This window comes from Amblyraja radiata, chromosome 16 (genome assembly GCF_010909765.2).
Source record: "Amblyraja radiata isolate CabotCenter1 chromosome 16, sAmbRad1.1.pri, whole genome shotgun sequence".
NCBI lineage: Eukaryota > Metazoa > Chordata > Chondrichthyes > Rajiformes > Rajidae > Amblyraja > Amblyraja radiata.
Window position 1 is genome coordinate 27,858,811 of NC_045971.1, and position 144,179 is coordinate 28,002,989.

At 44.8% G+C, this 144,179-nt stretch overlaps 1 protein-coding gene across 1 annotated transcript; it reads left to right on the plus strand.

Annotated features, from left to right (window-relative positions):
• Window positions 1–45,941: 45,941 nt before the first annotated feature.
• LOC116982078 (BMP and activin membrane-bound inhibitor homolog) lies at window positions 45,942–97,848 on the plus strand. Its single transcript, XM_033035372.1, has 3 exons — window positions 45,942–46,402; window positions 76,115–76,399; window positions 97,011–97,848. Exons 1-3 carry the CDS (start codon window positions 46,327–46,329, stop codon window positions 97,427–97,429), a joined length of 780 nt encoding a protein of 259 aa, XP_032891263.1. The 5' UTR covers window positions 45,942–46,326; the 3' UTR covers window positions 97,430–97,848.
• Window positions 97,849–144,179: the final 46,331 nt, after the last annotated feature.

Below are 144,179 nucleotides of genomic sequence, written 5' to 3' on the forward strand. Positions count from 1 at the left end.
AAGCAAAGTTCACCCCACATCCACACCCAACCCAAACTGTGACCCTCCACTTTTCTCATGTGCATCACTTCCCCAAACACTTTTTGTGACTCCTCAGATGCTGCCTGACCCGCTGAGTTACTCCATCCACCCCTTTGTGTGCTTTGTTTTCTAAACTGGGGGAAAAGATTTAAAGGAACCTGAGGGGTTTACACAAAGGGTGGTGATTACACAAACAGTTTTACACAAAGGGTGGTGTTGCCCACCACCTATTTGTATAGGAACCTAAACACCGTCCCTATTGTACTGGTCCTTTGCAATTACTTTCCATTTAACCGGGCAGTAGGGACACAGGAACCCCAAAGGGTGTTGAAGACAACTGATGCGGCACAACGCATCCACTTCTAATGGGCCAGGACAGTTTGATCCAGGCTACATATGCTCACATAGACACAAAGTGCTGGAATAACTCAGGCACCATCTCTGGGGTCAAGGAAAGAGCGTTCATGTCGCTGCCCTGTTTCCACCAATCCACCACTACGCACAAGAAGTGTGTTTGGCTCTGGCTGAACAATTTCTAATCTTGTGACGTCAATTAACCTTCAAACCTGCACCTCTTTGGGACGTGGGGGGGAAACCAGAGCACCCGGAGGAAGCCAACGCGGTCACAGAGAGAACGTACAAACTCCACACAGACTGCAACAGAGGTCAGGATCGAACCAATGTGCAGTTGAGTCTAAACAGTGTCTAAGGGGCTCTCTGGAAGCGAGGGATCTGTGTTCAAGAGTGGGTACATAAAGTAAAGTGGAATTGGGGCTATTCCTTTAATGTTGCATACTTTCCTTAACCTTTTTGCAGCAGCATTATAAAACAATACTTGATACTGAGCCTCCTAATTGAACAGGAGGTAACAAACCCATTTACTTGACACTGAGCCTCCAAATTGAACATGAGATAACCAACACCCATTTCACCCCCCCCTCTCTCTCTCTCCCCAGTTACGCTTCTCAACTTGCCTTTCACGTGATTGTCACCTTTTCATCTTTCGCCTTTGTCCGTCCATCTGTCGATCAAAAACCCTCCGCACCTGTATCTACCTATTAACTTATAGAGAGACACAAAGTGCTGGAGTAACTCAGCGGATCAGGCAGCATCTCTGAAGAAAATGGATGGCTGACATTTTGGTTTGGGATCCTTCTTCGGACCTGACCTGAAGTGTCACTCATCCTTATTTTCCAGAGATACTGTCTGACCTGCTGAGTTACTCCAGCATTTTGTGTCTACCGTTGGTGTAAAATAGCATCTGCAGTTACTTGTTTCTTGTTCAGGACCCTTCTTCAGACGGGAGAAAGATGAACAAGTCTAACTAGTCTGAAAATGGGTCACAGCCTGATACATCACCCATCCACATTCTGCAGGGATGCTGCCTGATCTGTTGAGTTGCTCCAGCACTTTGTGTTTATCTTTGGTATAAACCAGCATCTGCAGTTCTTTATTTCCACCTACCGCTTGCCAGAACATGCCCCCCCCCCCCCCCCCCCCCCACACACACACACACACACACACACAAATCATTTCCAGCTTTCTCCTTCCTATTTCAATCAAGCTGAAGAACAGTCTAGACATGAAACGTCATCTATCCATGTCCTCCATAGATGCTGCCTGATCCGATGTTACTTCAGGACTTTGTGTGTTTACTGAATGTCACAAAAGTTGACCCAATGGCTTCTCTAGAGATTTTCTTTTAAAGAGAAGATATGTTAAAATAAGGTGCATTAGAAATTGATCAAATGCCGAGAATTGAATAATTTGACAATCGCTCTGCTGCATGTCTGAAGCTTCTTGAAAACATTTTCTAAGAGCAAAATATTTATTTCACCTCCGGCAGTTAATTTGTAATGTGGAATGTTAAAAAGTGGAACTGAATATAAGAATATGAAGCATCATATAAAATGTAACTCTGAATTAATTATCTTTCAATCTGCTTTCCTGTTCTATTTCCTACTTTATTGAAATAAACACAGTATTTCTGGAAGAAACACAATTTCTGACAGAACCTTTATCTGTTTTGCCAAAACCATGATGTGACAGAACAACTTGTGTGGTGTCAACGCGTCATTGATTTCTTCCATAAGTTTACATCGAATGTCCCAGTCCCCAGCAACAGACGTTCACAGTTGTCATTCTCTTTGGAACTACCACATTGACCACACAAGTACACGGCTGCATTAGACTCATTAAAAGGTTGTATCAATTGAGAAGTTGAACTTCATCATTCCCCATTATCTATTCTCCATCAGTTCTGGAGAGTGTGTATATGGAGAGAATGTTTCCACGAGTGGGAGAGTCTAGGACAAGATGTCATAGCCTCAGAATTAAAGGATGTGCTGTTAGGAAGAAGATGAGGAGGAATTTCTTTAGTCAGAGGGTGGTGTGTCTGTGGAATTCTTTGCCACAGAAGGCTGTGGAGGCCAGGTCAATGGATATTTTTAAGGCCGAGATAGATAGATTCTTGATTAGTACGGGTGTCAGGCGTTATGGGGAGAAGGCAAGAGAATGGGATTAAGTGGAAATTGAATGGCAGAGTAGACTTGATGGGCCAAATGGACTAATTCTGCTCCTATCACTTATGAACTTACGAACTTATTGATCTGGCACCTTTTGGGATCCCAGAATATCCCAAATTTCAGCAGTGCTATATAACAAAATCGACCCGTCGATCGTCCACGGAAGTCCCGATGAGGTTGAGATCAGCCGCCTGGCCTGGCATAGGCACCACATTTTCAGGGGGACTTCCATGGGGGGATTTCAAGTGCGCCCTGGTAATATTGTCCAAATTAAACGTGTCTGACCATCAGTTTCCGGAAATTAAGTGGTAGACCTGTAACTGAAAATCACTAATCGGTTGGGCTGATTCCACATATTTCTATTTCTCATATTTCCTCACAGCAGATGAGAAGGTATGGGGGAAAAAAAAAATGTAGATGTGGAAAACTAAAATAAAAACAGAAAATGACAGGTTTTGTCCGAGATCTTCTGTTTCCTCCCACACTCCAAAGACGTACAGGTATACAGGTTAATTGGCTTGGTGTAGGTATAAAATTGTCCCTAGTGCGTGTAGGATAGTGTTAATGTGTGCTGATCACGGTCTCGGTGGGCCGAAGGGCCTGTTTCCGCGCTGTATCTCTAAACCAAACTAAATTGCAGATGCTGGTTTCCAATGAAAAGACACAAAGTTCGGGAGTAACTCAGCAGGTCAGGCAGCATCTCTGAAGAAGGGTCCCGACCCAAAGCCTAGCCATGTTCTCCAGAGATGCTGTCTGACCTGTTGAGTTACTCCAGCACTTTGTGTCTTTTCTTTCTCAGTCAGATTCAGCTTCTCTTCCGAATGAGAATTCAGTTTCTCTTCCTCATGTGTCCTTATTTATCGTGTATATCTACAAATGGAAACCATTTGGCCTATCATGTTTATCCTACTTCTCAAAGCAATTTCACAAGTCCCCTTCGATGGGGGGAGCACAGTGGCGCAGTGGTAGAGCTGCTGCCTCACAGCGTGAGTGACCCAGGTTCGCTTCTGACCTTGGGTGCTGTCTGTGTGGAGTTTGTATGTTCTCCCAGTGAGTGCATGGGTTTCCTCCGGGTGGTCTGGATTCCTCCCACATGCCAAGGTTTGTAGGTTAATTGGCCTCTGTAAATTACTCCATGTGTGTAGCCTCATAGCATTTCCTCTTGCACCGGGTAAGATCTTCCAAAGGGGGAGCTTGGAATCAAGTGCCTGCTTTGGGTGTCCAGAGTTTGCCCAGGAATGATATGGCCTGCCTGTTGGAACTGGCAGAGTGTGATTGAAGCCGTCATTGTGGGAATGTGAAGGGCACTAGTTTACTTACCCTGCCAATTACATTTGGGGCATACTACAGAGGCAGCATTAGCAATACTCCACTGGTTTAATGTATGGAAGGAACTGCGGACTCTGGTTTTAACTGAAGATAGGCAAACAAAAGCTGGAGCAACTTAACGGGTCAGACAGCATCTCTGGAGAAAATGAATAGATGACGCTACAGGTCGGGACATCTGAAGATGGGTCTTGACCCGAAACGTCACCAATTCCTTTTCTCCAGAGATGCTGCTTGGCACTTTTTGTGCCTATCCCCAATGGTTTGAGGTGGCTGCTGTAGGTCTCAGGAGCATACAGGAGGAACAGGTTCACTGCCACTTCATTGACCTTAGACTTGATGCTACATTTGACGTCTTGATCCAGAGATACCTATTTAGGCAAATTCCTTGTATGTGAATACTTGGCCAATAAACTTACTTACTTAGTTGGCCAAAGACTGCGCTGGTGTTTTGATGGTCCTGAACTTTGATTTTGTCCTTTGCTGAGACATGCATTCGAAGGTTTAGAAAGTGGTCGACATTTTCCAGATTTTTTTCACAGAGTGCCGTGTTGAGTGGGGGCTGTAGGGGAGTTCTGTTTTGCAGATATCTAATTAAAGGACATTTCACTAACAAACTGTGATCAAGTCCACAATGACCTGGAACATGTTCTCAAAAAGCAGACATATGTAAAGATCTCCACACTGAAGCTTGATGGCAGATGTTTCAGTGACAGAGGGCAGCTGCCGCCTTGCAGAGCCAGAGACTCGGGTTTGTTCCTGACTGCGGGTGCCATCAATAGGGAGTTTGTACATTCTCCCCGTGACCGCATGGGTTTTCTCTGGGAGCTCCGATTTCCTCCCACATTACCAGGGTCGTTCAGTGTCGAGGACTATTTGGAAGAAATGGGACGGTTTGGTAGACCCCACTGTGATGGAGGGTATGGTTTGTAGATGGAAAAGCCCAGTTACCCTGAGAGCGCCCAACAGTGGTCACTTTCCTCTGGCAACTTGACCAAAATACCCTGTGCAATAATTCAAAATCAGTCAATGAAAGTAATCATGCAGGTACAGCAGGCAGTGAAGAAAGCGAATGGCACGTGGGCCTTCATTACAAGAGGAGTTGAGTATAGGAGCAAAGAGTTCCTTCTGCAGTTGTATAGGGCCATAGTGAGACCACACCTGGAGTATTGTGTACAGGTTTGGTCCCCTAATTTGAGGAAGGACATTCTTGCTATTGAGGGCGTGCAGCGTAGGTTTACAAGGTTAATTCCCAGGATGGCGGGACTGTCATGTGCCGAGAGAATGGAGCGGCTGGGCTTGTATACTCTGGAGTTTAGAAGGATGAGAGGGCATCTCATTGAGACATATAAGATTGTTAAGGGCTTGGACACACTAGAGGCAGGAAACATGTTCCCGATGTTGGGGGAGGCCAGAACAAGGGGCCACAGTTTAAGAATAAGGAGTAAGCCATTTAGAACGGAGACGAGAAAACACTTTTTCTCACAGAGAGTGGTGAGTCTGTGGAATTCTCTGCCTCAGAGGGCGGTGGAGGCAGGTTCTCTGGATGCTTTCAAGAGAGAGCTAGATGGGGCTCTTAAAAATAGCGGAGTCAGGAGATACGAGGAGAAGGCAGGAACGGGGTACTTATTGGGGATGATCAGCTATGATCACATTGAATGGCGGTGCTGGCTTGAAGGGCCGAATGGCCTACTTCTGCATCTATTGTCTATTGTCTGAAATGAGCAATTCATAGAGAATGGTGCAAGGAGATGTGTGTGATGCAAACCACTGGGAGATTGTCACAAATGTGTTTCATTTTGTGGTATTTATTGTACAGCACTGAAATAAATAGCATTACATAACCTAAATGTTTTTTTTAAATCATAAGAAAGTAGGAAATCTTGATGCATGGGAGATCTTACTGTATGGGTGACTTATCATGTATCTATACGCTGTGAACGGCTTGATTGTAACCGTGTATTGTCTTACCACTGGCTGCTTAGCACGCAACAAAAGCTTTTCACTGTACACGGGTAATAAACTAAACTGACTGGCGTATGTGATTCATAAGACACAGAAAGTTTACACAGCTGTGCAGCAAGCATTTAGTATGGAAAATGGTTCTTAGGAGCTTTATTGCAAGAGGATGAAGTATAGAAGTAAAGATTTTGACGAGAGTACACCTCGAGATCTGTATGCTGGAAGAATGTAGTTGGGTTAATTGGTTTTGAAGGGTGACCAACCTAAATTGGTATGTAATAATAATAATGGATGGGATTTATATAGCACCTTTCTAATACTCAAGGCGCTTAAATGTAGATAGGAACTACAGATGCTGGTGTATACTGAAGATAGACACAAAGTGCTGGAGTAACTCAGTGGGCAGGCAGCATCTCTGGAGAAAAAGGATGGGCGACGTTTTGGGTCGGGACTCTTCTTCAGTCTAACTAAGCTAAATTAATGATGGTTTAATCTACAAGAAGAGATAATAGGAATCAATTTCAAATGCATGATTAGAAACTAGATTTCAATAAAAGATTCAATACTAATATCAGCTGATTCACATCCTTGGAACATTGTTTTACATCAACGAGTTTAAGGGGATTCAAATAAAGTCAAATTTCAGGGTACAGATCAATAATAGGCATTATTTTACATTTAAATTTACTTGGGTTTCAAGTGCTGTAGATTTTCTTCTTGCGTATGGTGTGCACAGCCTAGAGTGCTGTAGATAATTGTAACTCAAAGGATATGGTTTGCTGATGTTATACTTTCCAGCATTGGGAACACTCAGTCCAATCTAGGCAGTCGATATGGCGGGGTCAAGAAAAGAGCGTTCATGTCGTGGCCCTTTTTTCAGCAATCTTTCCACCACAAGAAACACAATAAGCGCAAGACAGACACCATTGTATGCAGATGCAGAGAAGTGTGTACAGCTCTGGCTGAACAACTTCTAATCTTGTGTGTGGACTCGATAAGAAGAAGAAATTGATATGGCCTGAAGTTTTAATCTGTGGTTTAAATCCTATGGATTTGCTCCGTCAAGTATTTAATGCATATTGTGTAGCGGCACCTAGTGGTGGTTTGGGGAAGTTCGAACCCTCGTCGTTGGTTGGCTTCATCACGTGACCGCAGGGGTTCGATCGCGGGTTTTTTAATTGGTCATCAGCGCTCCTCCCAGCAACAGGAGCCATTCTCGTGTTAGCTAGTCAGGCACGCTTGTTACAGAGTTTAATTACCATTTTTATATGTCAATAAAGATTATTTAACTCAACCTGCCTGGTCTCGCTAAAACTGGACACTAGAAACAAAGTGAAGCCTAATCTTATGAAGTATAAAACTGAGTTTTTGGACGCAAACTCTGTAAAAGGTGGTGTGCCACAGGATTTGTTGTTGGATTTACTGTTGTTTGTTATTCATATTCATGTTTAGATGAGAATGTTAGTGGCATAGCTAATAAATTAGAGAATTACACTAAAATTAGCAGCATAGTAGACAATGGATGGCTACGGTGGTGCAGCAGTAGAGTTGCTGCCTTACAGTGCTTGCAGCGAGTTGAACAACTTATTGGTCAGGCTATATTTGGAGAACTGTATACAGTTCTGATCGCCCTGATGTAGGAAGGATGTAATTACACTAGAGAAAGTGCAAACAAGACCTACGCAGATGTTACCAGGACTGGAGGGTTTGAGTTATAAGGAGAGGCTGGATGGGCTAGACCATTTTTGTCTATAGCATAGCAGCTGAAGGGTGACTAAACAGAGGCATATAAAATCACCAGGGGCATATATATGGTGTATACACATAGACGTTTTTCCAGGGTTGGGGAGTCAAAAATTAGAATAGATATTGTGAGAGGAGAAAGATTTAAAGGGCCTACTTTAAAGGATCTGAGGGGGAAGTTTTACAGAGGATGGTACATGTATGGAATGAGGACAAAGAGGAAATGGTAGAGGCAGGTACAATGATGCCATTTAAAAAACACTCGGACAGGTATATGGATAGGAATGTTTGGAGGCATATAGGCTAGACGCAGGCATGTGCAGCTTGATGGCAACTTGCTCGGCATACACAAGCTGGGCCGAGAGGCCTGTTTCTGTACTACATAGCTTTAGTTAAGTTTAGTTTAGAGATACAGCGTGGAAACAGGCCTTTCGACCCACCGAGTCCGCACCGACCAGCGATCCCCGCACATTAGCACCATCCTGCCCGCTCTAGAGACGTGGCCCTAAAACTGCCCATCTGTATGTTTTGGGAGTGTGGGAGGAAACAAAAGATCTCAGACAAAACCCACGCGGTCATGGGGAGAACATACAAAGACCATACAGACAGCACCCATAGTCGGGATCGAACCCGGGTCTCTGGTGCTGCAAAGGCTGCGAGGCAGCAAATCTACCGCTACGCCACCATGGCCACCCACTATGCCTTCTGGACTCTATGTCTCTTCTTGTGAACTGTGAGTTAAATGAAAATTACCCTCTTAATGTCTACAATAGTGTTTCAATATGATTAGTTACAGCATGAAAACAGGCCGCTCGGTCCAGCGCCAACAATGACCGTCGATCACCCGTTCACACTAGTTCTATGTTATTGCACTTTTGCATCCACTCCCTACGCACTAGGGGCAAATTTGGGATGTGGGAGAGAACTGGAGCCCCCGGAGGAAACCACGCTGTCACAGGGAGCACATGAAAACTCCGCACAGGCAGCACCTGCTCAGGATCGAATACCCATCTCTGGTGCTGCAAGGCACTGTGCTCTACCAGTTGTGGTACTGTGCTGCAAAATAAAATAAAAACGACACGTACTGGATATGACAGGTTTAGAGGGATATGGGCCAAACGCAGGCAGGTGGGACTCGTGGAGATGGGACATGTTGGTCCATGTGGGCAAGTTGGGCCAAAGGTCCTGTTTCCACGCTGTATGATTCTATGACTCTATGGCGGCATGGTGGTGCAGCGGTAGAGTTGTGCCTTACAGTGCCAGAGATCCTGACCAGAGGTGCTGTCTGTAAGGAGTTTGTATGTTCTCCCTGTGACCGCTTTGGGTTTTCCCCAGGGTGCTTCGGTTTCCTCCGACAGGATTTTAGGTTAATTGGCTTCGGTAAAGATCGTAAATTGCCCCTAGTGTGTAGGATAGTGTCAGTGTATGGGGATTGCTGGTCAGCGGAAACTCGGTGGGCTGAAGGCCCCGTTCCTGTGCTGTATTTATAAACTAAACTAAACTACTGGACATCTGAAACTGAAACCGAAAATGCTGGAAATACTCTGCGAGTCAGTCTGCATCTGTGGAGAGAGAAAAAAAACGAGTTAAGATTTTAGATCAATGACCTTTGCTGATGTCTACAAATGCGATGTGTGGAGAAATGTGGATAGGACTCCCAGCACTGCAGGTGGCGTGTGCAACCTAGCAAGCAATGCAAATGTTCTTTTCAGGCATAATTCCACAAAGCTGTCCCGCAATATAATTGTACCATTAGTTATGACATTCTTTTGCATTAGTGATGATGTTCTTTTAACACACCATCAGTGGTGTTATCATGCTCCATTCATTACATGGGTTCACCTCCCAATACATCCTGGAGACTGCAGCATGGTGCAGGCTGTTATGTGATAATTGAGTTCAGTTAGTTATCATTTGTATTTTTACTGCAGCTAATTATCACCTTCCCAGGCTATGGAATCATCGCTAATTGCTGCCGAATAATTGCCAATAACAGCTCTACAGGAAAGGGTGGCAGAAATCATCTCATAAATAATGATTAGGAGTTCAACTTCAATGGTGGCTTCAACACCATTATCAGTTGATTCACATTTGTGATCCTAGCAGCAAACTGTTTCGTATCAAAGTTATATTTGAATGTAATGCTTTTTAATTCTTAATTACTCTTGAATTTCATTCCATTCCACAGCAGTGTTTTACTGTACATGGCTGGTTGTAACTAAATTAACAACTAAATGTAGTGTTTTAACACATGCTGGTTATCAATTCTGTTCAAAACAGTAAAACTGAATATCTTCACAAAATGTAAGGTTTCCCAACATTTTTTCATTTTCATCGCATTGTTATAAGAGTTAGCACGTCCAGTTGCAGCTTTTAAAACTCTAGTCAGGCTATGTACAGAGTATTGTAAGCTGATCTGGTCGCTACATCAAAAAGAAGGATGGCGAGGCTTTGGAGAGGTACAGAAGGGGATGTTGCACGAATTGAGAGTTTAGCTATAAGGAGAAATTGGATAAACCTGGAGTGCAGGAAGGAACTGTAGATGCTCGTTTACACCGAAGATAGACCTGATGTTTCAGGTCCAGATCCTTCTTCAGACTCCAATGTCAGTCTGAACTTCTTCACTCAGACCTTAAACACCACGGTGTCTATCTTTGGTGTAAACTACCTACTTCTTTTCTCCAGCGATGCTGCCTGACCCACTGAGTTACTCCAGCATTTTGTGTTTTTTGCTGCAAGATTCCAGCATCTGGAATTCCTTGTGCCTATTCATAATCGGTTCTCATTTATAATAACATCATGCCAAAAGAAGCTAACGCTTTACTTATAAAAGTAACTCAATACCTGCATTAGAATTATACACACTGTAACTAGTGAATATTAAGTCTTATTAGTCAAGAGTTTGATAGGAGAGACATTGATGCATTTTGCACTTTATTCTGACATGTCACTGTAACTGCAAATCCTATGACAGAATCTAACTGACTTTATCTGTTGCAATCTCTGACATTGCCGCTGATGGTTTAATTGGCATGGGCAATGTCAACCATTTACAGGTTTAATTAGTACAGTCTGTACAATGTACATATTGTATCATAGAAACAAGGAACTGCAGCGGCTGAAGACACAGTGCTGCATAACCCAGCTGGCCAAGCAGCCTCTCAAGAGAACATGGATGGGTGACATTTCAAGTTGGGACACTTCTTCAGACCCTTCAATCCTACCCAAAAATCGCCTATCCATGTTCTGCTGAGATGCTGCCTGACCCGCTGAGCTGTGGGCTGAAGAGACTGGTTTCCAGAGGGCTAGTATGGACATGTGGGCCAAATGGATTCTTGGGCTGGTGGTTCAGTCACTCAAGCCTGTTGTGCTGGCAGCTCACTCACTCAGGGCTGGTGGGCTGGCAGTTGACTCATGGCTATTCCATGAAATTCCATTTAATGCAGGGTGCAAGGCCACCAAATTCAAGTGCAGTTTCTTACCACTTCAAGCAGGGTGCAAGGCCACCAAATTCAAGTGCAGTTTCATACCATTTTAAGCAGGGTGCAAGGCCACTAAAGACAACGAGTTGTGACCTCCCTCCTCCATCTTGCAGAGTGAGCCACGCCCACACTTCTGTGTTTTATAGTCCCTCCCCCTCCCACTAAAAAGGGTGTGGCCTTCATGGCATAATTGACAGGAGAGAATCTCAACATTTATTAAACACTAATAACTCTTTTATTTTTTATCGATGGGAAAAATCCTCGGCACCTGATGAGCGGAGGGGGACTGAGTAAGATGGCCAAAAATCACAGCCGTACATGGTAACGTTTTTTTTTCTAAAATCAATATATAGCACAAACAGGAAGTGGTCAAGATTAGACTTTTAATTATATAGAAGGCAAGGCAACTTTAATTAGGCAAGGCAACTTTAATTAGGCAAGGCAACTTTAATTAGGCAACACAGCTTTACCATTTCCAAACCAAAGGCAGCACAGCTTTAGCATTTCCAAACCAAAGGCAACACAGCTTTAGCATTTCCAAACCAAAGGCAACACAGCTTTAGCATTTCAAAACTATATTTTCACTCCACATTAAGGGCACTGACAGGTCAGTAAAACCACTCACAGTTTAGTAGACATGTGTTCAGTGTTATTCACAGCTCAGACTGAGAGACATGCCCCCCTTGCTCTCCCATCCTGCAGAGACTGACTGAGGCACTCAACACTTCCGGGTTTTATAGTTCCTCCGGAAGGGGCGTGGCCATCAGGAAAGAGAATATCAACATTTTTTAAACACTAATAACTCTTTTATTTTTCATCGATGGGAAAAATCCTCTTGTCCTGCGCAGCGGAGGGGGACTCTGAGTAAGATTGTCAAAAATCACAGCCATAAGTGGCGGCGTTTTTTCTAAAATCAATATACAGAACAACAGGAAGTGGTCAAGTTCAGATTTTACTAGTACTAGTTCAAGTACTAGACCAAGGGATGGAGGGGGAGGGGGGGGGGGGAAGAGAGAGAGAGATAGAGAGAGAGAGAGAGAGAGAGAGAGAGAGAGAGAGAGAGAGAGGAGAGAGAGAGAGAGAGAGAGATAGATAGAGCTAGATATCGAGATCAGAGATAGCGAGATGAGAGATACAGAGAGACGCTATATCGCTCGCTATCGCCGCTGTCGCGCTCTCGTCTCTCCGCGCTCTCTGCTCTTCTCTTCTTGTCTCTGCTCTCCTCTCTCTCTCCGCTCTCTCAACTCTCTCGCGTGCTGTCTCTCTCTCCCTCCCTCGAGAGAGAGAGAGAGAGAGACGTACATTAGAAAACGCTCTCTCTCTCTCTCTCTCTCTCTCTCTCTCTCTCTCTCTCTCTCTCTCCTCCTCTCTCTTTCTCCCCCCATCTCTCCCCCTTTCTCTCCCCTCTCTCTCTCTCTCTCTCTCCCCCTTTTTAGACAATTTAGAATTTTATTTATTTATAAATCGATGCATAGATAACAGAAGCTAATTACAATAATGGAACAAAAGTATTATGTTTATATATTTATATCTGCAGAGGGTGACACGGTGGCAGAGCGGTAGATTTGCTGCCTTACAGCACCAGGTTCAATCCTGACCAAGGGTGCTGTCTGTATGGAGTTTATTTGTTCTCCCAGTGCCTGCATGGGTTTTCTCCAGGTGCTCTGGTTTCCTCCAACACTCCAAATACTTAGAGGTTTGTAGGTTAATTGGCTTTGGTAAAGTTGTAAAATTACCCTAACCCTAACACTGCCAATCAATAGGAAGATATTGCTAATGCTGGTTTACACCAAAGATAGACACAAATGCTGGAGTAACAGTGGGTCAGGCAGCATCACTGGATGGGAATGGGTGACGTTTCAAGTCGAGACCTTTCTAATTGGACAGGCTGCATTTGCAACCTTTGTCCGAAAGGAACATGGTGGCACCTAACTTTGCAGCTGTGTTTAGTTTAGCTTAGAGATACAGCGCAGAAATAGGTCCTTTGGCCCACTGACCAGCGACCAGCGATCCCTGCACACTTAAAATATCCTCTACACTCTAGGGACAATTTACAATTTTACCAAAGACAATTAACCTGCAAAGATGTACGTTTTTGAAATGTGGGAGGAAACCGGAGCACTCGGAGAAAACCCACGTGGTCACAGGTAGAACATACAGCACTCATAGTCAGGATCGAACCTGGGTTTCTGGCATGGCTATCATTATATTTCTTTGCTTTCTAACAATCCCCCATCAACTCCATGCGCACGTCATGCTGCCTCAGGAAAGCAGTCAACATAACCAAGGACTGTTCACATCCTACCATTCTCTCTTTTTTCCCCCTCTCCCATTGGGTAGAAGATACAAAAGTTTGAAAGCACGTTCCACCCGATTCAAGAACAGCTCCTTCTCAACTCTTATCGCATTCTTGAATGGATCTCTCATGTGGCTCATAGATCTCCAAGGTTGTATCCCCGATCTCCCAACCTACCACACTTGCACTTTTTTTAAACCTGCATTTTCTCTGTAGCTGTTTCACTCTATTTGACACTCTGTTTATTTTTTCTTTCACACTGCCTGTGGTCCTCATGTAAGGTGTGATTTGCCAGGATAATATGTACAATTCTGCGTTATACTGTGACAAATAAACCAATAACATTATCATTATTTTATTCAATATTTTGTCAAGTATTGAAAAAAATGTAAAAGAAAATGAATGATCGTTATCTTGGAATTTAATTGGTACCTCGAGCAATTACACTCACCTTCTCATGACCTTTACTTCTGTGCATATAGCAACACCAGTGCTTGTTTGTAATACAACTTCGTTGAATTCAGCCACATTCTATATATATAGACTGTAGCGTGATACCCTATGGTGGCAGTTCTCTTTTTCACCCAACAAACAGCTAACAATGACCTGTATCCTTCATCATTGTTACTTTTTTTGCATTTCTTTCATTCATTGTTCTTTATCTCTCTACATCATCATCTATATCTCTTGTTTCCCTTCTCCCTGTCCCACTTTCACGACCTAATTCACGACCTCTACCGAGTTTGCCCTAGGCTCACACTCACAGCATGGTCGTCGCGAGGTTGTAGGTAGGTCGTAGCAGGCCATGATGCTAGTTGTAGTTACTCGAGGTGCTTTTCTAGCCTGATGAAAAATGTCCACGAGTAAAAAAGGTTGTGAATTAGTTCGTGAAAGTGGGACAGGCCCTTGACTAGGCTGAAGAAGGATCAGGATGCGAAATGTCAACCATCCCTTCTCTCCAGAAATGCTGCCTGTCCCGCCGAGATAATGATGGCAGTTGAAGTGTTAATATTTTATTTATTTCCACTGACAATTTGGCAACTGTTTATTTTTGTCCCATTTTAAATGGAATAATGACACTGATGACCGGAGAACCAAGGAGGAGAGATCTGCTAGCGAAGACGGATGTGAGCAGTGGGCCGGTAGGAGAGGGGCTGGGGGTATTGCCGGTCTGGCACTGGTCTGGCAGTTCAGTCACTCAGGGCTGGTGGGCTGGCAGTTCACTCACTCAAGGCTGGTGGGCTGGCAGTTGACTGACTCACGGCTGGTGTGCTGGCAGTTGATTGACTTGCGGCTGGTGGGCTGGCAGTTGATTGACTCACGGCTGGTGGGCTGGCAGTTCACTCATGGCTATTCCTTGAAATACCATTTCAAGCAGAGTGCAGGCCACCAAATTCAAATGCAATTTCATACCATTTCAAGCAGAGTGCAGGCCACCAAATTCAAATGCAATTTCATACCATTTGGGCTTTATACTACTGGCCCCCCCGGAAGGGGAATTACCTTCATCATGATGATTGACAGGCGAGAGGACCAATCAGCTGATCTCAAGATTTTTTAAGCATTCATAACTTTTTTATTTTTCATCGATTGGAAAAATCCTTAAAGATGAACACATGATTCTGATTTCTGCCCCTAGTTGGATAACACACATCTCCAGTCATTGTGTTTTATGGCTGGTTTTCAATCTCTTCAGTCTGAAGGTCTCAGCCTGAAACATCATCTATTCTTTCTCTCCAGAGATGCTGATTCTCCTGCTGATTATGTTATTCCAGCTTTTAGTGTCTATCTTCGGTTTAAACCACCATCTGCAGTTCCTTCATACACTCAGCTCCCTGCTGTACTCACTCTATACTCATGACTGCGGAGCCGGTCATAGTGCGAACTCCTTTATCAAGTTCGCTGACGACACCACTGTTGTGGGACGTATCACTGATGGGGATGAGTCAGAGTATAGAAGAGAGATCGAGCGACTGTTCATATGGTGCCAGCACAATAACCTGGCCCTCAACACCAGCAAAACCAAGGAACTGATTGTGGACTTTGGAAGGAGTAGGATGGTGCCCACAGTCCCGTTTATATCAACGGGTTGATGGTTGAAAGGGTCAAGAGCTTCAAATCCCTGGGTGTGCATATCTCTGAAGATCTTTCCTGGTCCAAGAACACTGACGCAATTATTAAGAAAGCACATCAGCGCCTCTACTTCCTGAGAAGATTACAGAGAGTCGGTTTGTCAAGGAGGACTCTCTCTAACTTCTACAGGTGCACAGTAGAGAGGTGAAGGTGGGAGGTGTGAGCGGTGCCTCAGGGGGGGAGGGTCAGTGCTGGGACCACCGCTGTGTCTCACCTATCACACCATCTGCACGGGAATGTGAATGCGGGCGAGGCAGCATCTATGGAGCGGTAGACAAAAATGCTGGAGAAATGCTTGTGTGTGAAGAAGGGTCAAACTCAGACATAGATGCTGCCTCACCCGCTGAGTTTCTCCAGCATTTTTGTCTACATTGACATTTTAAACAGGGTACGATGGGCTTAAGCCATTCGAATTGCTCGTTCTTTACGGGAAACCCGCCGACAGAAAACTATTCTCATTGGTGAGTGTGGAGGAGTGTGACTTTATTTATATATGTTTATATTTTTTAAAATATTTTTTTGAGCGTGAGAACTTCTGTCATCAGCGTGAGAGCCTGAGAATTTCGTCAAATGCGTGTCTCAATGCGTGAGAGTTGGCAGCCCTGATGTGAAATTCACACGGTGCAAAGCCAATGTCATACAGACACACGCTGAGATGAAAAGGAATGTTGGCGCTGCAATTAAGACGGTGAAAGCACAGTGTACGGGAAGTAACTCCTTTAAAAGAGGGGGGGAGAGGGGGTAGTGAGGGGAGAAGGGGGAGACGGGGTGGGGTGAAGGAGTCGAGACAACTTTTAAGTAGCCAGAGATACACGGCTGTGAAGCTCGGCGGACATTTAACATTACCGGTCGGTTATCCTTGGTTCTGAAAACTACTGCTTACATTTTGTTTTCCAATGAGCCAGTGAAATTCACCGGTCGGCACCGGCTACAACCTACGAGGACCTTCGACCTCCTGGCGACCCACTCACGGCATGAGAATTCTTGCTACTCTTCATGGCGGTTTAATTCTAATCGCTGCTAATTTTTCAACATGTTAAAAAATTTGCGGCCATAATGAGGTTGCGACTAGTTCCCAGAATGCGGGAACTCCTCACGACCATGAAGGCGACTCCCCGGCAACCACCCGCGAACATGTGGTGACCATGTGGGGACCGCATGGTCTCCTGCAGTCGCCTAAAAAGTCGCCCAAGTGGGACAGGCCCATAAGGCAGCAACTCTACCGCTGTGCCACCGTGCCACCTAAACATGTACGAGCAATGTGGGCCAGTGTTGAGACTGTGTGACTGCATTGCCAGCTCTTTGACCAATATTCACGGTAGTGTTATGGTATTCCAAGGAGAGGACAATGGTTCGCAAGATGACTGGAATTGCTGCAATGGGCCTTTGTAGCCAACTACACCTGGAATTGTAAAATGGCACCAACATGGCACCTCCAGCATATGGACCCAATGGGGTATTCTGTATGATCTGTATTAACTGGGGGATGGTGCTTATGTATGGTGATTATCTTGCTGATCAGTATGCAAAAAAAGTCTAGATAAATGTGATAATAAAGATATCATTGAACCAATGATTCCCATCAATATTTTGAAATCATGAAATTATTCTAGCCATGCCAGTAGGAGGCACGGGTTATTGATTGGGGACGATCAGCCATGATCACAATGAATGGCAGTACTGGCTCGAAGGGCCGAATGGCCTCCTCCTGCACCTATTTTCTACGTTTCTATGTTTCTATGAGTCACCACCTTCAGGAAGAAAGGGAAAGAAATCAGTGAGAATAGGATGTAACTACACTTTTACTCTGTAGCTAAAAGACACTGAGACACATTCTCATCGCTGAAGGTGTGCCCTGCACAGAAGGGTCCATGTTACAGTTTGTTTTACAGCTGCTTTGTTTACAGTAGCACAGTCAGAGCTGGGAAAGAAAACTATAATAATACCTAACATCAAATAACCCTATCATTTACTAAAAAAAAGCTAACATGGAATATAATCAGCACATCAAAATGAGCATTTTTTTTTTGAGAAGATAACTGTTTTCAGTTTACCTTCATAAAGCAGCCCGGTGTGAATATGCAATTGTTAATGGTCTTCAAAAATGAGTTGAAAAAACATTTGAAGAGAATGCACATAATTTTTCATTTAAACTGCAAGGGTTATTCTCCTGGTGCCAGCAACTGTGAATTACAAGCCAGGGGGAAAGAAGGAACTGCAGATGTTGGTTTACAATAGACACTAGACGATAGACAATAGGTGTTGCAGGAGTAGGCCATTCACCCCTTTGAGCCAGCACCATCACTCAATATGATCATGGCTGATTAGCCACATTCAGTACCCTGTTCCTGCCTTCTCCCCATTCCCCTGACTCCGCTATCATTAAGAGCTCTATCAAACTTTCTCTTGAAAGCATCCAGAGAATTGGCCTCCACTGCCTTCCACAAATTCCACAAATTCACAACTCTCTGGGTGAAAAAGCTTTTCCTCATCTCCGTTCTAAATGGCCCACCCCTAATTCTTAAACTGTGGACCCTGGATCTGGATTCCCCCAACATCGCAAACATGTTTCCTGCCTCTAGCGTATCCAATCCCTTAATAATCTTATATGTTTCAATAAGATTCCCTCTCATCCTTCTAAATTCCAGAGTATACAAGCACAGCCGCTCCATTCTATCAACATATGACAGTCCCGCCATCCCGGGAATTAACCCTGTGAACCTACGCTGCACTCCCTCAATAGCAAGAATGTCTTTCCTCAAATTTGGAGACCAAAACTGCACACACTACTCCAGGTGTAGACTTACTAGGGCCCTATACAACTGCAGAAGGACATGTTTGCTCCTATACTCAAATCCTCTTGTTATGAAGGCCAACATGCCATTAGATTTCTTCCCCGCCTGCTGTACCTGCATGCTTACTTTCAGTGACTGATGAACAAGGACCCCCAGATCCCGTTGTACTTCCCCTTGTCCCAACTTGACACCATTCAGATAATAATCTGCCTTCCTGTTTTTGCCACCAAAGTGGATAACCTCACATTTATCCTTATTAAACTGCATCTGCCATGCATCTGCCCACTCACCCAACCTGTCCAAGTCACCCTGCATCCTCATAGCATCCTCCTCACATTTCACACTGCCACCCAGCTTTGCAAATTTGCTAATATTACTTTGTACCTATTCTAAAGTTGCTGCCTTACAGCACCAGAGACCCAGGTTCGATCCTAACTACATGTACTATCTTTACAGAGTTTGCACATTTTCCTTGTGACCACAAGGGTTTCCTCCGGGTGCTATGGTTTCATCCCACTATCCAAAGAAGTTCGTACAGGTTTGTAGGTTAATTGGCTTGGGTAAAAATTGTAAATTGTCCCTAATGTATAAGATAGTGTTAGTGTTTGGGGTCGGCACGGACTCGATAGGCTGAAGGGCCTGTTTCCGCGCTGTATCTCCAAAACCAAACTAAACTAAACTCAGATGGTCAGACAGCATTTTATAGAGATAAGGAACATTTGTGTCAGGACCCTTCTTCAGATGGTATCCTTGTCAAGATAGTCCCTTGATAACATGTGGAACTCTTCCCTGGATAACATGAGGATATTCCAAGATAATTTCTTAGCCAACATGCTGAAACTTTATCATAGAAACATAGAAACATAGAAAATAGGTGCAGGAGTAGGCCATTCGGCCCTTCGAGCCCGCACCGCCATTCAATATGATCTTGGCTGATCATCCAACTCAGTATCCCATCCCTGCCTTCTCTCCATACCCCCTGATCCCTTTAGCCACAAGGGCCACATCTAACTCCCTCTTAAATATAGCCAATGAACTGGCCTCAACTACCTTCTGTGGCAGAGAATTCCATAGATCCACTGTGTAAAAAATGATTTTCTCATCTCGGTCCTAAAAGACTTCACTCTTATCCTTAAACTGTGACCCCTAGTTCTGGACTTCCCCAACATCGGGAATAATCTTCCTGCATCTAGCCTGTCCAACCCCTTAAGAATTTTGTAAGTTTCTATAAGATCCCCCCTCAATCTTCTGAATTCCAGCGTGTACAAGCCGAGTCTATCCAGTCTTTCTTCATATGAAAGTCCTGCCATCCCAGGAATCAGTCTGGTGAACCTTCTCTGTATTCCCTCTATGGCAAGAATGTCTTTCCTCAGATTAGGAGACCAAAACTGTACGCAATACTCCAGGTGTGGTCTTATCAAGAGAGTTCCTCCTTTAACTTATCATATTCTCATCTCTGAATGAGAATTGTTATCTCAGCATCGATAAAGTAGAAAATACAGACATCATTACCTTGCTGTGTCAGTTCATGTTCAAGTGAGTTTATTGTCATGTGTCCCTGTATAGGACAATGAAATTCTTGCTTTGCTTAAGCACACAGAAAATAGTAGACATTTACTACAAAACAGATAAATGTGTCCATATACCATGATATAAATATATACACACATGAATAAATAAACTGGTAGTGCAAATAACAGAAAGTGGTTGCTAATAATCAGAGTTTTGTCCGAGCCAGATTTAATAGCCTGATGGCTGAGGGGAAGTAGCTATTCCTGAACCTGGTTGTTGCAGTCTTCAGGCTCCTGTACCTTCTATCTGAAGGTAGCAGGGAGATGAGTGTGTGGCCAGGATGGTGTGGGTCTTTGATGATACTGCCAGCCTTTTTGAGGCAGCGACTGCGATAAATCCCCTCGATGGAAGGAAGGTCAGAGCCGATGATGGACTGGGCAGTGTTTACTACTTTTTGTAGTCTTTTCCTCTTCAGGGCGCTCAAATTGCCGAACCAAGCCACGATGCAACCGGTTAGCATGCTCTCGACTGTGCACCTGTAGAAGTTAGAGAGAGTCTTCCTTGACAATCCGACTCTCCGTAATCTTCTCAGACTACCAAATTGATAATATTTAAATCTAATTGCTATTGTTTTTGATTGGGAGCAGGCGGGATGCTAAAATGATATCGGAGTTATAAAACCATGTCAGAAGTTTTGAAGGTTTAATGCTGATTTAACTCGTACAACATTTCCCTGTCATGTTACTGCTGAAGAATTGGTGCCACGAGGCTTGTGATTCTATCAAAGTGTGGACGTGAAAATTGATTGCTCACTTTGGCCCTCACACAGATTTCTATTACATTTGCTATGAACCTATGTCCTCTTAATCTAATACATCTCCTCCACCACTCTGTTTGCGGCATGCAGCGTATTATTACCTGTCAAGGGGATAACAGCGGGGACGTTTAGTATGTCACAATGAATCTGCGCTCCAGACCAAGCGCTCCCATTAACTGTCATGGAATTAAATTACATTTTCCTGAGAGTGACATTGAGCCTTTCATACACTGAACATCGCTAAGTGTTGTAGGGGGGAAACCGATCTGATCCGTGACCTTTAACCATAAGCAATGTTTGGTTGTTATCGTGGAAGGCCGTAGAGACAGTAATGAAGGAGAAGGTTAAGGAATTATCGCAAGCATTGTCCCATCATGGGCTGAGTAACTCTGCGCCTTCATCCAACACGAAAAACAGAAAACACAACCTACCATTACAGGAAGTCAAATGAAGCGAAGGATTAACTGGACACTTCTTGAAATGAATGTGGAGCAAACCGATCAAAAGATTATTTAAAACTGCTCGTCATTAACCTTAAAATCCTTCAAAATGATCTGAGGTCATGAGAGGAGCTTCTCAAACACAATTTACTAGTTTTAGTAACACAATCTACGCTTCATGCTGCCTCGGCAAGGCTACCAGCATAATCAAGGACCAGTCTCACCCCAGTCACTCCCTCTCCCATTAGGCAAGTGATACGGACACGTGTCTGAAAATGCACACCTCTGTGGTGCCTCTGAATGATGACTGTTTAGTTTAGTTTAGAGATACAGCACGGAAACAAGCCCTTCGGCCCACCAGGTCCGTGCCGACCAGCGATCCCTGCACATTAACATCATCCTACACACGAGGGACAATTCACACTTATATCAAGCCAATTTTTTCTACAAACCTGTACGTCTTTGGAGCGTGGGAGGAAGCCGAAGATCTCGGAGAAAGCCCACGCAGATTACGGGGAGAACGTACAAACTCCGTACAGACAGCACCCTTAGTCGGGATCGAACCCGGGTCTCCGGCGCTGCATTCTCTGTCAGGCAGCAACTCTACCACTGTGCCACCGTGCCGTTCTTCAAGAAATCCTGGAACAAGATGATTGCTGAGATGCCGTTCCTATAAAATGTTGACAGTGTACAATCTGACAGAGTAGGCATCTACACAGGCATCACTTCTTCCTGATCTGTATGCAAAAAGTATTTTACTGTACCTTTATAAACGTGATACTAAAGAAACCATTGAACCATTGATTCCCATCAGTAGTTTGGAAGCAGGAATTTATTCCAACCATGCTAGTAGGAGTCACCACCTTCTGGGGGGAAAAGGAGAGGGCACAGCCTCACAACGAAAGGACAAATCTTTTATAGTCAGAGGGTGGTGACTTTGTAGATTTCTTTGCTACAGGCGACCGTGGAGGCCAATTCTTTAGGTATTTTTAAGATGGACATTGATAGGTAGTTGATTAGTAAGAGTGTCAAAGGTTACAAGGAGCAGGCAGGAGAATGAGATTGGGAGGGAAAGATAGATTAGTCATGATTGAATGGCGGAGTAGACCCAATGGGCCGAACGGCCTAGTTTTGCTCCTGTGACATGAATTTATATGGGTCTCATTTGGCGCATATACCTTCAAATCTTTCCTGTCCATGTACCTGTTCAAATGTTCCTTAACACGTTGCCATTTTACCTAACTCATCCATTTCCTCCGGCAGCTTGTTCCAATTATCCTTTACCCCTCTGTGGGAAAAATGTACCCCTCAAATCTCCCTTAAATCTTTTCGCTCTCACATTAAACGTTTGCTCCCTAGTTTTGGACTCCCCTACCCTGGGAAGAGGATTGACCCTTTCCACCCTATCAATGCCTCTCATAATATTCTAAACCCATGTAAGTATATCCCTCAGACTATTATGCTCCATGGATAAAAGATCCAGCCGATCCAGTCGCAAGACGTCCATTCCAGGAAGCTTAAATCTTTTCCATAGCTTCTCTAGTTCAAACACATCCTTCCTATTGTGTGATGTCCAGGACAGCACACTAGACTCCAAATGCAATCCACCCAGCATTTTGTACAGTAATGTGTTCTCAAACTCTCAAACTTAAGAATAAGGAGTAAGCCATTTAGAACGGGGACCAGGAAACACTTTTTCTCACAGAGTTGTGAGTCTGTGGAATTCTCTGCGGTGGAGGCCGGTTCTCTGGATACTTTCAACAGAGAGCTAGATAGAGCTCTTAAAGATAGCGGAGTCAGGGGATATGGGGAGAAGGCAGGAATGGGGTACTGATCGGGGATGATCAGCCATGATCACATTGAATGGTGGTGCGGGCTCGAAGTCCAGAACAAGGGGTCACAGTTTAAGGTGAGACCACACCTGGAGTATTGCGTACAGTTTTGGTCTCCTAATCTGAGGAAAGACATTCTTGCCGTAGAGGGAGTACAGAGAAGGTTCACCAGACTGATTCCTGGGATGGCAGGACTTTCATATGAAGAAAGACTGGATAGACTCTGCTTGCACTCGCTAGAATTTAGAAGATTGAGGGGGGATTTATAGAAACTTACAAAATTCTTAAGTGGTTGGACAGGCTAGATGCAGGAAGATTGTTCCCGATGTTGGGGAAGTCCAGAACAAGGGGTCACAGTTTAAGTATAAGGGGGAAGTCTTTTAGGACCGAGATGAGAAAAACATTTTTCACACAGAGAGTGGTGAATCTGTGGAATTCTCTGCCACAGAAAGTAGTTGAGGCCAGCTCATTGGCTATATTTAAGAGGGAGTTATATGTGGCCCTTGTGGCTAAAGAGATCAGGGGGTATGGAGAGAAGGCAAGTACAGGATACTGAGTTGAATGATCAGCCAAGATCACATTGAATGGCGGTGCAGGCTCGAAGGGCCGAATGGCCTCCTCCTGCACCTATTTTCTATGTTTCTATGTTTTTAAAGGGCCGAATGGCCTACCCCTGCACCTATTGTCTATTGTCTATTGTCAAACTCCTTGAACAAACAGTTATCATAGAATATAGTTCAAAATCAAAGCCTCTCTAAAAAGCATCTTGCAGTGTTGGTGCCTAATGCTCGGTCTTCAAAGAGATGATTTAACATGGAAAGTTATATCCATAATTGTCTACCATGCAACTATTTCTGTTCCCTGAGGCAACTCAGTCTTTGAGGCAGAGCACTGGAGGCAGCCCAAGTTAGGTATATTGGTTCTTTTGATAGCCCCACCTAGCAGTACAGAGTTCCGTCCTTCCCAGCACTCACTAACCTTTTATTCACTAGCTGCAATCCATGCAAGGTTAAGCATGGCTCGCCCACAATTTCCCTGCAGCTCTCCAATTGCCCCTGTCCGCCTGTCCATTAGATGGGGCACGCGTATTCCAGTTTGGGTTAAGGGCAAGGCAGATCTTGTAAGGAAGCTTGGACGACGAGAGAAATTGAGGTTCTGGTCAAGAAAAAGGAGGCCTGAGACAGATATGGGGACACTGTGGCAAAGCTGCTGCCTTACAATGCCAGAGACCCCGGTTCGATCCTGACTACGGGTACTGTCTGTATGGAGTTTGTATGTTCTCCCGCGACCTGCGTAGGTTTTCTCCGAGATCTTCAGTTTCCTCCCACACTCCAAAGACATACAGGCTTCTAGATTCATTGGCTTGGTATAAATGTAAATTGTCCCTGGTGTGTGTAGGATAGTGTTAATATTCGGAGATCGCTGGTCGGTGCGAACTCGGGGCCGAAAGGCCTGTTTCCGCGTTGCATCTCTAAACTAAATAAATAAGATATTGGCAGCGGGTGGCAAGTGTATCCCTGGAGGAGTTTCAAGAAACGAGGAACAAACTTAAGAAAGCATTTGTTGTGTTCAGTGTTGGTCACCCTGTTGTAGGAAGGATGACTTGTGTCATAAACTGGGATGAGTGCAGATAAAATCTATGATAATGTTGCCAGAACTTGAGGGCCTGAGTTACAGCGAAAGGTTGGGCAGGCTAGGACTTTATTCCTTGGAGTACAGGGGGGATCTTATAGAAAATTTGTTGGCAGACAGTAAACAAAGAGTAGGGATTAACGGGTGCCTTTCAGAATGGCAGGTAGTGGGGTACCGCAAGGCTCTGTGCTGGGACTGCAGCTATTTACAATATACATTAGTGATTTAGATGAAGGGATTAAAAGTAACATTAGCAAATTTGCAGATGACACAAAGCTGGGTGGCAGTGTGAACTGTGAGGAGGATGCATGAGGATGCAGGGTGATTTGGACAGGTTGGGTGAGTGGGCAGATACAGTTTAATGTGGATAAATGTGAGGATATCTGCTTTGGTGGCAAGAACAGGAAGGCAGATTATTATCGGAATGGTGTCAAGTTAAGAAAAGGGGAAGTACAAAGAGATCTGGGTGTTCTACATCAGTCACTGAAAGTAAGCATGCAGGTACAGCAGGCAGCGAAGAAAGCTAATGGCATGTTGGCCTTCATAACAAGAGGAGTTCAATATAGGAACAAAGAGATCCTTCTGCGGTTGTACAGGGCCCTGGTGAGACCACACCTGGAGTATTGTGTGCAGTTTTGGTCTCCAAATTTGAGGAAGATCATTCTTGCTATTGAGGGAGTGCAGTGTAGGTTCACAACGTTAATTCCCGGGATGGCGGGACTGTCATAGGATGAAAGAATGGAGCGAATGAGCTTGTATACACTGGAATTTAGAAGGATGAGAGGAGTTCTTATTCAAACATATAAGATTATTAAGGGATTGGACAAGCTTGAGGCAAGAAACATGTTTCCGATGTTGGGGGAGTGCAGAACTGGGGTCACAGTTTAAGAATAAGGGGTAGGCCATTTAGAACAGAGATGAGGAAAAACTTTTTCACCCAGAGAGTTGTGAATCTGTGGAATTCTCTGCCTCAGAAGGCAGTGGAGGCCAATTCTCTGGATGCTTTCAAGAGAGAGTTAGATAGAGCTCTTAAAGATAGGGGGAGAAGGCAGGAATGGGGTCCTGATTGTGGATAATCAGCCATGATCGCAGTGAATGGTGGTGCTGGCTCAAAGGGCTGAATGGCCTACTCCTTGCACCTATTGTCTATTGTCCATTATCTACTGGAGACTGATGGGTGATCTAATAGAGATGTATTCGATCATGAGGGGAATAGATAAGGTGAATGCACAGAATCTTTTACCCAGTGTAGTGGAATCAAAGACCAGGGGTCATTCACACTAGTTCTATGTTGATCCCACTTTCTCTCCACTCCCTACACACTAGGCACAATATATAGAGGCCAACTCACCTACAAACTTGCACGTCTTAGGGATGCTGGAGGAAACCGGAGCACTCAGATGAAGCCCACGCAGTCACAGGGAGAACGTGCAAACTCCACACAGACAGCACCCGTGGTCAGGATCAAACCCGGTTCTCAGGCGCAATGAGGCAGCAGCTCTACCCGCTGCACCACGGAGCGACCCCTTTAAAAGGGAGTAATTGTTGCAGGCTTTGTCACAAGGATCAGGAGGCAAAGTCATTAGATTATATTGGAGACTGAATTAATTTATTTTAAAACACTGGAATCTCCTGAGGTCAACTTCCTTCTTTCTTCTACACTGTGTGTGGTAACAACCCTTGATTGCCTACAAATAGACTGACCATTAATACTAATTATACTGATCCCTGTACACTGGGAATCTTATAATGTGTTGGTGTAATCACTATGAGGCAGCTCGCGGCAGATTGATGCTGTTATCCGTTGCTCTCTCTCAGCTCCACTCTGTGCTAGTTGGAGGCCCTACTCTGTTGTTCTGTTGAGTTTAGTGTAGTTTAGTTTAGAGATAAAGCATGGAAACAGGCCTTACAGCCCACCGAGTCTGTGCCGACCTGCAGTCCCCGCACCCTAACTACACACGATAAATTTACATTTATACCAAGTTATAGCAAATCTCGGACCAGCAGACCCTCAGCATAGGAGGGTTAGATAGAGCAAGGCAGCGTGCTCTCCCCTCTCCTCTACACCAGCGACTGCACATCCACTGACTCCTCTGTCAAGCTTCTCAAGTTTGCAGACGACACAACCCTGATTGGACTGACCCAGGATGGGGAGGAATCTGCCTACAGGCAGGAAGTGACACAGCTGGCGTTCTGTTGCCATCGCAACAACCTGGAGCTCAATGCTCTTAAGACAGTGGAATTGACTGTAGACTTTAGGAGAGCTCCCCCTCCCCTCACCCCACTCACCATCAACAACACCACAGTCACATCTGTGGATTATTTTAAGTTCCTGGGAACCGTAATCTCCAAGGACTTTAAATGGGGGGGGCTACCATCGACTTCACAGTCAAAAAGGCACAACAGAGGATGTACTTCCTGCGGTAACTGAGGAAGCACAATCTACCACAGGCAATGATGGTCTAATTCTATACGCCCATCGTAGAATCTGTCCTCACCTTCTCCATCATGGTCTGGTTTGGCTCAGCCACCACGCATGACATTTGGAGGCTGCAGCGAATTGTCCGATCAGCCGAGAAGTTTATTGGCTGCAACCTTCCCTCCATTGATGAACTGTACACTGCAAGGGCCAGGAAGCAAGTGGGTAAGATCATCTCTGACCCCTCTCACCCTGGCCACAAACTCTTTGAATCACTTCCCTCTGGAAGGCAAATCCGGACTGTCAAAGCTGCCACAGCCAGACATAAAAACAGCAGTAGCTCTACTCAATGACCAAAAATCTGTAGCCTCTTTTTGCTCTGGTATTTTATTTAATTCACATGTTTAATTGATATTATTTTATTATTAATGTTTAATGTTTTATATGTCATTCCTAACTGTCACTGTATGTCATGTTGTCACTTGCGGGCGGAGCACCAAGGCAAATTCCTTGTATGTGAATACTTGGCCAATAAACGTATTCATTCATTCAATTAACCTACAAACCTGTACGTCTTTGGAGTGTTGGAGGAAACCGAAGATCTTGGAGAAAATCCACACAGGGTCACGGGGAGAATGTATAAAATCCATACAGGCAGCACCCATAGTCAGGATCGAACCCGGGTCTCCGGCGCGGTAAGGCAGCAACTCTACCGCTGCGCCACCGTGCCGCCCAGACATGGTGCATCAATTACATTTGTAAATCTGCTCCGTCACGCCTGAATTGAAGGCACAGCCAAATTGTGAATTAATATCATGGAGATTTCATAGATCTGTATTGAAATATCTTCAAAAATAGACTAAGTCTGCACAGAAACTGCAGATACTAGAATCTCGAGCAAAACACTAAGTGCTCGAACTGAACGAGCCAGGCAGCATCTAGACCAGATCGCAGAACAGTACAGCATGCGAACAGGCCCTTCGGTCCACAATGTCACTGCCGAATATGATGCCATGTGGAAGGAATGATCAGAACTTGGGCGGCAGGGTGGCGCAGCGGTGAAGTTGCTGCCTTACTGTGCCAGAGAACCAGGTTCAATCCCGACTACGGGTGCTGTCTGTACGGAGTTTGTAGGTTCCCCCTGTGACCATGTGGGTTTCCTCCAGCTGCTCCGTTTCCTTCCACACACCAGAGACGTGCAGGTTTGTAGGTTAATTGGTTTCTATAAAAATCCTAAATTGTCCCTAGTGCGCAGGATAGAGGTGGTGTACATTGGTTAGTTGGACTCGGTGGGCCAAAGGGCCTGTTTCCATGCTGTGTCTTTAAACTAAACTGAACTAAACTTGCTTTGGGTCACGACCCTTGTTGAGACAGATTGGAGGCTAGTTATTCAGCATGAATTTGTGACCAAAGGTGAGACATTGCTGGTCACTGTAGCTCATCAGGGAGTGTGCTTAGAGCATAGAACATAGAACATTACAGCACCCAAACAGGCCCTTCGGCCCCCACAATGTCAGTGCCAAACATGATGCTGAAACAAACACTTACATGTCTGTACATAATCCACTAATCCAGCCTGGATTTGCACGTTTCAACTACAGCGAGAGGTTGGATTGTTTTCTCTGGAATGTCGGAGGTTGAGGGGAGACTTGAATGAAGTGCATGCGAGGCATAGGTGGGGTAGACAGTCAGAACCAATTTCCTAGAGTGGAAATGTCCAACACTAGAGGGCGTAGCCATAAAGTGAGAGGGGGAAAGTTTAATGGAGATACGTTGGGCATTTTTTTACACAGAGATTGGCGGGGGCCTGGAACGCATTGCCCCCGCCAGTGGTGGTGGAGGCAGATACAATAGTGTCCTTTAAGAGGCTGTTAGATAGGCACATGGAAGTGCAGAGAATAGAGGGATATGGATCATAGGCAGGCAGATGAGATCAGTTTAACTTGGCACCATGTCGGGCACCAACATTGTGGGCCAAAGGACCTGTTCCTGTGCTGCACTGTTCTAAGTTCTATGTTCATATCCCACTATTCCCTGCATATCCATGTGCCTAACCAAAAGAACTGTGGAATTCTCTACCTCAGAGGGCAGTGGAGGCCGGTTCTCTGGATACTTTCAAGAGCGGGCTTGACTGGGCTCTTAAAGATAGCGGAGTCAGGGGATATGGGTAGAAGGCAGGAACGGGGTACTGATTGGGGATGATCAGCCATGATCACATTGAATGGCGGTGTTGGCTCGAAGGGCCGAAGGGCCTACTCCTGCACCTATTGTCTATTGTCTCTAAAATGCTGCTATCGTATCAGCCTCCACCATCACCCCCAGGAACTCTGTGTAATAAACTTACCCCGTGCATCATATTTAAACAGTGCCCCTCTCACCTTTAACATATGCCCTCTAATCTTTGACATTTCCACACTGGCAAAAAGGTTCTGGCTGTCTACTCTAACGATGCCCCTCATAATTTTACTGCAGTACTTCTTTTCCACAGAAATACCAAAGAAGATGGATCAAAGGGCAATCTATTTGTTCCATTGATTCAGTCAGAGGAGCCTCCTGACCCAGAAAATCTCAGAATGCCTTGGAGATGGTTTTATTGTTCATGGGTCAAAATGCTGGAACTCCCTGTCTAACAGAATTATAAGACTATCTGCAGGCTGTGTCTTCCCCTTTGCTCTATCTATTGTACTTGAGTTTGACTTGATTGCATTATGTATGGACTCATCTGATCTGTTTGGATAGCATGCACTACAAAGTTTTCACTGTATTTCAGTACGTGTGGTAACAATAAACCTAAACCTAATAAACCTAAAACTTTACCTGAGAGACAAGGATACATTACCTCCTCTGCAAAAGTAATTAGGATAGCAATAAATATTAGTCAAGTGACACCCACATCCTAAAAATTAATAAAAAAACTTGATTGGGTTTTATATAGTACAGGAGAGAACATGTTACACGGGGCACAATTATAATAATAATATCCTTTCAAATAAAGTACTGCTCTGATATGTTTCAGCAGAGGCGGAGAAGGTTTTGATAAGTAGGATATTATAGCTAAAGCAGAATAATTAAAGAAGATTGAGAAGCACTAAATAATCCCCATATAGAATGCAATAACGTTCCAGATGAAGGTGGAGGTGGATGTGATCAAGTTGTGCTTTGGTGCCACTTGCTGGTGAAAGGGTGTATTACCATCGCCAGTGGAAACAGATAGCTCCGGGCTGCCATCTAGAGGAGATCACGTGCAGGGGTTCAACTTTTAGTTTAGATCCAAGAAAGACACAAAAAGCTGGAGTAACTCAGCGGGACAGGCAACATCTCTGCAGATAAGGAATGGGTGACGTTTCGGGTCGAGACTCTTCTCAACTTTTCAATCTGCTCAACATTTAGTTTCGTTTTGTGTTGAGATACAACGTGGAAACAGGCCCTCCGACCCATCGAGTCCACGCCAACCAACGATCACCCGTATACTAGTTCTAAGTTATTCCACTTTTGCATCCCAGGGGCAACTTACAGAAGCCAATTACCCCACAAACCTGCATGTCTTTGGAGTGTGGGAGGAAACCGGACGTACAAACTCCGTGTAGACAGCGCCCGTGGTCAGGATTGAACCAGTGTCAATGGCGCTGGAAGGCAGCAACTCTACCACTGCGTCACCATGCCGATATCAATCCTTTTGTCTCACACCTTCTGTCATTTCATCTCTGGCCTTTATCCAACTATCTGCCTATCAAATAGCTCTCCTCAACGGTGTTGGAGCAGTACATGCCTGAAGAAAGGTCTTGACCATTCCTTCTATCCAGAGATGTTGCCTGACCCGCTAAGTTATTCCAGCATTTTGTGTCTATCTTCGGTTTAAACCAGCATCTGCAGTTCCTTCCTACACACTTGTCCTGCCCCTCCTCTCTTCCAGCTTTCTCTCCCCTCAACTACAACAGTCTGAATCAGGGTCCCGACTGAAACATTGCCTATCCATGTTCTCCTGAGATGCTGCCTGACTCGTTGGGTTACTCCAGCACAGTGTGTCTTCTTTTGTAAACCAGCATCTGCGGTTCCGTGTTTCTACAAGTGCAGGGGTTCCATCAATGGGAACAAAATTATGAGAAATGAACGAGTCTGTGCAGTTAATTCAACAAAAGTTATTACTTCTGCATTTTCAATTGGCCTTTTCCACCACTAGGAAAGTTATTCCAAGTTAGGCTGGCGCAGCGGTCGAGTTGCAGCCTTACAGCGCCAGAGACCCAGGTTCGGTCCTGGCCACGAGTGCTGTCTATATGGAGTTTGTATGTTCTCCCTGTGACCACGTGGGTTTTCTCCGGGTGCTCCGGTTTCCTCCCACACTCCAAAGACGTACAGGTTGATTGGCCTTGGTAAAATTGTAAAATTGTCCCTAGTGTGTAGGTTAGTGCTAGTGTATATGTGATCGCTGGTCAGTGTGGACTCGGTGGGCCGAAGGGCCTGTTTCGGCACTGTATCTCTAAACTAAAACCAAAGTTAAATAGTCCTGCTCCTATGCTCCAAGTGTTTCGATCAATCTGTGCAACAGCCTGTTCGACATCTTAAAGGTCTATCCAGTACTGGCATGGTACCAGGGTCTTTAGGATGTTATTGGTGACAGATGGTATCCAGAACCATTACTGCATTAACACTTGTAAAATAAACCTTCTATACTTCCACCACAGTTTATTAGCAAGCCATTACCAGCAGGCTGAATGAGGCATTTCGCACATTCTTCTACTTATAGCTCAAACAATAATCAGGGACAGACTTAGGGCAGCATAGTTGTGTAGCTGGTGGAGCTGCTGCCTCACAGCGTCAGACCCACGTTCAATCCCGACCCTGGGTGCTGTCTGTGTGGAGTTAGCTCGTTCTCCCTGTGACCTCGTGGGTTTCCTACGGGTGCTCTGATTCCCGTATGCACAGAGATCACCCAAAAGTAGGGGAATCAAAAACAAGAAGACATGTTGAAGAGAGACTAACATTTGATATTGTACAATAATGGTATTGATATGAAAATATGTTTTTGCTATTTGATGTTTCTGCTTTTTAATATTGCATGTTAAAGGTGGAGAGAAATGTTTGGTATATAACATCATGAGTTAAAGATGGTTCAGTGACAGGCTTTATTTGTAATGAATGTTTAATGATTTTGACTGGGATGTTCAGTTGCTATATTACACATGCTTCCTGTAGGTGTCACTCTTATTTCCCATAAAGCATGTTCCTGTCATACTGGTGTTTTCACTACTTTGATCGACTCGGTCACAGCTACTGATTTATCTAGTAATCATGGAATTATGGAACCATAGTCATATAGCACGGAAATAAGCCCTAATCAACCCTACTTGGCCATGCCAGCCAAGGTGCCCCATCTCAGCTGGTCCCATTGGCCTGTGTTTGGTCCATATCCCACTAAATCTTTCCTGTCTATGTACATGTCTAAGTGTCTTTTAAATGTCATTGTAGTACCCATCTCAATTGCCCCCCTGGCAGCTCTTTCTAGATATCCACGACATTTTAAGTGAAAAAGTTGCCTTTCAGGTTCATATTAAATATTGGACACAAATTGCTGGAGTAACTCAGCGGGTCAGGATTCTTCTTCAGTCCAAAGAAGGGTCTCAACCCGAAATGTCATCTATCCATGTTCGCCAGAGGTGCTGACTAACTTGCTGAGTTACTGCAGCACTTTGAATCCTTTTGTGTAAAGAAGCAGCTTTACAGTTTCTTGTTTCTACCTATTAAATCTATTAAATCTTGCCCCACGCACCTTCACCCACATCCACTAGTTCTTGATTTCCCTACCTTGGGTACAAGACTGTGTAATCATCCTGTCTATTCCTCTCATGTTTATACACTTCTATAAGATCTCCCCTCAGCCTCCTGCGCTCCAGTGAATAAAGTCCTGAGCCTGCTCAACCTCGCCCTATAGCTCAGGCGCTCAAGTCCTGGCAACATCCTCTATTAAGCCACCTGAAATTAGTGGCCATGACATTGTGTATTACAGGATGAATCTCCTCTGTTTTTAAAATCAGTTGTTTCTTAGTGAGACAGTGGGTTAAATGTTGAGAATTCTCCTGACTACATGTTACCAATTGCCATTTTGCTCAGTTTGTTTCCAATTAAATAGTAATAAAACTATTGGTTTGCATTCCTGTTTCAAGTTGGCTCAGTGCACCTAAAAGACACAGTGAAATCTTAACTGGTGAACCATTCATTTCTAATAGACTTAATTGACAGGAATGGTTTTGAAGGATATGGGCCAAACACAGGCAAATGGGATCAGCTTAGATGGGACATCTTAGTCAGCATGAATGAGTTGGGCTGAAGGGCCCGTGTCCGCACAGTATGACTCTGAATCTATGACTTAACCTTTAATTTCCCAAGTTACTGTTGAAACCTTTATGCCCAGTGGGTCATAGAAACATAGAAAATAGGTGCAGGAGGAGGCCATTCGGCCCTTCGAGCCAGCACCGCCATTCATTGTGATCATGGCTGATCGTCCCCAATCAATAATCCGTGCCTGCCATCTCCCTATATCCCTTGATTCCACTAGCCCCTAGAGCTCTATCCAACCCTCTCTTAAATCCATCCAGTGATTTGGCCTCCACTGCCCTCTGTGGCAGTGAATTCCCACAAATTCACAACTCTCTGGGTGAAAAAGTTTTTTCTCACCTCAGTCTTAAATAGCCTCCCCTTTATTCTAAGACTGTGGCCCCTGGTTCCGGACTCGCCCAACATTGGGAAAATGTTTCCTGCATCTAGCTTGTCCAGTCCTTTTATAATTTTCTATAAGATATCCCCTCATCCTTCTAAACTCCATTGAACACAAGCCTAGTCTTTTCAATCTTTCATCATATGACTGTCCCGCCATCCCAGGGATCAATCTTGTGAACCTACGCTGCACTGCCTCAATCACAAGGATGTCCTTCCTCAAATTAGGAGACCAAAATTGTACGCAATACTTCAGATGTGGTCTTACCAGAGCCCTCTACAACTGCAGAAGAACCTCTCTACTCCTATACTGAAATCCTCTTGTTATGAAGGCCAATATTCCATTAGCTTTCTTCACTGCCTGCTGTACCTGCATGCCAGCTTTCAGTGACCGGTGTACAAGAACACCCAGGTCTCGCTGTACCTCCCCCTTACCTAACCTAACCCCATTGAGATAATAATCTGCCCCCTTGTTTTTGCCACCAATATTATATTGCATCTGCCACGCATCTGCCCACTCACTCAACCTGTCCAGGTCACCCTGCAACCTCCTAACATCCTCTTCACAGTTCACACTGCCACCCAGCTTTGGGTCCTTTGGTATGGAGTCCCTTGGTGATACAGAACACAGATTCTAATCTGACTTCTAAGTATTCAAAAGAGAGACACAAAATGCTGGAGTAACTCAGCGGGCCAAGCAGCATCGCTGGAGAAAACGAAGAGGAGGCATTTTTGCATCCAGAATCTTCATTGGACCCTGATTTTGAGTGATTTAGATTCCTTTCCTGCAGAGATGCTGCCTGACCCGCTGAGTTACTCCAGCATTTTGTGTCTATCTTCGGCGTAAACCGGCCTCTTCAGGCTCGCTCAATCCAAAATGAGATCTTTTAAAATGTTCAGCAACAGGTATAAACCTCACACCATGAGAAGGAGATGGTGGAAGGGAGTGGGACTGGCGTCATCTCTCCACAAGTTCGCGCTGATCTTAAAGTATTCCCATTCATACCATGATTAGAATACCTTCACATTAGACAGCACTTGTGAGCACAGTTCATATAATCTGCTGTAGCAAGGAACACAATATGCATGTAACATTAAATTTAACAGGATATATACTGTTTGAGTACATTTGCTGTGACTTCCAGCTTTCCCATTCAGTGACTCTTATGCCCCTGTCCCACTTAGGAAACCTGAACGGAAACCTCTGGAGACTTTGCGCCCCACCCAAGGTTTCCGTGCGGTTCCCGGAGGTTCCCGGAGGTTTTTGTCAGTCTCCCTACCTGCTTCCACTACCTGCAACTTCCGGCAACCACCTGCAGCCTCCAGGAACTGCACGGAAACCTTGGGTGGGGCGCAAAGTCTCCAGAGGTTTCCGTTCATGTTTCCTAAGTGGGACAGGGGCATGAGACTTTAGATTCTAGGCTTACAGCGTGGAAACAGGCCCTTCGTCCCACCAAGTCCGCAATCACACCATACCCTAACACTATCCTACGCACTAAGGAACATTTACAGAAGCCAATTAACCTACAAACCTGCATCTCTTTGGAGTGTGGGAGGAAACCAGAGCACCCGGGGAAAACCCACGCAGTCACTGGGAGAACGTACAAACTCCGTACAGACAGCACCCGTAGTCAGGATCGAACCTGGGTCTCTGGCGCTGTAAGGCAGCAACTCTACTGTGCCACCCTGCATTCCACTGAAGATTCACAGCAAAGTGCTTACACATGACAAATAGTCCCAAATTCCACCAAGCTTTAAACGCTAGGGAGAACATCTGACCACGATGCTTCTCCAAGGACGCATATAGCTACGGCTGAATTTGGTGCTCATACTCAGTTAACATGACCAGAAAATATCCGTTACCTCTGAGCAGCAATAATATTTATGTGTAAGAAAGAACTGCAGATGCTGGTTTAAATCGAAGGTAGACACAAAAATGCTGGAGTAACTCAGCGGGTGAGGCAGCATCTCTGGAGAGAAGGAATGGTGATGTTTCGGGTCGAGACCCTTCATCAGCCTGAATAATATTTTTGTTATGTCTGAAGGAAAGAGGGAGCTGAAGCAGAAAATCATGATTAGTTAGCCCAGATGATCATTTTGATAAGCAAGTAAAACTCTCATTATGTTTGCTCAGACATACCCACGGATATATTGGTGCCTCATATATTCAATGTTAAAATAGACAGTATGATCCTTGACAATTGGAAGAGACAGTGCCGCATTAGATCCAGACTGCATGACTGGAATTATAATTGTACAGTTGTGATAATAAAGGAACTAATTAGGATCGAGTCATGATTACATGTTGTGTGGCCGATATTACAGCCTGATTAACGGGCAATTGTTCAGAGGAAGCACTGCAAAGTTTGGCCCTTTAGCCTTTAGGTGGTGCATGGAGAGCAGGAAGGGTAACCCAGCCATCTGCTACAGCAGACAATGTCTGAGCAGCAGCTGGAAATGTCAGCTTGGAGAAGACAGCTTAAGTCTCGATATTATTAATAGGAAGCGAGAGAGAGAAAAGACGCGGCTAAATCGAGCAAAGTATTAATTTTGGTAAATGAACAGGACGGTAACTCTGTATGTTCAAGAAAGAACTGAATAATATCAGCGTCAATAATATGCTGACTTCTCTCGGATGGGATCCGCTTGAGCTCCGCAGAATCAGGCTAAGACCTATTGCAATTTACAAGGAGATTCACAAAATCACGGCATCAAATCTCCCGTTATCCCAGAGCACCAACTGCCATGAAACATATCGGTCCCTACATCATCAGCTCGCTAAATTGCAATAAACCTTGCTACCAATATTCCCTTTACCCAAGGACGATAAGGGAATGGAATATGTTACCACCCAACACACGTGCTGCTCCCGATGTTAGGTCATATAAAAAGGGGATTGAGCAACTAGATCTCCTCAACTTGGTCAAAAAGGCCCACTTCAAAATTTAATCGCTACTCTACTCACTCCGACCTGCACGAGATAACCACTGATGAGGCGTTTCCGCGGTAATCAACCAGAACCAGAACGGCAGATGCTGGAAAAATCAAAGGAAGACAAAAATGTTGGAGAAACTCAGCGGGTGAGACTGCCTCACTCACTGGCTTTTCTCCAGCATTTTTGTCTACTTACAGTAACTCTGTTCGTCATTTTCACCTAAACCACAACTATCAATGGCCTGTCTCTTTTATCGTCGTTACTTTTTTGCATATCTTTCATTCATTTGTTCTATATCTCTCTATATCAATGTCTATATCTATCATTACCCTTTCCCCTGTCTCTCAGTCTGAAGAATGGTCTCGAGCCGAAACTTCATCTATTCCTTTTCTCCAGAGATACTGTCTGACCCGCTGAGTTACTCCAACTTTTTGTGTCTATCTTTGGATTTACCAAGGATTTAGTAACCCTTGCCATGTCGTCTGTCCCTCCCCCTTAGTCGTCCTGCCAGTTCCACCATCTGCATCCATATATCCATCACACAGTGAATGGTAGGGCTCTGGGAGTGTTGTAGAGCAGAGGGATCAAAGAATGCAGGTACATCGTTCCTTGAAGATGGCGTCACAGGTATATAGGGTGGTCCAAAAGGCTTTTGGCACATTGGCCTTCATCAGTCAGAATATTGAGTTGAAAGTTGGGAGGTCATATTGCAGTTATATAAGACGTTGGTGAGGCCGTATTTAGAGTATTCTGTTCAGTTCTGGGCATCATGATGTAGGAAAGATGTTGTCAAGTTGGAAAGGAAACAGACGAGATCTACGAGAATGTTGCCAGGACTCGAGGGTCTGAGCTATTGGGTGAGCAGGCTGGACTCTATTCCTTGGAGCGCTGAAGGATGTGGGGATGATCTTATAGAGGTGTAAAAAAATCATGAGAGGAATAGATCATGTGGATGCACAGAGTCTCTTGCCCAGAGTAGGGGAATTGAGAACTTGTGGCATCGTTCATTCTGATGGAATAATGGAATTTTATACAAGTTCTTTCAGATGTGGAAGATCATTGCGTCTGACGGGAGATTTAAACTCTGATCGTGGCAATATTGAGGGCCACTGGAGGTACTGAACCTGTGAAGGCGACTGATTTATGGCATAAATGATAAATTCTCACGTTAAAAAATAGTCTTATTAACAGTAACAAGCCGTAAAGAGAAAGATATTTTAAAATTCTTTTCATTTTTAAGAAATATTGGCTGAGATCTAGGTATCGCTGCCGTTAATGGTATACAATGACAATCCAGCAAGTTGTGGAGAGGAAGGCCTCTATAAGGCGGCACGGTGGCGCAGCGGTAGAGTTGCTGCCTCACAGCACCAGAGACCCGGGTTCGATCCTAACCACGGGTGCTGTCTGTACATGGGCTGTACGTTCTCCCTGTGACCGTGTGGGTTTTCTCCAGGTGCTCCGGTTTCCTCCCACGTTCCAAAGACATGCGGGTTTGTAGGGTTAATTGGCTTTTGTAAATTGTAAATTGTCCCTAGTGTGTGTAGGATAGAACTCGTGTACGGGTGATCATTGGCCAGCGCTGACACAGTGGAATGAAAGGCCTGTTTCCACACTGTATTTCAAACCTAAACTAAACTGAACTAAACTCATTAGTACATGAAAGTACCAAATCTGCATGTTGTTCAAAAATTAAACTCGCCATGGAATATTACAGCTATAAATTAACAATATAAGCAGCCGTCTAATGAAGTTTATGTCCTTGCAATGCAACCCTCCTATGTGGATCGGGAGCAAGTTAAAACATAGAAACATAGAAAATAGGTGCAGGAGTAGGCCATTCGGCCCTTCGAGCCTGCACCGCCATTCAATATGGTCATGGCTGATCAACCAACTCAGTATCCTGTACCTGTCTTCTTTCCATACCCCCTGATCCCTTTAGCCACAAGGGCCACATCTAACTCCCTCTTAAATATAGCCAATGAACTGGCCTCAACTACCTTCTGTGGCAGAAAATTCCACAGATTCACCACTCTCTGTGTGAAAAATGTTTTTCTCATCTCGGTCCTAAAAGATTCCCCCCTTATCCTTAAACTGTGACCCCTTGTTCTGTGACCCCTTGTTGTAAGTTTCTATATGATCTCCCCTCAATCTTCTAAATTCTAGCGAGTACAAGCCGAGTCTATCCAGTCTTTCTTCATATTTTAATGTTGCTTGTTTTTACCTGCACTTTTTAAACTATTCGTACTGTTTTTATCAGGAACTGGATTGTTTTTGTTTTTGTTTTTTTGGGGGGTTTTTTTGTTTTTTTAATCGTTTTTATTTATGCGTGAAATGTTTAAGTTTTTATGTGCGATGCTCCGATATTCCCTGGGAAACGTCTTCTCATTTTGCACTGTACAATTGTTGCTTTGCATGATGACAATAAAAGGATGATACTGATAATGATAATATGAAAGTCCTGACATCCCAGGAATCAGTCTGGTGAACCTTCTCTGTACTCCCTCTATGGCAGTAGAGTATTGATCCTGCAATTGTGTTAAGGATAGAACAATCAATCACTAATATACTGTGCGGCTCAGTGGCCTGGCCGTGCAGTGAGTCCCACTCTCAGTAGGTCACAAAGCAATGCTTCAATGCTTCAATGCAGGGTCCTGCAGGGTCGGAGATGGTCAGTGCGGAGAATGTGGGAGCTGTAGACCCTTCCATAGATGGCACAGGAGCTGGCTGACGGACGTTTCCCTTTTTGTAAATGGCGCCAAAATATCCCGACCGTGCATGTGTGAGGTATGAAAAAATAACTTCACTGTGCACTGCGTATGTGACAATAACGAACCATTGATCCATTGCAAGGTGGTGCACTCCTTTGGCCACTTACACAGAGAGTCCATGAGCTCCTGACACATGGCATTGATATTCTCAATGTATTACTGAATGCTCATTTCCCATTTTGAATGGTCCTGGATCAGAGGTTTGCAGGAATGAGTCTGGAGAATGCATTTCTTCAAGAAAGTCAAGGGCGCATTCTCGAATCATTTGCCTGATGTCCTCCTCCCTCTTCGGAGCTTGCAATAGCTCAGCTGTTTGAGGAGACTTGTTTTTGGGCATGCGAATAACATGGCCTTCGCAATGTAGACAACTGAATGCGATCAAAGAAGACCACGCATTAAAGCTGGAGGTTCTCACCCACATTCTCATGGAGTTGGCCATGTAGTGAAGATCAAGTCTACTGCCCCTCTAATAAAGAACACACACTGTGAGTTGGGGAACAGCTCTTTGGTCACAAAATGGAGGCTCCTCTGTAGATGCAACACATGTAATTATCTATTTTCTTGAAAATATTCATGATTACAGTATCTCAGAACGTGAATGCTTGGCAAAGGCAGAGGCTGCAGGGCTGCCTGGGAAAAACGGGTGTCAGGGGCTATGGGGAGAAGGCAGGAGAATGGGGTTAGGAGCAAGAGATAGATCAGCCATGATTGAATGGCGGAGTAGACTTGATGGGCCGAATGGCCTAATTCCGTTCCTATCGCATAACGGAATGATCTCACGAAAGTGGTAGCATCAAGAAAGCAACTAATATCTTCAAAGACCTACACCATATTGGTCACACCGAAACAGAAAGAAGTTACAGGAGCTTGAGAACCGTTACCTCCTGATTCAAGAACTGCTTCTACCATCAACCATCAGGTTCTTGAACCACCTTACCCAGCCCTAACCCCAACCCTGCATCAGCATCAAGTGGCAATGGCCATTGCATCAAGGATGCAGTATATACATTGGCTTGCACTATCATGGTCTGGCTTAGCTAGACTAACTGATCATTTTAGTTTAGTTTAGTTTAGAGATACACCGTGGAAACAGGCTCTTCGGCCCGAGTCCACCCCGACCAGCGATCCCTGCACATAAACACCATTCTACACACACTGGCAACAATTTACTCTTATACCAATCCAATTAACCTACACACTTTACGTCTTTGGAGTGTGGGAGGAAACGGAAGATCTCGGAGAAAATCCACGCTGGTCACGGGGAGAACGTACAAACTCCTTACAGACAGCACCCGTAGTCGGGATCGAACCTGGGTCTCCGGCGCTGCAAACGCTGTAAGACAGCAACTCTAGCGCTGTGCCACCGTTGGACACAAATAACATATTGTACATTTATTACATTTATCGTACATTTATCAGCTCTGTTATTGCATTTACTGTAAAGCTGCAGTGAGTGAGAATATAATTGTTCTGTTCCCGGTGCATATGATAATTAAACACCCTTGACTCTAGAGGGAAATCAACTTTAATTAAAATGTACGAGTCAAGGCAAATAATATTTTGTTTACTTTGGAATGAAGAAAGCAGTCTGGATCAATTCATAGGTTGTTCAACCTATTAATTATTTACTCGTGACATAGTCTATTGCACATACAATAGCTGAACGGAGTCAATAGGATGGTTGTTTGGCCCGTCGTTTTAGTGTGTCACCTCTTTGGAAGTACGATTTAGTTCATCCAATTCCCTCTTCTTCCTACCACCGACAATGTTTTACAACTCATTTTGCTCTTGAAAATTACTATCAGTGCATTCCAGATCATAACCATAGTGGAATAAAGGAATAATGGGGGCAGCACAGTGGTGCAGCAGTGGAGTTGCTGCCTTGCAGCGCCAGTGACCTGGGTTTGATCCTGACTACGGGTGCTGTCCGTACGGAGTTTGTATGTTCTCCCTGTGGTCACGTAGGTTTTCTCCAGGTGCTCCGGTTTCCTCCCACACTCCAAAGACGTGCAGGTTTGTAGGTTAATTGACTTTGATAAGTTAGTTGTAAATTGTCCCTAGTGTGCAGAACAGTGTTAGTGTACAGGGTGGTCGCTGGTCGGCATGGGCTTAGTGGGCTGAAGGGCCAGTTTAGGTGCTGTATCTTTAAAGTCTAAAGCCTGAAAAGTAAAGAAACCTCCTTATCTTAAAGTTCACTGTTTGTCTTCTAGTTTCTCCAGTCCCATTAAAAACCATGTGTCTGGTACTGACATGCTTGTGTGCTTTTGACGTATTTTCATTTTATGAGCCCACAAACCTACATTCCTTTTTCAGTGTGTTTTTTAAGTCCAGCAGTAGCTCGTTTAGATTTGCCTTTCATTCCATTAGTTGATGAGAACAGCTTCTAACTCCTTGGACCTTAAATCCAAACCATCTATGTCCAGTCCAGTTGTAGAGTCCAATTGTATCATCCAATTGTAGAGTAATTGCCTTTGCAGAAGCCAGTGCATCTAGGCTACCCATCAGAACTGAATAGCTTGACACGTTACCCGGAGTTGTTAAAAGAAGAGATGTGAATCCATCAGAACAACTTAGATTGGGAACACTTTAATCTCAATGCAATGTCTACAAGGTACAGTTTAGTCTAGTTTACTTTTGGGATACAGCATGAAAAATTACCATGTCCACACCAAGCAGCGATCAACCTATTTCACACTTGTTCGATGTTATCCCACCTTCCCATCCACTCCCTAGACATTAGGGGCAATTTTACAGAGGTCATTGACCTACAAACTCGTATGTCTTTCAGATGTGAAAGGAAACATAGAAAAATAGAAAATAGGTGCAGGAGCAGGCATTCGGCCCTTTGAGCCAGCACCGCCATTCAATATGATCATGGCTGATCATCCAGAGTCCGCACTTTAGTTGTGTAGGTACCTATTTCACTTTAGCTGTGTGGGTCCCTATTCTCTGAGTGTGAAAACTCTCCGAGATTCACTCCTGCGAAGCATAAGTATGCTTTTGGTCAACACCCTCTGGTCCTGGAAATACCAATGAATGGAAACTATTCATTCTATCAATCCCATCTGTTTCCCTTCATATTTTGCTATTTTAAATCAAGGTTACCTGAGTAATCTTTTAAGTACCGCGAGTACAACATCATTTCTGTAATCTCTATCCACAATTTACCTGAGGCAGGATAAAGATCATTGACACAGCTTCTCTTCCTGCTTATAACATCCGGGTGTGGGCTAACCAGGGCTTTGTAAAGTTGTGCCATTGTCTCTAGTGGCTTGAAGTCTAATTCTCAAATGTAAGAAATGGTATCTGATCCTATAAATGAGGGGCAAAAGTACATGAGGTTCTGGATATTCTCTGGAACAAAAATAATCTATTTTCTATTGATGAATAAATGGGAACAAACAGTTATGGACAGGAAAGGTTTAGAGAGAAATAGACCAAACATGGGCAATTGGAACCAGAGAAGATAGGGCATCTTGGTTGGCATGGGTAAGTTGGACCAATGGGCCTATTCTGTGCTGCATGACTCAATGACCATAAGATGGACAAGGGTGAGGACAACAGGAAAGTTTCTGCTGCCAAAGCTAATTTAATATCTATTTATTGAGTTCAAACGCATTGACTGTATATAATTCGACTTCACAAGGAATGATGTAATAATTCAGCCAAATTAAAACCATTTCTTTAATAATTGATGATCGAGTGTTTCAACATAATAATATTAAAAATCATTCCAAGATTAATTTGCAGACGTACATGAAAAGGAGTTTTGTTCCTGAACTGAAACGAGAGTAATTTAAAATTGCAACAAATATCTATCACATATGTGGGGGTAAACAGTCCTTTTTTAAATCTATTCATATTTTAAGATCTGGGCAATGTTAACAAAACAGCCTCTATCTCATCTCCACAGTGCATGGGGCAGACTCGTCAAATTGAACATCCTGTGAAGGTAAAGTCTGTTGACCCACGATATAATAATTTCCACCCAGTAGTTGCAAAGTCGGTGTACTGAAGTGATTGCATTCATGACCCAATGGTTCAATATTGTCACGTATGCACAGCCCAGTGACATTTCCTTTTGCACAACCCACAAATGCACAGTCGCCATATTCTGCCAACGAAGAAGTCCAAAGTCCATAGTCCAGTCCTTATGCTGGAGGTACTGGAGTGCCCCAATACAGAATTTTAAAGCTGACGGAAGGAACTGCAGATGCTGGCTTACAAAAACAATACACAAAGTGCTGGAGTAGCTCAACAGGTCAGGCAGCATCTCTGGAGAACATGGATAGATTATGTTTTGGGTCAAGCCCTGACCCAAACGTCACCTATCCATGTCTTCCAGAGATGCTACTTGACCCGTTGAATTACTCCAGCACTCTGTGTTTCTCTTTTAAGAAATATTGTTGCACAAACAGATTAGAACCAATGGTTTTCCTTGTTCAGTTTTCTCGAGCTTGATGAGACCTATCAAGCCAATTTCACTGGCATCAGGCTAATTCCAATTTCCATTTGTTGTTCATTTATTTAGTCGTAGGCACCTTTACATTTGAGTGGGAATCCTATTTTCAACTTGATATCCATGTTATTGTTGGGATTTATCATCCATAAGGGCTGACTTCACAGGACTTTGTTTTTGAATCTCCTGAGTTTTGCACTGAATGACTATTCTATGAATACGCTTACATACTTGGATGAAATATTATTTTTGATTGATCGCAAACCAAATACATGGTTCACATAATAGCAGGGATACATTGGGAATTGCTGGAAGCACTCTGACACCATGTTAACTCTTCTTCTTTCCACTGATATGCTTGACCCACTGTGTGTTTGCAGCATTTTCTGTTTTAATTTCAGATTCCCAGCATCGGCGATATTTAAATTTTTTTGTTTTGTTTGGAATGCACTATCCAAGGTCACTCCATTAAACCCATCTCTTTGTCGTCTTGCTTACAAAACAACTGCCCTACTTGAAACGAAACAAAAAAACTGCTGGAATTAACAAGCAGCATAAGTATTGGGGGTTGGAGGGGGGGTGGGGTGTGGGGGTAGGGGGGAATGCATCAGTTCAACAACCTTTAGGAGGTAAAGATTAACAAAATCTGAAAAAGCACAGCAGCACAGTGGCGCTGTGGTAGAGTTGCTGCCTCTCAGCGCCAGTGGGTTACTTGAAGTTAGAGAAATCCTGATTATACCGCTGGGTTGTAAGCTGCCCAAGCGGTTGCTAGCCATTTTAACTCCTCTTCCCATTCCCACACTGACCTCTCTGTCCTGGGCCTCCTCCACCGTCAGAGTGAGGCCACACCTGAATTGGAGGAACAGCATGTCATATTTTGCTTGGGCAGCTTACACCACGGCGGCATGAATTTGGATTTCTCTAACTTGAAGTAAACCTTGCTTTCCTTCTCTCTCTGCCCTTCCCCATCCTAGTTCTCTGATTACCTCTTCGGATCGTTTACCTTGTCACGGTGAAGAGGCTTGCGTGCCCCAATGATTCTGAGAGCGATGCCATCGGAAGCACCAGCTTCTGGTAGGGCCACCCATGGCGGTGAGGTCGAGGATGAGGGTCCAGACTAAGAACGATCCAACCGACAAGACATCAACGGCGGTCCAGGCTGACGAAGTTATACTGAACTCAATGGCTGTGAAGGCGGATGAAGGCTGCAACAGATCTACCAGCACCAATCGGCTTGGTTCCTTTGCCATTGGAATTCGTTGATTGATTTGTGAAGGACCGTGTGCTTCTTGGGGTGCAACATCAAGTACACGTTAAACAAACACACGCACAGGCATCTTCGTCGTCTTCTCTGATTAGTTTCCTTGTCATAATTAAATATTACTGATTGTATGCCTCGTTGTCACCTTCCCCCCAGCTAACAATGTCCCATTCTACATTTCCTTGAACATCGTCCCCTTTGATCTGTGTTTTCACACCTTAGCCTTCCATATCTCTGTGTCTCCCTCCCCCTAACCCTCAGTCTGAAGAAGGGTCTGGACCAGAAATGTCACCTATTTCTTCTCTCCAGAGATACTTCCTGTCTTGCTGAGTTACTCCAGCATGTTGTATATATTTATATACATATATAATATAACAATAATATATATATATATTTCTCTAACTTCAAGGAACCCCTGCATTCCCTCTTTCTCCACCCCTCCCCCACCCAAGTCGCACTAGCTTCTCATTTTCACCCTACAAAGGGCCTGTTTCCTTTATCATCCTTACTTTTTTGCATATATGTCATTCTTGTTCAATATCTCTTAACATCATCGTTTCCCTTATCCCTAACTAGTCTGAAGAAGGGTCTCGACCCGAAACATCACCCATTCCTTCTCTCCAGAGATGCTACCTGTCCCGCTGGGTTACTCCAGCATATTGTGTCTTTCTATATACATATATAGTGAACTTTCTGTTGTTTATTGTGGTGTTCACAGAGTACCGTGTGGGCATATCTGTTGTGCTGCTGCAAGTAAGTATTTCATAGTTGTGTTCGGGGACACATATGACACTTCTTGACTCTAGGTTGAAGCCCATCGGCCGCGTTGAGCTGTGGCGGCAGAGGGCGGCAGCGAGCCTCATTCAGTGCAGGAGCAGGAAGTTTGTGGGCCAGTGCACTCGCTGATGGTGCATAGTCAGTCACAAGGACCGGGAAGATGGGCTATTTGTAGGTGAACCTCTCCTCGCATCATCATTGTCATCGCCCCGTGGATCTACGTCCGTCGCAATTTGCCTGTGACTGCTCTGTCGCGGCAATTAGCCAGACTTGGGTCGGGTGGAACAAAGAGATAATAGAGAGGAGGAGAGCGAGAGAGCGTGTGTGTGTCGAGTGCTTTGGAGGAGGGGGGGAGGAGGTGGGGGGAGTTGAAGATAAAAGTGGAGCCAGTGTTTACATGGGTTTCTTGCTGGGGACGGCGGCGTCGCTCCGGCAGGACACAAGTGCGGTGAGCTGGGAGGACAGTGCCAAACTTTGCCAATGGATCGACATCCAACGCCGATGGCTGTGTGGCTGCAGTTAGAGCTGTGTGTCTTCACCATCCTGTTTACCAAAGGCAAGTAGCACTTCTGTCAAACAACTCCCAGCATAAAACGGGGTGGCTTTGCAGAGAACAAACTTGGAGACAAATAATGACTTGCTGATCATGTAAACTTTTCAAAGTTTAAAAAAAAAGTTTATTTAGTTTACGAATAGTTCTCGCTTGTTTTGAATTTTGAATGATGTGTTTTTTTGTTGTTGTTTATTCTCATTGTTATTTGCCTTTTTAATCGCAGCTCCGGTCACCGTGGCCGTGGCAAGATTATTTGAGTAAATGCTTATTTCGCTTTTGTAAAGCACAGTCTCACTGTACGTGAAGCTTCTGAGCTGCGCTTTCCAGAGCCTGCGATTGCGTGGAGCTCGGGCTCCAGTGGGAACCGAGCACGGTATGAGCGCTGACAGCGCTTCACAGCGGAAACTCGCTAATGAATGTTGAGTGAGTTTCCTGGAGTGTGCAGTCAAAGACAGACGATTAGATTATTGACCAAGAGGAGTCTACGTTGACACTAATTGCATGAGAATATTTGTCAAAAGGTTCTTGGGCCAAATTGGAACAAAAGGTGCTTTTCAAAATCACGGTGATATATTTTATCCTTTTTTACACTAAAAATAACGTTCCAACTTTTGCCTTTTTGATGGGCATTTTTTCCCCATCAAAGATGAAAACTGCAATCCTCCCCTTGCAAATTTTATAATTCAGTTTATTAAGTTCCACCGATTCTAAAGGAAATTTGAAAAGTCCTGATTTGTTACAGATGAAAGTGTCTGTAATTTAGCCTCCTTCCAATGACCCAGTCAAGCCAGGCAGGCTGACAATGATCTGATGAAAGGGGTTGTTTAGGGGTCACTCATTGTTATAACATTATTTCAAGTTTACAAATTGCGTGGACAAAATTGGGTCGAAAGACATTAAACGTTAACATTTCCTATTTCGGCAACTTCTACTCCGAGTCCTCCTCATAAACGTCAGTAACAACCCAGCAATTACATGCTGCGATATTCCTGCACTAATGCTTAACACATTTATATAAAATTATTTTCTCCATATTAACGGGAATAAGGGCATGTTTATTTTTAAATAGCCCTGTTAAAATAGCAAAATAACTTCAGAGGAACTTACCCAGCCTTTGAGATCTAATAACACATAATACAACCATAATGTTACTGACTAAACAGCAAGTCATTATTCTCTGTAAAGCCCTGTGCTTCTGGCAAGTTCCTTCTTATCTTTGTAAGCGCCTTCCTGCCCTACAGCTTAAATGTTCAGACCCATTCTTCCAAAGATTCCCTTCTTTGAATTATGATCAGGCCCTCAACCAGATGAACGAAATGTTGGCTATTCCTGCAAACTTTATGCCTTCCATGTTATCCACCCATGTCACCAGCCCCACAACGTGTCAAAGCTTGCATTTTATACCCAGCATTTGATCACCCTTTCTTCCTTTGTCTTGGCATTTGAACACACACCTGTGGGGTGACAAGCTGTGTAGGGAGGAAATGCAGATGCTGGTTTACACCCAAAACAGAAGCAAAATGCTGGAGTAACTCAACAGGACAGTCAGCATCTCTGGAGAGAAATAATGGGTGACGTTTCAGATCGAGACCCTTCTTCAGACCAAGGATGATTTCCCTGTGTCAATTCGGGCAGTAGTTTCAGCATCATTTTCTGAAAGCATTTGCAACCTACATGGAATAATCTGGTTGAGAATGTATTAGAGGCACATCCACTAGTTGAAGTTCAGAGAAACCCATAAGGATACCAGGTTCTCTTCCCACAAGGGCATGTGGAAAGCAGAGAAATGTTTGCTGCACAATTTCGTCTCCTGATAACAACTTTTTACTGCAGATTTATTTAATCATTTTCATTTCAATTGCTCAGCTGCCAAGATAGGATTCTTGCTCACATCTTTGAATCAATTGTCTAGGCTTCTCGATGTCCATTAAGTAAACTAACTATGTTATTGTGCACACTTACTCCATCTTGCTGCAGATGTCTGAAGCATCTCCATGCCTCCCACCTATCTTTAAATAGGGGTGTCTAGTTTGAGGTTTATTTATTGTCACGAGTACTGAGGTACAGTGAAAAGCTTTGTTTTGCATGTTATTCAAACAGATCAGATATATCATAGGTAAATGCAGTGAAGTCCAACTCAAGTACAATGCATAGAGCAAAAGGGAAGATCCAGAGTGCAGAATATAGTTCTCAGCAATGTAGCACAACACATTATGCTGGAGTAACCTAGCGGGTCAGGCAGCATTTCTGGATAATGACACATCTTCACAGTTGCTGTCTGACCTGCTGAGTTACTCCAGGATTTTGTGTCTATCTTTGGGTTAAACTAGCATCTGCAGTTCCTTCCTACACATTGCAGCGCTTCAGTTCTGGAGACAAAGTCCAATGTCCACAATGAGGTAGAGGTGAATTGGACGGTATCCTGGCTTATGGAAGGACTGCTCGGAAGCCTGATAACAGAGGGGAAGAAGGAGTTCCTGAGTCTGGCAGTGTGAGGATTCAAGGACAGATCGAGAAGAAGTGACCAGGGTGGGACAAGTCTTTGATTATGTGGGCTGCTTTTCCAAGACAACGTAAAATGGAGATAGCATCATTGGTGGGGAGTCTAGTCTTGTAATGGACTGGGCTACATCTACAACTCTCTGCAATTGTTTGTGGTCTTGAGCAGAGCTTTTGCTAAACCAAGTTGTGATGCAACCTGTCAGTATGCTTTCCGTTTAATTCATAGCAACAATATTTAAAAAGGTATGCTTCATTTCAGCACACATGCAGTAGGTTATTGACCAGAAATGTTGTCCCCCTAAAATGTTCAATATTGGTGAAAATTATTTTAAATTTTTGATTAAAAAAAACCCATGGATATCCAGGAAAAAAAAAGCCAATCTTCAAGCTCACTGTCTGGCTCCCACAATCACTGTGGCTGGCACGGCTGGTAGAACTGCTACCTCACAGCACCAGAGACCTGGGTGCGATCCTGACCTTGGATGCTGTCAGTGTGGAGTTTGCACGTTCTCCCTGTGACTGTCTGGGTTTCCTCCGGGTGCTCTGGTTTCCTTCCAAGTTCCAAAGACACGCAGGTTTGTAGATTAATTGGCCTCTGTAAATTCCCCCTAATGTGTGGAGAGTGGATGGGAAAGTGGGATAACATAGAACTAGTGTGACAGGTGATGAATGGTGGGCTGAAGGGCTCGTTTCCATGCCTTATTTCTAAACTAAACTAAACTAATTGAGTGACAATTGGTCATTTCCAAGAGGTAGCTCGATACCTCGTGTTAAGCCCTCGACTCCCAACCAGAGAGTTGCTGATCCTGACTCCCAGAACTGTTGAGATTTCTCTACACTTGTGTGGTCTGGCAACTGTGAAAATAATAGTCTTGTTGCACAATGGCCTGCATTGTCTAGTTCTTGCAGCACACTCGCAGTCTGTGGCTGCATCGGGAATGGCAACGTTTTAAAGTAATCCTCGTGGTATCGTAGCAGTGAGAACGGCTCTCGTAGTGTGCAGCGAGCGACGTGGGCATGAATGCTAACCTGCGGCTCATTTAACTGTTGCAACATTCAGTGCAGCAGGATGGTGGGACCAGGGTGGGGATTACCCAACAAGAATCAGTACCTAGCCAGCAAATTGGATTCTCATCAGCAACCACTTATCTTAACAGATTTTTTCTCCACCCATTTATTACTGTACAATATTCCTCTGCCTTCCATCATCATCTCTCTTCCTGTTCCCCAAAGGTTTACCCAAATGATGGCACAGAGGCACAGCTAGTAGAGCTGCTGCCTCTCATTTCCAGTGGCCTGGTTTTGATCCTGATCTCTGATGACGTTGCCTGTGTAGTCATAGAGTCATAGAATGTGGAAACAGGCCCTTCGGCCCAACGTGCTCACACCGGCCAACGTCCCAGCTACACCAATCTCACCTGCCCGTGTATGGCCCAAATCCCTTTAAACCTGTCCTATCCATGTACCTATCTAACTGTTAATTCTTAAACGTTGGGATAGTCCCTGCGTCAACCAACTCCTCTGGCAGCTTGTTCCATACACCCACCACCCTTGGTGTTTAGTATCTACACTTTCTCCCCGTGACTATGGGTTTCCTCGGGGTATTCCGTTCTCTTCTCCACATTCTCAGAGATGTGTGAGTTGGTGGGACAATCACTCCTTGAGGGGTAGAATCTGGAGAGTTGGTGGGGAATGAAATTGGTATTAATCCAGGTTTGGTGTAAATGTTTGCTTTTTATGGTTAGTGTGGATTCAGTGGGCCGAAGAGTCTCAACCTAGTAACAGCAGGACTCAATTACTTTAATTCACTGGCTATAATATTCCACACATGTGACCTCTTTATTATTAACTCTGACACTGGTAGATAATTATATTATGGTAAAATTATAAGAGGCATGGATAGGATAGAGAGTAAAAATCTACCTATCATGGTAGAAGTAGCAGATATAAGAACGGGTAGTGGTGACTCAATGGTGCAGCGGTAGAGTTGCTGCCTTTCAGCGCCAGAGACCCAGGTTCGATCCTGACTACGGGTGCTGTCTGCATGGAGTTTCTACGTTCTCCCTGTGACCCGGTGCATTTCCTCTGGGTGCTCCGGTTTCCTCCCACACTCCAAAGACGTACAGGTTTGTAGGATAATTGGTTTAGGTGAAGATTGCAAATTGTCCCTAATGTGTGATGGTTGGTCGGCGCGGACTCGGTGGGCCAAAGGGCCTGTTTCCACACTGTATCTCTGAAGTCTAATGCCTAAAAGTCTAAAGTTTGAGGAGAGAGGAAGGAATTGTGAACGGGATGTTAGGGGTAACATTTTTACGCAGAGTGGTTGATATCTGGAATGCACTGCAAGAGGATGTGGTGGAATTAGATGCAATTACTATGTTTATGAGGCATTTGGACAAGCAAGGCATAGAAGGATATACGTCTTACACTTGTTCCAAATCGCAGCTTTTAATCAGTTTTTCAAAGGAGTCGAAGCAATATTTGCCACTGGAATCTCACTGGTCTTAAGGTTGATTAATATTGTTCTCCTGCCTCGGAGTTCAGTCGCTACTTCTGGGATAATGAGTCGCACAGTCGTGTTGTGGTGGAGCCCCACTACCCAGGATGGCACTGTGGTGCAGCGGTAGAGTTGCTGCCTAACAGCACCAGAGACCCGGGTTCGATCCTGGGCACGGGTGCTGTCTGTACAAGTTTGTACGTTCTGCCTTTGACCGCGGGTGTTTTCTCCGGGAGATGTGCGGGTTGGTAGGTTGAGTGACTTCTGTAAAACGTCCCTAGTGTGTTGGATTGAGCTAGTGAATGGGGTGATCGCCGATTGGTGTGGACTCAGTGCATCGAAGGGCCTGTTTCCACCCTGTATCTCTAAACTAAATTAAATAAATCTGCTCATGAGCATTTTAAAAGCTGGCATGTATTTCCTTTTGAGACTGAGGTCTCAGCTTCAACTGTGTTGAGTCCTGGAAGGAATTTGGTGGGTGGAGTGAGGTGAGGAGTGAGGTGAGGACATTGTGTCCACATTCTGTAGGTAGGGAGGAAGATCACAGAGTCCCATCACACAAACCAATGTAAGGGTCGTATACTTATCCATTTGAGGAATAGAGTGTAGGAAGGTTATTGTACACTAGATCTTCTATGTCTAACCATGTCCTCCAGAGATGCTGCCTAGCCCACTGCGTTACTCCAGCGCTTTGTGTTTTTTGTAAAACCAGCGTCTGCAGTTCCTTGTTTCTACAATGCATTAGATGTTGCCTGGCACATAATGGCCTAGGAAGTAGGTAGACAAAAATGCTGGAGAAACTCAGCAGGTGCAGCAGCATCTATGGAGCGAAGCCTATCACGTTGCCTATTTCCTTCGCTCCATAGATGCTGCTGCACCCGCTGAGTTTCTCCAGCATTTTTGTCTACCTTCGATTTTCCAGCATCTGCAGTTCCTTCTTAAACATGGTCTCGGAACTAATGGGCCATTAGGGACTCCACCCTTCCTTGGTCACCTGTTGACAGCCCTGCTTTGATCTGGCCTTTTCTTACCTCCAGTCCCCTCCCCTCTGCTTTGAAGGCTCCTGATTTCAAACGTCACCCAAACTTTGTCTCCGGAGATGTTGCCTGACCCGCTGAGTTGCTCCAGCACTTTGTGTCTATCTTCGGTGCGGGAACTAATGCAGGACCAGACTATTATGTCGCGGTACATCAGTGTGAATGGGTAGCAGTGAGGGATGGTAATAGTTTAGCTGGCACTGTGCACATAACCCAAAGGACAACATTAGAATAAAATATAAAACAGATGTACACGAGCAGTATGCCAGAAAGTGCAATTAACAAGGAAATCTTGGGATTAAAATATTTCCATGTTTAAAGCTTATGTGGGGGAGTTCAGTGGAAAAGAACTATAATTTGCCCTCATCTTATTAACTTGCTGATGGAAAAATATGTCAAGTTTGTACACCCGAGGTGGAATTTCCCTTTTAGTAAACAGGAGGATGTTTTTCTTCATTATTATTATTAAGCCACTTATCATCTTGCGGCTGGGTATGCTTTTGGATAGACTGATGATTTGTGAGTAAGTGGTTTGACTGGCGAGCCACAGGTTCTAGGACAATAAAGACATTGATCAAGTATTCTCTGCGTGCTGTTGTGGATCTGACTCTGTTCAGGCCAGGGACAGTGCCAACGCCAGTGAGGATTCTCTCAGCCAATGTGATGAAATGTGCTTCTACATGTTCTGCAAAGTTACAAAAATACGCACTGCCAGTGTAAAGGCTGTCAGGTAGCGGACAAACTGCTCGATTTTACACCATTGAACATAGAACAGAGCAATGTGAAGGAAGGATGCTGGTTTAAACTGAAGAGAGGCACAAAAAACTGGAGTAACTCAGCGGGACAGGCAGCATCTCTGGAGGGAAGGAATGGGTGACGTTTAGGGCCGAGACCCTTCTTTAGACAACGTGTTCTATGTACTGATGCCATGTACTGATGTACCATAGTACATAGCATTAGGTACATAGTACGTGAGGTCCACCACCCCCCCCAATTCCTTCCATGCCACAACACAATTGAAGCTGAGACATCGATGTGTGGTCAGTCTCAAAAGGAAATTCATGCCAGCTTTTAAAATGCTCATGAGCAGAATTTAGTTAGTTTAGAGATACAGCGCGGAAACAGGCCCTTCGGCCCACACCGACCAACAATCCCCGCACATTAACACTATTCTACACACACTAGGGACAATTGCATTTATACCAAGCCAATTAACCCACAAACCTGTACGTCTTTGGAGTGTGGGAGTTAGTGTAGATCTCGGAGAAAACCCATGTGGTCATGGGGAGAACGTACATACTCCGTACAGACAGCGGCCGTAGTCGGGATCGAACCTGGGTGTCCGGTGCTGCAAGCACGGTAAGGCAGCAACTCTATGCTCTACCATTGCGCCAGTGTGCCGCCCTCTTTAGTTTAGTTTGGAGATACCGTGTGAACATAAGTACAGCAACAGGTCCTTCGGCTCACAATGTCCATGCCGAACAAGTTGCCAAGTGAAACTAATCTCCATTGCCTGCACTCAAACTATATCCCGCTCATCCATGTGCCCATCTAAATGCCTCTTCAATGCCACCGTCATGTCTGCCTTCGCCACCTCCCCTATTTTGTACTTGGCCTGAGTTTCCTGGTCCTGTGTTAAGTGGAGCATGAGAAACATGCCAACCGCTGTGTACATAGCAAGATCCCAGAAGAAGCTTTGACCCAGGAGATGACATACTCTCAAAGAGAGCTGCACTCGCTGCCTTCTGTGTTGGGCTCTGGAGCCAGGCCTTTGCACTTGTGTCTCTTCAGTCGGAGCAGAATCCACACACTTTCTCTGTGCAATGTACAGGGCAACACTTGGCATCTGGAGTGTTACATCTGTGTATCAATTGCACGGTTCTAGAAGGCGGCACGATGGCACAGTTCTTCGAGCCATTGCCTCACAGAGTTCGATCCTGACTCGCATCTCAAAGACACGCAGGTTTGAGGGTTAATTGACCTCTGTAAATTGCCCCTGGTGTGCATGAGAAAGTGGGACAACGTAGAATTAGTGTAGGAAGGAACTGCAGATGCTGGTTTACACCGAGAATACTGTCGACACAAAATGCTGGAGTAACTCAGCGGGTCAAGCAGCAATTACTGGAGAAAAGGAACAGGTGACGTATTGGGTCGAGATCCTTCTTCAGACGGTAGAATGAATGTAGACGGGTGATCGATGGTCGCTGTGGAGTCGGTGGGCCAAAGGGCCCGTTGCCATGCTGTATCACTAAACTAAACTGTAGCTCTCGTGCTTGCTGGAGTCCCCCCCAAGCAGTATTTTGATCCCAATGTTTGATCCTAACCCAAATCAGATTGGTGATGTGGGAACGTTCATGTAACTGCACTGGGATCTCTGCTGCATAGGAGATTGACTCAGGAATATCTGGAGTCCATTTGGTTTTCTCCTGGCAACACTTCCTCTGCTTTATTGCCAAGTTACGAGATTAAGCAGGAAGTTTGGAAAGCTTCATTCTTTGAAAGCCAGGAGAATCTGTTAAGATATCTAACCCAGACCCCTATTAGGATCTGGCGTGAGCTTACCCAAACACTCTTCACTCACACTGCTGGACACAAAATGCTGGAGTAACTCAATGGGACAGGCAGCACCTCTGGAGAGGGAAGAGTTTCAACCTGAAACGTCACCCATTCCTTCTCTTCAGAGATGCTGTCTGCCCGCTGAGTAAAGGGCCTGTCCCACTGTACGAGGTAATTCAAGAGTTCTTCCGAGTTTTCCCCTGATTCGGAGAATGTCCGTAGCAGGTCCGTAGGCATTCGTAGATGTCTCGTAGCGGCTCGCACGAGTAATACGTAACTATTTTTTTCATCACGAGTATTTTTATACTCGTGGACATTTTTCACAGTGTTGAAAAAACATCACAAGTTAACGGATTTCCCGAGTACCTACCATTACTCGTATGAGCCGCTACGGGACATTCACAAATCCGCTACGGGCATTCTCCGAGTTCGAATCAGGGGAAAACTTGGGAAAACTCTTGATTTACCTCGCACAGTGGGATGGCTATTGTGTCCATCTGCGGATTGTGTCCAGCATCCACTGTTCCTTCCTACTCACTCGTAATGCTTATGGCTGTCGGCAAGAAAACCTTTACCTATTGAGGATGGAATTAAACTCCAGTCCCAGAGGTGATCTTATTACATGGCCCCACCCATCTCCCCTTTAAAAACCCACTTGGAATGGAAAACATCTTTCAAAAGACTTTACCGAATAACGCAGGAATGTTCAGTTCTCAGCCTCAAGACCTCTGTACTACAATTTAGATGATGGAATATGTAGGGTACAGGATTCAAAATTCTATTTTTGAAATGATAATTGTTGTGAGATAACCATATAATAACCATATAACAATTACAGCACGGAAACAGGCCATCTCGACCCCTCTAGTCCGTGCCGAACACATAATCTCCGCTAGTCCCATATACCTGCGCTCAGACCATAACCCTCCATTCCTTTCCCATCCATATAACTATCCAATTTATTTTTAAATGATAAAAACGAACCTGCCTCCACCACCTTCACTGGAAGCTCATTCCACACAGCTACCACTCTCTGAGTAAAGAAGTTCCCCCTCATGTTACCCCTAAACTTCAGTCCCTTAATTCTCAAGTCATGTCCCCTTGTTTGAATCTTTCCTACTCTCAGTGGGAAAAGCTTTTCCACGTCAACTCTGTCTATCCCTCTCATCATTTTAAAAACCTCTATCAAGTCCCCCCTTAACCTTCTGCGCTCCAAAGAATAAAGCCCTAACTTGTTCAACCTTTCTCTGTAACTTAGTTGCTGAAACCCAGGCAACATTCTAGTAAATCTCCTCTGTACTCTCTCTATTTTGTTGACATCCTTCCTATAATTAGGCGACCAAAATTGTACACCATACTCCAGAATTGGCCTCACCAATGCCTTGTACAATTTTAACATTACATCCCAACTTCTATACTCAATGCTCTGATTTATAAAGGCCAGCACACCAAAAGCTTTCTTTACCACCCTATCTACATGAACGAGATGAAACGGTAGTGGCATGTAAGAGACTTTTTGATAGGCACATCGACACGCAAGGAATGGAGGGATATGGATTATGTGCAGGCAGATATGAGTGGGTCTTGGCATGATATTTGGCACAGACGTTGTGGGCCAAAGGCTTGTGTACAAAGGAACTGCAGATGCTGGTTTAAACCGAAGATAGACACAAAATGCTGGAGTAACTCAGCGGGACAGGCAGCATCTCTGGAGAGAAGGCATGGGTGATGTTTTGAGGCTTGTTCTTGTGCTGTACTATTCTGTGTTCGATGTGATAAAATTCCCATCTATGGGAACTGCAAGGTGCCACACACAGAACAGAACATGGCATGGATTAAATGTCTCTGTTGCCTCAGTTGGATGCTGACCACTTAATAAGCAAAAGATTGAAAATTCACCACTGTCTGTTTTGCTTTGTGATACTGTTAACTGCTTGCTTGTGGAGATGGGTCAGAATGACTGGTGCTGATGACAGATACAAAGTGCTGGAGTAACTCAGCGGGTCAGGCAGCATCTCTGGAGAAAAGGATCGAGTGACGTTTCGGGTCGGAAGCCAATTAACCTATAAGCCTGTACGTCTTTGGAGTGTGGGAGGAAACCGGACCTCCCGAAGAAAACCCACGAGGTCACGGGGAGAACGTACAAACTCCATACAGACAGCACCCGTAGTCAGGACCAAACCCAGGTCTCTGGCGCTCTAAGGCAGATATTCTACCGCTGCACCACCTTGCGGCACCATTTGATGGTTTCCATTCATCATCTCATAGCCATTTCCTGTGCGTTTGGTCTTGTGATGGTTCAAGCCAACAACACCGTGGCTAAAATGCCAAAATCTGCACAGCAACTGTGCGTGTGAGACAGCTTGACATCGTTCCAGCTCTCTCACCATTTTAAGTTAATGTCACGTCCTGGAATTCCTAATGAGAGAAATAAAAACCTTCCACAATCTACCCTAATAATTCCTAGAACTATTTTGAACACCACAGTTAGTGTAGTTAGTTTATTTTTGTGAGGTGTGTCGAGATACAGTTAAAAGCTTTTAGTTGCGTGCTATCCAGTCAGTGAAAAGACTATGCATGATTACAATCAAGTCATCCGCAGTGTACCAGTACAGGATAAAGTAAATGATGTTCAGTGCAAGATAAAATCCAGTAAAGCCCGATTAAAGATAGTCCAAGGGTCTTCAATGAGGTAGATAGTAGATCAGGACCGCTCTCTATCTGGTGAAAGGATGGTTTAGTTGCATGATAACAGTTGTGAAGAAACTGTCTTTGACTAACACTAAAGTTTGTTATGGAGGGGACTTTAAAGTTAAAGTATAAAAAGCTTTCTCCTCATATTTTAACGCATTAAGCTCTGATGTTATTCCTATGGATCTGCACAGCATTGCCTCTACTGCTGATGCAGCCTTTGAAAACATCGGGAAGAATGATTGTATAAACCATGTAAGGGCCTGTCCCACGAGCATGTGACCTGCATGCGGCAAGCACGACCAAATCGGAAGCGGGGGCCGCGCGGAGGTCGAGTGAGTGACGTGAAGTTCGAGCGAAGTCCGACGGGCGTGCGCAGCATCAAGACGCTGTGTACGGCGTCAAGACGCTGCGTATGCCCGTCGAGGCGGTGCGTACGGCGTCGAGGCGGCCGCGGGCCGGCAGGCCGTTGCCGCGAGGAATTTTTGAACACGGTCAGTTTTTTGGAGCCCCACGCAATGTCGGGACCAGCTCCGCCCAACTGCACACGGCTCCAGCGATCGAAGTGGGACCGGCCCCGCGAGGCCGTATGGCTCAAGCGACCATGTTAGGTCGCGCTTGTCGCATGGAGTCGCATGCTCGTGGGACAGGCCCTGTACTGCAGATGCTAGTTTATGCCAAAGGACTCAAAGTGCTGGAGTAACTCAGCGGGTCGGGCAATATCTTTGGACAATATGGAAAGGTGACATTTCAGGCCGGGAACCTTCTTCAGACTGGGTCAGAGTCTGAAGAAGGGTCCTGACGGGAAACATGACCTCTCCATGTTGCTTGACCCTATGAGTTACTCCAGCACTTTGTGTCCTTCCAGGAAGAATCATTGCCCTAGTTGGGATCTCGGGCTAGACCAGGCATCAGGCCTGAAGTGCTCCAGGATACTCCCTTGGGGAGTTTCGAGGTATTGTGTTACTAACGCGGCCATCGGGAGCAAGAGTGGACGGGGAAGGACAAGGTTGCAGCCTGTCTGACAGCACAGCTGAAGCCAGCGTGAGATACCTCAGGAATTTCAGAAGATTCCTGCAGCTGTCACTTTTTGTTTCTATGAGAAGCTTCCGACAAGAAGCAGGAAATAACATTCCCAGGGCTTCTTTCCAATATCAAAGCGGTTTTCCTTTGAGAAACTGTTACTCTGCAGGAACACGAGATTACAGGAAGTGGGACCGTTTTTTACAGTGATTCCTCTCCCCATCTTGCGGTGCCCTTGATTACATTCCCTAATGAAGAGAGGCTGTGTGAGCACTGCGCTGATGATTAGAATGGAGCCGTGCTGTTTGATATTGGTAACAGATGCATTAATGCACTGGTACAAAATTCCACTATTTTCACAAAGGCATTTAACATCAGTTAACACATCTATTAAGCAGCAGACAGCAGAATTTCGTAACAACTGGTTAACCCCTTGATGACTGAGACCACGACACAAACCCAAACGCAAGATGCATGTTTGGGTTTTTCTTGAAGAAGTGACCATGAAGGTAGGTCAGAGCTAACTAGCGTTCAGAAGGAGAAACAGTAACTATGAGATGTCAAATTTAATGAATGTTTATGACTCATGCCTTTGCCTATAGAAAATGTGGTGACAATTGAAAATGAAAATAATTTAAGGTAGGTTTTCTTTCTAGAGCTCCATATTAATTTCATTTGTTCAGTTAAGTAGTTTTACTCTGTGAATTAGTAGAGTGCATACCTGCTCCTATTTCTAGCTTCCAAGTAACTGGTCAGTTTGTATGCCAGACATTAGGAATCACTCATCCCTGCTGCTAGTCCCCTGCGTCTTGCTGTAGAGGGATAGAATGAAGGGGGGAATCTATCAGAAAGGTACAGGAAGTCTCCAAAAGTGGGCATAGTACATGGAAAATCCTTCTGGCTGACACCAGGAAAAAGTCTCGTCTACATTGTCCACAGGCAAAATAGTCAAAATGGGAAATGCATTTTAACATGGAGCAACCGACATGGAGGCAGAGGTGATTTCTTCAGATTAGACTTTTAATCTTTGGACTTAACTTTAGACTTTAGAGATGCAGCAAGGAAACAGGCCATTCGGCCCACCGAGTCCGTGCCGGCCAGCGATCATCCCCCGTACACAAGCACTATCCTACACACACTCGGAACAATTTACAATTTTACCAAAGCCAATTGACCTACAAACCTGTACGTCCTTGGAGCGTGGGAGGAAACCGGAGCACCCGGAGAAAACTCATGCAGTCATGGGAAGAACTTACATACTCCATACAGACAGCACCTGTAGTTAGGATCGAACCACTGTGCCACCCTTTTCTGTATGGGGACCCAGTAAAAGTGTTGGAAAACATGTATCCAATATTTATAATGGCACCAATTCCTTTTTTCAGGGAAGTTGCACTGGCTGATGTCAAAGAACTGCAGATGCTGGTTTAACAAAAGTACTGCAGTAATTCAGTGGGTCAGGCAGCACCTTTGGAGAACATGGATAGGTGATGTTTTAGGTTTCGAGTCTTCTTCAGTCTGAAGAAGGGTCACAATCCGAAGCGTCACTTGTCCATGTTCTCCAGAGATGCAACCTGAACCACCGAATTACTTGTATCTTTAATTTGTATCTTTATTTACTCTGCTTCTGAGCATGAATTTATTGAATGTAGCTGTTAATTTAGTTTAGTATAGGTATAGCGTGGGATCAGGCCCTTCGTCCCACCGAGTCCGTGCCGACCAGCAAAATCCTGCACACTAGGGACAATTTACAATTCTTACCAATGCCAATTAACATACAAACCTCTACGCCTTTGGAGTGTGGGAGGAAACCGGAACGCCCGGAGAAACCCCACGCGGTCACGGGGAGAATGTACAAACTCCGTACAGACAGCACTCGCAGTCAGGATTGAACGCAGGTCTATGGCGCTGTAAGGCAGCAACTCTACCGCTGCTCCACTGTGCCACCCTTGCTGTAGTCATTTATAAGCTATCAGCCAGTGGATAACTAATAAATAAAACTAACTAGCTAACCGTAGCGGGCAGGCCCTTGTGTGGCTGATTACACTGCTCCATGGCGTAAGTCACTGTGTGCAGTGTCCTTTTGACTGAAGGGTTGTCCCTCCAGCTCCTCCTTGCCCCATCTCCTCCTCCTCCTCCCTGGCTTCACAGGTGACATCAGTCACTGCTTTTTTAATGCAAATATTTTAATTTTAATAACAATAAAAGGAATGGCAGGTTGGGAAAATCCTCCTTGTTTTCCTGAGGAACCAATTGATTTTGGCATATAAAGAAAACAGTGGGGTAACTTTAACATTGGTCCTGTTGAAAGGTGCTTATCTGTTACATCTATATTTATTTTTTGCTGTAAGGGATTGTGGCAGCCGAGATATTTAAGAATACCTTTAACTCAAAAGGTGCCTTGATTATTGGTTCATGAGATGTTAAGATGGCCAATTTGTGAGTTATGGACAATTATTCCCAATGCTTTCTGACCCATTAGGCAGTGGCACACTGTGTATATCCTGCAGTGCACCTCAGACATAAAAACCAAAGCCCAGATTTTAACCAAAAAGATTCTGACAACAACAGTGTGGAAAATGCTGGAAATACTCAGCAGGCCATGCAACATCTCTGGAACGAGTTGGCAACACTTTGTCAGGCTGTTCTAATGAGAGGGGCACGAGCACACTCCGCCTCCACAGATCAATTCAACATTTAGATCTCCACAGATCCTTCCTGATCTGCTGAGCATTTTTTTTTTTTAGCTTTTTCGGTTTCAGACTTGCGTTATTTGAACATTTTTCGGACAGTAGTGCGGGTTGAGATATAACGCACACTTTACACCTTGTCATAATTAGCCAAACGCCCACTCTCCTCCCCCCCCCCCCCCACTCACCCCCCTCTCTTCGTTATGCCCTCCTTTCCCCTGCTGCTCCGCTCCCCCTCCCACTTTCCCATTGACCTCATAATTCCCACTTTTAACCTCCTTATCTCCCAGACTTCATCTCTGCCCATTGTCCACTCGTCTGCTAATCATTCCCCCTTCCTTGTATCCACCTATCACTTGCCAGGCTTTGTCCCTCCCCCATCTCTCTTTCAGATTTCTCCCTACAATCAGTCTGAGGAAGGGTCTCAAATGCAAACTGACAGACTGTTCTTAAGAGACATTGGTGTCTAATTATTTTGCGGAGCGGTGATCCAAATGTTGAATAATTACTGCACACCATCCTCCAACACTGACAGACCACCGCCATGACAATCATTAGTTTAGTTTAGTTTAGAGATACAGTGCGGAAACAGGCCATTCGGCCCACTGAGTCCATGCTGACCAGTGATCCCTGCACACTAACACTATCCTACATACACTAGGGACGATTTACAATTTTACCAAAGCCAATTAACCTACAAACCTGATGCCTTTGGAATGTGAAAGGAAACCAGAGATCCTGAAGAAAACCCACACAGGTCACTGGGAGAATGTTGAGAGTCCGTACAGACAGCACCCGTAGTCAGGATTGAACCTGGGTCTCTGGAGCTGTAAAGATGCAACTGTATCATTGCGCCACTGTGCCGCCCTAGTTATGGAGTTGTAGAATCATACAACAAGGAAACAGGCCCTTCGGCCCTACTTGTCCATGCCGATTAAGATGCCCCATCTGCACTAGTCCCACTGCCTCTAAGGGAGAATGTGCAAACTCTGTGTTGACAGAGTCTCTGGTGCTGAGGCAGCAGCTGTGCCAATGTGCCTTCCCAGCCATTTTGATCAGTAAAACTGAGATACAGAGACATCCATTTTTTTTGCAGAGGGTGGAATGCCACAATGCTTTCTCAGTACTCCGACAAAGAATAAAATGGGTAGCACAGTGGCACTGCCTTCCAGCTCCTGTCTAATCATAGGTAGACACAAAATGTTGGAGTAACTCAGCGGGCCTGGCAGCATCTCTGGAGAGAAGGAATGGGTGACGTTTTGGGTCCAGACTTCAGACTGATGTCAGGGGAGTGGGCAGGACAAAGAATCATGTCTCTTCATGATCTCTGGTGCGGTCTGTGTGGAATTTGCACACTTGGTGTATAATTGCTCTGCTCTGAGTTCTCTGGTTTCCTCCCACATCCTCAAAACACACGGAAGTTAATTGAATGCTGTAAATTTATCCAAGTATGTCGGTGAAAGGTAGAAAGAGTAAATATTTGTCCACATATAGCAATAATATGTCAGTTTTTAACGTATGCCTTCATAAACAATTACATTTAACAGAGCAGAAAACCCCACAAGAATAAGGTTGTTGCGGTTGCACAAGACGTCAGAGCATTGTGTACAGTTTTGGTCAGAGCTGGAAAGAGTGCAGAGAGGATTTACGAGGATGTTGCAAGGACTTGAGGGCCTGAGCTGTGGGCAGAGGTTGAGCAGACTTTAGTGCAAGAGACTAAAATCCTTGGAGTGCGAGAGACTAAAATCACGAGGGAATTAGATAGGGTTAATGCACAGGGTCTTTTATCCAGGGCGGGGGTCAATAACCTGAGGACATAGGTTTAAGGTGAGTTTAGCAAGATTTAATAGCACTCTGAGGGGAAACATTTTCTCTCAGAAGGTGGAGAGTATATAGAACGAGCTGCTAGAGGAGGTAGATGAGGCAGGTCGTATAACAGCATTAAAAATTCACTTGGTCAGTACATGGATAGGAAAGGTTCAGAGGGAAATGGGCTAAATGCAGGCAGATGGGACCAGCTTCGATGGAGCATCTTGGTTGGCATGGCGAAGTTGGACCGAAGGACTATGAATCTATGAAAATAGGAGCAGGAGAAGGCCACTCTGCCCCTCAAACCTGCCTGGCCATTGCCATTCAATATGATCAGAGTAGATCTACACTGGCTTTGTCTCTTCTGAACATAGACACAAAATGCTGGAGTAAATCAGCGGGACAGGCAGCATCACTGGATAGAATGAATGGGTGATGTTTCGGGTCGAGATCTTTCTTCAGACTGAGAGTCAGGGGAGAGGGAGACACAGAGATATGGAAGGGTGAGGTGTGAAAATGAGAGATCAAAGGGGACAAAGTTAAAGGAAAATGTAGAATGGATCATTATCAGCTGAGGGGAAGGTGACAACGAGGCATACAATCAGTAAAATGTAACTAGGAGGACAGTGAAACTAATTGGATGGGGGATGGAGGGAGAGGGAAAGCTAGGGTTACTTGAAGTTATGTGCCAAATCCCCATGACCATCAAATCTCCATTGATTCAAACATTCACCTACCTGCACCTGAATTACTCCTAATGATCTCAACTTCCAAGATGGCGTCCAACCCTGTTGACTATTTGTGTGCTAACCACAGAAGCAGATCTACCATCACGTATTACCACATTCTTAAATCGCAACGTTGCTTACATTAACTATGCCCTTAGGGTTTCGGCCTGAAACGTTGCTTATCTCCTTCGCTCTATAGATGCTGCTGCACCCGCTGAGTTTCTCCAGCATTTCTGTGTACCTTTGATTTTCCAGCATCTGCAGTTCCTTCTTAAAAACTATGCCCTTATCATGTTTCTATACACTGTAAATGGCTCGATTGTAATCGTGTACAGTCTTTCCCCCGACTGGATAGCACGCAACAATTTGGCAACAATTTCCCTCCGGGGATGAATAACGGTTCTATCGTATCGCATGAAAAGCTTTTCACTGTACCTTGGTACACATGACAATAAATTAGACTAAACTGTGAACACAATTGTCTGGGCCAGAGAATTCCAGGGATTCCCCCACCCTCTGTAAAAAGATATTTCTCCAAACCTCAGTTTTAAATAAATGGCCCTTTGTAACTATTTGTCCTCTTTGTTTGATCTCTCCCACTGTTGTACATAACATGATTGTTCTAAACATCACCCTTCCTTTAACCTTTGTGTCGATGGCACGGAAACATTCCTTTCTGCATCCCTGACACAAAATAAATATGAAGTAAACGAGACATTTAATTAGTAGAAGATTAAAGCAATCGCTTAACACAATATTTTCAAAGAAATTACCGTTATACTAAAAGCAATATGGAAAGTTTGAAATATAATGTATTAAATCTTGCATTTATTAGGGGACATGTATAGTGAAACCCAAGTGAAAATCTGCAATGGAAACATTACTGTAAATGGCGCAGGGGCGCACGGTGGCGCAGCGGTCGAGCTGCTGCCTTACAGAGCCAGAGGCCCGGGTTCGATCCTGGCTACGGGTGCTGTCTGTACAAGTTTGTACCTTCTCCCTGTGGCCATGTGGAATTTCACCGGGTGCTCCGGTTTCCTCGCACACTTTAAAGACATGCAGGTTTGTCGGTTAGTGGTCTTCTGTAAATTGCCCCTAGTGTGTAGGATTGTGTCGGTGTGCAGGGTGATTGCTGGTCAGCCCAGACTCGGTGGGCCGACCACCACGATATATATTTTTTCCACGCTCGATCCATTTTTATAAACAATGAATACAATGTTCCAACAATCATCTCCCAGATGGTCGATAACCACCAGAAGTTTTAGTTGAAAGAGGTTCAAACCAGCATTCCTTCTTTCTGAAGAAGGGTTCCGACCCAAAACATCACCTATTCCTTTTCACCAGAAATGCTGCCTGGCCCGCTGAGTTACTCCAGCATTTTGTGTCTATCTTCAGTATGAACCAGCATCTGCAGTTCCTACCTAGACCTCTTCTTAAAACTTTATCTTATCAATGCTGATCATTAGATAAAACCAGATGCACTGGTTATGTGCAATAGGTCTATAAGTATTTAAGAAAGGCTTATTTGATCATTGATAATTGTGAGCAGTTTTGAGTCCCATATCTGAGGAAGGATGTGCTGGCATTGGAGAGGTTCAAGAGGAGGGTCACAGGAATGACCCCAAGAATGAGTGGGTTAACATATGATGAGCGTATGAAGGCACTGGGCCTGTACTCGCTGGAGTTTAGATGGATGAGGGGGACCTCATTGAAACTTACCAAATAGTGAAAGACCTGGCTAGAGTGAATGTGGAGAGGACGTTTCAATTAGTGGGAGAGTCTAGGCCCGGAGGCCATAGCTTCAGAATAACATGGCCTATTATTAGAAAGGAGATGGGAAGGAATTTCTTTAATCATAGGGTGGTGAATCTGTGGAATTCATTGCCACAGACTGCTGTGGAGGCCAAGTCAGTGGATACTTTATGTGGAGATTGACAGATTTTTGATTAGGAAGGGTGACAGGGGTTATGGGTCGAAGGTAGGAGAATGGGGTTGAGAGGGAAAGATAGATTAGCCATGATTGAATGGTGGAGTAGACTTGATGGGCTGAATGGCCTAATTCTGCTCCAAAAACCTATGAACTATATTTGTTCCTGTTCAACATTTTATCTAATCCTCACACACAGAGTTCATGAGGACTGTCAACATTCTAATTTCTTATCTCCTAACAATTGTGGGGTTTTCCATTTTAGTTTGAAGGGACTGAAATTCTCCAACCTCCATGATGTGTTATGCCAAATTGGGTTATGCCAATGACTTTTCATTCCATGAGTAATGGAACATAGTTGGTTTAAATTCAATACAAATTCTTCCTCAGTTTCTTCATGAAAATTGACCTTTGCAGATAAATCAACCACAGTTCATGAGGGTTGTTGGCTGACTGGGTAAGGGTGGGGAGTTTGATTGAATCTCAAGTGGGCTGTGCCAATCTAGCAGTTGGCTGGAGAAGATTTACAAGTAGTTCTAGGGTTTTCCATAATGCAATTAATGTATGAGGGAATTCTAGTTGTATCACAAGGCATGAATTGGTTGTAATGCGATTTCGACCGGGAACTTGAGAACCACGTAAAAGTTATTTGGAAATTGACATGTAGAAAAAAAGCTGTCTTGGAAAGAAAAACAGTCAAGGAAAAAAAATATTTCCATGTAACCTCCCTGCAATAATCAGACACTGTCTGTCAGTTTCACCACAAGTGGCCGTTGAAAATGACAAGCAATCACTTCTATTGATACCTGTGCAGTTATACTCTGTTAAACAAGAGATCATACAATATTGACCATATTTAGCTTGCAGTCACAAATATAAACTTAAACCTATTAAAAAAATATTTCGTTTTTCAAAATTCCGTGGGAAAATAAAGCGTTGTAATTATGAGTCTGAAACTCTCCAGCCCATTAACCCTCTTTCTGCATTGTCGCATTTGATTTTATAATTGCAACTTTCTACAATACAGGTTTAGATTCATAGCCATAGTCAGACAGTTGAGAAATAGACGCTTCAGCCCATTTTGTCCATGCCGACACAGATGCCCTATTTAAATCTTTCCCATTTGTCCATGTCTGGCCCATATCCCTCTAAATCTATCCTGGCTATGTACCTATCCACATTTCCTATAAATATTGTTATTGTGGCCGTCTCAACTACTTCCTCAGGCTGCTCGTTCAATATACCCACCATCTGCCATGTGAAAAAATTGCCCCTCAGACTCACTATTGAATCTTTCCCCTCTCATTTTAAACCGAAACCAGGCAGTACAGCGACACAGCAGTAGAGCTGCTACCTTAGCGTGCCAGAGTCCCACGTCTAATCCTGACTATGGCTGCTGTCTGTGTGGAGTTTGCATGTTCTTCCTGTGCCACATGCGTTTTCTCCGGATGTTCCGGTTTCCTCTCATATTCCAAAGATGTGTGGGTTTGTAGGTTAATTGGCCTCTGTAAATTGCCTCTAATGTATAGGATAAAACAAGTGTAGGGGTGATCATTGGTTGGCACGGACTTGGTGGGCCAAAGGGCCTATTTCCATACAGTATCTCTGAAACTAAAAGCTATGCCCTCTGTTTCTTGATTCCCCTATAGGGGAACACAATTGTTTCTGAGGAACGCAGCAATTGCACTACAGCATAACTACCTGCAGAACTCCAGATGCATTGGAGTGAAAGGATTTTTACAGTGGGCTGAGAATGGAGTTAGATCTTTTCCTCGAGCAGGTGTAGCTGTCAGTCGCTCACATTGTTTGTGTAGGAAGGAACTGCAGATGCTAGTTTACACCAAAGATAAACACAACAAGCTGGTGTAGCTCAGCGGGTCAGGCAGCATCTCTGGAGAAAAAGAATAGGTGCCATTTTGGGATGAGACGCTTCTTCGGACTGAGCGTCAGGGGAGAGATAAACTAGAGGTATGAATAGGTTTGGAAAGGCTCACATTGTTTGAACTGTATTAGGTCCCGTACTCAATTTAAGATTGGTTGGTGAATAACACCTTCCCCAGGAGTGGAGGTGTGTCGCCTCTTGTCTAGCTCTGAAAGATAGCAGAGTCAGGGGATGTGGGGAGAAGACAGGAATGGAGTACTGATTGTGGATGATCAGCCATGATCATATTGAATGGTGGTGCTGGCTCGAAGGGCCAAATGGCCTACTCATGCACCTATTGTCTATTGTGGGACAAAAGAAACATATTTTCTCAAACAAAATACAGTAGATGTTAAATCCATTCTTTGTTTCAAGAATTTGTTGCAGATATTATGTTCATATGTATCTCCTATACGAAGTTAAGGGCCTGTCCCACTTTCACGACCTAATTCACAACCTTTTTTACTTGTGGACATTTTTCATCAGGCTAGCAAAAAAAGCCCCGACTTACTTGATGCCACGAGTACTTACATCTAGCATCACGGCCTACCTACGGCCTCCTATGACCTCGTGACGACCATGCTGCGAGTATGAGTCAAGGGCAAACTCGGCAGAGGTTGTGAATTAGGTTGTGGAAGTGGGACAGGCCCTTTAGAAGACCAATCAAAATACATGGGTCTTTCTCATATAATTAGAAAATTAAAAGGGAAATAGCCTTGTCATTTCACAAGCTCAGGATATAAAATAAAATTGGAATTTAAAAAAAATTGTGAGTATCCTTTCTGTCTTCTCATTATTGAAAAACATAGTTCAATAAATTCCGTTAGGAATTACATAGAATAGACATGCAGGAACATGTCCCATTCGTGCAGGCTGTGACTTACTCTCGACATGAACCTTCTCTCATCTTACTTTATCTGTCACGATCAGCATATTATTTTAGTCCTTTCTTCCTCATATGTATTTTACTTCCTCCTAAATGCATCTCTGCTATTTGCCTCCATGATCTCCCAGGTTCCACATCCCAGTGCATAGGAACTTATTTTATTCCTCTTTTTCACTTGATGTTCTGCTTTAATTGTCCTTTCGAGTTGCACGTCGGGTTGTCCATTCCTCTTGTCACTTCCGACTGAGAGTCGCGCTTTCATATTTTTACCCAGCACACACTGCAGGGAGCAGGGTGTTGGCATTCCAGCCGTAGACTTCTTTAAATGAAAGCTTGCTGAAACACAACATGGTCCTTCTTCAGATTCTCACTGTCCACTTTGTGAGTGTGTTCATTTGATCCATGTAACTTTCTGAGACGTGGTGAACATCTCAAAGACGAAAGAAGATGGCATTATGACATTCTGAGGAAGGGTCCTGACCCGAAACGTCACCTATCCGCGTTCTCCAGAGATGTTGCTTGACCTGCTGAGTTGCTGCAGCACTCTAGGTCCTTTTGTGTATTAACCAACGTCTGCTTTTAAATCCATAGCCCCAACTGTTTCACAGAATAGGGAGCGACAAAGAGCCTGAAGAAGGGTCCCAATCCAAAATGGCGCCTATCCATGTTCTCCAGAGACGCTTAAGAAGGAACTGCAGATGCTGGTTTAAACCAAAGATAGACACATAAAACTGGAGTAACTCAGCGGGACAGGCAGCATCTCTGGAGAGAAGAAATGGTGACGTTTCGGATCGAGACCCTTCTTCAGACTTCAGAAGTCATCCATTCCTTCTCTCCAGAGATGCTGCCTGTCCTACTGAGTTAATCCAGCTCTTTGTGTCTATCTCCAGAGGTGCCTGGTCCGCTTGGTGTTCTTTCCTTTATGGGTCAAAGTAATATATTGTTTATTAGGTGAGTTAACTGCAGCTTCTGGGAGGTATCATTAGGTAAGTGGACTCTTTCCATAGAAACATAGAACATGGAACAGTACAGAACAGGAACACGACCTATGGCCTACAGTCCCAAACAAAATGGCAAGAGAAACTAATCTCATCTGCCTGTACATGATCCATATCCCTCCATTCCCTGCATATCTATGTGCCTATCTAAAAACCTCGTAAATGCCACTATCATATCTGCCTCCACCTCCACGTTCCAGGCACCCACCACCCTCAGTATAACAAACGAACAAACTAATGAATGAAACAATGAATTAATGAATAAAATATATACATGAATAATTAAATCGAACAATACAAAACCAAACCTGCCTCCCACATCTCCTTTAAAAGTTTGCCCTCTCATCTTAAAGCTATGACCTCCAGTCTTCGAAGTTTTCACCATGAGGGATAATATTTCTGACTGTCCAGTTCATGCCTTAACTGGTTCTTGATTGGGGCTGAGGTTGGATGACATGGAAGAGTGGGACCTACATGGATAATATTCTGTGGCGTTGTGGCGATCGGTTTCAGTTACAAATGGCATCAAAGGGGAATACTGCAAAGTTTATTTCCTCCATTATTTTGTTTTTTTTCCATATTTTTTTGACTCTCCCTAAAGACTATGAAGACCGGATTTTAGTGGTATATTTTGCAGTTTTTCATGCATACAAGATGTTATTTCTACTGTGGAAAGTGAATGCAATAATTCCCAGCTTGAATGACGCTGCTTAAGTTCCATGTAGAGTGGTATTTTGTTTTGGCCGTGCTCTGCGATGAGAGGAAGTGGGGTTTACAAAGTGCTGGAGGAACTCAGCGGGTCAGGCAACATCTGTGGTGGGAATGGATTGGTGAATTTATGGGTCGGGATCCATCCTTAGATTCTGACCTGACTTCAGTCTGAAGCAGGGTCCCAACCTGAAACGTCGCCTATCCATGTTCTCCAGAGATGCTGCCTGATGTTACACCAATGAGTTACTCCAGCACTTTGTGCCTTTTAAAAAAAATAAACCAGCATCTGCAGTTCCTTGTGTCTTGGCCCATAGTTAAAATGGGTCTTGGCATGCCAAGTAACAAGAGATTATCTTGTCCCTGTGGGTACTGAAGAATATCTAAGCCTAAATGTCTGGAGGGCTGATAAGGAATTGTCCAGCTGCCGAGAGTGTGAGGAATAGTTGTTGTCGGCTGGTTTTATGGCATGTCTGAAAATTGTGACTTTGCTCGGCTTATCAAAATAAATTTTCACTGAGGAATTTAAGAGAGAGGTACGCACATAAGCGATCTGATGTAAATATTCACAGGCTGAAAACGAGATCAGAATCAGTAACTTTTCACATTTTTTTGATTGTTGTGTTGCGTTCCCCCCAGGGTTTATCGCGCTGAACTCGGTATCATTTCCTGAATCTACCAGCTGCTATGAATGATCAAAGTCAGGCCAGTAGAGGTGGGATGTCCTCTCTGTGCAGTGCTCCTTATCCGAGCAAGTATCACTATAACAAGAGAATTTCAGGGCACCAGCTACAGTCATAACACCAGCAAAAAATGAAAAAGCCACGCACATCCGTACGCAATGAATTATCACATCTACATTTTGATATTTTATCAACTTTGTATATTAAAGGCAATTAAAATTTAGAATGTTTTCTCTGGAACGTCGGAGGCTGAGGGGAGAAGTATATAAGGTTATGAGATGCGCAAGTCAGGCCGACACTCAGAACCTTTTCTCCAGGGTGGAAATGTCCAAGACACCATGGGCAGCACTGTGGCGCAGCGGTAGAGTTGCTGCCTTGCAGCGCTTGCAACACCGGGAGACCCGGTGACCGCGTGGGTTTCTTCCGAGACCTTAGGTTTCCTCCCAAGACGTACAGGTATGTAGGTTAGTTGGCTTGGTGTATGTGTAAGATTGTCCCTAGTGTGTGTAGGATAGTGTTAAAGTGTGTGGATTGATTGCTGGTCGGCGCGGACTCGTTGGGCCGAAGGGTCTGTTTCCGCACTGTATCTCTAAACTAAACTAAACTCGAGGTCATAGCTTTGAGATTGTGCATAGAATTCTTACTCTGTTATCCATTCCACGTTATCCGTTTCACATTGTGTTTTTGATTTTTTGTTTTTGGACTGAATTCTGTGTTTAATTTGTGTTTCTGTGATGTCTTTATTATTTATTTTATTCTGATTATATGTTTTTTATTCCTGTTAATCTCTGTAAGGTGTCCTTGAGATTCCTGAAAGGCGCCCCAAAATAAAATTTATTATTATTATTATTATTATTATTCCCGTAAAAGCAGCTTAACACGCCTATTCTGCAACTTCTTGCAGGGACAAAACCACCCACTACTCTCTCAAGGATACTTAAATTAGTGCTGACTCCCTCTCGACAAATGAATAAATAAAAATAAACTGTGGAAGAAGAACTGCGAGGTGCATCAGACCATATTGTGGTCACGTTGGTTATACCACTGGCCCTTATTTGGGTTTCTAAAAGCACCAGTGTTCAAAGCAGACACGTTCAACGGACAGCCAATTTGAATGTAACCTTTTAATTGAAGTGAGGAAAAGCAAACATGTCACCAGTTATATTTAAGTGGTTCAAAAATAGGAGAGGGTCATGATTTATAATTCACCTGCTGCTTGTTGTGAGGAGAAGTGTTCTGAGACCATAAGTACCTCGTGCACCTGACCTATGCTGCATTATTCACATCGATACAAAGCCAAAACCACTTTCCTTTTACAGTGAACACTAGGCAGCACGGTGGTTCAGCGGTAGAGTTGCTACCTTACATTGTCAGAGACCTAAGGGTGCTGGCTGTATGGAATTTGTACGTTCTCCGCGTGACCGCATGGGTTTTCCCCGGGTGCTTCAGTTTCCTCCCACACTCCAAAGACACGCAGGTTTGTAGGTTAATTGGTTTCAGTAAAGATTGCAAATTTTCCCTAGCGTGTAGGATATTGCTAGCGTATGGAGATCGCTAGTCGGCATGGACTCGGCGGGCCGAAGGGCCTGGTTCCACGCTGTATCTCTAAACTAAACTAAATAAGGTGGTGTGACTGGGTTATTAGTTCAGGCAAATCACTAAATAAACTATTTGAAACTTAATTATTTAAATGTGTTGCACATTTCAGCACAGATGTAAAGCTGTGATTTTTCACGATAGTAAATTCCGATTACACGTTTAGTATTTCCCAAACTATTTAAGGGACTATTTTGGATTTCAAAGCTTCAACCATAAATGTCCTGCCACTTCTTGTTTAAATATAAGATGATAGACTAAGAATCAGCAACAGATATGCTTTAACGTTGTTGAATATTGTCTCTGGCCAGGTTCCCAAACCATTTAGATACAGAAATGCAGAGCAATTATCAAAACTGAAAATGTCAAACTTGCATTAAAATGTATTGAGATTATGATTTTAATTTTTTGGCACTGTATTCCTAACTGTCTGGATTGTGACTGTCCCAACTCGAACACTGAAGGATTCCTTGTTAATACTCACAGCTTTGAGAAAATTGAAGATATTACATAGAAAATAGGTGCAGGCGTAGGCCATTCGGCCCTTCAGTATGATCGTGGCTTATCATCCAAAATAAGTACCCCGTTCACGCTTTCTCCCCATATCCCTTGATTCCATTAGCCATATGAGCTGTATCTAATGCCCCTGTCCCACGTAGGAAACCTGAACGGAAACCTCTGGAGACTTTGTGCCCCGCCCAAGGTTTCCGTGCGGTTCCTGGAGGTTTTTGTCAGTCTCCCTACCTGCTTCCACTACCTGCAACCTCCGGCAACCACCTGCTACCTCCAGAAACTGCACGGAAACCTTGGGTGAGGCGCAAAGTCTCCAGAGGTTTCCGTTCAGGTTTCCTAAGTGGGACAGGGGCATAACTCTCTCTTGAATACATCCAGTGAATTGGCATCCATTGCCTTCTGTGGCAGAGAATCACGAAGGGAAGTCTAAATTAAGTTAGAAAAATATTGGCAATGCAGTGTGGAGCAGGCAATTGAATTGGGAGCAAAAAAAAAGGAACTGCAGCTGCTGGTTTACAAAAAAAGACACAAGCTGCTGGAGTAACCCAGCACATCAGGCAGCATCCCTGGCGAACATGGATAGATGATGTTTCGAGTTGGGATTCTTCACGCTGGAACAACACAGGCCCAGCAAGGTCAGACTAAGGACAAAATAGGGGTGGAGGTGGAGACAGACATGATAGTGGCATTTAAGAGACATTTAGATAGGCACATGGATGAGCAAGGAATAGAGGTATGTGGATTGTGTGCAGGCAATGGAGATTAGTGGGGCCCTTCTTCAGGCTGATGGGCTCTTGAATTAACTGGTCAAAATCGATGTTTATGCTTCGGATAAAGTCTGCTTCTGCTAAACTCTGTGTCATAACCAGCTTCTCCTGTCCTTCAGTTCCTTCTAAAATGCATCTGTTTCTCCTGGGAAATTTAATATCTAGTGTGTTTTCACACCATGGCTTGCAGAAAGGACCAAGGGCCAAGGTTTAATCCTTGGATTAAGCTCTGCCGATTTAGCTGACCCTTGCCTTAATGGTTACTGCGGGTGTTTTAAGTTGCAATGAGTGGCCTTGTTTATGGTTCACTGAGTTCTGGATTCAGATTGTTATTCTTAAAGAAAAATGCATGCAGCTGAGGGTAAAATGAAGCTAGATTGGGAGCTCCTTATGGTCATGTAATCTGTTGACATTCACAATGATGACAGTTAGCTGATTTATCAGAAATCAAATGGGAATCACTGAAAAGGGAAACAGCCATTTCAACACACAAGCCTTCCTGGTTCAATCATGATTTAGACTTTTAGACTTTATAGATACAGCATGGAAATAGGCCCTTCGGTCCATCGAGCCTGCACCGACCAGCAGTTTCCCCTACACAAACACTATCCTATGCAATAGGGAAAATTTACAATTTAACCAAAGCTAATCAATCTACGAGGCAAACAATTGGGCAGCAGCCATCTGACAACCAAAATTCATTTTGTGAACACAAACTTTTTTAAAAAGGCGAGGCAAACAATTGGGCAGCAGCCACCTGACAACCAAAATTCATTTTGTGAACACAAACTTTAAAAAAAAGACGAGGCAAACAATTGGGCAGCAGCCATCGACAACCAAAATTCATTTTGTGAACACAAACTTTTTGAAAAAAGGCGAGGCAAACAATTGGGCAGCAGCCACATGACAACCAAAATTAATTTTGTGAACACAAACATTTTTAAAAAGGCGAGGCAAACAATTGGGCAGCAGCCACATGACAACCAAAATTTATTTTGTGAACACAAACTTTTTTAAAAAGGCGAGGCAAACAATTGGGCAGCAGCCACCTGACAACCAAAATTCATTTTGTGAACACAAACTTTTACACAAAGGCGAGGCAAACAATTGGGCAGCAGCCACCTGACAACCAAAATTCATTTTGTGAACACAAACTTTAAATGAAAAGGCAAACAATTTGGCAGCAGCCACATCGAGGGGACTCGCCGTGGAGTAGACGTGCGTTCAGTGTTATTCACAGCTCAGAGAGCCATGACCCACTCGCTTCCTGGGTCTGGCAGAGACTGAGTGAGGCACGACACTTCCGGGTTTTGTAGTCCCTCCCCCCTGCCGCCAGCGGGGGCAGCAGAGAGAATGGGGAATTTAAAAAAAAAAATTAATATCTCTATGATTTTTCATCGATGGGAAAAATCCTTTGGTCCCAGAAGGCAGAGGGGGGCTCTGAGCAAGGTGGCCAAAAATGATGGCCGTAGGTGGCGGCGTTCTCTCAGAAATCGCACCACAGTGGGCCAAAAGCGGTCAAGATCAGACTTTTAGTAATATAGATATCGACTTAACCAACTGGGACCTGTTGGGCCCCTGTCACACGGGAGGAGGCCTGGTCCCCCAACGCAATATAACACAACGCAATATAAAACAACGCAATATAACACAACACAACAGATGGAGACGGCACGTTGACTTCCCTGTGATTTCCTGCCTTTAAAGAAAAATGTAGCCTGACTATTATCCACAGCCCAGAGGGGTGGCATGGTGGCACAGCGGTCGAGTTGCTGCCTCACCGTGCCGGAGACCTGGATTCGATCCTGACTACGGGTGCTTTCTGTATGGAGTTTGCGCGTTCTCCCCGTGACCGCGTGGCTTTTCGCCGAGTGCTCCGATTTCCTCCCACACTCCAAAGACATGTAGGTTTGCAATTTAATTGGCTTCAGTAATTTGTCCCTAGTGTGTGTTGGATAGTGCTAGTGTACGGGGTGATCGTTGGTCGGCGCGGACTCGATGGGCCGAAGGGCCTGTTTCCGCGCTGTAAGTCTAAACTAAACTAGATGGAGTGACTGAGGTTTTCAACACCAAAACGTAGGTTACATCAGTAATAGATTTTTTTTACAATAAACTGCTTTAGTGTGGGTCACTGCTTTCCGTATTAAATCTTTGAATTCATTGAAACTTTTTGTCTGTTTCAGGTGAAATCAGATGTTACTGTGATGGGCCACAGTGTGTAGCGACGGGCTACATGTGTAAGTCGCAGCTCTCTGCCTGCTTCACCAGGCTACTGGATCCTCACGATGCTGATTCTCCCTTACTACATGGCTGCACAGACACTTTCTCAAACACAACAGAGATTTGCCAGGCACAAAACTCCTACCACCACAAAGGACACTGGTCACTCTTGGAATGTTGCTGGGAAGATATGTGCAATTATAAAGGGTTACAGGATGTTTTGCTGCATTCTGGAAGTAGCATATCAGGTAATAAATCTTAGCGAATGAGTTGTACATAATGATTTTGAGAGTTTCTACAAAGAATAAACGTGGGGCCACCATGTATGGTAGCATGGTGGTGCAGCGGTAGACCTTGCAGACCAAGGTTCGATCCTGACTACGGGTACTGTCTGTATGGAGTTTGTACATTCTCCCTGTGATTTGCGTGGGTTTTCTCTGGGAGCTCCAGTTTCTCCCCACACTCCAAAGATGTACAGGGTTGTAGGCTAATTGACTTGGTAAAATTGTAAATTGTCTCTAGTGTGTGTAGGATAGTGTTAAGGGCCTGTCCCACTTTCATGATCTAATTCACAACCTTTTTTACTCGTGGACATTTTTCATCAGGCTAGAAAAACGGCCCGACCTACTTGATGCCACGAGTACCTACGACTAGCATCACAACCTACCTACGACCTCCTAAGACCTCGTAATGACCATGTTGCGAGTATGTCAAGGGCAAACTCGGCAGAGGTCGTGAATTAGGTCGTGAAAGTGGGACAGGCCGTTTAGTGTGTGGAGATCGCTGGTTGGTGTGGGCCAAAGGGCCTGTTTCTGCACTGTATCTCTAAACTAAAACTAAACACTACCTTATTGTTCAACGTATTGGATAAAGAGGCAAAGTATTGGGGCACAGAATTTTTCAAACAGACTTGCTCTAGTTTATAATTTTATGTTTTCCTTTGCTCCATTTGCCTCAATTCCAACAAATAGTCTATTAAAAGTCAACATTAAAACCAAGCAGAGAGTGTTCTAACTCAGTGATCAAAATTCCATCACTGCTACATTGAGTGATCCTCTATTTTTAATCAAAAATATTTATTCAAATATTAAAATAATATATACAGTACAGGAAAATACAAAGCAGAACCCACCACCATAATACACAACAAACGATAAACTATTATACAACTATCTTACAATCCTTGTCAAGGATGCATTCAACCCCCCGCGGTGCCCAGCGGTCCCAGAAATCCCCCAGGGCGCCCGCGGACAGCGTGTAGTCCCTCTCTAACACCACCCGGGCACGAACGTATACCCGGAAAAGGGGCAGGCAGCCGGCCCGGGCATTGAGTGATCCTCTTGGACTGTCTCGTGATAATGTGTGCAGATAAAATGAAAACTGTCGAGCTGGTATGTGATTGATCCCCTTTCCAACAAGGGATGGGATTGGACAGGCGAGAAAAGATGACACGTGGCCTTTAGATTTTCCAGAATGGTTATTTTAGTTTTAGTTCCAAGCTTTTCATCACTGTGCTTCCCTTTAAGAAAACGTAAAATATAATTACTTCAGAATCTCAAGAATGTTAAAAGCTTTGAGAGGTCTTTGATATTTCCGAATAAGGTTAGGAACATTAATTTACAGTTTTAAAAGTACAAGGTCATAGAGATAAGCGTAGGATATTTTACCCATTGCGTTTGTCCTATCTCGCGGCCTCTGCCCACTATTCAATTAGGCCATTTATTATCTCTTTTCTCAATTATCTTTTGGTATCTTCCTTTCCACCCGATCCTACAGTCGACAGTGAAACGGAAATTGAAACTATTCAATTTTGGAGATTTCAATTTGTTCCCCTTGCAGTGTTTGGAGACAGTTTTAATATTAGTCCGTCACTGATGTGAAGAAGTCACGCTAGTTTTTAACATCTTGTTTAGCCTCGAATGCTGCTTGCTGTTTGATGGCCGATGTGCTTTAAAGTGCAATGACTGAAGGGAGGCAATTTTTGATAATTTTTCAATGAATCTTTGGACAATCTTGCATTTGCTATAAATTGACATTATTCCTGATGTTCTTTTACCTCGTACCATCAATCCATTTCATTTTGTTAAAGTCCAGTATTTTCCCACCCGCTCGGATATATTTTCTGGTGAGAACAGATCTAGTTTCTTTAGTTTATCATTCTAGCTGAGTGACCTAATTGACAGATTATTAGTATAATTTCTATAAATCCTTTCCTCTGCTACTCTATCCTTGGGTAAGTATAGTGACCACAGATGTATACAATTCTCCCTGTGTGGCCTCACTAATGCTTCATAAAATTCCTTAACCCCCAGAGCTGTACCTTTGGCACGCGATTACCATGTTGTAGTTCCCATAGTTAAGTGGGGAGGGTTTAAACAATTATCATTTTGAAGGACACAAAGTTCTGGAGTAACTCAGCAGGTCAGACAGCAGCCCTAGAGAACATGGATAGGTGACGTTTCAGGCCAGGATCCTTCTTCAGACTCTTCTCCATGGTCTCCAGAGATGCCGCCTGACCCGCTGAGTTACCCCAGCACTTTGTGCATCTTTCCTTGTTAAACCAGCGTCTGCAGTTCCTTGTTTCTACATTATTATCATTTTCATGTGTTCCATACTAATCCTCATGGAGAAAAAATACATTAATTCTAAATATACCAGTTAAAATATATAGACAAGCCTTTCGTAGTGGCTTGCTAATATCTGACTTTCTCATATGACATTGATAGAGGCCACTTATCCCAATGAGTCTATGCTGGTTCCAATTCCCCCACTTAATTTCCCTGTAAGCTATTCTCATTCATGTGCACATCTCCATCAACTCAAACCAATTCTGTTCTTTCTATAAGGGGCTATTAATCTACCACCACAGGAGCTGGCATTGCCTCTTAGTTTCTCTATAAGGGGCTATTAATCTACCACCACAGGAGCTGGCATTGCCTCTTAGTTTCATGTTTCTGGCTTATTGGAACTCTTTAATGTTACCAGAGAAGATCCAGAACTACATGGAAGAAAGTCGTGATTTATACATTGCCATTCTTTGCATTACTTTTTTAATGATATTCATTGGTATACAAGTTAACAAGTTACAGTAGAATCAGGCCTTTAGGCCCATCGAGCCCACTCTACCATTCAGTCATGGCTGATCTTGCCCTCCGAAACCCATTCTCCTGCCTTCTCCCCGTAACCTCTGACACCCGTTCTAATCTAGAATTTGTCTATCTCTGCCTTAAAAAATATCCACTGACTTGGCCTCTCCTCCCTTCTTCCCCACTCCCACCGTCCATTCAGATGTAAGGAACTCAACCAATTTGCACAAAGTGGGATCTCACAAACAACAACATGGCACTGATCAGCCAATCCAATGTAGTGTTGCTGTTTGAGGGCTAAACATTGGTCAGATATGGATATATCTTCTCTCCATTTGCAAAATAGTCCTATGGTAACTCACCATAGGAAAGGCAGATGATGTCTTGGGTCAACACCATGTTTACACAATCTGAGGAAACTTCCCAGGATAGAGATTGAGCTGTTCTCATGAGTGGGAGAATCGTGAACAATGGGATGCATTTGCAAGTTAAAGGACTAATGATTGAAAACTGAGACGTGAAGTCCTTCTCACAGAGGGTAGTGAATGGTGGAATTCTCTACATCTGATGACAGTGGAGACCAGATCATTGATAATATTTAAGGATGAGATGGATGGGTATTGGTAGGATTGAAGAACTGAGGGTGATGGGGAACAGGCATGGAAGATGATTTGAGGCATGCATAGATCAGCCATGATTGTCCTAAATAGGCTTGAGGGATCTGGTGGTCCATTCCTGCTCCTATCTTAACATCTTCTCTTGATACTACTCAGTATCAACTGAAATGACAATATATATTTTTTACCAATTAAGATGTCTTGATAGAGATTTGAATCCACAAATAAAGTATGCTTATTTCACAGTTAAACAATTCAGAATGTTTATTTAGATTAGAGATACAATGCGAAAACAGGCCCTTTGGTCCACTGAGTCAGCGCCGACCAGCAATCCCCGTACACTAGCACTATCCCACACACTATGGACAATTTACAATTCTTACCAAAGCCAATTAACTTACAAATGCTGTACGTCTTTGGAGTGTGGGAGGAAACCGGAGCACCCGGAGAACACTCACGGGGAGATCGTACATACTCCTTACCTAGACAAGCACCCGTAGTCAGGATTAAACCCGCTTATCTGGCGCTGCAAGGCAGCAACTCTACCACAGTGCCACCATGCCACCCATCTGATTGTCACCTTTGAAGAACTGAACAAGTTTTACTATCCAGTCTGTGTTTCTGCATGTTACCACCACATCCTTGTTGGCCACCTCCAAATGAACTAAGGTAAAATCAAGGGTCCTCCCTATCTCTGACGTATTGATGAAGTGATTCACTTTACTGCCCAGAGTTTCTCCATCAGATGTCCCGGTCTCAGGTTAGAGCAATGTCACACGTGCTTGCATTATAAACCAAAGCCAACTCATAAACTAGGTGAATCTCAGTAATACTGCATTGCCAGAGGTAAAAGCAGCAGGAACAACACACTTTTGTATGTTTAAGTGGAGAGCTAGAGTGCATTTTGTTCTCAATCATAGTCTGACTGAAATATAAATAAAAAAGAGCCAGTCTACCAAATATTGACACAAATATCTCTGCACCCAAGGCAAAGCAGAAAAGTAAATACATTTTTTAAATAGCTGGAAAGGGACCTATGTTGTTAGTTGGTGAATGGATTACCCAGTTAAAAATGCTATATCTGTAATAAGAATGGAAAAACCATATTTCTTATCATTATCAGCAGAGAAAGATCGACTCAGAGGAATAGTTGGCGATTTCCTCACTGGCTTATTCATCAAAGCCCTTTCTGTCTCTGTGTTGTTCGTCATAGGAGGAGTGAACTAAATCTCTCGGTGTTTGGAGACACATGTTTTTGTACACGAAGGAACTGCAGATGCTGGTTTACACCGAAAATAGACACAGAAAGCTGGAGTAACTCAGCAGGTCACGCAGCATCTCTGGAGAAAAATAATAGGTGACGTTTTGGGTCGAGACCCTTCTTCAATCTGAAGTCGGCAGATGGGTCTCGGCCAAAAACGTCACTTACTCCTTTTCTAAAGAGATGCTGCCTGACCCAGTGAGTTACTGCAGCTTTTTGTGTCTATCTGCAAGTGTTTTTGTGCCCTCCCCACATTAGATTTTGCACAGCACAGAGGCAGAGCTGCTGCCTTACAGTGCCAGAGACCCAGGTTCGATCCTGTCTATTAGTGCTGCCCGAACCGAGTTTGTACGTTCTCCATGTGACCATGCGGATTTTCTCCGGGTGCTCTATTTCCTCTCTCAGTCCAAAGACGTACAGGTTTGTACGTTATTTGGGCTCTACAAAAATTGTAATTTGTCCCTAGTGTGTAAGATAGGTCTGGTGTACAGGGTGATCGCTGATTGGCATGGACCAAGTGGGCCAAAGGACGTGTTTAAACACTGTATCTCTAAAGTAAAGTAAATGACTGTTGATAGAGAATTGACCAACACTACAACAGGCAGGGGACTGTGCATTGTATGCATTTGCCTTTCAAACGCTTAGAATTTTTAAAATTATCATTAATGTAGGTTGAAAATAGTAGCCAGTCCATCAGCCTTTAAACAAGTAGGAGAAGGTATTGCTTTACAATAACAATGCCTCAACAGAGTTGATTAAATTGATCCATTTTTGCCTATCATGAAAAATGACTTTCTCTATGATGTATAGATTGGCTCAGATCTTGCAAAATCTGTGGACAAAGTGGACAGATGACGTTACAGGTCATGATCTTTCTTCAGACTAATAGTAGGAGTGGAAAGTAAGCTAGAAAAGAGAAGTGAGGGTGGGACAAAGTCCGGTAAGTGATAGGTGGCATAGGTGTATCCACCTGGTCCAGGAATTATTAGTAACATTTCTATAAACCTTTTCCTCAGCTTCCATATCCTTGTGCAAACACATATCACCTGTATAGCAAAGGGCATGTTGGCCTTCATAGCGAGATAATTTGAAAATAGGAGCAAGGAAGTCCTTCTGCAGTTGTACAGGGCCCTGGTAAGACCGCACCTGGAGTATTGTGTGCAGTTTTGGTCTCCTAATTTGAGGAAGGACATTCTTGCTATTGAGGGAGTGCAGCATAGGTTCACCAGGTTAATTCCTGGGGTGGCGGGACTGACATATGATGAAATAATGGGTCGACTGGGCTTGTATTCACGGGAATTTAGGATGAGAGGGGATCTTATAGAAACATAAAATTCTTAAGGGATTGGACAGGTTAGATGCAGGAAAAATGTTCCCAATGTTGTGGGAGTCTAGAACCAGGGGTCACAGTGTAAGAATAAGGGGTAGGCCATTTAGGACTGAAATGTGGAAAAACGTTTTCACCCAGAAAGTTGTGAATCTGTGGAATTCTCTGCCACAGAAGGCAGTGGAGGCCAATCAACTGGATGTTTTCAAGGGAGAGTTAGATATAGCTCCTAGGGCTAACGGAATAAAGGGATATGGAGAGAAAGCAGGAATGGGGTACTGATTTTGGATGATCACCCATGACCACAATGAATGGCGGTGCTGGCTCGAAGGGCCGAATGGCCTCCTCCTGCACCTATTTTCTATGTTTCTATGTATCATATTGAATGGCAGTGCTGGTTCGAAGTGCCGAATGGCCTACTCCTGGCACCTATTTTATATTCTACGTATCCACATATCACTTGTCAGGCTTGCTCCTGTCCCCATCTCTGTTTTGCAGCTTTCTCTCCCCACTATTATCAACTGTAAGAAGAGTCCTGACCAGAAAGGAAGGGAGGGAGAAGGTCAAGTCAGATGCATTGGTATTACAGCTGAGCAAAGGGGACCACAGAGGGATAAGGGAGGAGCTGGCCAAAGCTGACTGGAAAGGGACCCTAGCAGGATTGACGGTGGAACAGCAATGGCAAGAATTTCTGGGAGTAATTTGGAAGATGCAGGATCTTTTCATTCCAAAGAGGAAGAAAGATTCTAGGGGGAAGAATGAGGCGACCGTGGCTGACAAGGAAAGTCAAGGACATTTAAAAGTAAAAGAGAAGGCATGTAACCTTGCAAAGATTAGTGGGAAGCTAGGGTATTGGGACGCTTTTAAAGAACAATATAAGGAAACTATAAAGACAGTACAGAGAGAAAAGATGAAATACGAAGGTAAGCTAGCTAATAATATAAAAGAGGATAGCAAGAGTTTCTTTAGTTATATAAAGAGTAAGAAAGAGGCAAGAGTGGACGTTGGACCGCTGGAAAACGATGCAGTAGGAGTGATAATGGTGAATAAAGAAATGGCAGAGGAGTTGAACAACTTTTTTGCAGCAGTCTTCATAGTGGAAGACACCATCAGTACAGAGAGTCAGGGGGTGGAAGTTAGTGGAGTGGTTATTATTAGGGGGAAGGTGCTTGGGAAGCTGAAACTTCAGCCCACCGATTCTGCGCCGACCAGCGATCACCCTGTACACTGGCTCTATTCTATGCACAGGGGTGAATTAACCTGCAAACCTGTACGACTTTGGAGTGTGGGAGGAAACTGGAACACCTGGGGAAATCCCATGCAAAGGCAAAGGCAAAGGCAAAGGCAAAGGCAAAGGCAAATTTATTTGTATAGCACCATTCGTGCAAACAGCAATTCAAGGTGCTTTACAGGTAAGAAAAAATAAAATAGTCAATAATTAAAATTGCAAAATAAGCAATACGACAAATGTATGAATAATAAAACAACGTCAATGAAACAATAAAACAATTTTAAAAAGCACATAAAAGGGTTAAACAACATGCAATCACAGGGAGAACATACAAACTCTGTACAGACAGCACTCATCTGTGTTCAGGAACAAACCCGGGTCCCTGGTGCTGTTAGGATGCAACTCTGCCTGATTTGCTGAGTTACTCCAGTCCTTATTTGTTTGTAAACCAGCATCGGCTGAGTTCCTCTAGCACTTTGTGTTTTGCTCAAGATTTCACATCTGCAGTGTCTTGTGTCTTGGATTTTAAGAGGATTTCAGTTTGAAACTCAGACATGTATCTCACAGAGATCTGAGACTGATGACCGATGGAGTGTGATTTTACTTCGGAGTCACGTGAGTGACTACGTGAAGAAAGGCCGTCCGTCTGCGTGCGCGCCATTACATCTGAACGCAACGCGCACGACGGACTGGCAGAGGCACTGTGTCCTCCCAGCCATCGGGATGGGCAGGTAAGGAAAGTTGAATTACTTACCTGCGTTCTTTTGGGCTTGAAGCTTTTTGTAGTTTCAGAGCCCAGATGTCGAGGAGACGGCCCGCGGGGATGTCGGCTGCCGAAGACCGCAGCATTCCCAGTAGCGGGCGACGGTGTTGTTCCAGACATTAGCGCCGGCAGCAGAACCGGCAGGAGACTTGGTGCAGGAGAAGGAGCTCCGTGGTGGTCCTGCAGGACGTAAAAACCACCCGCAAGTCTGACAAACCCGTTGACTCAGATGAGTCCGGGGAAGAGGGATACCCTCCCTCAACGGAGAGCGTCTGTGGACGACTCTCCCACATGGAGCAACTTATGGAGAAGTTGCTCCAACAATGATCTGCTCCGAAGGAGGGAGCTGTATCAGCAGGGGCCTTACAGCAGGCCGTGCCGGGAGCCTCACACATGGGGCAGCCCAATGTCTTCCCCATTGGAGGGGAAAGTACATATGGAAGAAACCACTCTGGATCAGAGTACAAAAGCACAAGGGGGGGGGGGGGGGGGACCCTTCCCAGGGACAAGCAGAAGTAAGTAAGTAAGTTTACTTATATAGCACTGTTTAAGTCAACTCGCATTGACACCAAAGTGCTTTACATAAAATGAATAATATGCTTCCATACAAACAAAATAAAAGAAGTACTTCTGCAATCATCCAGGTTCCACTGGGTGCTTCCCTGGATGGAGATCTAGCTAATTGACAGCCCGGGTATTATGGAGAACCCGCAGGCAGCGGCACCTGTTTCAGGGCTGCACAAATGTCTCCTGCTCTGAGGAGAGGAGCATTCACGGTCAGTTTCAGTCGGACCCAAAGCAAGAATCTCATTTAGGTTCTCTGGAAGGGCCATGTCAGTGCAGGCATCCTCAGGGGCCTGCGGCAGCACCTGTTTTCAGGGCTGCCTACAAATCTCACTCTGTGGAGGGGAGTGCGAGTGATCAGTAGGTAATTGATCTCGAATTTAAAGTATGAACATACTGAAGCACATGCATATGGCCTCAAGATCCAGCAGTTGGCAGAATATCCGCACGCTACAAATGCCGGCAAGGGAACAGCGCTATCAGGGTGACTTTGGAGAAACTAGCCGCCGAATCCTCTCTTCAGGTAAGACCAGAAGAAGGAAGCAAAAGCTGTCGAACCAATCAAGGTACCAACGACAAGCAAAACTTCATCAGTAGGCGACAACACACCCCACACCTCCATAGGGGGTAAGCGGTTCACTGGCCGGTGGTAGCTTGAAAGCTGGCCACAGAAATATGATCAGAGTCGTCTTTCAAGGCAGACTCAGAATTATGGCCAGAATTGTCTTACAAGGCAGGCTCAGTGTGATGAGGTTTTTCAGACCAAGACCCAAGCAGAGGTCAGGAGAAACATGGAATCCACACTCCCTACCAGTCCTACTCCCAATCAAGGAGAGAAAAGGAACCCACATCAGGGGTCTTTGGGCTTACCACAAGACCACCGGTAACCATGGAGGTAGGTGGGTCTGGGTTTACTGAAACAAGGGATTGTGGACCAGTTACATGTTGGTAATTTTACTCTTGTGTTTTTGTTCAAAATGACAATAACATGAATTTCAGATCTGGTTTTAAAAAACAGATCATAACATGTGATTATTTTTACTGCACAACATACATAGGTTCCAAGACTTGGAACTCGGACCGGAATTGTCGTCAAGGCAGGCCCAGTATTATGGGCAGGATTGCCTTCCAGGACAGGTGACAGATGGAGGATGTCACTTCATCAATTTTTTGTTACGGTCTAACAACTGTTTTATAGGAGCTTCCTATAAAATGGTCACATGGCATGCATCGACCTCAAAGATGCATACTATTTGGTGTCTATTCACTAAGAACAGGAGATATTTGAAGTTTAACTGGATGGCATGGCTCTGCCAAATCGGTTGACATCAGCTCCTAGACTATTGACTAAACTACAGAAACCAATTCTGGGTCTACAAAGGTCTCAGAACCACATAGTAATGGCATATTTGGAGGACATTTTCATCTTGGAGTCACCAAAAATTGGCAGAAGCATCAGTCAAAGCAAACCAAAACCCTGTTTGAAAGACTTGGTTACCTCATCCATCCAGTTAAATCAAAATTGACATCTACAAGGGTAATTGATTACCTAGAATTTACTATCAAAAACAGTAAATATTTTGGGGACTTTGCCTAGGGGCAAACAACAATATTTAATTAAGCCTGCTATGACCTGATAGTCAAATACTAGCCATCTATCAGGCAAACAGCGAGTGTAATTGGCAAATAGTAGCTGCATTTCCAGCAGTACGTCACGGGCCTTTGCATTACCAGAATTTACAGCGAGCAAAGGAACGAACACTCAGATTCCATGCAGGCCAAATTGGCAAAACTATGGATTGCCAGCAGAGGCCATTGTTGAATAACTATGGTGGATAACGAACGTGAGACAGCTCAAGGGAAATCTTGCTCGAAAGCCATCGAGGGTTCTTCAGACCAATGCAAGCGGCTAAGGATGGGGAGCCACAAACACAGTTTAGAGCTGTGGGGGCAGATGGAATGAGCAGGAGTCTGTAATTCCCCAACACATGGAATCAATTACCCAGAATTGTTGGGGGCACAATATGGACTCAAGGTTTTCTGTAGCAACATGCAGAAAATTGTCAATCTGTTCAAATTCCGATTGATAACACCACTGCGGTGGCATATATCAATCACAAGGCTGGTGTAAAATCTGTATCTTACGACAGATTGTCGAACCTCATTTGGCACTGGTGTATCGAGAGGAATATTTTGTTTACAGCGGTCTATCTACGAGGTAGATATAACACGGTGACAGATGCTGGATCACGAAAGTTTAATAACAACACAGAATGGATGTTGAATCGGGCAGTATTTAACGAAATAACTACATGATTTGGCATACCAGATATTGATCTGTTTGCATCTAGACTAAACCATCAGTTACCCAGATATGTGTCCTGCGAGCTGGATCCAGGCAGTGGATGCTTTCTCCCTCAATTGGGGAGGAATGTTTATGTTTAATTCCGCCAATTTGTCTCACAAACCGATGCTTGACCAAAATCAAGCAAGACTAAGCCACAGGCATATTGGTAGTGCCAGATTGGCCTACTCAAACATTTGGGAACTATAGTCCAGCCAGTTATGGATGTACCCAAGAGCAGGGACCTCCTAGTGAACCCAGTTACAGGGAGCAATCATCCACTACATGAACGTATTAACTTGTTGGTCTGCAGATTCTGAGGAGGCCATTTCAAGGCACAGGACTGTCCGAACAAATACCACACAGTTCGGATAACGGATGTCTTGGAGTTCCTATTAACTCTGTACTATAACTATAAACAAAGTTATAGTGCAATCTATAGTGCCAGAGGCGCACTCTCCTCCTATCTGTTACTGGAAGCAGGGCACGGGTCGAAAGGAACGCACCCCTTTACAACAAAATTCATGAAGGGAATTTACAATTTAATACCTCCAAGGCCAAGGTACACGGACACATGGGATGTGAGCGTGGTACTAACCCTACTTTGACAGTGGAGACTGCCTATAACTAACCCTGAAGGTGGTATGCTGACAAAGAGCCCAGACACCGCAGAAGCTACGGTTGGACTACATGACCAGCAATATGAACAACATAACATTCCTAGTCAGGAACCTGATAAAACAGAGCATGCCAGGGATGAAGATCCAGTTCTTGGCATATCCAGAGGACCAATGGTTGTGTGTGTGGTAACATACTAACACCACTATCTGAGAGTTACGGAGAACCTCAGAGGCTCAGAACAATCGGTCCGCATCAGCCATAAAAAACCACACCAGAAGGTGTCAACTCAAACCATCTCCAGATGGTCAAAGGAGGTAATGGCAGTAGCAGGAGTGAACATTTATATGGTTAAATCTCACTCCACCAGGGCTGCATCTACGTATGCAGCAAGAGCTATGGACGTGCCCCTTGACGACATCCTAGTGGCTGCAGGATGGACGAATGAAATAACGGTCCACCGGTTTTATAACAAACCCATAACCAGACTGGGGGTATTTGCACGTACCATTTTAAGTTCTGTCCCCTAGTTTCACCCATAGGTTGGGAGGGGTAACTATTTAAAAAAACAAAACTTTTCTTTCATTTAAAGCATCAGAGTCTTTACTTAACTACGTAATGTCTGAATGCTTTAATGATTACACGCACCCATGGTCAATCCATTCAGTGTGTGACGCCTGGATTCGTAACCAGCATAAAATCACAGAGCTTTGAAATCTTCACGTAGTCACTCACGTGACTCCGAAGTAAAATAGTAAGATTAAACGAGAACTTACCAGTTTGAAGTTTGATCTTGATTTTATGAGGAGTTACGATGAGCGATTACGTGCCCACCGCTCCCACCCTCATACTATCAAGGTCATATGGAAGTTCTAGTTTCTTCACAATCTTACTATTCTCAGGTCTTCTTTTTATCTGTGATTTAACACTGCTGCTTTGAAGATTGACGCGCACGCAGACGGACGGCCCTTCTTCACGTAATCGCTCATCGTAACTCCTCATAAAATCAAGATCAAACTTCAAACTGTAAGTTCTCGTTTAATCTTACTATTACTGGTCACTTTCTAGTTCCAGCCTTGTTGGTACCAACTAATGGGGCTGTGAATAGTTGATTGGTTCTGGGTTCAGTGTGTTTGTGAGGTCAGGTCCACAGACAAGAGGGTGGTTAATCTGGGGTATTCTTTGCCACAGAAGGTTGTGGAGGCCAAGCCAGTGGATATTTTTAATGCAGAGATAGATGGATTCTTAATTAGGTGTCAGAGGTTATAGGGAGAAGGCAGGAGATTGGGGTTAGGAGGGTGATATAGATTGGCCATGATGGAATGGCAGAGTGACTTGATGGGCCGAATGGCCTAATTCTAATCCTATAATTTAGGACCTTATGACCTTAAACGAATCCAGTGCATGCATCTGTGTGGTGAATCACATTGAGAGAGCTTAAAGGGCCTGTCCCACTTAAGCTATTTTTAGGCGACTGCCGGCGACTGTCATAGTCGTAGCAGGTCGCCGACAAAATGGCAACTGGACCCCCCTTCGACCTAAAAATTGAAATAGAATCATTACTTTAACAACAAAAAGAAACGAAGTCAGCACCGGCGATAACCTACGTTAACCCGGCAACAACCTACGTTAACCTGGCGACAACTACGACAGCACCTACGCCAGGAGAAGTCAAGCTACGCTCATTGGCATCAAGCCCACTGTCACCGACTGTCTCCGAAAATGTTTCAACATTTTGAAAATCCAGCGGCGACCAGAAAGATGGGCGACTGAGGAGACTACTCACGACCATACAGTTGACACCCCGGCAACCATGTGGCGACAACCTAGTCACCAGTAGTCGCCTAAAAAATAGCCTAAGTGGGTCAGGCCCTTAAAGGGGCTTTTGTGCTGTCAGGGTAAATAACCAGAATGTGCATACTCATACACAAGCAGATGTAAGGCCAGTCATAAGTCATAGGAGCAGAATTAGGCCATTTGGCACATCAAGTCTACTCCACCATTCCATCATGGCTGATCTATCTCTCCTTCTCAACCCCATTCTCCTGCCTTCTCCCCATAACCTTTAACATCTTTGCTACTCAAGAATCTGTCATTCTCAGCTTCGAAAATACCCAATGACTTGGCCTCCACAGGGCCTGATTTTAAGGAGAGGTCAAGGACTCTATTCCTTGGAGCACAGGAGGATGAGGGGTGAACTTGGAGTGATGTACAAAATCATGCGAGGAATAAATTGGGTAAACGCAGTCTCTTGCCCAGGATAGAGGAATCGAGAACCAGAGGACATAGGTTTAAGGTGAAGGTGGGGAAAGATCTGAGGATCTGAGGAGTAACTTTTTCACATGGTGGTGGGTGTATGGAATGAGCTGCCAGAGGAGATAGTTAAGGCAGGTACTATTGCAACGTTTAAGAAACATTTGGACAGGTACCTGGATAGGATAGGTTTTGAGAGCAATGGGCCAAACACAGGCAGGTGGGACTAGAAACATAAAAGCAGAGAAAAATAGGTGCAGGAGTAGGTCGTTCAGCCCTTCGAGCCAGCACCGCCATTCAATATGATCTTGGTCATGGCTGATCGTGGCTAGCGTAGATGGGACATGTTGGTGAGTGTGAGCAAGCTGGGCCAAAGGGCTTTATGACACCAGCCATCTGTGGCAATGAATTCCACAGACTCACCATCCTCTGACTGTAGCAAATCTTCCTGTTCTCCTTTCTAAAGGTGTGTCTTTTTATTCTGCGGCTGTGCCCTCTGGTTCTAGACTCTCCCACCAGTGGAAACCACTTGGACAGTATGAAATCCTACTTTGCAATTAGAAGAGGCCACATTGCTGCTGCACTAGTCATTGAGATATTAGCCCAGGGAAAGACAGGGAGCCAAAGATCAAGGTGACGAGCCATCTGCTACTGTTTTTTGAACACTACCCTGTTTCATCAAACTCCGTCCCGCAGTTTGCAACCTGCTTGGTGTTTCCTTTCCTGATTTCCCCTTGTGAGGGTGTGACTCCTGTTGTGGTTTGCATCAGTCAATGTTGGCAGCTCTTTGGAGCCTGGTTCACCGCCCAACGCGGCAGTCATCATATGTTAATCCAGACAATCCGTGCGGGCAGCTCATGTACCAGAGGGCGGAGAAGGGACCACAGCCAAGCTCACTCCAGATCCAGCATCTTTTATGCACACACACTTTACAGGGGCAGAGAGTTGGCTAAAGGATTCCCCTGCTGAAATTTATTTTCATAAAGGGCCTGTCCTACTTACCTGATTTTGTTTCGCCGACGGTCGCAGCAGGTCGCCGAAAATTCTCAACATGTTGAAAATCCAGCGGCGACCAGAAAAAGGTACGACTCTTTGGGCGACATGTCGCGGGTTGACGCCTGTATGGTCGTGAGTAGTCGCCCAAAGAGTCGCACCTTTTTCTGGTCGCCGCTGGATTTTCAACATGTTGAGAATTTTCGGCGACCTGCTGCGACTGTAACGGGTCCCGGCAGTCGTCGGGAAAAATCGCGTAAGTGGGACAGGCTCTTAAGGCTAACTCTCATGTCTCCTCTTGCTATCAAAGCAGAGATTAGCCAATTTACCAAGCCTGGGTTCAAAAATTGGGTTCTTTCTAAATTGTAGAAACAAAGAACTGTAGATGCTGGTTAGTACACAAATAGGCACAAAGTGCTGCAGTAACTCAACAGGTCATGCACCGTCTCTGGGGCACATGGATAGGTGTGGCTAGGACCCTTGATTAGGACCCTTCTTTGGAAAGGATTCCACCGGAAACGTCATCTATCCATGTTCTCCAGAGTTAGTGACCTACTAAGTTATACCAGCACTTTGCTTTCTTGTTTTTTCTTTCTAATTCATGGCTCGCTATACTTAATTCATTCACTGTGATGCTGGAGGAAAGCCGATTACTTGAACTAAAAAAGATAATTTCCGTTTTTTTTTTAAAACCCTCTACTGTGTGCCTTTTATCACAGACAGGCAACAACTTCTTAGCAAAACACGAAGTGCTGGAGTAACTCAACGGGCCAGGCAGCGTCTGTGAAGAACATGGATTGACGATGTTTTGGGTTGGGGTGGCGGCAGACAGAGACCGTCTGCAACACGACACCTTAAACACTGCTGCAACACAAATACAGAGGACAATGTTCACACAAAGGGTGGTGGGTGTATGGAACAAGCTGCCTGAGGAGGTAGTTGAGGCTGAGAACTATTCCAACGTTCAAGAAACAGTTAAACAGATACATGGATAGGGCAAGTGTGAAGAGATATGGACCAAGCGCAGGCAGGTGGGACTAGTGTAGCTGGGACATATTGGCTGGTATGGGCAAGTTGGGCCGAAGGGCCTGTTTCCTCACTGTATCACTCTATGACTCTAATTGTCCGCATAGTACAATTGGTAAAGTAACACCAGCCATTATTACATGTATCATATGTTACTGTCAATACCAAACCACACAACAGTTGGGCATTAGAGGGAAACTTATTTAGCTTAAAGATTATTACGCTCTTCTATTTCCTCACACCATACGCATGTTGGCAGCTATTTGGTTCCTGGGTGATTGCCCGGCGAGGCAGTCATCATTTGTGTATCCAGACATCTCATGTTAGCAGTCTCGTGTACCGGAGGGTGGGGAGGGAATCTCGGCATCAGCCTACACTTAAATTGCAGTAATCAAATCCAGTGCAGAGTAATGTTCAGTTCTGTTTAGTTCAGGGATACAGCGTGGAAACAGGCACGTTGGCCCGCCGAGTCCGCACCGACCAGCGATCACCCCGTACACTCGCATTATCCTACATACTATGAGAAGATTTACAATTAAGGAAGCCAATTAACCTGCATACCTGCACCTCTTTGGAATGTGGGAGAAAACCGGAGCACCTGGAGAAAACCTGTGTGGTCACAGGTAAAATGTACAAACTCCGTAAAGACAGCACCAGTGGTTAGGACCGAACCCAGATCTCTGGCGCTATAAGGCAGCAACACCCAGCTGTGCCACTGTGCTGCCCTTATGGTGTTTAAAAAAAAAGTCAACTTTCATTAGTTCACTAGTGTGTAATAATGAATAACTCATTAAATGCTGAATAAGGGTCCTGACCTGAAACATCAATCTATCATTTTTTCCAATGATGCTGGACCCACTGAGTTACTCCAGCATTTTGTGTTGATATTTGGTTTAAACCAACATCTTTAGTTCCTTTTTAGTACCTCATTAGATGCGTGTCAGCCATGTACAGTAATTGTGATTCTTACTGGGAATGTTTATTATACGCTGATTATCTGTACCATTGTGTGGTTGACCCTGAGCTGGAGCGTCAGTACACATTACACAGTGCTCTCCCCCCTGTTGTATCTATTTGTGAGGGAGATTCTGCCTGAACCTTCCAGTAAGCAAGGCCATGTGGCCAGATGTAGGTAACAGCTGGAGGCCTCACAGGAGCCTGGGGATCGCCTGGGTTGGGCTCCATTCTATAAGACCTAGCGTGCGGACCGGACTTTGGGAATGGCTCCAAATCTGGCGACTCGGGAAAGAATTTCACGGAGTTTTGCACACTTGACAGTAAAGCACCATCGGGTTCCTCCCCTAAAGACATGCAGTTTGAGCTGGGCTGAAATCCTCTCCTTGGCTTCACATTAAGCAACACCATGGCTCCAGAAGTGAAATAAAGTAGAGATTAGTCACCCCTGCATGTTGGGCCATTAGACTTGTCAAATCATATAGCATGGAAACGCACCCTTTAGCCCAACTTGGCCATACTGACCATGATGCCCTTCTAAGCTAGATCCATTTACCTGAGTTTGGCCCATATCCTTCTCAACCCTCCATATTCTTGTACCTGTCCTAGTGTCTTTTAAATATTGTTCTAGTACCTGCCCCAACTACCTCTGGTAGCTCATTCCATACACCCATCACCTTCTGTGTGAAAAAAGTTGTCCCTCAGGTTCCTATTAAATCTTTCCCCTCTCATCTTAAACCTATTTCAGCTGGTTCTTGAATACCCTATACTGGATGAAAGACTGCAATCACCCAATCTATTTCTCTCTTGATTTTAGACACCGATAAGATTACTCCTCAGCCTATAGGACCTGAAAGGCCATTGTATAACAGGCATCTTCAGAATGAAGGCTGCTGAGAGGGAACCTTGGCAAAGGACTCTCCCACCATCACGTCCAAAGAATGCCTCAAGCTTCTGGAGCTCTGATAGAAGACGGAACAAGGCCATTCATGTTGGTGTTTTTAAATCGGAGAGGGGCTATCCATGTTCATAGAAACATAGAAAATACGTGCAAGAGTAGGCCATTTGGCTCTTCGAGCCAGCACCACCATTCAATATGATCGTGGCTAATCATACAAAATCAGTACCCCTTTCTTGCTTTCTCCCTATTTCCCTTGATTCCATTAGCCCTAAGAGCTACAGTATATCTAACTCTCTCTTGAATACATCTGTCAAACTCTGTTTCAATGTCACGGACTAGACCTTTAAAATTCAGTGCATGTCTATGTTTGGACCATAGCTATATTCAAGTCTGGGGTGGTATAATCGGCACAGAATCAAAAACAAGCATAGATTAGTGGGTATAGACACAAAAAAGCTAGAGTAACTCAGCAAGACTGGCAGCATCTCTGGAGAGAAGGAATGGGTGATGTTTGGGTTGAGATCCTTCTTCAGACGACCCGAAACGTCACCCATTCCTACTCTCCAGAGATGCTGCCTGTCCCATTGAGTTACACCAGCTTTTTGCGCCTATCTTCGGATTACACCAGCATCTGCAGTTCCTTCTTACACATAGATGAGTGGGTTACTGGTAAAGGTTATTACTGGGGTCCACACCATTGCGGGGCCTCTCTAATCACAGGGCACTGAAATAAATGTTGAGACTCTAGACCGGCAGTGTGGTGCAGCGGTAGAGATTTATGCCCCTGTCCCACTTAGGAAACCTGAACGGAAACCTCTGGAGACTTTGCGCCCACCCAAGGTTTCCGTGCGGTTCCCGGAGGTTTTTGTCAGTCTCCCTACCTGCTTCCACTACCTGCAACCTCTGGCAACCTCCAGGAACTGCACGGAAACCTTGGGTGGGGCGCAAAGTCTCCAGACGTTTCCGTTCAGGTTTCCTAAGTGGGACAGGGGCATAAGGGTGACATACGCCCACTGCAATGTGGTGAGTCTTGAGGGACCCTTGCAACCAATGTGAGGCCTGCAGTCTATAAGAGCGGCTCAGTGGCCCAACAGAAGAGTTGCTGTCTTACAGTCACCTGGGTTTAATCCTGACGTACAAACTCTGCACAGACAGCACTTGTAGTTCTCCCTGTGACCACGCGGGTTTTCTCCGGGAGCTCTGGTTTCCTCCCACATTCCAAAGACATGCAGGTTTGTAGCTTAAATGGGTTCTGTAAATTGTCCCTTGTGTGTAGGTTAGAACTAGTGAACGGGTGATCACTGGTAGGTGTGGATTTGGTGAGATGAAGGGCCTGCTTCCTCGCTGGATCTCTAAACTCAACAAAACTAAGCATGGTAGATATTCAAAGCTAGGTGATCAAAATTCTGTTACGCTATCTGAAGAAGGGTCCCGATCCGAAAAGTCACCTATCCCTGTCATCCAGAGATGCTGCCTGTCCTGCTGAGTGACTCCAGCACTTTGTGTCTTCTTCTGTAGACCAGCATCTGCAGTTCCTCGTATCGTGGGAGTTGGGTTGGGTCTTCTCTGAAACAGACAGAAAGAAAAATCAAATGCAGAGTGCGGGGGTAGAGGGATGAGGTCAGAAGGATTCATAATGCCTTTGTTTGTCAATAAAGGACAGCCTTGTTGAGCTGCTGATTTAATCCGTTTCTAATAATTCTGATGTTGGCTCCACTCACTGGGTTCAGCATCAGTGGTAAGAACTGAATGTCATTATCATCTTGACATGAGAAAACTGGTGAAATGTAAAGTGAGTTAAAGGGTGCAATCCAAGTACAAGTTGACCTCGTGCTCTGATCACTTGATGTTTGTTTATAACTCTTCTCGACCTCCAAGTAGTTGTGTGACTACATGCCTCTATTGTGTAGCAATATTGCTGTGTGAATTGGTGGGAAAACACTTGTTTATGAATAGGATTTAAATTGAATTCGTACAAAAGCAAGGCTAGTCCATCTTTCCCCTTTTAGAGACAGACTAAATACGGCCACTAACAGGGGAATTAGCTGTGCGACATTACATTAAATAATAAATGTTTTGACGTGAGTTTATGATTCACTGAATAATTGATCGCAAGATACAGCAAGGAAACAGGCTTTTCAACCCACCGGCTCCATGCCGACCATCAATCACCCATTCACACTAATTATATATTGTCCACTTTCTCGTCCGGTCCCTGCAAACTCACAGCAATTTGCAGTGGCCAATTAACCTACAAAGCAGCATGTCTTTGGGACGTGGGAGGAAACCGGAGCACCCGGAGGAAACCCACGCCGCCTTTAGACCTTAGAGATACAGTGCCGACCAGCGATCTCGGTACACAAGCTCTATCCAACACACCAGGGACAATTTTTACAATGTACAAAGCCAATTTACTTACAAACTTGTACGTCTTCAGAGTGTCTGTACGGAGTTTGTACGTTCTCCCCTTGACCTGCGTGGGTTTTCTCCGGGTGTTTTGATTTCCTCCCACACTCCAAAGTCATACAAGGTTTGTGGGTTAATTGGCTTGGTATAATTGTAAATTGTCCCTGGTGTGTTGGATAGAGCCTGAAGAAGGGTCTCGACCCGAAACATCATCCATTCCTTCTCTCCAGAGATGCTGCCGGTCTTGCTGAGTTACTCCTGCATTTTGTGTCTATCTTCAAATGACGTCACGTGCTCCAGGCGGCTGTGCGGATGCATGATGTCGCGCGTGACCGTTGAGTGACCGTCGTGCATCAGTCACTACAGGCCTGTCGCGTAAATGACGGCCAAGTGGGACAGGCCCTTTAATGTGCGAGGATCACTGGTCGGCGTGGACCCGGTGGGCCGAAGGGCCTGTTTTCGCGCTGTATCTCTGAACTAAACGAAACTAACAGCAACTCCCAATCTGATTTCAGACCGTGGAGCCAAGAAGCTGCTGAAGTCGGGCGGCAGGAAGGTGGCGGAGCAGCAGAAAGGCAACGGGAAGGAGATGTGGCTGCGGGCGGCGGTGATCGCGGTGTGCATCGCGGGGGCCTTCATCCTGGTGCTGCTGGTGATGCTGGCTCTCCGCATGCTGCGCAGCGAGAACCAGCGGCTGCAGCGGCAGCACCAGCAGATGATATCCCGGCTGCACTACACCTTCCAGGAGCCTCCCGCAGACAAGGTCCTGGTGGGAAACCTGGACTTCGAGGCCACGGCCACCATTGCCAGGGACCACGAAACCTGCTGCACACTGCACAGTCAGCCCCACCACCTCCATCCCTACGCCGAAACATTTGGCTCGTTTTTCCCTTGGGACTTATACAGTGGGTACAAGAAGCCAACCTTGGTGTGATTATGGGCAGCACTGCTGAACCATTAACCTCCCTGGTGAATCCCAGCTAACCATGAACATTGGCCTCTTACTTCAATTAAAACGCAGTCACGATTGATTAAGAAATATTTGGCACCACTGTTTTAGCTTACGTCTTGCTCTGGTGCCAATCTCTGTTGCTTTTGGTAGCTGGCACGGTGATACCTGGCAGTGTGCAGTTTGTATAAGCCCTTGGTCGGGCATGGTGTGCGACGATTCTCATGATTAACCATCAAGACTGTGAGCTCCATTGGGACCCTACTGAACAAATGAACTATACCAGTGGATGATGTATGTCGGACTTCCATACTGATACACACATTCTGAGTGATTATTGTATTGTAGTGTACAACCTAATTACAACTTTGATAACATGCCGCAATTATCTATTGGTACTTTTATCTGATGCCGTTCTTTCTGTGTAGCAACTTTCACCTGTCGATTAACTCTGCCTCATGGCGCCCTGGATTACAGAACACAGTGGCGGAACAGTGGCGCGGCTGGTAGAGCCGCTGCCTCACGGTGTCAGAGACCCGGGTTCGATCCTGACCTCGGGTGCTGTCTGTGTAGAGTTTGCATGTTCTCCCTGTGAGCGCGTAGATTTCCTTCTGGGTGCCCTGGTTTCTTCCCACATCCCAAAGACATGTGGGTTTGTAGGTTAATTGGCCTCTGCAAAATGCCTCTAGCGTGTAGGGAGTGGATGAGAAAGTGGGATTACATCAATCTACTGTGAATGGGTGATCGATGGAGGCCGTGGATTCGGCAGGCCAAAGGATCTGTCTCCATGGTGTGTCTCTAACTATAGTAGTATGGGGAGGAGAAAGGATCTACAGTAAGTCAAGTAGGGGGTGGGGTTGGTGTTTTGGGTGGTGACTGCTCCTCAGTTCCTATTAAATCTTTCCCCGTTAACCGTTAACATTAAACGTTACCAGAAGATGGAGGCCTTGGTTTCCCTGGCAACTGCCTACACAGAGACAGATGTTTAACCAACATAATTTTACAGGTCTAAAAATGCAAGAGCCAGTTTTCAAGTTTAGACCTTTTCCAGTCTGCTGCAGGCCTTGTTCTTGTGGTAAAGTGTCATATAAATAACATTGAGGTAAGTGTTGTAAACTATTTAATCCTGAATCATGCACAACAACCTCCATGCATTGCTTGGTCCAAATTAAAAAGCTAAGATGATGTTATAGGTGGAGAAAGTACTGATCCATTGGAATGCTTAAATAAATGATGGCCAAAATCTCCTTTGCAATGCTGACAATTCTGAAAAAATGGTCCTGGGAAATCCAACTTTTGACTTTTCAAGCAGATTTTCAGTCACCCTTTGTTCCCAATGTAAAATGTCCCTCAATGATGTGGACAGTTGTGGAAAAACCCACATTCTCTCTATTGTGATTTTCATTCTCACTGCTCTGAAAAAAAATGAGTTAGTCAAAGAGTTATAGAGTCCCTCAGTACAGAAACGGGTCTGCCATGTCCACGCTGACCATTTTTGGCCATTGACACTAATCCCATTTTGCCATACTAGAACATATCCTTCTATGCTTAAAGGGCCTGTCCCACTTACACGTTTTTTTCGGCGACTTGCCGGTATAGTTGCATAGTCGCAGCAGGTTGCCGAAAATTGGGGTGACGCCTGTATGGTCGTGAGTAGTCGCCCAAAAAGTCGTACCATTTTTTGGTTGCCGCTGGCTGTCTAAATGCCTCTTTAAATTCGTAATAGTATCCATCACCTGTCCTGACAGCGAGTTCTAGATATCAACCATTTTGTATAATAACTTCCCCCTTTCACACTCCTTCCTCATACCTTAAGCCCTCTTGCTTTGATGCCCCTGACATGTGAAACATATTTTGGCCATCCATCCCATCCATGCCTTATAATTTTATACATCTCTTGTCAGCTCACTCTAGTTTTTCTCACTTCAGGAATAACAAGTCCAGACAATAACAACGATCCAATCTCTCCCCATAACTAAAGTCCTCTAATCAAGGCAACATCCTGGTGAATCTCCTCTCGTGCAGTGGATTAATGCAAAGCTACAGTCCAACCATACACTTCCAACAGTGTGGTGACCAGAATTACGTGCAATACTCCAAGTGCGGGCTAACCAGTGTGTGGTAAAGCTGCAATATAACGCTCCATCTTACCAGCGGACATAGGTTTAAGATGAAGGGGGAAAGATTTAATAGGAATCTGAGGGGTAACTTTATCACCCAAAGGATGGTGGGTGTATGGAACGAGCTGCCAGAGGATGTAGTTGAGGCTGGGACTATTGCAACGTTTAAGAAACAATTAGACAGGTACATGGATAGGACAGGTTTGGAGGGATATGGGCCATATGCAGGAATGTGGGACTAGTGTAGATGGGACATGTCGGTCAGTGTGGGCAAGTTGGTAAATGGGCCTGTTTCCACGCTGTATCACTCTATCTAAGACTCCATTATTTATTCCACTGTTCTTTTTCAGGCTGGAAGGAGAGTGCCTGAAGAATCAGCACTCATTGGTTTTTTATAATTTATATTATTAGCCTAGAGGAGGGGGCAGAGATGAAGATATCTGAGTGATCCAGATAAGGTTCTAGAATGGGGGAGGAAAGCCTTGAAATATGAGGTAGAAAAGTGGTGGTGATATCAGAAAGCACTGTTTAAATTGAGTTGCCGTGTAAGTCCTACCCCACAAATCTGTTAAGGCTGATTAATTAAAAAGTACAGAGCTGAGGATTGTGGATCCTATGGGAGTGGATGGATATCAGTAATGATGTGGCCATGATCTAACTGAACAAGCACTTCCCTTTCTATGTTTCTAAAAGGTAGCCAAAATCTGAGAGTATTGCGTGATGTCTCCAAGCAAACATATGCAGTGCTACAGAGAAACCATTTCCTTTTAGAAAACATTTGTTATTTGATTACTAACAGTGGCTTCCTTTTTTAATTGTGTAGGAAGGAACTGCAGATGCTGGTTTACTCCGATGATGGACACAAAATGCTGGAGTAACTCAGCAGGACAGGCAGTATCTCTGGAGGGAAGGAATGGGTGACGTTTCGGGTCGAGAAGGAAGGTCCGAAGAAGGGTCTCGACCCGAAACGTCACCCATTCCTTCTCTCCAGAGATGCTGCCTGTCCCGCTGAGTTACTCCAGCATGTTGTGTCTATTCCTTTTTAATTGACTGTGCTGGGAGGAAATGTGCACGATTACTGTGTTTTGAGTGTAAGAAGATAAGCTAAGGTCCACTACATTTCACGTTATATGTTAATGATCTGGGCGATGGATTTTGCGGCTTTCTGGCTGAGTTTGCAGATGATACGGAGATAGGTGGAGGTGCAGGTAGTGTTGAGGAAGCAGGGAGTGTGCAGAAGGATCTACACAGGTTGGGAGGGTGAGCAAAGGATTGGCAGATGGAATAGAGCACAGTAATGTATACGGCCATACATGAGGATCCCTTCGTTCTTTGCTCATCCGCAATTTTTCTCCATTTAGAAAAAAGGCACTTTACATTCCTGATACTGAAATGTATGACATCACACTTTCCATTGTTAAACTCCACTTGCCAATTTTCCGCCCACACTCACAACTTATCTATGTTCTGTAGCAGCGTCCAAACATCCTCATTATCACATCTCCTCCCGACTATTCCCATGTCACTGAATTTTTTACCCTGAGGTTATCTCCATGAAATTCATGGTGAGCTAATGGCAGTAACAAAGCCAAGCACAAGAACACCAGCTAATCCTCAACATGAATGAGTCATCCAAATGATTGCATGGAATATGGTTCTGAAGTTCATTATAGTGAACCTGGTGGGTGGTTCTTCAATCAAGGCTATCCGATTCCATAACATTGTCCTTTTTCAGCATATTTTTTCATTTTCAAATATTCCCAAATGCTCCATCTCAATTCTGGACCAGTTCAACGGAAAATACTTGGACACCAGATGAAAGATTGCAATTGATATATCTTGGCCATCGCACCAGATTCCGAAAGCCACCTTACATTTTTTGTATCAGGATTGTAACTCCAACACTGAAAACGAGGCCAAGATGGATGGGAAAGGTTTAGAGGGGTATGGTAGGGTAAATGGTAGGAATGGTATGAGAATGGTATGAGGTAGGGAATGGTATGGTATGGTAAATGGTAGGGAATTGAAGAATGCAGTTGAACAGAGGGATCTGCGAATAACTGTGCACAGTTCCCTGAAGGTGGAATCTCATGTAGATAGGGTGGTAAAAAAAGCTTTTGGTGTGCTGGCCTTTATAAATCAGAGCATTGAGTATAGAAGTTGGGATGTAATATTAAAATTGTACAAGGCATTGGTGAGGCCAATTCTGGAGTATGGTGTACAATTTTGGTCGCCCAATTATAGGAAGGATGTCAACAAAATAGAGAGAGTACAGAGGAGATTTACTAGAATGTTGCCTGGGAACTTCTTTACTCAGAGAGTGGTGGCTGTGTGGAATGAGCTTCCAGTGAAGGTGGTGGAGGCAGGTTCGATTTTATCATTTAAAAATAAATTGGATAGTTATATGGACGGGAAAGGAATGGAGGGTTATGGTCTGAGTGCAGGTAGATGGGACTAGGGGAGAATACGTGTTTGGCACGGACTAGAAGGGCCGAGATGGCCTGTTTCCGTGCTGTAATTGTTATATGGTTATGGGCGAAACGCAGGCAGGTGGGATTAGTGTAGATGGGGCATCTTGGTTGGCATGAGCAAGTTGGGCCAAAGGACCTGTTTCCACGCTGTATGACTAACATATCCCAGAGAGTCACAGACCTGGTTTCTTTGGCAGATCATTTGTTGAGTTTCTGGTCTGTAATCATCTGCCGGACCTGCTCAGACTTCCCCAACATTCTTTAGTTTAGTTTAGTTTTGTTCATTATTGTCACATGTACCAAGGTACAGTGAAAAACTTTTTGTTGCGTGCTATCCAGTCAAAGAAAAGACTATACATGATTACAATCAAGCTGTCCACAGTGTACAGATAAAGGTTACATTATTTAGTGCAGGGTAAAGTATGAAGAAAGATAGTTGAAAGGGCTCCAATTAGGAAAAATGGGAGGTCAGGACCGCTCTCTGGAGGACTGTTCAGTTGCCGGTTCAGTTGTTCGAATCCTTTATGTTTAAGAATTATTAGTTTGATTATGTGTTCTTTTCCCAGCTGGTATAGCTATGGTATAGCTATTCCCCAGCCATCGCATAGTATTTCCCCATCTTTCCTCCCAAGATCCACATGCAGGATGGCGTGGCAAAACCCATTGTTTCATTCTGCTCACGAACCACCAAGCTTATTTCTTTCTACTTTGACTCCATCCTTTGTCCCCTGGACCAGTCCCTTCCCATTTGCATCCAATGCACTTCAGAGGCCGTGCCTCTGCAACAGTCTCCAAGTGCTGGTCCCAATCGGTTTATCTTTATAATGAATTTACAATCCCTTTATATCTCTACCCTAGGCCTCAGTATCCTCCACTTCTTCTTGGAATAGAGACCTGATCAATTCCCCTCCAGCAGCACATTCAATCATCTAGTCGAACTTATCCTCACATTGAACAACTTCCCTTTCAAATCCAATCACTAGGTGAGAGAGACACACACATGGGACAGCAGATACTAGTTTAGTTGGACACGGCCTGCAGCGGCCTGGAGCGGAGGAGCAGCAGTGGAGGACATCAACAACATCTCCTGGCCAGGTCGAACCCTGCAACTCTGACCCAATGCTGCCAGGCCAATGGGACTTTATGGCCAAGTTAAGACTCTACATTTTTCACGACTTTGGACTTGAATCATAGAAAATGGTGGTGTAAACGAGGCAACTCTTCTGTACTGTCACAATGCAATCTGCTACTCCTACACTCTTGTACTTGAGTATGATTGTGCTCAAGGACTTTCACTATACCTAGGTATCATTGAACATTGCATTCACAAAAGCGACCTGGAGGTTTCTATTGCCTTCCACATTGAATCTCCATCCACTCCTACTCAGACCTACCTGTCTGTGCACTGTGATAACATGGCCAACATAAGCTTGGGAAGCAGAACTCATCTTCCCTCCCGGCATGTTGGACTCAATATCAAACCCACAGGTAGTTTGTTTTGTCTGTATCAGACCTGGCCAGTTCTGCCGCCAGTCATTCACCGGTAATGTCAACATGTCCGGAGTAGCCATGAGCAGAGAGCTGGCAACGACGGTAGCGAGGAGCAAGGCTGGTGGGAAAGAGAACCGGGGTCTTGCCCATGAGGTCGGCTGCATGAGGTGCCCCTGGAGCATGAAGGTAGCTGGGTGAGAAGAAGGATGTCGGTACGCTGAACAAACAAGGGGCTCACCTGTATCGGGAGTCGCTCCATAGGACCCAGCACGCAGACTGGACTTAGTTTAGTTTAGTTTAGAGATACAGCATGGAAACAGGTCCATCGGCCCAGAGTCCATGCCGACCAGCGATCCCCGCACACAAGCACTATCCTACACAAACCAGGGCCAATTTACATCTATACCAAGTCAATTAATCTACAAACCTGTATGTCTTTGGAGTGCGGGAGGAAACCGAGGATCTCAGAGAAAACCCACGCAGGTCACGGGGAGAATGTACAAACTCCGTACAGACAGCACCCGTAGTCAGGATCGAACCTGTGTCTCTGGCGCTGTAGGGCAGCAACTCTACCACTGCGCCACCATGCCGGATTGTGAGATCAATGTTGAGACGCTGATCCCAACTCTCAGCAACATCTACAGATGCGCCATAGAAAGTACTTTATCGGGATGCATCACAGCTTGGTTTGAGAACAAAATGTGTAAGAAAGAACTGCAGATGCTGGTAAAATCAAAGGTAGACACAAAATGCTGGAGAAACTCAGCGGGTCAGGCAACATCTCTGGAGAGAAGGAATAGATGAAGGGTCTCGACCTGAAACATCGCCCATTCCTTCTCTACAGAAATGCTGGCTGACCCGCTGAGTTACTCCAGCATTTTGTGTCTACCTTTGGTTTGGGAACAGCTCCATCCAAGACCCCAGGAAATTTCAGTAAATTGTGGACGCAGCCCAGACCATCACACAAACCAACCTCCCTTCCATTGACTCCATTTATACCTCACGCTGCCTCGGCAAGGCCAGCAACAAAATCAAGGACGAGTCGCATCCTGGCCACTCCCTCTTCTCCCTTCTCCCATCGGGCAAATGTCTAGGTGTGGAAATGCACACCTCCAGATTCAGGTACAGTATCTTCCCAGCTGTTGTGTAGCAAATAACTGCAGATGCTGGTTTAAATCGAAGGTAGATACAAAATGCTGGAGTAACTACGTGAGACAGGCAGCATCTCTGGAGAGAAGGAATGGCTTCCCAGCTGTTATCAGGCAACTGAATCATCCTACCACAACTGGAGAGCAGTCCTGAACTACTGGTCACCTCAATGGTAACCCTTGGACTATCTTTGATCAAACTTTCCTGCCTTTACCTTACACTAAACGTTATTCCCTTATCATGTATCTATACACCGTAGATGGCTCGATTGTAATCATGTATTGTCTTTCTGCTGTCTGGGTAACACGCAATAAATGCTTTTCACTGTATCTCGGTACACATGACAATAAACTAAACGGAACTGAACTGAACTGAACTGAATCTCTACTTCCTCAGAAGATTGTGGAGATTCGGTATTTCATTAAATGTCATTAAACTTCTACAGGATTCGAGTAGAGACCATATTGACTGGTTGCATCACGGCCTGGTTCGGCAACTCCAATGGCCAGCGATGAAGGTAACAAAAAATGATGAATACTGCCCAGACCATCATGAGTACTGGCCTCCCCACCATCAGAGGGATCTACAGGATTCGCTGCCTCAAAAAGGCAGCGAGCATCATCAGAGATTCACACCACCCTGGCCATGCACTCATTTCACGCCTGCCATTGGGAAGAAGGCACAGGGCCCAGAAAATTGTCATGTTCCTAAGCATCACCTGTCCATGTTCTCCAGAGATGCTGCCTGACCCGCCGAGTTAAGGGCCTGTCGCACTTGGGCGTCATTTGTGCGTCATTTACACAACATCATTTGCGAGTCACGACGCGCGTGTTGTGACGCGCACATGGCGTGCATTACGCGCGCACGGTGCGTGGTGACGTAAGCAGTGATGCACGGTCGCGCACGGCTCCCCAGGAATTTGGGAGTCACAAAATCTTCGCACGCCACCTGCGTGATGCGCAAATGACGCACAAGTGGGACAGGCCCTTTACTCCAGTACTCTATGTCAGGTACTATCAGCATTTCCTGCATACCCTGCGGTGGTGGATTGCCTGAGTGCCCCTGAGTGTATAATGAAGTGTGCCTAGCTGGAGTTGGCACATTTATTGGAGCAGGCAATATTTGTCTGGCAAGTGCAGGACCCAAGGGCCTCTCTGACTAAGTGGGATGGAGGGTTGAGTTGGGATTAACATGCTCCTGCATTGTGAACTGATGGGGACTCTCATACTTATCATCACCCAAACAGGGTGGCATGCACGGAGTACAGGAAGGAGATTGAAAACCTTGCATCCTGGTATCGGGACAACATCCTTTCTCTCAACGTCAGCAGAACAAAGGAGATAGTGATCGGCTTCAGGAAGTAAAGCGGCACACATACCCCAGTTTGCATTGACGGTGCCAAAGTAGAGATGGTTGAAAGCTTCAAGTTCCTAGGAGCCAATATATCCAACAACCTCTCCTTGACCACCCATATTGAAGCAATGACCAAGAAAGCACACCAACGCCTCTACTTCCTAAGAAGGCTTAGTAAGTTCGGCATGTCCCTAACAACTCTCAGCAACTTCTACAGATGCGCCATAGAAAGTACTTTATCGGGATGCATCACAGCTTGGTTTGGGAACAAAATGTGTAAGAAAGAACTGCAGATGCTGGTAAAATCAAAGGTAGACACAAAATGCTGGAGTAACTCAGCGGGTCAGGCAGCATCTCTGGAGAGAAGGAATGGATGAAGGGTCTCGACCAGAAACATCGCCCATTCCTTCTCTACGGAAATGCTGCCTGACCCGCTGAGTTACTCCAGCATTTTGTGTCTACCTTTGGTTTGGGAACAGCTCCATCCTAGACCACAGGAAATTTCAGTAAATTGTGGACGCCGCCCAGACCATCACACAAACCAACCTCCCTTCCATTGACTCCATTTATACCTCACGCTGCCTCGGCAAGGCCAGCAACAAAATCAAGGATGTGTCGCACCCTGGCCACTCCCTCTTCTCCCTTCTCCCATCGGGCAAATGTATAGGTGTGGAAATGCACACCTCCAGATTCAGGTACAGTATCTTCCCAGCTGTTGTGTAGCAAATAACTGCAGATGCTGGTTTAAATCGAAGGTAGATACAAAATGCTGGAGTAACTACGTGAGACAGGCAGCATCTCTGGAGAGAAGGAATGGCTTCCCAGCTGTTATCAGGCAACTGAATCATCCTACCACAACTGGAGAGCAGTCCTGAACTACTGGTCACCTCACTGGTAACCCTTGGACTATCTTTGATCAAACTTTCCTGCCTTTACTTTACACTAAACGTTATTCCCTTATCATGTATCTATACACCGTAGATGGCTCAATTGTAATCATGTATTGTCTTTCTGCTGTCTGGGTAACACGCAACAAAAGCTTTTCACTGTATCTCGGTACACATGACAATAAATTAAACGGAACTGAGCTGAACTGAATCTCTACTTCCTCAGAAGATTGTGGAGATTCGGTATGTCATTAAATGTCATTAAACATCTACAGGAGTTGAGTAGAGACCATATTGACTGGTTGCATCACGGCCTGGTTCGGCAACTTCAATGGCCAGCGATGAAGGTAACACAAAATGGTGAATACTGCCCAGGCCATCATGAGTACTTGACGGCGTACGCCTAGCGCATGGCATTGCGTGATGACGTCACCGCCCTGCGTGCCGTTGCATGATGATGTCACCGCCCGACGCCTTGCGACGTCCAAATTCAGTCGGCCCGCCTCCTGCCCAGCTGATTGGTGAGTATGACGTAAATTACGTCACGCGCAAACTTTGTGCAAACTTTATCGCGTACTTATCGCGTACTTAGCGCGTACTTACCGCGAACATAGCGAGAACTCCGCTTCCGTTTGGTCGCGTTAGACGCATGCAATTGCATGCTGGTGGGACAGGCCCTTAACTCAGTGGGTCAGGCAGCATCTCTGGAAAAAACGGATGGATCACCCATCCTTTTCCTCCAGAGATGCTGACTGACCCGTTGAGTTACTCCAGTAATTTGTATCTATCTTCGATATAAACCGGCATCTGCAGTTCCTTTCTGCACACTTATGCTGAACACCTATCCATGTTCTCCAGAGATGCTGCTTTACTCACCGAGTTACTCAAACAGTTTGTGGTCTTTTTAAAATTGTAAAAAGCAATGGTTTTCAAGAATAAATCCAATACAAAATGAAAATATTCTGACTTGATCTGCTAAGGTGAAGCTTCTCCTCATCTCCTACCTCAAATGGATCTTCTCACTGTACCCCAATTTACATTTCCCTACACGGTCCTTCCTGGTTGACACAATAACCTTGGAAATGCCTGACGCTGGTTTATACTGAAGTTAGACACAAAGTGCTGGAGTAACTCAGTGGGTCAGGCAGCATCTTTATTCAATTTAGTTTGGTTTAGTTTAGTTTAAACCCCTGTCCCACGGTACGAGTTCATTCCAAGAGTTCTCCCGAGTTTGCCCTGATTCGAACTCGGAGATTTACGTTAATGGCCACTCGTCAGAACTCAGGGCTCTCGTGGACATTATTCATCGTGTAGGAAAATCTTCACAAGTCTTCCCGTGCTTACCTGCCATTAGCGAGTCTTCCCGAGTACCTGCCGTTAGCGTTACGAGCTGCTAAGAGACGTCTCTGAGCTCTGACGTATCCGCTACGTTCATTCTCCGTCCTTACCACGAGTTTGATTTTTTTTTAATTCGAGAGAGCTCTTGGAATGAACTCGTACCGTGGGACAGGGCTATAAATGTAGAAATACAGTGAGGAAACAGGCCCTTCGGTCCACCGAGTTTTCACCAACCAGTGATCCCTGCACATTAACACTACCCACACACTAGGGACAATTTTACATTTATACCAAGCCAATTAACCTACAAACCTGTTCATCTTTGGAGTGTGGGAGGAAATCGGAGATCCTGGAGAAAACCCACACAGGTCACGGGATGAACGTACAAACTCCGTACAGACAGCGCCCGTAGTCAGGATCGAACCCGGGTCAGTGGCGCTGTAAGGCAGTAGCTCTACAGCTACGCCACCGTGTCGCCCATCTCTGGAGAAAAAGGATGGGAGACGCTACAGGTCATTAAAAGGTTTCCGACCCGTGACTTCACCCATCCTTTTGCTCCAGAGATGTTGCCTGATCCGTTGAGTTACTCCTGCACTCTGTGTTTATAAGCTGAAATAACTATTCATTTCACAAATAAGGGAAAGTTACATGGTATTGGGTGTGTCTTTTTTATACAAACAAAATTACAAGAACAATCTTAATTATCTGTGTATGTATGTCATGATTTGTGTAATCTTATGCTTTATGAGCTGGGCTTTAACTTGTTGGCAGTTTAATAGTCTGCTGAAATGGGTAGTAAGGAATCTAAGTGAATGGACAAACAATTGTTAAATGTAAACAGCTGCAGGCTGATTCTTTGAAAATATTGAGGGTTGAAATGAACCACATAAAATTTCAATTTGCAAATCCTCTAGATAACCAGGAAGGAGACAGGATGTCCATTTCTCCATAAATCACACTGACATGTTTCTCCTTGAAGGCTTTTCACAATAATTTAAAAAAAAACACTTTCCCATTGAATGATAAGGAAAATGTAGTTTGCAGCTTGCATGAATTTTAATTTTGAAAGTTTAAAATGAAAGTTTAATGTTTCAGGGTTTGAAGACAATAATAATAATATGAAGATTATAACCATGGCTTGAAAGCCACGGATAGTTAAATGGCACCCTTCCTGTTTTGGGAACTTCGTTTAAACCATTTCCCACTGTCACGTCACTGAATTCCCAGAGTAAATGTAGCTGCAAATCTATCTCCTGGTGGTCCCAATTAAATGAGAGATTCCGAGATATTGATCCCACATTGGCATCATTTGATTCCATCTTGATCCCACTTGGAAACTTGTTCTTGCCAGTCAGATGCAAGGGAAGTTCTCCAGATTTGACAGAGAACCTCAAATTTTTCATGGAAGTGTGCAGAACTCCGGGGGTTTCAGACGGTGCAGAGACTTGTAATGCCTCCTGCTCACTGCCCCAACTCTGAGCTGTGTGCGTGCACCTGCTCTTCTGACCATCCCTCTGTCCACTTGTAACTTAGAGTCATAGGTTCTTGCAGTATGGAAACAGGCTCTTCAGCCCAACTTGCCCACATCGGCTAACATGTCCCATCCACATTAGTCCCACCTGCCTGCATTTGGCCCATATCCCTCTAAACCGGTCCTGTCCATGTACCTGTCTAATTGTTTCTTAAACATTACGATAGTACCTGCCTCAACTACCTTTTATGGCAGCTCATTCCATACACCCACCACTCTTTGTGTGTAAAAGTTACCCTTCGGTTTCCTATTAATTTTTTCCCACCTCACCTTAAACCTATGTCCTCCGGTTCTCGATTACCCTACTCCGGGCAAAAGACACTGTGCATCTACCTGATAATAATAATATAATAAATTTAATTTTTATAGCGCTTTTCTAAGACTCAAAGTCGCTTTACAATAGTAACAAACAATAGCAAACGGAGAAGCGGCGAACAAACAGCGCCAGCGTCCTCTCCGTGCAGCACATAAAGAAAGAATACAGACATAACAATAATAAAGAAATTTAAACATAAAAACATCCCCCCACAATGGTTCCCATTATGAGGGAAGGCACAAAGTCCAGTCCCCATCCCCAGTTCACCCATAGTCGGGCCCATTGAGGCCTCCACAGTTGCCTCCACGGAGGCCCGATGTTCCAGGCCGTTCTCGCCGGGTGATGGTGCTCACAGCGGCTTGGGACACCTGGAACGGCCGCTTCCGTACTGGAGACCGCGGCTTCCGAAGCCAACAAGGCCCCTTCCTTATACACCTCTATAAAATCACCCCTCATCCATCTGTGCTTCAAGGAATAAAGTCCTAGCCTGCTCAACTATAGCTCAGGCACTCAAGTCCTGGCAACATCCTCGTAAATCGTCCCTGCACCCTTTCCAGCTTGATAACATCTTTCCTATAACATGGTGCTCATAACTGAACACAATACTTGTGGTCTGAAACATATTCCATTCTAACTGCCTGGTGCTTTTCATCCAAAGAGCTGGAGTGGAAGGAAGAGAGAGGGTTTTGGAGAGAGAATAGAGGGGGATGATGAGGTATGAAGGTGAGGAAGTGGGTATAAATAATGTGCAGAGGGGTGATGAAAAGACGGCGATTGGAGTGGGAATGAGGGACATAGTGTGTGGAAAGGGGAGGTGAGGTGGGGAAAGATTTAGAGGAACCTGAGGAGTATGCAGCAGAGAGATATTTAGAGTGGGGTGTGGGAGAACTGTGGAATGGAAGGACATTAGAAGGACAAAAGGGAGGATACATAGACGTATTCTTCACATTGGTGTCTCCTGAATGACTAATAGATTACACTCCGCTCCCTGGAGAAACAATTTGAGTTATAATTGTTCTTGGTATGTCAAGTATTTGATCATAAAAGTCTTGTGCAACAGGGAGGAGATTTACTGGATAAACTCAGCAGGTCAGGCAACAACTTTAGACTTTAGAGATACAATGTGGATACAGGCCCTTCGGCCCACCGAGTGCGCACTGACCACCGATCACCACATACACTGGCACCGTCCTACACACATTAGACACAATTTACAATTTTCAGAAGCCAATTATGCTACAATCTCGCATGTCTTTGGAATGTGGGAGGAAACTGGAGCCCCAGACAAAACCCATGCAGTCACAGGGAGAATGTACAAACTCCGTACAGACAGTATCCGAGGTTAGGATCGAACCCGGGTCTCTGATACTGTAAGGTTAAGCAGCAACTCTACCGCTGTGCCACTGTTTACTTTTTTGTGAAAGGAAATGGACAGCTACTGTCCTGGGTACATACCCTCGCTGACTGCAGTTCTACGAGATCCTTTCTATTCATAGATAATCCAAGGAGCTCAGAGTTTTCTGACCTTGCTCCACAACTCAGCCCCATGACAATAACTATAATCCTTGTTCCACTCTGCAGCTTCAGCAGTGATTAGTTGAAAGAAAATCTCGCTGTGCAGAGTATTGCATCCTGGGTTGTGAATCTGGACAAGCTGTAATTGGCACAGTTTAATGTATTGAATGTGAACAAACCGTAAAGAAGGGGAGCTCCAGCGAGGGGCCGCGGATCTCTGCGAGGGAAGTTCCAATGAGGAGCCGGACAAGAATGGACCCGGCGCCCGCTGCAAACAACCTGCGGCTGCCGAGATCGAGGACCCAGTGGGCGATGAGAATGATGACCCAGTGGTCAGCCACAACAAGGACCCAGTGGCTGGGGAGAATGAGGACCTGTGTTGGTGGGCCGCTGCTTACAGGGGGCAGCTTGGAAGACCAGAGAGTGGGGGAGGACGGAGCCGCTGGCTACCACGGACATGAGGAATGGGCCAGTGGGAGAGGGAGTAGGGTATTGCCTCCAGGTCGGCTGCAGGAAGTCGTCCCCCCCCCCCGGGACACAGAGGCGGTCGGGCGAGGAGAGGGACATCCAGTCATGGGCCTGCAGCGGCCTGGGGCTTACCTGGATTGGGGGCACTCCAGTACCTCCAGCTTTGGACTTTACCTCTGTAAATGGCACCAAAATGTGGCAACTGTGCATCTGTGGGTTTGTGCAAAAGAATTTGACTGTGTTGGGCATACGTGACAATAACGAACCATTGAACCATTATTTCCAAACTGTTGAGCAAGGGGAATATTTATTAGCTCTTAACTGCTTGATGAAATGGCAACCTTACATCTGCCATAAACATTTGACTGATAAATTCTCAAATTCATGAAACATGTCTCAAAATTTAGCCGGGCTGGGCCTGAGAGAACATCAGCAACGTGTGGTCTTAAACAGAACTGTAAAGGGCCTGTCCCACGAGCATGCGACTCCATGCGGCAAGCGCGACCTAATGTGGTCACTTGAGCCGCACGGCCTCGCGGGGCCGGTCCCACTTCGATCGCCAAAGCCGTATGGAGTTGTGCGGAGCTGGTCCCGACATGAGGTATGAAAGTGAAGTAGTGGGTATAAATAATGTGCAGAGGGGTGATGAAAAGACGGTGATTGGAGTGGGAATGAGGGACATAGTGTGTGGAAAGGGGAGGTGAGGTGGGGGAAGATTTAGAGGAACCTGAGGAGTATGTAGCAGAGAGATATTTAGAGTGGGGTGTGGGAGAACTGTAGAATGGAAGGACATTAGAAGGTCAAAAGGGAGGGCTCCGAAAAACATCCCGGGCTCCGAAAAACTGACCGTGTTCAAAAATTCAGCGCGGCAACGGCCTGCCGGCCTGTAGCCGCCTCGACGCCGTAAACACTGCCTCGATGGGCGTGAGCAGCGTCTCGACGCAGTACGCAGCGTCTTGACGCCGTACGTCACGCGCGAACTTCCCGCGGAATTCGCTCGAACTTCATGTCACTCACTCGACCTCCGCGCGGCCCCCGCTTCCGGTTTGGTCGCGCTTGCCGCATGCAGGCGCATGCTGGTGGGACCAGCCCTGTACGGGGATCACTCGACCTCCGCGCAGTCCCCGCTTCCGGTTTGGTCGCGCTTGCCGCATGCAGGCGCATGCTCATGGGACAGGCCCTTTAGGAACTCATCACAACATACAAAGCTCCAAGACTGACACCAGTCTGTGGATTTGCTGGTTCTACACTGAACTCAACATGCCAACGCACATTTGACCTGCCTGCATGTTGCAGATTGGAACCTGCCAGCAATCTCCATACATCTTCTCATAGCCTGAGAACAGAAGACAATTAACTATCACAACTCAGAGAGGCCACCCAAGGTTAATTAAAAAGCAATATATCAAACTGTGCCAAAACAGGGCGAGCGAGATGTGTCAGCATTTGGTAAGGTGAAGATTTTCTCATTTGATATTACTTGCTCCTTTTTATTGCATGAGTTTTAAATTGAACTGCTTTTTTTGAGTATCAAGAAGGGTCTCGACCCGAAACGTCACTTATTCCTTTTCTCCAGATATGCTGCCTGACCCGCTGAGTTATTCCAGCATTTTGTGTTATCTTCGGTGTAAACCAGCATTTGCAGTTCTTTTCTCCACTAATTCGATGTTATGAATGAATGAATGAATGAATGAATAGAAACATAGAAACATAGAAATTAGGTGCAGGAGTAGGCCATTCGGCCCTTCGAGCCTGCACCGCCATTCAATATGATCATGGCTGATCATCCAACTCAGTATCCCGTACCTGCCTTCTCTCCATACCCTCTGATCCCCTTAGCCACAAGGGCCACATCTAACTCCCTCTTAAATATAGCCAATGAACTGGCCTCGACTACCCTCTGTGGCAGGGAGTTCCAGAGATTCACCACTCTCTGTGTGAAAAAAGTTCTTCTCATCTCGGTTTTAAAGGATTTCCCCCTTATCCTTAAGCTGTGACCCCTTGTCCTGGACTTCCCCAACATCGGGAGCAATCTTCCTGCATCTAGCCTGTCCAACCCCTTAAGAATTTTGTAAGTTTCTATAAGATCCCCTCTCAATCTCCTAAATTCTAGAGAGTATAAACCAAGTCTATCCAGTCTTTCTTCATAAGACAGTCCTGACATCCCAGGAATCAGTCTGGTGAACCTTCTCTGCACTCCCTCTATGGCAATAATGTCCTTCCTCAGATTTGGAGACCAAAACTGTACACAATACTCCAGGTGTGGTCTCACCAAGACCCTGTACAACTGCAGTAGAACCTCCCTGCTCCTATACTCAAATCCTTTTGCTATGAAAGCTAACATACCATTCGCTTTCTTCACTGCCTGCTGCACCTGCATGCCCACTTTCAATGACTGGTGTACCATGACACCCAGGCCTCGCTGCATCTCCCCTTTTCCTAGTCGGCCACCATTTAGATAATAGTCTGCTTTCCTGTTTTTGCCACCAAAATGGATAACCTCACATTTATCCACATTATACTGCATCTGCCATGCATTTGCCCACTCACCCAGCCTATCCAAGTCACCTTGCAGTCTCCTAGCATCCTCCTCACAGCTAACACTGCCCCCCAGCTTAGTGTCATCCGCAAACTTGGAGATATTGCCTTCAATTCCCTCATCCAGATCATTAATATATATTGTAAATAGCTGGGGTCCCAGCACTGAGCCTTGCGGTACCCCACTAGTCACTGCCTGCCATTGTGAAAAGGACCCGTTTACTCCTACTCTTTGCTTCCTGTTTGCCAGCCAGTTCTCTATCCACATCAATACTGAACCCCCAATGCCGTGTGCTTTAAGTTTGTAAACTAATCTCTTATGTGGGACCTTGTCGAAAGCCTTCTGGAAGTCCAGATACACCACATCCACTGGTTCTCCCCTATCCACGCTACTAGTTACATCCTCGAAAAATTCTATAAGATTCGTCAGACATGATTTACCTTTTGTAAATCCATGCTGACTTTGTCCAATGATTTCACCACTTTCCAAATGTGCTGCTATCCCATCTTTAATGACTGACTCTAGCAGTTTCCCCACTACCGATGTTAGACTAACTGGTCTGTAATTCCCCGTTTTCTCTCTCCCTCCCTTCTTAAAAAGTGGGGTTACGTTTGCTACCCGCCAATCCTCAGGAACTACTCCAGAATCTAAAGAGTTTTGAAAGATTATTACTAATGCATCCACTATTTCTGGAGCTACTTCCTTAAGTACTCTGGGATGCAGCCTATCTGGCCCTGGGGATTTATCGGCCTTTAATCCATTTAATTTACCCAACACCACTTCCCGGCTAACCTGGATTTCACTCAATTCCTCCAACTCCTTTGACCCGCGGTCCCCTGCTATTTCCGGCAGATTATTTATGTCTTCCTTAGTGAAGACGGAACCAAAGTAGTTATTCAATTGGTCCGCCATATCCTTGTTCCCCATGATCAACTCACCCGTTTCTGACTGCAAGGGACCTACATTTGTTTTAACTAATCTCTTTCTTTTCACATATCTATAAAAACTTTTGCAGTCAGTTTTTATGTTCCCTGCCAGTTTGCATTCATAATCTATTTTTCCTTTCCTAATTAAGCCCTTTGTCCTCCTCTGCTGGTCTCTGAATTTCTCCCAGTCCTCCGGTATGCTGCTTTTTCTGGCTAATTTGTACGCATCGTCCTTCGCTTTGATACTATCCCTGATTTCCCTTGTTACCCACGGATGCACTACCTTCCCTGATTTATTCTTTTGCCAAACTGGGATGAACAATTTTTGTAGTTCATCCATGCAGTCTTTAAATGTCTTCCATTGCATATCCACCGTCAACCCTTTTAGAATTAATTGCCAGTCAATCTTGGCCAATTCACGTCTCATACCCTCAAAGTTACCTTTCTTTAAGTTCAGAACCATTGTTTCTGAATTAACAATGTCACTCTCCATCCTAATGAAGAACTCAACCATATTATGGTCACTCTTGCCCAAGGGGGCACGTACAACAAGACTGCTAACTAACCCTTCCTCATTACTCAATACCCAGTCTAAAATAGCCTGCTCTCTCGTTGGTTCCTCTACATGTTGATTTAGATAACTATCCCGCATACATTCCAAAAAATCCTCTTCCTCAGCACCCCTGCCAATTTGATTCACCCAATCTATACGTAGATTGAAGTCACCCATTATAACGGTTTTGCCTTTGTCGCACGCATTTCTAATTTCCTGTTTGATACCATCTCCAACTTCACTACTACTGTTAGGTGGCCTGTACACAACACCCACCAGCGTTTTCTGCCCCTTAGTGTTTCGCAGCTCTACCCATACCGATTCCACATCCTGCAAACTAATGTCCTTCCTTTCCATTGCGTTAATCTCCTCTCTAATCAGCAACGCTACCCCACCTCCTTTTCCTTTCTCTCTATCCCTCCTGAATATTGAATATCCCTGGATGTTCAGCTCCCAGCCTTGGTCACCCTGGAGCCATGTCTCCGTGATCCCAACTATATCATAGTCATTAATAGCTATCTGCACATTCAACTCATCCACCTTATTACGAATGCTCCTTGCATTGAGACACAAAGCCTTCAGGCTTGTTTTTACAACACTCTTACCCCTTATACAATTTTGTTGAAAAGTGGCCCTTTTTGATTTTTGCCCTGGATTTTCCGGCCTGCCACTTTTACTTTTCACCTTGCTACCTATTGCTTCTACCCTCATTTTACACCCCTCTGTCTCTACGCTCACACATTTAAGAAACCCTTTCCCTTTAACTCCATCCTCCACTATCCCATTCGACACCCCACCCCCCTTATTCAGTTTAAAACCACCCGAGTAGCAGTGGCAAACCTGCCTGCCAGAATGCTGGTCCCACACCTGTTAAGATGCAATCCGTCCCTTTTGTACAGTTCCCCCTTACCCCAAAACAGATCCCAGTGATCTAAGAATCTAAATCCCTGCCCCGTGCACCAGTTCCTCAGCCACACGTTCAGGTCCCGTATCTCCCTGTTCCTGCTCTCGCCAGCACGAGGAACTGGAAGCAAACCGGAGATAACAACCCTGGAGGTCCTGCTTTTCAGCATTTTTCCGAGCTCTCTAAAGTCACGTTGCAGAATACTCATCCCCTTCTTTCCGACATCGTTTGTGCCGACATGCACTACCACTTCCGGATGTTCACCTTCGCCCTTGAATGAATAGGTTTATTGGCCAAGTATTCACATACAAGGAATTTGCCTTGGTGCTCCGCCCGCAAGTGACAACATGACATACAGTGACAGTTAGGAATTAAACGTAAAACATTAAACACTAACAATAAAACATTTTTGATTAAACATCTGAATTAAATAAAATACCAGAGCAAAAGGAGGCTACAGATTTGTGGTTATTGAGTAGATTTACTACTCGTGGAAAAAAAGCTGTTGTTATGTCTGGCTGTGGCGGCTTTGACATTCCGGAGTCGCCTTCCAGAGGGAAGTGATTCAAATAATTTGTGGCCAGGGTGAGAGGGGTCAGAGGTGATCTTACCCGCTCGCTTCCTGACCCTTGCAGTGTGCAGTTATCCCACTTGTTCATGCACTCTCTACACACCAGGGACAATTTACAGAGACCAATTGACCCTCAAACCTGCATGTCTTTGAGATGCGTGTCAGGATCGAACCCGAGTCTCTGCCACTGTGAGCCAGCGACTCTACCAGCTGCGCCATTGTGCCGCCTTCTACAACTAGCATTTTGTGTCTATCTTCGGTGTAAACCAGCATCTGCAGTTCCTTCCTTTGCGTGCTTCTTTTGAGTCCTGGTTTGAATTATGTCAAAAGATCAACCAGGGGAAACTACAATGTTACAGGTATGTTTAGCCAGGCACATAATGCTGGAGTAACCCAGCAGCATCTGCAGTTCCTTCATACGCATACGTATTACGTTTAGCTTGTGTCAGTGCATCGCTATCCATAACGAACAGGCAAATTCCTACTCTGTGCTTTTAGTTACCAAGTGTGATGTGAATAATAAACTGACAAAAAAATCTGACTCTTATAAAGTAATGCATTATAATTCTGCTGCTTCTTATACCATAATCCTAAACCACGGAGGCATCTGTCTTAACTATCTCAGTAACTCTGGGCCAGATGTTTAAATCTTTGTAGTGATCAATATCTTTTAATTGGAAAACCTCTTAACCTGGAATTAATTGAATGAATGTATGTTGCATTGGCTTCACAGCAATCTTGACGGATTTTTCATGAGGAATTTAATTCCCTGGAACTAATTTAGAATTTATAGATTATGGCAATTCATTTCCATAACTTGTTATGTCGCGAACCTCACCTCAGAATCAGGGAGTAACGTGATCAAATCACTGTTTGCATTGAAATTTAGTTGCAACTTCTGTTGCAACTTCTGCTGGCACTTCCGTGAAGATGTGACGGCAAGCTGCACTGTCACAAGTACCGTGTTCCATATTGGACGCTAAATGAATCATTGCGTGACATCCCGGGATGATTTCATATGAAGAAGACCTTCGGATAATTCTCTGGCCCCGGGGTAAATATTCAAACATCAAACCATGGCACTAAAACAAACCAGTTGGTCATTATCTCACAACATGCAGGTCGACTGCAATGTTTTCCCTGCAGGGACTGCGCTTGAATTCTTTGTAATTCTTGGGCTGGGAAACATTTGGCTATTTCTTGAGCTTTTTTAAAGATTACGTTTTTATTTCAGTTTTAGGTTAGTTTAGATTTTAGGCCTTTCAGCCCACTGAGTCCGCGCCGACCAGCGATCCCCACACACAAGCACTATCCTACACACAATCGGGACAATTTACAATTGGGGCAGCACGGTGGCACAGTGGTAGAGTTACTGCCTTACAGCACTAGAGACCCAGGTTTGATCCTGACCTCGGGTGCTGTCTGTAAGGAGTTTGTATGTTGTCCCTGTGACCTGAGTGGGTTTCCTCCTGGATTTCCAGTTTCCTCCCACACTCCAAAGATGTACAGGTTTGTAGGTTAATTGGCTTAGTAAAATGGTAAATTGTCCCTAGGGTGTGTAGGATAGTGTTAGCCTGAGGGGATAGCTGGTTGTCGCCAACTCGGTGGGCCGATGGGCCGATGGGCCTCTGAATTCCAAACATAAACAAAACTATTCAACGCCAATCAACCCCAAATGTAGGAGGAAGCCTGAGCATCAGGGCTAAACCCACACGGTTATAGGGAGAAGGTACAAACTCGGACAGACAGCACCCATAGTCAGGATCAAACCCGGGTCTCTGGTGCAGTAAGGCAGCAACTCTACCACCTGGATAATGGTGGAAATAATTCAGTTGGTGTGCTACCCAACGAGCTGAACAATACTATGCTAATATCCTTCACACTACTTCACATGTCATAAAACCACATTTCCTTTCAATACAAACTGATTTGAGGTGATTCCCACCGACCCCTTCACACTGATGGTCTTCAAAATACTCAAAAAAAATTGTGGGCAGCACGCTGGCACAGCGGTAGAGTTGCTGACTTACAGCGGCTACAGTGCCAGGGACCCAGGTTTGATTCTGGCTACGGATGCTGTCTGTACGGAGTTTGTATGTTCTCCCCGTGAGCTGCGTGGGTTTTCTCCGAGAACATCGGTTTCCTCCCACACTCCAAAGACGTGCAGGTTTCTAGGTTAATTGACAGCATCAATGCAAAAAAATTGTCCCGCGTGTGGGATAGCGGGGATCGTTGGTCGGTGTGGACTCGGTGGGCCGAAGGGCTTGTTTCCTTGCTGTATTTCTAAACCAAACAAAACTCTCAGTTTAGAAAAATCCGATTTACTGAGACGTTGATGGTCATCGACCGGAACCCATTGGATAAACAATTCATCTCCACTCACGTTAAGTGGTGTGTTATTGAAACTTTGGAGAACTTTTAAAGCTGTATTAGACAAAGCCCTGAGGCATCACAACAGTTAAAATCAACGTCTCCCATGCAAGGATCTCTCTTCTATTTTGTTTAAAACTAGACAGACATGTAATAAATAGAAATGACTGTATGACCTAGGAATGCTGACTTTTATTTAATTTGGGGAGAGATTGGTATAATTTACTCTTTACATTGTTTTTCCTGCAAATTCCGTCACTGCCTATACATTACCCCCCTCCTCAAACCTCATCCCCATAAACAATGAACCAGCCTGCGTTGACATTTGATGGGGCCAGCCTGCTTAAAGATGAAATAGCGATTATTGCAGACCTCGTCTTATGCATTTACTTCAATACTTTTTTCAATTGAAATATTTCCTTCCTTCTTATTGATTGAATTGAATTCAAAGATAGAGCATGGACACAGGCCCTTCAGCCCACCGAGTCCACCCCGCCAATCGATCACCCGTTCACACTTTTTCTTTGTTATCCCACTTTTGCATCCATTCCCTACACACCAGGAGCAATTTACAAAAGGCAATTAACCTACAAACCAGAGCGTCTTTGGGATGTGGGAGGAAACCAGAACACGTGGAGGGAACTCACGCAGTCACAGGGAGCAGATGCAAACTCCACATAGATCGCACTGAGGTAAGAATTGAACCCAGGTCTCTAGCGATGTGAGGCAGCAGCTCTACCAGCTGAGCCACTCTGCCACCCTAATAGGATACAACCTGATTCCATTCTGCCACATCCTGATGATAGGAAAGGGTGAGGAAATGTACCTGCATCAAGGAAGCCTCTGGAGGTGTTTGCTGACTGCCACAAAATGAGCAATATTGAACTTTAGTTTAGTTTGGAGATACAGCACGGAAACAGGCCCTTCAGCCCACCGGGTCCGGGCCGACCGGTGATCCCTGCACATTAACACTATCCTACACACCCCGGGGACAATGTTTGCATTCACCAAGCCAATTTACCTACAAACCTGCACGTCTTTGGAGTGTGGGAGGAAACCGAAGATCTCGGAGAACCCACCCACGCGGTCACGGGGAGAACGTACAAACTCCGTTCAGACAGCACCCGTAGTTGGGATCGTACCCGGGTCTCCGGCGCTGCAAGCGCTGTAAGACAGCAACACTACCGCCGGGTCACTGTGCCGTGATGATGATTTAAGTTCAGGTCTTTGCACTGAATTTAAGATATAAAATCATATGGATAAGATTGTGGGAGATTTTTTGAATTTGTTTATCCAAAATTAAAATGACTCAGAAACAAAACACAGAAGCAAAGTAGAATTTATATATGAAGTCTAGATTGAAGTGAGAATACTGTGGAAGTTCTATCATTATTTCCGATGCAAGGTACCATCAAAGCAAGAATGGTTTCTCTGATCATGTGTGCTGTTATAAAAGGTTGCTCTAAAAGTTGTAAAATGCTTGCCAGGATGAAATGCTGCCAAATGCAGACTTTGGAGGAGATTCTCAAAATAAAACATGTTTTTTGGTGCAAGTGTACCAATAAGCACACATTAAAAGATAATTAATTTACCGATAATCTAATTAAAGTACACCAGTTATTCAACCTAGTTGCTTAAGACATTATTAAAAAAATGAGTTATTCATGGACACTGGGCTAGAGACTCAGGGAAAATGATTATTCTGTGAAAAATCTATTTTCGAATGTAATAAAAACATGATGTATTATCGCTCTTAAATATATGAAGGAATAATATTTTAATGCAGCAGAATCACATTCTTAAACACTTCACGGAAGATTGGATGTTTGTGATGATGCAGAGCTTGGAATTATGAAACCTGTGCAATTCTGAGTGCAGTTTGCATTCCCCATTATCCCCAATATGGAAACGATTCTCCATTGAATATACTTTTCGAGTCACGGAGTCAGTCATATTGCACAGAAACAAGCCATTTGACCCATCTTGTCCATGCCGATCATAAAGGCCCATATAAGCTGGGGAACGCAGGTTTTAAGAGAATACTAGACCAAGTGCAGACCCGTTGGGTCTGTTCCCCCAACGTGCGGTTGTGGGCGGAGGCGGCATGCAGCATCACACACACTAACACACCCCCCCCCCCCCCCGCACACACGCTAATTACCCCCCTTGATATTATATTAATATTATTAATTTGCTCCTTTTACCCCATAACCACCCTATCTACTGACGCATAGCACCCAACTTGCAGTCACATCTAGAGAGGGGGGGGGGGGGGGGGGGGGTAGAGAGTGAGGGCAGAGAGAGATGGGGCAGAGACATAGAGAGAGGCAGAGACAGAGAGAGAGGGGAAAGAGGGAGAGGGGAGGGGAGGAGAAGAGGGATGGTGGGTGAGGGGGGAAAGGTGGGGGAGGAGGGGAGAGAGGGAGGGGAGGAGAGAGAGAGGGGAGGGGAGGAGAGAGGGGGTGAGAGTGAGGGGGAGAGAGAGGGGGTGCTGAGAGGGGGGTGAGGGGAGGAGCAGGGAGTGGGAGGGTGGAGGGAAGAGGGTAGGGGTGTGGAGGGGAGGGGGATTTAGGGGAGGGAGGGTGGGGGAGGGGATGGAGAGGAGGAGGGGGAGAGAAAGAGGGGAGAGAGAGAGAGAGAGGGGGAGGAGAGATGGGGAGGGGGGAGAGGGGCGGGAGAGGGGGGGAGAGAGGGGGTGCTGAGTGAGGGGGAGAGAGAGGGGGTGCTGAGAGGGGGGTGAGGTGAGGGGAGGGGGGAGAAGTGGGGAGCAGGGAGGGGGGAGGGTGGAGGGAAGGGGGTAGGAGGGTGTGGAGGGGAGGGGCGTTTAGGGGAGGGAGGGTGGGGGAGGGGATGGAGGGGAGGAGGGGGAGAAAAAGATAGGAGAGAGAGAGAGAGGGTTGATAGGAGGGGGAGAGAGGGGGAAAGAGGGGGGGAGAGGGGGGATGGGAGAGGGGGGGAGGAGGGGAGGAGGGGGATGGAGGAGAGGGGGGGATGGAGAGAGAGGGGGGCGAGAGAGGGGGGGGGGGAGATGTGGGGAGAGAGAGGAGGGGGGAGAGAGAGAGTGCCTTTTTACTTCAACCCAAACCCCCCAAACAACCATTTGCAGGCAGTGCCTTTTTACTTCAAACCAACCATATTTTCATTTTCAAACCACATCAAGGGCACACAGTTGAGTAGACATGTGTTCAGTGTTATTCAGAGCTCAGAGAGACGTGACCTCCATCTTGCAGAGACTGAGTGAGGTACACCACTTCCTGGTTTTATAGTCCCTCCCCCTCCCTCCAGCAGGGGCAGCAGAGAGAATGGTGAATTTTATAAAACATTAAAATCCCTCTGATTTTTCATCGATGGGAAAAATCCTCTGGTCCAGGAAGGCAGACGTGGGCTCTGAGCGAGGTGGCCAAAAATGACGGCCGTAGATGGCGGCGTTCTCTCGGAAATCGCAGCACAGTGGGCCAAAAGCGGTCAAGATCAGACTTTTAGTAATATAGATAAAATAATGGAAAAACATTCAATGTATATTTCTCAGAGGTTACTAAGGATAAATATTTATAGTCATGGGGAGAGCCTTGAAAAATTAACAGTGGTCATCTTTGATATGAAGCAACCTCATGAACGAACTAATAGAAACAGAAACATAGAAAATAAGTGCAGGAGTAGGCCATTCGGCCCTTCGAGCCCGCACCGCCATTCAATATGATCATGGCTGATAATCCAACTAATACTGCTCACCAAGATTCTGATAGGATCTAGGAGTAGATTCATCGTAGGGTTCCGGAGAAAGCCCAGGAACCCTGTCCATGGGACCATTTCGTGATGGGATGAGTTAAGGAATCATATCTGGATCAAGAATTTTGGATGTTGGATGTTGAATGCCCCTGAGCAATCCTGAATGTAATATTGAACCAGTGTTCATTGTGCTCAGTTTAGTTTAGAGATACTGTGTGGAAACAGGCCCTTCGGCCCACCGAGTCTACATCAACCAACGATCCCCGCACATTAACACCATCCTACACTAGGGACAATTAAAAAAAACATTTATACCAAGCCAATTAGCGTAGAAACCTGTAAGTCTTTAGGTGTGGGAAAAAGTATCCGGAGAAAACCCACGCAATGTCCTGTGGAGAACTTACAGACAACACCCGTAGCCTGGATCGAACCCGAGTCTCTGTCGCTGTATGCAGCAACTCTACCGCTGCTCCACCGTGCCGCACAGTTGTTCTTCGAGCGGAAGTTAACAGAAGAGTAAAATCAGGTACATCAAATAAACTCTAATGAGAGGATGCACGATATTTAGAAAAGGAATTATAAAAGGCAGGGACAGGGTGGAGGTGGGGTGTTAAAAGACATGCTTTGTCAAGAGCGAGGTGAGAGTATGGGATTATGTTTAATTCCAAACTGTTTTTAAAAAGAGATCCTAAATCCTGAAAAGGGAAAATAAAGGCAGAATATCAAATAGCTTTATCAGTGAGTAAATGGCACAGTGGACAGCAGTGGAATTGCTACCTTATACTGTAGCTCCAGAGACCCGGGTTCGATCCTGACCTCGAGTGCTGTCTGTACAGAGCTTGTACGTTCTCCCTGCGACTGCGTGGGGTTTCTCTGGGTGCTCTGGTTTCCTCCCACATTCCACAGATGGTCCAGGTCTGTAAGTTAATTAGCTTCTGTGAAATTGTCCTTAGTGTGCAGGATGGAACTAGTGTGAGCTGGTGATCGCTGGTCGGCCCAGACTCAGTGGGCTGAAGGGCCTGTATCTCTAACCTAAACTCAACTAAACCAAACTAAAAAAGGCAAACAAAATGGTCACGTTAGTTTTCCATCCCACCTGCACTCTGATCTATGTATGTGTCTGCCTGATTATAATGAAGTACAAACTGAGCTACAAGTTTTTATGTTCAGCTAGGGCACATTGCAACCTTCTGAACCCAACATCAAATTCTGCAGCTTCAAGTAACTTGCTTTATCTGCCTGTATCAAAACCAACTATTGAAGCTGTAATCCACCAATTTTCAACCACTGTGGCTCAGTTTTTCTCTATCACAGCTGACTTGCTGGGCACGTCCTATGGCTGTGCATTTCTCAATTATTTATGCTCTTTGTAGTTTAAATGCCCCCATGTAGCCTTCGAGCAGGTGCCCATGGCAAACCTGGCCTCAGCCTACCAGAGATTCACTTTGTCCTATCCATCTCCAAGTAAAAATGTAATTGTTCCGTTTTGGTACATATGACAATGAAACACTTTTGACTCTTTCGATGCTGCCCTGACCATCTCTGCGACTTCAAATTAACCATGCCTTCTCTTTTACCCAGTTGTCACGAAGAGTCTATGACTTTCGTTTTAGTTTAGTTTCGAGATGCAGTGCCGAAACAGGCCTGCTAGCCCACTGAGTCCATGCCTACTAGCGATCCCCGTACATTAACACTATCCTACACACGAGGGACAATTTACAATTTTACCGAAGCCAATTAACCTACACTCCTGCACATCTTTGGAGTGTGGGAGGAAACCGGAGAACCGGATGTAAATCATTACATTTCCTGAGGCTGTATGAGCTGCCATACATCTGATAGAAGTCTAGATGTAAAATTTTGCAGGCGGAGACTGATTAAAGGTTGTCAGATGCTCCAAGAGGAACATGGTGTACTGGAGTGTGTATCACTCACAGGATGCATTACAACAATCTGCTGATACTTCTCTGGTAGCGACTTCCAAGCCCACAATCTCCACCATCTGGAGGACAAGGGTTGAGGGTTGTTGTGTTTATCAGCACCTCCAAGCATGCTCCAGGTCCTCTCAAAGTTAGAACCATCCTGACCTGATATTCTTTCATCATCGCTGGTCAAGGTTTCGCTGCATCAGACGAACGCAGATGTATGGGTTTAGCAGGGACTACTCCACCATTGCGCGTCTTCTCAGAGACCAGTTGGAACGGACCATGAAGAAAGGCGGCACAGTGGCGCAACTGGTAGAGATTCTGCTTCAAAGTGACAGAGACCCGCGTTCAGCTGCTGTCTGGGTGGAGTCTGCACATTCTCCATGTGACCGCGTGGGTTTCGTCCCGATACACCAGTTTCCCCTCGCATCTCAAAGACGTGCAGGTTTGTAGGTTCATTAGCTTCTTTAAAGTTGTACCTAATGTGTAGAGAGTGGACGAGGAAGTGGTACAGTATAACATAGAACTAGTGTGTATGGGGTGATCAATGGACTCGGTGGGCAGAAGGGGCTGTTTCCCTGCTGTATCTCATAAGGTCATAAGGTCATACGGAATAGGCGTAGAATTAGGCCATTCGGCCCATCAAGCCTAATCCGCCATTCAATCATGGCTGATCTCTCTCCCTCCTAACCCCTTCTTTTGCCTTTTCCCCATAACCCCTGACACTTCTCTAAAGTAAACTAAAAAGTAGGGAAGAGAATGGAATGATTTTTGGGTCTGCATAGACCAAGATTAAGCCAGTGCATCCGAAAATTGAAAAGTTAGACTAAAATCAAACAAAATCATAAAAATCCTTTTCTCCAACCATTAATTTTCTTGTGCTCTTTTTTCCTATGTATTCCTCAGTCTGAAGAAGGGTTTCGGCCCGAAACGTTGCCAATTTCCTTCGCTCCATAGATGCTGCTGCACCCGCTGAGTTTCTCCAGCACTCTTGTCTACCTCCTAAGTATTCCATATCTTGTCCATATAATCAAGGCATATGTGTTTGGCATGAGCCCATGTAAATCAATCAGGGATTTTTCAGAGATGCAGCATGGGAACAGGCCCTTAGGCCCACCGAGTCCGTGCTAACCATTGATCACTTGGCAGGGTGGCACAGGGGGTTTCAGAGCAGTGCAGCGCGTAGAGTCGCTGCCTCACAGCGCCAGAGAACTAGCTTTGATCCTCACCTTGGGTGCTGTCTGACCATCAATTACCCGTACACTAGTTCTATCCCAATTTACAGAATCCAATTAATCTACAAACTTGAACATCTTTGGAATGTGGAAGGAAACTGGAGCACGCTGAGAAAACCCACATGGTCGCAGGGAGAACGTACAAACTCTGTACAGCCAGAACCCGTAGGCAGGATGGAACCTGGGTCTCTGGCGTGGTAAGGCAGCAACTCTACCACTGTGCCAGCATGCCATCAGTACTAGGTATTTGACAGCTGAGTTGGAAAGGAAGAAGGTTGCTTTCTTGAAATGAATGCTCACTGTCAACTCCAGTAAGTATGTGTATGGGACGGTTCCCATTAAACCTTTCCCTCTTGCTGACTCCATCCTCCCACAAAATGCCAGGATACCTCCTGGAACTCTCCACGTGTTTGTCACTGCCTCAGGACCAAAGAACATAAGGAACATGAGCAATAGTGGTCCATCCACTCCCTCTTGTCTACTCTTCCATTCATCACGTTCTTCAGCATCGGGGATAAACTACCAACCCCAGCACCATTCAATAAAATTTGACGGTAGACACAAAATGCTGGAGTAACTCAGTGGGAGAGGCAGCATCTCTGGAGGTAAGGAATGGGTGAAGTTTCGGGTCGAGACCCTTAATTTGATTCTCTCGATTCTCAGAAATTAACCTCTCGCTATTTTGAACGAACACAGTGACTGATCATGGCCAATGTCGCTGTCGTAGCTAGTAATCAAAATTAAAAACAGAAAATATTGGATGCTCTCAGCAGTTCAGGCCACATGTGTGAGAAGAGAACCAGAAATAATTTGTCTAGCCAGGACCTGCAGATGCTGGTTTACATCGAAGATACATGCAAAATGCTGGAGTAACTCAGCGAGTCAGGCAGCATCTCTGGATAGAAGGAATAGGTGATGTTTCGGGTCGAGACCCTTCTTCAGTCACCTATTCTTTTTCTTCAGAGATGCTGCCTGACCCACTTAGATGCTCCAGCAATTTTGTGTCTATCTCCAGAGAGAATCTTTCAGGTTGAATATCTATAGTCAGTTCTGAACAGCCGAGTGCTTCCAGCATTTTTATTTGAGCATCACAGAGATCAGGGTGATCTAATATTATATGCCATTATACCATAAACCTGTAGATGATTCTGTCTGTAGATATAATGAAAGATGGAAACATAGGGAAAAGGAGCAGGAACTGAATTGGCCATTTTGTCCTTTGTGCCTCCTCTATGACTAAATCGATGATAGAGATTCCCAGGGTAATCCCAATCTTTCCCTGCACCCCTCGATAGTTGTTACATCAAGAAATCTATCAACCTCCTTATTAAATATATATTTTATGACCTGTCCTCCAGTACATTCTGTGGTAGGGGATTCCATTGGTTCACCACCATCTGAGTGAGGAAATTTCATAGTTCATGTGATCGGAGCAGAATTAGGCCATTCAGCCCATCGGTTCTACTCTGCCATTCAATCTTGCTAAAACCATGTGCTAAAACCATGTACACTAAAAAGTTAATCGTTAGTTTTGTCTCCTCCACAACTGCATCCTCCTGTGGCTTGTGTTGCTTTGAAAATTTGCTCCTTTACCATTTTGAAATTCCTTTGGACTTTCTTTTCAACAACTTGAATCTGGACTCGACCTATTGTAGTTGTTGGCTTTATCCAAACGGCATTGACAGGCCCATGGGAAACGTACAGGAAGTACAACCTAGTTGGAGAATGTTTCATGGACTCCAAGCATACCAGCAATCTATCATTACATTCAATAGACATTTAAAGAATAAACATTTCACTCTGATATGCATTTGTTCAACTTGTCAGATTGCTTAAAATGTATTCATTTGTGAATTTTCCATTTCCTGTTGTCCCTCGTGGAAATCCCTCCCCTCTACTCCTTAGTGTCCTTGGCTTACTCCCCCCCCCCCCCCCCCCTTATATTTCCAATGTTTCCATACCTTCCAACACCCTCTAATGCTTTCTAGCTCCACCACCTCCACCTCTTCAAGTCGACCTGGGGTAGATATCATTCGAGCAATATGGTTGAGTTTAGATTAGTTTAGAGATACAGCAAGGAAACAGTCCCTAGAGCACACCGAGTCCTCGCCGACCATCGATCGCCCATTCACACGAGTTCAACGCTATCCCACTTTTGCATCCACTCCTTACACACCAGGGGAAATTTACAGAGACCATTTAACCTACAAACCCACACGTCTTTGGGATGTGGGAGGAAAGCAAAGTACCTGGAGTAAACGCACGTGGTTACAGAGAGAATGGACAAACTAGACATAGACAGCACCTGAAGTTGGGATCAAACCCGGGTCTCTGCCATTGTGAGGCAGCAGCTCTACTAGTTGTTCCACTGTGAACTCAAGTGTGTTGGATGATATTTGTTTGGCAACTGGTTAATCTGGTTAATAAGCTTTTCAGCCTAAAATGTATGTTAAATCTGGGGGAAGAGCAAGCTACATAAAGGAACAAGCTGTTCCTGAACTTTTTATTAAATGATTTCCATATTGATGTAGTTTTCTATTCATTGGTGTCTTATTAGTTTAATTTCTCCCCGCTCCCCTTTCCTGTGCCCTCTAACCCAATGTGAACCCATTTATCCCTTTATCCCCCTTTTCCCTGTCCTCTTCCACCTATAACTCTTTACTCCGGCTTTACATTTCGCTCCGCTTCTTAGTTTATCTTCCAACCTTTTTTCTTGATCTCCAGCCTTTGTCCACCCATCTGCCCATCAATCCCTCCCTCCCTCACCTGTATCCACCTATCACTTGCCAAGCATTTTCTCACCCCCACCTTTTTTTTCCAGCTTTCTCTCCCCTTCCTCAGTCAGTCTGAACAAGGGTCCTGACCTTAAACTTTGCCTATCCATGTCCTCCAATGTAGGGTTGCTGCCTTACAGCATCGGAGACCCGGGTTCGATCCTGATTACGGGTGCTGTCCATACGGAGTTTGCACGTTCTCCCTGTGACTGTGTGGGTTTCCTCCTGGTGCTCCGGTTTCCTCCCACCTTCCAATGATGTGCAGATTTGTAGGTTAATTGACTTCTGTAAAGTGCCCCAGGTGTGTAGGATAGAACTGGTGCATGGGGATCGTTGGTTGGCGTGGACTCGGTGGGCCAAAGGGCCTGTTTCCACGCTGTATCTCTAAAAGCTAAAGCTAAAAGAAGCATCAGCTTGAATGATTGCAGGACTCGAACTCATAACCATTGCACTTTGAGGGAAGAATATCGTTAACTGTGAACAACACTATAAAATGTATGAGCTGTCATCATACGTGTCCAGAATGAAAAGGGACCCCGTGTTGAAAAACAATCAGTAGTGTAAGGAATCTTCTGTGGATGCCAGGAAACAGAATGAGAAACGATGGCTCAGCCAGGACACTGTTGAGTTCCTCAAATCAGTTTTATCTTTGTTTTATTGGCTGTTGGCTGCACTGCTGTAGACTTGTGTTGAAGTACGGTGAATAGAAATTATTTTTTACAGCTTGAGCAGGTCAGTATCAACCCTTATGTTGCCCTCATGATTGGGGGGATTTAGGTAAGACGGTTTGAAACACTGTTGTTGGGCAGGACTACCACTCATTAAAATGAAAAAGGAATCTCTCTGGAATTAGGAGCAATCTTTATTGTGTTTCAAGACAATCAACTGAATCGGAGCTCAGGGATTCTGGCTTGTTTTAGTTTTAGTTAACGCTACTGCTGAGAGAAGGTTTTCAAAACACAAAACATTTTTCTTCAATGTTGCATGTAAGTTTAATTCTGAATCTAATTTTAGTTTAGTTTAGTTTCATTTAGAGATACAGCATGGAAACAGGCCCTTCGGCCCACCGAGTCCGCTCCGACCAGCGATCCCCGCGCATTAGCGCTACCTTACACACATTAGGGACAATTGTTTAAATGTATACCAAGCCAATTAACCTACACACCTCTACATCTTTGGAGTGTGGGAGGAAACCAGAGTACCCGGAGTAACCAGATGCAGGTCACGGGGAGAACGTACAAACTACGACCAAACAGCACCCGTAGTCAGGATCGAACCCGGGTCTCTGGCGCTGTAAGGCAGCAACCCTACTGCTATGCCACCATGCTATCCACAATTGGGAGCAACCTTTATTGTGTTTCAAGCCAGTCAACTGAATCAGAGTTTAAGGATTCTGGCTTGCTTTAGCTTTAATTGGCGCTGCAGCTGAGGGAAGTTTAAAAAAAACATTTTCTGCTAAGCTATATGTAAATTTAATTCTAAACCTAATTATTGAGTGTCTGTCAGATATTTTTTTTCTGTCTAAGGGAATCATGAAATCCTGGAATCTCTGGCTGTCTTTTAACTTAATAAATGTCTTGGAAATATAATAAATCTTCCCTGGAGCACCTTTCTGGAAAACCAGCAGTAATGTCTGGTGCAAGAATCTGAATATACTGGGAGCTAGATCAGAGCAGTCAGTACCTGTTGGCTACAGAGAAGAACATTTTGACGGTTGAATCATAGAATGATAGAAACATACAGCAGAGAAATGGACCCTTATGGCCCACCTCACCCAGGCCAACAGTAGTTGGCCGTGGCGGCACAGCGGCACAGCGATAGAGTTGCTGTCTGACAGGGCTTGCAGCGCTGGAGACCCGGGTTCGATCCCGACTACGGGTACTGTCTGTACGGAGTGTGTACGTTCTCCCCGTGATCGCGTGGGTTCTCCAAGATCTTCGTTTTCCTCCCACACTCCAAAGACATACAGGTATGTAGGTTAATTGGCTTGGTGTATGTGTAAATTGTCCCTAGTGGTAGGATAGTGTTAACGTGCGGGGATCGCTGGTCGGTGCAGACTCGGTGGGCCGACGGGCCTGTTTCCACGCTGTATCTCTAAACTAAACAAAACTAAACTAATGTCTATCTGTACTAATGCCACAGGCCAGAAATAGGCGTTGATACCTCAATGGCTTTCCTATCCAAGTACCTATCCAAAAGTATTTTATACATTGTTATAGTATCTGCCTCCACTACCTCCCCTGCAGCTCATTCCAAATAACCACTACCCTCTGTGTGATAATCTTACCCCTCAGATATCCTTTAAACGTCTCTCAAGTTAAATGTGGGTTCTAGAGTTCTAGATGTGTAAATGTGGGTTCTAGAGTTCTAGGTGTGTAGGAAGGAACTGTAGATACACACAAAATGCTGGAGTAAAGGGGCTGTTCCATTGCGGCGACCTATTGGCGAGTTTAGAAGAGTTGAGGAGAGTTTGAAAAAAAAAAAAAAAAATAATAATAATAATAATAATAATCTATTTTATTGTCATTGCACATAAGTGCAACGAGATTTGGTATGCAGCTTCCATCTGATGTCATAACTTAAATAACTAATAACATTTAGATTTAGATACCCCGAGAACATGGTTTGTAAAAAGAACATTACAACAGTAAAATAGTCAAAACAGTTCAAACAGACTAATGTGCAGATGTGTCTGTGCGACGTGACCATCCGAGGAGGTCATCCAAGCAGATGCAACGAGACCTAGGTGTCATGGTACACCAGTCATTAAAAGTAGGCATGCGGGTGCAGCAGGCAGTGAAGAAAGCGAATGGTATGTTAGCATTCATAGCAAAATGATTTGAGTATAAGAGCAGGGAGGTTTTTCTGCAGTTGTACAGGGTCTTGGTGAGACCACACCTGGAGTATTGCGTACAGTTTTGGTCTCCTAATCTGAGGAAAGACATTCTTGCCATAGAGGGAGTACAGAGAAGGTTCACCAGACTGATTCCGGGGATGCCAGGACTTTCATATGAAGAAAGACTGGATAGACTCGGCTTGTACTCGCTAGAATTTAGAAGATTGAGGGGGGATCTTATAGAAACTTACAAAATTCTTAAGGGGTTGGACAGGCTAGATGCAGGAAGATTGTTCCCGATGTTGGGGAAGTCCAGAACAAGGGGTCACAGTTTAAGGATAAGGGGGAAATCTTTTAGGACCGAGATGAGGAAAACATTTTTCACACAGAGAGTGGTGAATCTCTGGAATTCCCTGCCACAGAAGGTAGTTGAAGCCAGTTCATTGGCTATATTTAAGAGGGAGTTAGATGTGGCCCTTGTGGCTAAAGAGATCAGGGGGCATGGAGAGAAGGCAGGTACACAGGATACTGAGTTGGATGATCAGCCATGATCATATTGAATGGCGGTGCAGGCTCGAAGGGCCGAATGGCCAACTCCTGCACCTATTTTCTATGTTTCTATGTTTCTATGTCCATGGGGGTGGGGGGCATTCAGCAGGGCCGGATCAGAGCCGCTATAGCTCTGGGAATGAAGCTGTTCCTGACCCGCTGAAAAATGTCATGTTGAAGACCTCCTTCGATTATGTAGAAGACTGGCCTCGATTAGCTTCAGGAAAATTGGACACCGAATAGTGGAGAGTGAAGACGACCTCCTTCGATCTCCTACAACCTCCCTTCGACTATGTTGAAGACTATCTACGACTACCTTTGACTACCTTCGACTACCCTCGACTACCCTCGATTACCTACAAATAACATGCCGACCTACTACGACCTACTTCGACTAAACCTATGAGTAAAAAAAGTATAGATTTTTTCCATGGCGACCTATTTTTACTCGTGGGCATTTTTCAACATGTTGAAAAATACGCCGCGACCTAGCTGAGGCCTCAAGTACATGGGGACTACTCTCGAGCAAGAAGGAGAATTACAAAGACCTCCTAGGACGACCACGCAGCGAGTATTAGTCGAGAGCAAACTCGCCAGAACTCGCGGGTTAGGTCACCGCAGTGGGACAGCCCCTTTTCTCAACAGGTCAGGCAGCATCTCTGTAGAGAAGGAATAGGTTGCTGAGTTTGAGGAAGGGTCGCGACATGAAACGACCTGAAACCTTTCTCCAGATTTGCTGCCTGACCTGCTGTTACTCCAGCATTTTGTGTCTATCTTCCCTCCAACTTCTAGACTTCCCTGTATAAAATATTCCATCTATGTCCCTCATAATTTTAGAAACCTTCATATGGTCATCCCTCAGCCTTCTACGTTCCAGTGAGAATAAATGCAACGTATCTAATTTGTCCTTGTAACTACAGCCCTCCATTCCAGGAAACATCCAGGTGAATCGCTCCTCACACATTCTATGTAACAACATCCTTCCTGTAAAGTGGTGATCAGATCTGTGTGCAATGCATGAACTGCGATCTCACCAATAGTTTGTACAACTGCAACAAGACGTCCTTACTGTTATATGTCAATGTCTCGATCTATTAAGGCAAGCATACCAAATATCTTTTTAACTACACAATCTAGATGTGTAGCCACTTACGGGAAACTATATATTATCACCCCAAAGTCTCTTGGTACTGTAATTATGGATGGTGGTATGGTGTCGCAGCAGAAGAATTGCTGCCTTACAGCGTCAGAGACCCGGGTTCGATCCTGATTACGGGTGCTTGACTGTACGGAATTCGTACGGTCTCCCCGCGACATGCGTGGGTTTGCTCCAGGATCTCCAGTTTCCTCCCACACTTCAAAGACGTAGGTTAATTGGCTTGGTATAATTGTAGATTGTCCCTAGTGTGTATAGATATCATTAATGTGTGGGTATCGCTGATCGGTCCGGACTCAGTGGGCCGAAGGGCCTGTTTCATAGAATCATAGAAAATATGTGCAGGAGTAGGCCATTCGGCCCTTCGAGCCTGCACCGCCATTCAATATGATCATGGCTGATCATCCAACTCAGTATCCCGTACCTGCCTTCTCTCCATACCCCCTGATCCCTTTAGCCACAAGGGCCACATCTAACTCCCCCTTAATAGAAACATAGAATTCTGCGCTGTATTTCTAAACTAACCTAAATTAAACAAATGTAATTCTCGTAACGTCTCTACATTTGCTCGTTATGTCCACACAGAATTTGACCTCCTAAAGTGCATTACTTATCTAGATTAAACTCCTACTGCCATTGCTCTGCCCATCGTTTCAGCTGATCTACATCCAGCTGCAAGTTGAGCCAACCTTCTTCACTATCTACAACTCCACCAATTTTCAAGTTGTCTGCAAACTTACTAATCAAACTGCCTGTATTCTCATCCATGTATAGATTTAACAAATAACAAAAGTCACAGCACTGAAGGCTGTGGTACACCACTTCCTCACAGATTTCCCCGAACAATTACTTTTGTTCCAAAGCAGCACTTTTTCCCCACAGTTCCTGCTTGCTAATCCAGGGCAACACCCTTACAATTATGTGCTTAAATGTCTTAAGTATTGACGCATCCTTATTGTTGTGTGGTGACCAGAAACACGCCTAGGTCTCGACCCGAAACGTCATCTACTCCTTTCTGCCAGAGATGCTGCCTGTCCCTCTGAGTTACTCCAGCTTTTTGTGCCAATCTTCGATTTAAACCAGCATATGCAGTTCCTACTCAGTCCCCTCTGTGTGGCTTAGCTGTTGTTGTCTACGATTGGAGCATCGCCTCTCTGCTCTTACAGTCAACATTTTAACTGACAAAGGTTAAACGCTCTGAACTGTATTCCAATAACTGGAACCATTGTATTTTAGAAATCTGAGGATCTTCACTCCCTAACTATTCTACTTTTCTGCACTGCCCAGTAAATTACCACTTTTGTGTTCCACTCTCCAGAAAGAAAACCTCCAGATATTTTCCTTTTGTTACCTCCCTGCTCCCACAAAAGGTCTTGCAGTCAGCAGCTTCCTTTCTTACTTCTGATGACATGGTGATTCTTGTATCATCTGCAAACTTCCTAATCAGTGAACACTGAATTATTTTGGAATTTCATCCATATAGTTTCATGGTGGTTTAGTTGTTAAATTGTTGAACCAATTATTGAACCTGAGACAGGTACTATAAGAGCACAGTGACGTCGCAGAGGAGCTACTGCCTTATAGCGCTAGCGACCAAGGTTCGATCCCGACTATAGGTGCTTGTTTGTTTGTACGCTCTCCCCGTGCCATGCATGGGTTTTCTCTGAGATCTTAGGTTTCCTCCCGCATGGTTTGTAGGGTAATTGGCTTGATATAAAATGTAAAATTGTCCATAGTGTGTGTAGGATAGTGTTAATGTGCGGGGATCGCTGGTCGTTGTGGACTCGGTGGGCTGAAGGGCCTGTTTCCATGCTTTATCTAAACTAAACTAAACTAATACCCCAGAAGCCTCAAAAAACAATCGAGCGATCTGTGTTCAAATCCCATGAAGCAGCTGGTGGGATTGAAATTCAGTTAATAATCTGGAAGTTTAAACAATTCTTGTCAGTAATGACAACCATAAAACTATCTGAAAATAAAGTGTCTAACTGGTGAGGCTGCAATATGCAACTGCTTTTGTGTGAAATAGCAAGAGCTGCAGGTAACAGTCCAATATATTTGTTTTTTTAGTTAGACTACAACCTTGAGCAGTTCAAACTTTCCTGCCAGAATACTCTTCAGCCTTATTATAACATCCTTGGACAGAAGCAGCAAGCAAGTGGGCATATAGAATGAGCTGCCAGAGGAGGTAGTTGAGACAGGTACTATATATAACAGCATTTAAAAGATGTTCCAACTAAGCTCATACATGGGTAAGAAATGTTTAGAGGAATATGGGCCAAACACAGGGGAATTGGACTATCCTGATCGAAATGATTAGCAAGTGTGTCAGGGGTTATGGGGCAAAGGCAGGAGAATTGGGGTGAGTGGGAAAGAAAGGTCAGCCATGATTAAATGGAGGAGTAGACTTGATGGGCCGAATGGCCTTATTCTGCTCCGAGAACTTATGAACAAAAGTTATGACATGGACAAGTCGGGCTGAAGGGCCTGTTTCCGTGCTCTAGGACTCTATGACTCTACAAACATTTTGATGGAACCATTATTTTATCTTCTTTGCCGATACAGAGCTATTTGAAGCCAGGCAGTGAGATAGAGAGAGAGAGAGAGCAGTGCACACAAACTCTGATAAAGGCTCATGCAATGGGTAACTGAAGACAGTTTTGTTCTGCAGCTAGACACAAAATGCTGGTGTAATGCCCCTGTCCCACTTAGGAAACCTGAACGGAAACCTCTGGAGACTTTGCGTCCCACCCAAGGTTTCCGTGCGGTTCCCGGAGGTTTTTGTCAGTCTCCCTACCTGCTTCCACTACCTGCAACCTCCGGCAACCACCTGCAACCTCCAGGAACTGCACGGAAACCTTGGGTGGGGCGCAAAGTCTCCATAGGTTTCCGTTCAGGTTTCCTAAGTGGGACAGGGGCATTACTCAGAACGAGAGATATAGACGGTGATGTGGAGAACAAATGAATGAACTATATGCAAAAAAGTAACAATGATATAGGAAACAGGCATTGTTACAAATTAATTATTACAATGCTACATGAAACAATGGCCAGTTTCCTTTATCATCGTAACGTTTTTGCATATCTTACATTCATTTGTTCCACATCACTGTCTCTATCACTCGTTTCCCTTTTCTCTGAATCAGTCAGAAGAAGGGTCTCGACCCGAAACATTCCTTCTCTCCAGCGATGCTGCCTGTCCCGCTGAGTTCCTCCAGCATTTTGGGTCTATCTTCAGTTTAAACCGGCATCTGCAGTTCCTTTCTATACATTTGTTCTGCAGTGATTCTGTTAAGTTCCCTCCCTTCAGTAGGGGCCTTCACCAGTTCTCTTGGCGAGCTTCCAGCTACGTTTAGCTGTGATTCAGGCTGATGCTGGGGTCTTGAGAGAGGGAGGCAGATCTCAAGGTTTGCATGGCATTCCTTCCACAATTGCCTAATCAGAACAGTTTAGTCTAAGACTACTCAGTAGATTAAAATGTGACTGGATGGAGATAAATAACTGAGAGAATAAGTAGTGAAAATACCATTAACATTTGCTGTACTTCAATGCAACATAAGAACCAACTGCAATGATATCAGTGAGATTAACTTCAAAGGTAAATGTACTGCAGCATAAGTGTAATGACCCATTAAGTACTCAGAATATATGACACTTACAAACATGACACATTCTCTACCTAACCTGGGTATTTTTATATCTAAGTTATAAATAATATAGTGAAGCTTTCTCAATATATTTTTTTTAATATTTCAAAATATACTTTATTTGAGAAATAAATATATACAATACATGACCCATACAAAACTCCATCCGACATTCTCGGATGCTATACATACATTCAATACTGTTTACACAAATCACAATTTTACCACACACCCTTGCCCTCATGTGGCCCACTGGCGTGGAATCCCTTCCCTTATTTTGAGGGCGTCTCCACCACACCGCGCCCCCATTGTCCAGCAGTGAAAGGACCCTAGACTGTGGTCCTCCCCCACCGAGCCTTGGTGTTGGCTGCACCGAGCTTCAGTGCGTCCCTCAGCACGTACTCCTGCAGTCTGCAGCAGGCCAGTCGGCACAATTCCCCGACGGACAGACGGATCTCATAGAAACTTAACATATAATGAAAGGCCTGGATAGCATGGATGTGGAGAGGATGTTTCCACTAGTGGAAGAGTCGAGGACCAGAGGGTGCATAGCCTCGGAATAAAAGGACATACCTGTAGAAAGAAGATGAGGAGAAATGTTTTTTAGGCAGAGAGTGATGATTCTGTGGATTCATTGCCACAGAAGGCTATGGAGGCCAAGTCTTAGTGTATTTTTAAAGGGGAGATTGACAGGTTCTTGATTAACAAGGTTGTTAAAGATTACGGGGAGAAGATAGACAATAGACAATAGACAATAGGTGCAGGAGTAGGCCATTCGGCCCTTCGCGCCAGCATCGCCATACAACATGATCATGGCTGATCATCCCCAATCAGTACCCCATTCCTGCCTTCTCCCCATATCCCCTGACTCTGCTATCTTTAAGAGCCCTATCTAGCTCTCTCTTGAAAGTATCCAGAGAACCGGCCTCCACCGTCCTCTGAGGCAGAGAATTCCAGACTCACAACTCTCTATGTGAAAAAGTGTTTCCTCATCTCCGTTCTAAATGGCTTATCCCTTATTCTTAAACTGTGGCCCCTGGTTCTGGACTCCTCCAACATTGGGAGATAGGAGAATGGGGTTGAGAGGAAAAGATAGATCAGCTATGACTGAATGGCGGAGTAGACTTGATGGGCTAAATGACTTAATTCTGCCCCTTTGACTTATGAATGTATGAGTGTTGGTAGTGGGGAAAAATCGTATGATGAGCTTTTGATGGCTCAGGGCCTGTATTCACTGGAGTTTAGAAGGATGAGAGGGATATCTCATAGAAACTCACCATATAAAGAAATGGCTGGATAGAGCAGATGTGGAGAGGATGTTTCTACTAGGGAGAGAGTCTAAGACCAGAAGACACAGCCTCAGAATAAAAGGACGTACCTTTAGAAAGGAGATTACCTAATTCTGCTCCGCATTGTATCTCTGAACTAAACTAAACTAAAAGGACACAAAATGATGGATTCACTCATCAGGTCAGGCAGCATCCCTGGAGAACATGGATAGGTAACATTTCGGGAGAAGACACTCTTCAAACCTCAGAAATGGTAGTGCATTATTTTAACAGCTGCAAATATAGAATGAATAAATTGAATATTTATGAAGGGCTTCAACGAGGGTGTCAGTGGTTATGGGGAGAAGGCAGGAGATTGGGATTAGGAGGGAGAGATAGATCAGCCATGATTGGATGGTGGAGTAGACTTGACGGGCCGAATGTCCTAATTGTGCGCCTATCGCTTATGAACTGCAGTCAGGGCTATTGACAATGAAAGGCATCCTTCTGAGCAATGTGTCCAAGTCTCTCGACAGTGCTTCTCACTCTTATGTGGAGAAAAGTTGGCGCCACATTGAAGCAAACGGACTTCAATGATTGCTTGAGAATATCGTCAACATTGGTTACATTGCCATCTAATGATGGCTTGCAAATCAGTTTAATCACTGGAAGATTGAACGGAAATTAGTCTGGCTCCTCTCTTACTATACAAACAGCCTGGTCTATTGCACATATTTATTCCATAATTCAGGAGTAAGTGATAAATAATATAACAGTTGCTGTGTATAAATCCCATTGATGAAGAATCGTTCTTACAGTAGGTTGTTTTCATTGATTTAACAACAGCACCAGTTCAGAATCATGTAGGGACACACTTAAGAGATCCATAATCCATCAAATAATTTAGTTAATTGAACTTTAACCTGCTCCGGCTGTAAATTAAAATATGATGCTGTGAAGATGAAGGTCAGATTCAGTGAATATTCTGTGAAGGAACAAAGTTGGGATAAAGGTTTATCAGCAATGAATTAAAAGGAATGATCCACTGAGCCGTTCCAAGGAGCTCATAAAGTTTTGGGAAAAAACAGATACATTTTTTATATTTATGCTTTTGTCCTCTCCTTGACCTTTGCAAGGAGATAGTTCTCCAACTTGACAGGTTCCTAGCATCTCGTCCAAGTGCCCATACATCATGTGTCTTGGGAGCACTGTAAGCTATTCCACGGTGGAAGATGTCCTTAGTGTCATCTCCTGGCTTCCAGGATTTCCAGCGAAGATGAAATAATGATTAAGAGTAGCAGCCATGAATTATCTTGACTTTATTTCAGTTAATAAACCGACTGCTTCCTAATTTATGGAAGAGTTTTATGTGTTCCCTTAACCTATGTAACATCGGGGGATGCTACCATGGGGGCAACCAAACTACTGGATGCAACTTGCCCAAGATAGACACAAAATGCTGGAGTAACTCATCTGCTGGAGCATCTCTGGAGATAGGGAATAGGTGTTGTTTCGGGTCAAGAGTCAAGAGTCAAGAGTGTTTTATTGTCATATGTCCCAAATAGAACAATGTAATTTGAGACTCTTCTTCAGACTGAGGCTGCTGCATGCAACTACATGCAACTAGCCTACTGGAAATTCATCCAAGGAACTTGTTGCTAGGACTATTTAACATCTGCCTACCCTGATGTGAATATGGTATTGATACTACAGGGCAAAATGCAGCATCTGGAGATAACAATGATGCCCAGAGGGTCTCAAGTCATTCCCAAGACCACATACCTAGGACTTAGCTTGGTCCTGCATGAGATTATTGCCAGCCTGCCCCTCAGAAATGAAGTGGAAGGAGGCATTTTTCCGACCCTTCTGACATCCATCCCCAACATTGTCCTGGGAGCTGCGGTTAAGTAGATAATCCTGGTGGCGTGTCTCGCTACCTAATGCAGGAGGATCTGAGACAATTAGGGAATGGTAGGAGTGGAAGGCACCTCTTCTCAGTGGCCTCCAAATTCCATTTGGGCTTGAAGGTTCGCTGAACATCTCACAACTCTCTTGTGGATCACCAATCCTAGCGCTGCATGTCCCCATCTTGCAACGATGTTGGGATTTAGAGTTATTTCTGACTGCACCAGGATCATAGAGTCATGGAGTCATAGAATCATACTGCACGGAAGCAGGCTCTTCGGCCCAACTTGCCCGTGCTCACCAAGACTTCTCTGCCACAGAAGGCAGTAGAGGTCAATTCACTGGGTGCTTTCGAGAGAGAGTTAGATATAGCTTAGAGCTAACGGAGTCAAGGGCTATGGGGAGAAGGCAGGAACGGGGTACTGATTATGGATGATCATATTGAATGGGCCAAATGGCCTATTCCAGCATCTATTTTCGACTATGATGCTTCTAAGATGCTCCATCTATACTAGTCCCACCTCCATCTATACTAGTCCCACCATTTGACGTTTACTCTTTTAAACCTTTCCTATTGATGTACCTGTCCAAATGTCTTTAACATTTTGTTATAGTACCTGCCTCAACTATCTTTTCTGGCAGCTCGTTCCATATACAGTGTGAAAAGGTTGCTGTCAAGAGTGAAGAGTGTTTAATTGATATTTATACCAAAACAGAACAATGGAACTCAGGTTCTTATTAAATATTTCTCCTCTCCCCTTAAACCTATGTCCTCTTGTTCTTAATTCCCCTACTCTGGGTAAAAGACTCTGTACCTCATCCTATCTATTGCCCTCATAATCTTATACACCTCTATAAGATCACCGCTCAGCCTCATGCGCATCAAGGATTAAAGTCCTAGCCTAGATCATGTCCATGACCCGAGTCCATTAAATTCAGACAATGTATTGCCTGGGTGTAAGGAATCAATGTCATTTCTCTAGTGTCCACAGGCTGAAGAAGGTTCACATCCCAAAACATCACCTATCCATATTTTCCAGAGATGCTGCCTGACCCGCTGAGTTACTCCAGCACTTTGTGTCTTTATTTGTAAACCAGCATCTGCAGTTCCTTGTTTCTCCACAGGAAGAAAGTTAGAGTTGCAACAAGGGAGTCACGGTGGCGCAGCGGTAGAGTTGCTGCCTTAACAGTGCTTGCAGTGCCAAAGAACCGGGTTTGATCCCGACTACGGGTGCTGTCTGTACAGAGTTTGTACGTTCTCCCCATGACCTGTGTGTGTTTTCTTCGAGATCTTCGGTTTCTTCCGACACTTCAAAGACATACAGGAATGTAGGTAAATTGGCTTGGTAAATATAAAAATTGTCCCTCATGTGCGTAGGATAGTATTAATGTGCAGGGATCGCTGGTCGGCGCAGCTCGGTGGGCCGGAGGGCCTGTTTCCGCGCTGTATCTCTAAACTAAATTAAATCCAATACCTACATTTTGCAAACTACAGGTAAGTGGCTGACCCTGTATAGTCCATCACCTCCAGGGCAGTTCTTCTTGCATCCTATTGTGGATGATATTGGGAGGGGTGTCAAAGGTGACCTTCTTCCCAACAGAGTTGCTGCCTTACAGCTCTGTGACCCGCGTTCAATCCTGACTATGGGTGCTGTCTGTATAGAATTTGTACGTTCTCCCCATGACCGCATGGGTTTTCTCCGGGCGCTCCGGTTTCCTCCCACACTCTAAAGACGTACAAGCTTTGGCTTCGGTAAAATTGTACATTGTCCCTAGTGTGTGGGATGGTGCTAGTGTACAGGGATTGCTGGTCGGCGTAGACTCAGTGGGCCGAAGGACCAGTTTTTGTGCTGTACCTCTAAAGTAAAGGGCCTGTCCCACTTGGGTGACCTAATCCGCAAGTTCTGGCGAGTTTGCCCTTGACTCATACTCGCAGCATGGTCGACACAAGGTCGTAGGATGTCTTCGTCATGCTCGAGAGTGGTCTCCACGTACTCCAGGCCTCAGCTAGGTCGCAGTGTTTTTTTCAATATGTAAAGAATTGTCGCCATGGAAAAAAACAATACTTATTTTACTCGTAGGTTTAGTCGTAGTAGGTCGGCATGTTAGTCGTAGGTAATTGAGGGTAGTCGAAGGTAGTCGTAGATAGTCTTCATCATAGTCGAAGGGAGGTCGAAGGAGATCGAAGGAGGTCGTCTTCACTCTCCACTATTCAGTGTCCAATTTTCCCAAAGTTAGTTGTAGCTAGTCGTAGCTAGTCGAAGCTGGTCTTCTACCTGGTCGGAGGAGGTCGAAGGAGGTCTTCTACATAGTCGAAGGAGGTCTTCAACATGTCATTTAAAAAAAACCTCTTCCAAACTCGCCAATTAGGTCGCCCAAGTAGGACAGCCCCTTTAAGCGTGCGTTCCTGACAGGACTCAAAGAGGTCCTTTTATATCATGGGATTGTCCATTCACAATGTTACAGCACCACTTTTAACCATTTTTCGCTCTCCAAATGTCATATGTTCCCTGAGGAAATAGATTCTGGAGCTGTACAGAACACACGTTCTAGTCATCAGAGTGAAATCTATATTCTAAGTATTTCAGTTTTCATTCTGTGATTGACTAGCAACTCAAAGATGCTTGTTTGCGTTCGGAATTCCTGAACACTTCACTCAAGTTCTTTGCAACTGAACTTTTAAACTCTCAACTAGCGAACCACTGGCCTTGCCTTTGCCAGTGTACTCTGCAGCTGTTTACTTGGTTTCCCCAGCAACACCGTCAATGCCTTCATTTCACTAGTTGTCCTTTTCACCAACCCAACCCCATGCCCCCCCCCCCACCCACCTCCCCCACAAAAACAACACTTTAGGATTAACCCAAAGAGCAAATAAACCCCATTTTGAAAAAAAAATCATTAATACCTCCATGTTTACTTTCCTTAGGTTCAGACAGCATCGTGATGCAGTATTTAAGATCTGTATTCCGAAACTAGCCTCACCTCAAACCAAGCTAATCCAGTGTTAGAGTTGCTGCCTTACAACGACAGGGACCAAGGTTCAATCCTGACTACGGGTGCTGTCTTCATGGAGTTTGTAAGTTCTCCCTGTGACCGCGTGGGTTATCTCCGGATGCTCCGGTTTCCTCCCACACTCCAAAGAAGTGCTAATTGGCTTCTGTACATTGTAAATTGTCTCTAGTGTGTAGGATAGTGCTCATGTATGTGGC

Excerpts from the sequence above, each read along its gene's own strand:
- LOC116982078 (XM_033035372.1), top strand. The coding sequence starts at position 46,327 with ATGGATCGACATCCAACGCCGATGGCTGTGTGGCTGCAGTTAGAGCTG. Across the intron at positions 46,403-76,114 it reads CACCATCCTGTTTACCAAAG|GTGAAATCAGATGTTACTGT; the intron begins GCAAGTAGCACT and ends TGTCTGTTTCAG. Across the intron at positions 76,400-97,010 it reads TTCTGGAAGTAGCATATCAG|ACCGTGGAGCCAAGAAGCTG; the intron begins GTAATAAATCTT and ends ATCTGATTTCAG.